The 144,179-nt window shown below is 41.4% G+C and overlaps 2 protein-coding genes across 2 annotated transcripts; both read left to right on the plus strand.

Moving 5' to 3' along the window:
• The first annotated feature begins 3,238 nt into the window (after window positions 1–3,238).
• On the plus strand, window positions 3,239–117,117 carry hivep3b (HIVEP zinc finger 3b). The gene is made up of 8 exons (XM_088932997.1): window positions 3,239–3,480; window positions 73,416–73,498; window positions 95,505–100,363; window positions 101,102–101,247; window positions 109,399–109,574; window positions 110,362–110,463; window positions 113,946–114,661; window positions 115,428–117,117. The coding sequence occupies exons 3-8, from the start codon at window positions 96,041–96,043 to the stop codon at window positions 116,232–116,234; spliced, it is 6,270 nt and encodes a 2,089-aa protein (XP_088789123.1). The 5' UTR covers window positions 3,239–3,480; window positions 73,416–73,498; window positions 95,505–96,040; the 3' UTR covers window positions 116,235–117,117.
• A 14,019-nt stretch (window positions 117,118–131,136) lies between these two features.
• Window positions 131,137–138,498, plus strand: LOC148820505 (endothelin-2). Its single transcript, XM_088933272.1, has 5 exons — window positions 131,137–131,351; window positions 133,112–133,262; window positions 133,850–133,963; window positions 135,358–135,456; window positions 136,034–138,498. Exons 1-5 carry the CDS (start codon window positions 131,255–131,257, stop codon window positions 136,140–136,142), a joined length of 570 nt encoding a protein of 189 aa, XP_088789398.1. The 5' UTR covers window positions 131,137–131,254; the 3' UTR covers window positions 136,143–138,498.
• The last annotated feature ends 5,681 nt before the right edge of the window (window positions 138,499–144,179 follow it).

The raw sequence follows: 144,179 nt of genomic DNA on the forward strand, positions 1-144,179 counted from the left end.
TTGAATTTATATACACACACTCAATTTCATAGTTTCCAATTATGTTTGAATCATTTGGTGGACGAACGATAAACCTGGAGATCTTATTAACATGCAAGTAGAGCTGTAGGGTTAGAAAAGTTTAACGCTGATATTTTATAACGCTGCCTTGCAGACACAGTTGGTTGCTATTTTCCCCCTTTTTGCTGAAGTATGTGCAACACTGATACACTTGTCATTTAATCACATCCTCCTTTTCTTAGTGTGTGCAGGAGCAGTTATTTATCAAGGAAAACAGCAATCTGTGCAGTGAGATAACAGGCCATGGAGAAAGTATCAGAGGTAAATAAACAGGAAGATCCAAATGGTGGGCAGTTTTTTCGAGAGTTGAGATTCTTGGCTGTAGCACATTGCTTTCAAATTGCTCTTGTATCGAGCTGTGCCTTATGTTCATGAAGTTCATAACAGACCAAGTCACACTTCCTATCATTAGATGATTTTATTTGCTTTCACAGAATTGGTCTAGTTGGATCGTGCACTCCACAGAGCTTTTGTCACATCAGTTCTAATATGGATACCAGATTAAAATGAATGATCAAAACTGGAAGAGAAAGAGAGGTTTTGCGTCTTCATTCAAACAGTGAGTCTGTCTCAGTTTCTTTGGACTGAGGAATGGCTGGCGCCAGGGTAGGGGAATAAAATACCAGGTCCAGGTCATAGTGACTTAAAGATCTCAACTCCAACCACCTACAGGTATCTATCCATCCATTTTCTAACTGTTTTTCCTCCAGTTCAGGGTCATGGGGGAGCCAGAGCCTATCCAGGCAAGCAACAGGCACGACTCCAACCAGCTGATACGATGTGACCACCAAGATAGTCTCAGCTCACTGAGATCTTAGAGCATGAGTGAAGGAGATAAGATGCCAGCTTTACAGCAGGTGAAAGCACAATATTGGAATCAGACATAAGCATCAATAATGGTCACAGCCATTGCATAGCAGTCATAACACATTAGCAAAAACAAACCCTGCTGTTCCTTTAAGAAGCTATCCATTTAAGAAACTCTCCAGCTCATTGCTTCTCTACAATCCTGCATTCTGATACTGTAAATATTGAATGGGACAGGCCTCCCTGTGGTGCTATGAGTTGCTGTCATGGGGTGGGGGCTGTCTTAGAACTGAGTGACAGTACAGGCATTTATTGCATATTACTGTATATAGCGAATGAGAGAAATAGGCCAAACTTCAGATCCCACTACAGTTAAGACAAAACAGCTGTGGCATGTATATTTACTGCAAGCCTTGAAAAACAAATTGGAAAAAGAGAAAAATTATGCAAGGTAGCAAAGGTAAATCATTGTTCTATGCTAATTATGTAATGATTCCTTCCTTTTGTCAGGTGCACTGCAAATATTTTCCCATTACAGATATTACAGAGTTCCTTGTTTGCATTTTTGAGTCACAGAACCTGACAGCTACCAAAAGGCATGAACAAGCGGATCAGTGCAATTCCAACAGTCTCACAGGCAGTTTGCTCTTCTTCCCAATGAAAACCACACCTCACTAGATGCCATGATTAGACAGTAGGTTTGCTCAGTTATTTGCTTGCTTCTTTTGGGAGAGGAGTGCGCTCAGAGGTGAGAAACAGCTCATTACACTGCAAAAGGCAATATACATTTTATCTGTATGTATTTCAAGCATTCACATTTTTCAACGCTGCTCCCTTTCCCCAAGGATAGGCTTGATTGAACTGAACCCTTCGCTTGTGTTTAACCCTGATAATAGTCCCCTTGTGGCACGTGTATCTTGCTGCCATTAGCACAGTGCTAAGTGATTTAAACACTCTCAGAGCCCCCAGGGGTTGGGGAAGATTAGACTGAGTCTAAGTATATGAAATGCTACAGAAGCAGCTGACAACAGCAGCTCCATTCTCTTTAACCAGGTACAGTATATGAAGTAACAGTGGAAGGTTGTTCAGAACTGACAATGCAATCTACATGTTGGCAGTGAACAGATTTGAGTTAATGATGTAGGTACAGTGTTAACAATGAATTCTCAGACAATAACAGTCCCATTTTTGTTGTGTTTATGGTGTCTTTTGGGATATTAAGAAGACTTTTCATCGAGGAGCAACCTACAACACAATAGACTGATTTGCTTTCACAGGGCGAGGACTGAGTGATAGTACAGGCATTTATTGCATATTAAGAGGAGATGAATAGATCAAACCTGAGATCCCACTACAGTTAAGACAAACACCTGCAGCATGTTTCTTTTCATTAAATCAAGCAGGTCCTTAGTTCAGTTCTTAGCTACATGGTACACTCACTATAGTTTCTCTACTTTGGGAATTACAACAGGCCAGACAAAGTTATGGTTTGCATTAGTGCTGTATTATTAAGAATATAGCACTAACGCAATGCAAAACACTTCCTTTCTTGTATGATCTGATTGTCAAAGATACATTCTAGCTGTATTTAGAAAGCCCAGGCGGAACTACTCTGTGTGGGCTCAGGTATCACCACGTCCACACTTTGGAACTCACAATGTCCAAGACACACAACTCATGTCAGCACACCCTGCCACTGTGACGATGAAGACCAAGGAAGACTTCTTGCTGCTTAATCCAACACACTTGTGCTACAAATGCAGTAGAGTAATACCGTTAACTACAGTACTGTACTTAGTTAAATTAATTAGGTACGGTGCTATAGTATCAGTTCTCAGGGAATTACAACAGGCCAGACAACCAAGTGAATAAACAAAGATGGTTAATCTCTTCAAATTCCTCCATTCATTTTTAACGTGTATTTTCGTTGCTCTTTTAAAATTCTCTGCTTCAGTCAGAGAACGGCAGTCAACCGAGCTTTTAATTCTTCTACTACATCTACACGTCTTGCAAAATACTGAAAAGCCCCCCTTTTATACGATCTGCATTTCCCCTAACGGACACTGGAGGGTTCCGAGAATTGGAGGACCGCGCTACAGCGCCTCTTGCCTCCTGGGGCCGAGCTGAATGCAGCGGCTTGGAATTTTCGGAATGTTCCATGACGTCATCCGGTAAAACTCTTGTGCAGGGGGAGGGAAAGCAGAGGGGTCGAGTGAAGGATGAGCGGCAGCGGCGGCAGCCACTAGCGAGGAGCGGGCTCCGCTGCCTCATGAATATTAATGAGATGCAAAGTGACGGGCCAAGGCCAATGGGAGACAGAGAGAGGGGGCGGGGCCCCCCACCGCGGGGGGTGTGCGGCGCGGCGCGGCGCGGCGCGGCGCGGGGTGTTTGCGTAGCGCGACACGGTGTTTTTGTTGTGCTGATCAGCTGAATGTGGGATTGCAGTTCCAGTTTGACAAGGGTGAGGGAAAGCCCCCATTCGTCCCAACCATGCCCTGTGTGTGAGCGCTGCAAGGATCCGCACCACACACCATCTCCATTCCCGGGGAGATGCGAACTCCTGCCCCCGTTGCGTTGTGGAATAAATGGCTTCAGGCACTACAGCACTGTCAGGTAAGGCAACTGCATTTGCGATGTTACCACTAATATTGTTGTGACATCTCCAGGTTAATAAGTGGTGGTGGGGGGGGGGAAATATTTAGGGTGGCGTGTTGTGCTTTTTTGGACGGGGGGATGGACGAGTTTCGGCCAAGCAGCAACTGAAGTTCGGAGGCTTTGAACCCCGTGATGTGCTTTCCTTGACTTGACAAAATGTATTATTTTAAATGTTCATGCCGTGTATACAAATATAGGTCATGAAATACAGAAATGACATCCGCCGCGGGTGTCATATTTTACAGTCCCTAAGGAAATATATTTCTTTTTAAATGAGTGATAGTCTTGTGATTCTGTGGACAAGTAGAAAAAATAGTGTTGAGTGTTAGGAAGTCGTCACTTTGCGCTGTTCGGCTATGCAGAAATTCGCCGTTGTGCGTGTTAATAGACTTGCAATTCCGATATCTCCTGTAGTGGTACTGTTATGGTACGGCGCTGGCTTACTACAGTATATACAGTACGGTGTTTGTGGCTATTTTGCAAAACAAAATAGGTGAACCGTCATATTTTCGTTAGGCAGCTGTCATCCTCCTGAATTAATAGCACGGTAATTTACGGTATTCCGGTTTTAAGACAGTGCCTATGAAAATAACATGCTGATGGTTTTCATCAGTGTAGTACATTAATTACGGCAAATTGAATAATGCGAGGGACTTCAGTATCGTTTTCCCCCCTGTAGCACAGAGAGCGGCACCTTCTGAGTGAACGCAGACCAGCGGACAGTGTGTGCTCGGCTTTTCTCTCATTTCTTGGAAAGAGTACAAACTGGAGGGATATAACAGGTCGCATCGCATTAGCACCATTCTAAATCAGAGACGTTACGGGTATTGAAATGTGTAGGGTGAAAGGAGTTTACGACAGTACCCCCGGCGTAAAAGATAAAAAAAAGAAGGGTAACTTCAGCTGGCGTGGATAATAATTCAGGTTTTATTTAAGGCTCTGCTTTCAGTTTCGGTGAAAGCGTTCCACGACAGTTAAGCAAGACTCTTTTTATAGAAAATTACTTTATGTATCCCTAGTTACAGAAAATAATTTAATACACCGATACTATATAACACAATACAGAATAGCGGAAATACTTCAGACGCTCCAACGGCGCTACCGTGTGCTGCTAGACAGCTGCATTATATACATCGCCAGTGGCATATCACCCTGGCTGTCCCAGTGTGTTTTTACAGGCTACAGCTGTGGATGTAGGAGTATGCGTAAAATTATTCCATTCACCCGCGCCAGTCATCTGCCGTAGTACCGTAATGACTGTCATTAAAAAGAGGGAATGACAGGCGAGTGAGGATGGGGACACGGCGCTTGCCGCTTTGTTGCGCCGAGTGAGAGCTTCTGACAGGCGCTGCTACAGACAAGTACATCGGCGGAGCCGCTGCTGGCCTGACGCCCGCGGTTGTGAGCCTGCCTTCTTCTGCGGCCGTCACGGGCGAGTGGATTATTTTAAACCCGTCCTCCAGTTCTCCGGTTCTTTCGCGAACCGAACAAGGAGGCATTGCCTAAAAAAAAAGAAGAAGAAGAAGAAGGTGCGATTGGGTACTTCCTTTCAACCGCTGAGCAGCGACACCCGCTTGGGGGCTGAACCCACCGTCAGCCTGCGTGGGGCAGGACTCTTCGTGAGCGAAGAGGGGGTCGTTCCTGGACAAACCAGGTCGCACCTGACAGTTATGGGGAAATGTCCCTTTGTTGTGCGTCGCTGACGTTTCAGGGTGTTCTGCAGTTTCACGATGAGTTGGTGCATTCCTCAACGCCGTTTTCCTGGATGTAAAAACATAACCAACGACTTACCGCATTGACGAATACTACCCCCAGCAATATTTAGACCGCAAAATGATTGAAAAAGATGGATTGTCATTTTTTGGGGAGGGGGAGGAGTGAGAATGTGGTATGTGAAATGCGATTTGTGTCTAGGAAATTATATCTAATGTATTTTTAACAGTGGTTTGCCTGTCTTTTGTTTTAAATCCCTTACACTGAAGTCATGTTATGAGTTTGCGAGTGTGCAATTCATTGGCCAGTCTCCCCCGTTCATGAGAAAGTTCTCTGGAGGTTGAGGAGTGGAAACTATTTGAATATTTTCCTCCAATCAGTTAGAAATGGACACGTGATCTGAATAAAGTGAGGACAAATGTGTCCTAAAGTCATCACCTCTCTACGGTGGCCCTCTGTTACTAATTGGACCCTTATTGACTGATATCACAGCTTCATGTGGCTGGTTTCTGTTTCCAACTTGGCTGTTTTGGATTGAGGGGAAAAGTTTGGACATGACAGCACTCATCGAAACAAAAATAAAGCACCCTGATTACCTTTAAAGAACATGATGTCCTGTCTGCAGAATTAAAATACTAGAGAAAATGTAGAATGCGCATAGAAACACTTCTGTCTGAGTATGACACCTTGCCTGCGTGAAAGATGACATGTTAAGTAAGTTGCAGAACACCACTGTTGTCACAGGATCACCCACTGTCTGACCGTACCAGTGTCATTGCTGTTCCCACCATAAAAGCATGTGTCAAAGATGGTCAGATGATAGAAATAATCTGACGTCATATCTGCCATGGTAGAACCTGTCATCTGCATGAGGCCTTCCTCATTTCAGAGCGCTTTCCCACAGCACCGAGCTCAGAATGAACCCGGGGAAACTACATTTGTGTGGGATAGTCTTTAAACGGCTCCTGATTTAATGGGGATTCCCCGAGCGGCGCCACACAATTGGGAAAGCTCTGCCAAGGCTGACCTCGGGACTGGGTGGTCAGGGCTCTCTCGGCTTTCGGCGAATGGCAAACGCCTGGCATGTCTGGGGCGCTGACAGGCTTTTCCGAGGGCCGTGCCCCTCCTCCTCCTCTTGGCACTGAATGTCCCTCACCCCTGCTGTGCTGCTGGGCTGGGGAGCTTGTAGTGTGAAGCTCTGTGAGCAGCCGGTCATTGCTGTCCAGCGCAGAAAGTGATTCCCTATTGGTTGGATATACACTGTAATAAATAAAATAATTGGCGACTCTAAATTAATAAGAGAAGGGCTTTCACACTAGCCTAGCTTGTGTCTTTTTCAGATACTGTATATGTTTCAGCTCAGAACTGTCCGAGGAAGTTCACCTGTACGGCCTATGAGCCTTTATAAAGCTCTTCCATTGTCAGTGCCCTGAGTCATGCCTGTATCTTTCCTGATGGACTTCATTCGTAGAGCTGTCAAGTCTCCAAGGACATTCTGTAGCGTGCGTTTGACAGAGTCTGCCTGTATTGCCTGTAAAGAACCCCCTGCAGCCTGTCAAATTAAACCATGCTTTCCTGGCCTATTCCAGAGGGTATAGTCCAGTATAAAACTCCACGACTCAACACAGTGTGACCCTGGCTCATGTGTCAGGGCTGAGATGTCACAAAAGTAAGGTTTTAATTCCCGGCTATTACATTAAGTGTTGCGTGATGTGCAAGGGGGTGGCATTTCTGTTGTTGTTGATGTTTTTTGACCATGGGGTTGATTAAACCTTCTGCTACTAGTGGCGCCTTTTTCTGCTGAAGAATGGGATCGTAGGTGTGGTAATGGCCATAATGTTTCAAGCTGTCACTTCAGGGGGAGCTTTTCAGCTGTCGATTGTGAAACACATGGCCAGATCTTTTGGGGAATTCCTCTGTTGCCACACTGTCCACCACGTAAATGAGTAATGCAGTTTTCCCTTCATTTCTCGGAGTCAGTGATGTCATGTACATGACATTTTTTATTCAATTACAATGTTTGACTGTCTTCAGTAAACGGAAGTGCTAAAGAATCCCTGTCTTTGGTACTGAGCAGAAGCAAACACTTCCCATCAGTTTGCCACAGCACTCTGTCATTGTCCTTGTCTCAGCTGTCTCTGCATGTCCCCAGTGCCTCCTTTCCATCTGCAACCCAGCGATGAGTTCAGCAATTCACTTTCACCTCTGCAGTCTGCTCTGTTATTTCCTTCCACAGCTCTGTAGGCTCTACAGATACTGTACCTAATGCTTACAGCGAAGATCGCAGGACATCCAAAGTCAGTGCTGCGAAATAACCCTTTCTCCTCTCTGGAAAAAAAAAAGAATAAATGAGATTGTTATAGTTTTCCTGTGGAGAGAAAGAAGAGTTTGTTTTTTTTCTATCCACTTATGTGCTATGAATGGATTGGCATCCCCAGGTATATACTCCAGTCTTGCTCAGTTGAAGGGAAGTTGCAAAGAGCTTTCATGCGGTTCCTGAGCTTAAAGATGCAAATTAAGGTAATTATAGATGTTCAGCAGTTTGTGCTCCGTGATGGCAAGGGAAGAATTAGTTCATCTTAGTGATGATGTGTTAGCGGAGCTATGGGAGGATTATGCCTAAATCCCGGTCTTTGTCTTTGGTATTTTCAGAGTAAGTGATAAACGTCAGGTATATGGCAAGCAGGTAAAGGCTCCATTTCTGCCTAAGCTCTTAATTTTGCAATTGCTCTGCCTACCCTTTTCATAGATTTAGAAAGCTGATGTTTTGAAGCTAGGATATTTAATATGCAATATCTGTAAAACATTGTGGCATGTGTTCTAGAGGACAAGATCTGTGCACTTAAGTCAGTCATTAATTAAATTAAATATGTGGTGAAACGGATGGCAAAAGATGCTCTGTCTCTCGAACACTGGAATTGACCTGCTAGTGGGAAATCTCCTGAGCCATAAAAATGATTTTCCAAGAACGTTTCCTTTGACTCACTCTGTAGGGCCTGTTTTAGTTTTGTGGAAACTGGAAGTATCCTTAGGTGCTGTTCCCAAGATTGTTTTCTGACAAAGATGCCACATTGTGCAGGACGTATTGTGATTGACGTGAAAAGTCCTCTCTCTGTATTTATCATCTGATCAAGAATAACGCAAGCCCTCTGAAGACCTCAAGAAATAATTAACTCAGTACCTCCGGTATACAGTGAACTTGTCATCAAATCGGGGCTATGAAGGGAAATGTTTTTGTTCTGTACCTGTTTAGAGGAAGAATGGGAGAAAACGTCATAACCCAACAATCTGTATGAAGACGTGTCAGCTCTCTCCCAGAAACAGTCCTCAGGTTAATGAAGAAAAAAGTTTACAGAGAGAGACTGTAAAGGATTAACATGATTATGTTTTATTGAATCAGCTTGAAGCTGGAAACTCAAAAGGGGTCTATTATTTACAATGTAAAACTGCCATTTAAGATGTTGAAATAATAAACACCATTCTGGCATGCTGAAGAAATATTGCTTTTTTTTACAATCCAAGACATTAAAATGATCATAAAAGCAAAAATAAAAGGCAGCTTTTGAACTTGTAAAGCTTCCTTCAATAGTTACAGTATATAGGAGACCACACATTAAAAACATTAGTTTTTTGCATTTTGTTTAAAGCGTTCTTTGGGCCAACTGGAGGTTTTGAGGTGCTTTTCTTGTATATAAAATTTTCAATTATGAATTAAAAAGTTTAAGATCAAGAAAAAACAGATCAAGGACTCTGATGGTCAAAGTTCTAAGTGATAAGAAAACAGCAGGGTGCCTCTGATCAATGGAACTAAAGTCAGATCATGTTTCTGAATCAATCTGCTTGATTTGCAATATTTATGAATCTTGCATCATTCTTTTTTCTTAATTAAAAAAGTCAAATAAACACCAATGTATTTCTTTTAAAGAAATGAGTTGTCCCTCATTAACAACCAGTACCCAGCATTCAGTGTTAATTTGTAGGCTTAAGTGGTCTTGAGACTTTGTAATTCAAGCTTCAGCACAATTGGTGGATTGATTAATGTTTTATTGCTGAATGAAAGTCACAGTGATCAATAAACAGGGAGTTAATTAATTCTGGCAATACTGGTGGGTTACTCCCTTGCTGAAGATGCTGTGGCCCTGATTGACCATGTCTGCCTTAAGAAGGCTGCCAGGCATACTTGATAACTCCCAGGAGTAGCGTATCGATGACTCTGTGCTGGACAAAGTGCAGTGAGATAGATGCAGTGCTTAAATGCAAGTGGGCTCAAATAAAAGTCCTGCCTGCAATGACTGTGCTCAGAGAAAACTAGAAGCTCATTTGTCTCAGGCTCTGCACTTCCCTGTAAGATAGAAATATTAAAACTTTATGGACTAAATGCAAATAGCTCCGTAATGCCTGACAGCACTGTTGTTGTGTAAAGTGCAGACGCCTTTTCTTTGTGGTCATTATAGTGCTGGTGTACGGCATTGAAGAAGTACAGCCTTCATATTTTACAGGCAGATCAGCCTCATATTCCAGCTGAGTTTCCAGCTCGAGATAAAAATAGCGCTGGACGGCAAGTAGTTCTGCTGTTGGGACCGTCTGTCCTTTCCATCAGTGCAGACTCGCGGCCACCACCCCCCCTCCCCACTCCGATTTGAGATTTCACTCCAGGTAGGGTCTCGGGCCAGGTGTCTCCTGGAGGCCTGGAAGGCTGTTTTTCAATCACTGCAGCATGCCAGCCATCCCTGCTGCCTTGGAGCTCGTTCAGCCTGTGGCCCCGGAGCCAGGGAGCCTTTCCACTCACCTCCCACATTCCTTCACCTTTGATTGTCTTGGCTTAGGGATAGCTCCAGATGGGAGCTGCTGCTTCCTGCCAATTAACACTGTAGCATTGCAACTTTCCCCGGTTGTTTAGCATAATAAATGTGAGAATGCTTCTGCTTAGGTGGAAATATGCTAATTGGAAAAACATGAAACAGCACCACTCTCCAAACCCAGAACTGTGCAATTGCATTATAGTGCAGTAATGCAACATTGCATTTTTTGTGTATTGTGTCTTAAGGAAGGCACTGTTTGTGAGTGAATACAGCAGCCAGTATCATAATATCAAGTGCTTTTGGAAACATCAAGCGATTTTATCTTTTTTTTTCTTAACAAATATCTGTTGGTGCCATTATTTTGTTCCCCTTATATTGCAGTACATGAAGAGGACTGATGATCATTGAGTGTTTATTTCATTAGCTGGCCAGATTGAGGAATAATAAAGAATAGGGTAGGGGCAGGAGAGGTTGGGAGGTTGAGTGAAACATCTGGTCAGGTGATGTTCATTCCGAAAAGCTTATCAGTCTTCATTTGTACAATCCTGTTCTGTCTCTGTGGCTTGTACTGTACTCAGTGCTGGGGTAATTCTGGAGATTCATGCTTTCATAGTGGGGATGCTCATGTGGACTGGAATGTAGTTAAAAAGGTTTAACCGAAGTACGCTCACCTGTTGTTATGACATGAAGCAGTAGTTAAATATGACTAGTCATTTTTAAGCTGCTGCAATGGGGATTAAAGTTAATTAAATTTGTCTGTCATTTCCCCAGTATTATACAGTGAAACCTCAGCATTGCATTTGATATCAAAATTATTATTGTGAAAAATACTACAATTTATCTTTATTTAATTCACAAATTATTTTTGTAAGCAATATAATTATTTTAAACCTATAGTAGTACATAATCTTAATGGGAAAAGTAAATATCTCTTGTGAGTTTGCAGTTTGACAGCAGAGTTGTGAAGTGTTGTGTGTGCTATTAGGGTTTTTTCTTTTAAAAAAGAAGAAAATAAATATACTTGAAGGAAGCACTTCCTTCTTTCCTGTGAAGAAACTAATATCAGGCGATTCTAATTTTGGGTGAGTGGGCAAGAATATGCATGGGTGGTTACCGTAATGTTCTTTTTCATTTTTAATTATTTGATTGTATTTGCCTCCCTTCTTCGATGTTATATATAGCATTCTTCTTTTTTCTAATGATTTCTTGTACTTGTGTTGAGCATGCATGACCGATGGGTCTATAATATTGACCTTGGTTTTGTTTTCCAGAAACTTAATATTAATCACCTTAATTATTAATATTAAATATTAATCATTTTGCACATTTTTATAATAATAATTATTGCTTAATAATAAATAATAAAAATATAGCTCTTTTCTGGACACTCTACTTAAAGTGCTTTACAGGTAATGGGGATCCCGTCCACCACCACCAATGTGCAGCCCCACCTGGGTGATGCAACAGCAGCCATATTGCGCCAGTACACTCACCACACCAGCTCTCAGTGGGGAGGAGAGCAGAGTGAAGAAGCCAATTCATAGATGGGGATTATTAGGACGCCATGATTGGTTAGGGCCAATGGGAAATTTGGCCAGGATGCCATGGTTACACCCCTACTCTTTTCGAGAGACGCCCTGGGAGTTTTAATGACCACAGAGAGTCAGGACCTCGGTTTTATGTCTCATCCGAAGGATGGTGCTTTTTACGGTATAGTGTCCCCGTCACTATACTGGGGCATTAGGACCCACACAGACCGCAGGGTGAGCGCCCCCTGCTGGCCCCACTAACACCTCTTGCAGCAGCAACCTTAGTTTTTCCCAGGAGGTCTCCTATCCAGGTACTGACCAGGCTCACACCTGCTGAGCTTTAGTGGGTTGCCAGTTGTGAGCTGCAGAGTGATATGGCTGCTGGCTGTTTTTCAAAAGGATATATGGAAAATTAAGACGTGAGAGCTCAGTGGTCACAAAAATAATCTTTTCAACATTTTAAATAGTAGGCAGATACAGTAGGTCTGGCGACATTTAGAATAATATTGTTCCATTGGATAAGAAATAACAAATAACAGCTCAAGTCTTGTTATTGTAAAATACGACTTGCTTAGTATTTGGAATTTGGAGTTGAGTTAGAATTACCAGAACAGGAAAAGTTACAACCATATCCTGCTTAAGTAATCAAGGTCCACTCTTTGCTCTTGGCATGATCTGTTCGTGAGAGAATTTGCCCAGAGAACGAGAATGTTCGGTTTCAACAATCAGAAGACAGATCCACAGAAAATCCAGGAAACAGCGCTGTGAGGGACAGGCCACAACCTGGAAGGCCGAGAGTCACCACGCCAGCCCAGGGATGTCACATCTGTGGAGGCTGCATGAGAACGTCCAGGAGGAAATGATGCACGTATAAGCAGAATGGCTGTAGACCATGGTCTGCATGAAAATAATCTGCATGTTCAGAGACTGTTCTGGAGTTCTGGAGTTCTGGAGTAATAGCTGAGAGGTTACATCACTGTGCACCAAAGAACATCTGCAGTAGCAAAGTGTTTTCTTCACTTACAGAGAGAATTAACGAATCCAAATCATTTTGTTTGGTAGAGCATCCTTTGAAACACTTTACTCTTTACTGGTGAATGTTGTTTTGCCCTGGACAGCACATTACGTGTGTTGAGGTGGGAATTGTTTAGCCTGGTGTTGCATTGCTCAGACCTACCAGCTGGCAAAAGTGTGACGTTGTGGGGTGATTTCTTGCTTAACACAACAATGTCTTTGGCGCAGATTGAGGGAGACCATTCTATACAGCAATATATTGATGAACTCCTTGAGCCAGCAGTTTTATGTTCTGAAAAATAAGCAATAGCTTACTTAGGCCTGAAAGCTCAGCGCACCTGCGCCTAAGTGTGCTTTTGCAGTCATTCTGAAAAATAAATGGGAGACACATGAGAAAACTTTGTGGAAGTGTGTTTAATGCCTTTACATTTTGTCATAGTGATGACTAGGTAGTAGGATCAAGGATTACTGTCTTTCCCAACAAGTCTTTGAGTCAGACTGGAGCTTTTCTCTTAAACTGCACTATATTTTGTAAAACATTGAGAGGGAGGGGAGTTTCCTCTCACTCCTGTTCCATCTGGCTGCTGCTTAGTATGAACACTTCTTTTTTTTTTTGTCCATGGAGCACACATTGCTCAAGCGCTGAGAGCTTTCCTGACAGTGTTCAGTGTCAGGTTTCATAGAAGCCTGTCCTGGATTGGCCACCCTTCCTACCAAAGACATGTAGTGGCAAATGTATTATACCCGTTCTGTCCCCTTCACAGTTAATTACCACAGGGACAGCTGTGCCGTATTCCTCTCCGTTTCTCCCTCACTCCCTCTTTCTCAGGTTGTCCCTCTTAAATATTTACACATTCTTTTCTCTTACAGCCTTCCAAAGCTGCGTAGGCAGATTAACTGGTGTCTCAGGGTTATTCCCATGTGCATGTGTGTGTGAACTGTGAAACTGTGTTGTACTGGCATCCTATCCAGAGTATAGTCCCTCCCTTATGCCCTGTGTCTGCCTGGTTAAGCTCTGGCTTACTGGGATCCTCTGTAGGTTGAAGGTGCTCTTGATAATGGATGGATGGACAATTCTGCGGTATGTATGATTTAAATCCGCAGATGACAATGCACAGAGTATCGCAGTGCCATGTACAATGTGTCACTATGTGTATAGTATGCCTGGAAGCTCTGTATTTACATTGCTTGGTAATATCCTTGATAAGGTCACTCTGTCCCTGCTGATAACATTAGCTTTTTTTCTTTATCCCCCCACTGGGGCTTGCCTGTTATTTGTCCTGTAGGCTGGTGCCCTTATACAAAAGTGTATAATTGTTTATATTCAGTCTGTTACAGTGAGCACTGAAACAGGAGTAACTTTGCAATTTAGAGCTGCACTGGTCTATAGTTGCATGCTTTTACCCAGACTAACACCCTTGAATAACATGCATCTGTGTTGAACTGTGGATCTGTGTAGAGTTGCTGGAATCTGAACTATAAGCACTCAAACTAAACCTTTTAAAACCTCAAATGCTGATGACTTGGTAAAGACATGGTAACGGATTTGATAAAATATTGTAGATATAGATATCAAAGAAAGAACAGATATCATAGAAAATACTTTAAATAAAATACAGGTCAACAAGTCATGAGTAAGTTCTTAGTATGAATCATGACATACTGGCAAGATGAAAGCATTGCAAAGTCGGTATTGGATACAGTTGTCCTGAACATTTATGCAGTCCTGACAGTGTTGATGCATAGACCTCATCAGCCTCTGAATAGACTGCTGTGGGCTTTTGCTCCAATTTGTCTAGCAAGGCTGCCATCAGATGGCGAAGCTTGGCCAGTCACGGTGGTTTCCAGATGATGGTCTTGGCAAGGAGGTTAGGCCATTGTAATCCTAGCACTGTGTGTATGTTGCGTTATCCTGATGGAAAATCAGCTCTTCCAGAACAGTTTGTGTGGATGGAAAACTATTAAGCTCATATCAATATATGACAGAATAGAAAGGTTTCCTCAATCTGTGTGTTAAAAGAATTAATTGTGTTAGAAGAAACCCCTCCCTACATTATTGCAAAGTGGCTTGAATATTGCAACAGTCCATGTCATGCTCTCCATGATATTTGCGCACAGATTGTCTTCTGTCAGGTCTGTCAAGAGTAAAGCAGGATTCATCTGTCATTAAAACACTTCACCACTCTGTTTGCTACCACGTCAGATGTTTCTGGCCCATCCAAGATGATAGTTTTGTCTCTCAGCTGTCAGTGTTACACCTGATCGGCCTCCAACCATGTAGATCTTTTTAATGCAGATGATGAGCTACATTCATTCAGCTGATGTGAAGATTGTTCTTCCTGGGGTTTCTCATGCAGTGGTCACTGGGGGCTGAAAATGATTATCTATATGGATCAATTGGCTGTGCGGGTGCTGTGTTGGTGAGGTGACCTTTTTCATTCTAAGACAAGGCCTTTCTCTCTGGCGTCTCAGAATTAGTCTGCTGCTGAAATTTAATTCTCTGGGCAACTTCGCTCACGGACAGGCTACCTTTAGTCACGTCGACCATGTGATCGTCATTACTCGCTCTCAGGAATGGAGAATTTTTTACCATTCGTGCAATGATTAAAAATCTTTTTTAATGGCTGTTTATACAGATCCTCATCAAACTCATTCTGGCAGTCTTAATTCGGCTCATAACCTGGCATTGTCATTAAATTAGATTACCTAATGAGTTCAGTATTTTGTTTTGCCAAGGAACAGTGGCACTCAGACAGTCAACAGAGCTATCTTCTCACTACCGAAAATGGAAATAACATTTTGGACATTTTGAATGTGTCCAATGAGGTGTTGATGTAAACCTTAAGACTGCTGCTTTTTCACTGTACATCAGTGTTCAGGTTTTTGAAGTTCTTCATAATTAATATTTTTCAGTAAAAATAGGGAAGAATAATGGCGCTGTTGTGGGACCAAAAATGGAATCGTCAGTTGGCAAGGTCATGCTGAGCTCACATGAGGAGGCACACAAACCTGAGCTCAGCAAGAGACTGACAGACTGGAGGTAGCAAGTATCCAAGTGAGGCGAGGAGGGAAAAGGGCCTGTTCTCTGGTACAAGTACTGGAGGTTGTCTCTCCTACTTTTATCACCAGGCCGGCCTCATCTAACAGACTCCTCCAACCCCCCCCCCCTCCCCCAAATTTGAAGGCCGTTGCTAAGCAACTAGGTTTAACTCTAAGACTCTGTCGAAAGGTGAGCCAGTTTTGAACGCGGGGTGTCGGAGAAGGGGTTGAGGGGGGGCATCAGGCCCACTGCAGGCTTCAGCATTCCCCTGGGGAGATTGTCTGAGTGGCAGAAGAGATTAGATTCATGCAACTTGATTGCCATGGAAACGTGAGAGTCGCGTGATGATGCGGTTTGGCAGCATTGTTGTCAGATTATTCAGTGGAGGACGTAGCCGCACTGTACTGTACACTGTGTCCGCGAGGCATCACTGAAACATACTTCAGATGTTAAAAAAAAGAGGCTTTCAGTCTCACTGGTGATGCACAGCATAGAGTGTAGCATAAGCTTTTACAGCATGTACAGACATCACCTCAACAGAACAGTTACTCTGCTACCACTATATTTGATTTACTGCATGGGTTTTTAAAGACACAATCTTAAAAAGTGTTTAACATTCTGCTCAAGCATAATACTGTTTCACTGAAAGCCCATAAATCATTTTTGTCTTTTCAGTTTTCTATTGTGCTACTTTGTGTTTTAAACTTCCTAAATTTGAAATGAATATATTTTCCAGGGTTTATGTGTTTGTTAAAAGTGTTAAGTCAAAACCCCAAGAGATTCATGCTATGAGATGCCTTGTAGAGCGCAAAGTGCATCTGTTACACTCGGCGGTCAAGAGTGTGGAGCCGTGGTGAGGGCTCTGGGCTCAGCTGGGAGGTAGCAACTCCAATCCCAGGTGAAACGGAGGCTGTACCCTTCGGCAAGGTCCGTCACTCAGAGTGCTTGGGTAAAATCTTTAGCTGTGTAAATGAGTACAAATGTAAATCACGCTGGATAAAAGCATCATCCACATATGAAGAATAGCAAGAGTCATCTGTAAAAGGCAACAGCACTGTCTGCTCCATAGAGTTTAGGCATCATCTAAAGGCATTCCTGTTGGTACTCTTATTGTTGTGTGATCACACTTCGGGAGCTTTTTATTGACCTGCTGCCTGGGACAAGGTTGAGTGGATATTCCCTTCGCCGTTACTCCAGAAAGAGTATCCAGCAAAAACCTGCAAATGGATTTGCAGTGCTGTGGAAGTGAATCAACGTACAGTGTAATTAAAGGCTTTATTGTTGATGTGATCAGTAGTAGATTAAAGGAATTTTTATACTGACGACCACAATTATTGTGGTTACGTTTAGCTGCCAACACACATTCCAGTTGATGCTGTTTATTTAAAGAGAGGAGTAAACTAATATTGGTTTACTGTGTTGAAATGGCTTTTGAACACATACAGTATGTGTGATTTGATCAGTCTTGCTTGTTGCGGTTACTGTGTTCTAGTTCTCATTGTACAATAGGCTACAAATATCAGGAATGCAATTTGAAGACCAGAGTGATTTGTTTACAGACTGAGACAGAAACAGTTCAGAGATGAATTTACTTTTCTCAAGAGAGCATGGTCTAGTTTTATTAAAGATTTAATGACACATTATAATTTGAACTGATCTTTTGGTCTTTTCGGCATCCCAGCCTGAGTTTGCTGGATTTAGATACAGTGTGAAGTCAGTGGTTTGCCTGAATCTGTTTCCATTGTTTAAGAAATGATGGTCCAGTTTAAAGCTTGGTTTGTAGATCGCTGCATGCGAATGTGGCTTTACAGCATCTCTTGCGATTTTCTCTCTGAAAGAAGTGAGTAGTGCTCACTTTGTGGGAAGAAAAACCTTCAGACATGTCACTTCACAGAGACTGCTGCTGGAGGCATGTTCTGGCTCAAAGAGGAGTTTTGTTTTCTTCTTGTAAGAAACTATTAAATATGTCCAAAGCTGAATTGATGAGGAGTGATAAAAAGCAAGTTTTTTTTAATTGTCTGAATATTGTTCATGTTAATAGCTCCCCAGTTGGAAAGTGTCCAGTCATTTTGGTCACCAGGTTACAAAAAGATACTGTAGCAAGATATTGTACATGCCTAGGCTCAGGGGACCTGAAGCAGTAAGTTCTCAGGCAATGGGAGCACAGGCTGGGGGTCTGAACAGTACTGAGGTCACAAAATGTATCATAAGGGACAATTTGCTGAAGTAATGAGCTCTGAAATAGTTTTTTACTTAATTTTACATGAGGGTTAAATATTAAAATTGTGGAATAGTGAAATAAACCCAACATACGGTATCTATATCTGGTGTGGTGTTACCCTGCGACTGATTTGCAGACACGTCTGCTTGTTGCTTCCCATTAACAGAAAGAGGTGTCTTTGGAACCACTTACTGTGTAGCCCCCAAACAAGATAAAAAAATCTAAGTTTAACTACAGTTTTTCTCAGTGTTAGTCCTCCGTTGCAAAAAGGGGTATATACTTGCACATTAGGGGTTAGGGGTTAGGGGTGCAAAGTGGATTTACCCTGGAGGACTGTAGCCTCCACATTCTAGGGTTCAGTCTGTGTTTGCACCAGTGAGGGAGAGGACTGGGAAGTGCACCTCATGTCCTGCCCAGCAGACGAGTCTCTCTCCCCTGCTGCCTCAACTGGGTGTGAAATTGTAGATGCTGCAAAAAGAAACCCAGAGAGAATTATACCACCACAAGGCTTTGGAATGGTTGACAGTGATATAATACACGGTAAAAGGCATGTGTTTTTCTCACAGGCAGGTCTGTAAGTGGAAGTCCAACTAGGGTTTTTGCAGTTCAGCACCAGATCTGCTGAAATATGTTTTGCAGCAGTATTTCTTTTCACAAGCAGTGAAAGCCCAAAGGAGGGAAAAAAGAATCTCTCCGTTGTGCTGCTGGAGTCTTGTGCATGAGGCGAGATGGTTTCAGATTACGAAGAGTTGGGGTTTTGGAGGGCTCCCTGTAAATGGAATTGATATTTGACTTTGAAGGCCTCACAGCAGTTGCCAATTAAATTGAAAAGAACCACTTTACCATTTTCACACTGCCAAGAGTCCCTGAGCATCAGCTGACGGGGCCATTACATGTCAGCTAGGATTTAAAATACGGAAATACACCCTGATTTCTGCAGTGTTTGTAATTGTTCAGAGGTTTTGCAGTAGTTGCTGTATGGCTTAAATTTTTTACAGCTTTATTAATTCATTCCTCCTAAATGTGGTTGAAAGAGTATGTACCACTTCTGAAGTGTAAAACACCAGAAAAGCCCATTAAAACTAAAAGGGAAATTATAAGGAACTTCGAGTGCAATGCACTTTCTAAAGTTTATTTATACTTGCCTTCAGTGCAGAACACATTTGATGGTGTTTGGTATTTTGTGGATGCTCTCCAGCAGCCGATGGCAACAGTTATAGTTTACTGAGGAACTGGAGCTAGTTCCTGATGGAGATCATGCATTTCTGTGACCTGGAAGGTGGCTTCACTTTGGAAATTTAACAGAAAATGAGCAGGAATGGACTACACTTACACAGTCTGATTTCTGCCCTTTGATTAAGTAAAGCCTGTGACTAAGATTGTGTTTAGGTTGTTCTATCAAAAGCTTAAATATACTATAGATTCCTTCTTGATATCTATTTGAAAATCTCGGCGTACATAGTCTGGTAATGTGGTTGCACATATAGACAAAGCCATAAGGCATTTAACCACAGAGGGTCTGCTGTGAAAGATCAACACTTATGTTAAAGGACAGGACAGAATGTGCTTAAGCTCTACTGCTTCCCTTATTAGCCTGCGGAGAAAGCCGGCTGTCGCGCCTTCTGCAGTCAGGGGGCACCGGAGGTTACATGTATTCCAATAAGTCCACCAGAGACGTCACAGTGTCTTGTTCCCCAACGAGGCTTTCTAGGAATATTGCAGGATGTGGGTTATTTTGTCAGCAGTTTAATTGACCATATTCTTTCTATATTGTGTTTTCTTGACATAAATATTTTGCATATTATGTTAGGGGTGCAAAGTTGTGATCCTGGAGGACTGCAGCCTAGCAATTTGGTTGTTTTTGTTATCCACAGCAGCTGGAGACCTGGAGGATGAGGGTTTAATTGGTCCAACTGAGCAATTAATTAGTTCAGTTAGGTAATTAAGCACTCAGCTCAGATGGAAACGAGAAAACCTTCTGGCCATAGAGAAACGGGGATTGTGCACCCCTGGCTGAACGTCTTTTATGCTAACTGTTCCAGCAAAAAATAGATTGTGCAGTAAGTACTGTATTGTGGAACCACAGAGGTTTAATAGTCTGCAGAGAAATATGGTAAAATGCACGTGTCTTCCCCTTACACTGTTCCTGGCTGTGGCATTTTGTTGGGGCTGGAATGACAAATGCCAAAGAAGAGGAGAACGTACTCCCAAAGTTCTCTGTGGGATTCAATCAATAATTATGAGTTGATCAAGTAGTGTGTTGATCAATTATGTTCTAATTATATTTCATATTTATCAAATGTCCGTGCATGAATTTGGTAAGTCACTGCTTGATTGTTTGAGTGGGAATTTCTTTCACAGGCAGTAGTACGTTCTCATCTTATTAATGTTGTGATGTCAGACCTACTGTATGTGCATGCCCTGATTCAGGCTGTTGTGTGCTGAATTCCCTGACAGGATAGTAAATTTTTATGACATAGAGCTTGTGTCCTGCTCCCTTTGTTGTTTTGATAGAATAGCAAATGGTAATCATAGTAGGAAGAGCTATAAGGACATAGAAGAAGGTTTACATCCATTGAGAAATTGAAGAAAATACAGAACACGGTTTTGATGACACCTTCTTAAAGATTTGAAATGAAAATTTACGTTCTCATTTCAGCAGTCTAAGAAATACAGACATTGAGGTGCCTGAATTCTTTGAGTTTAAGGGGGCCTGAATTTTCCACAGCTTATCCATGAGAACACTGAATCATACAGTATGAGTTGCTGATTTTGTTTTCTTTCATGGATATTGACGTTGTTCTCTTCTTTTAACACTACACGTTCTGTTGCGTTTCGTGCTGTCGAGAACGAAGGCTCCAGATTGAGTTTTTCTAAACAATTGTTTTTCAGCAGCCAGTGTGTTACCAGGGCTCGCAGGATGAGCCTGAAATCCACACCCCAGCGCTCCTGCCTCTGCCTTGTGAGCTCCTCCGTGGTCTTGCCATGCTGAGCTTGCGGTTTTCTTTCCTCTTGTCTGGCCTGGTGTCAGGAGTCTGTGTGTACTGCGCTGTACTGTCTCTAATTTGCCGTGCAGTGTTTTGCCCAGAGTGACGTCTGGGCTGTCTTGTTGATGAAGACTCCCTTTCTTTCACGTCCTCAGACTAAACATATCTCCCTGCTGCTGCCCCACTCTCCAGTGTCATGGCCGCCAGTCCAGCGGAGACAGGTTCGAGTGGGCCGGATTTGTTCAGCTCATCCTTTTCCTTTTCTTTTTTTTTCTTCCTTCCTCTTCTGTTTACTTTTCTTCTCCTCTCTTCCCTCCAATAAATACCTTGGAATTGATGCCTCTTTTGCAAGCAAAAAGGATTTTCAAAACAAACAAATCTTTCTATTTCAGAACACGCAACTCAAAAGAAATAACGTTACAATCTTAGGGTGCTTCTTCAAACTGGAAATCAAATGACAAAACATAAGATTGTAACGATTCCATGAAAAAGCTCATAGTGGTAATACCACACTAAAAGCTCAATTAAGTCTATTTTAATAAGTCCTGGGAAATCAAAGTACATAAGGGGGAGATTCAATGGAGGAAACAGTGGTAGAGTATAAACTGTTTGAAACGGGAAAGTAAATGCTTAAAAGAAGTGCCAGGACAAAAATGTGACTCCATCTGCTAAGTTATTATAAGGGATCTTTACAAAATTATGAAAAATAAAATTACTAAATGTTGACATCCGCTACCCCTCCCATATCATAAATATATTATTGTCAAATTAATGCACAGTATTGTGAAGTTTGTTCTTTATCTGTTTTGTTCCAAATCAATATATTTCTTTCCATTGAACTACCAAAAGGCTCCCACAGATGCATGCCTTAGATTTAAGAATGTAGAGACTAAAAATTATAATGACTTCAGATTAAGATTAATACAAAGATTAATGACCGCAGCTGCTACTCAGTGGTCCCTTTGGGTTAAGGGGAGTTAAAATGGGTTTGTGCCAACCGCCGCAAATGTGCAAATGAGGGTTTACTGCAGTGGAAACTGCTGCCGTGTTGTTCGTAAACTCATGGCAAGAAGGATCTTATTTCACAGTGCTGTGAGTTAGTTATCAGCCCCTTTCCCTGCTATATACTGGGTGTACAGGAACTTTGGAATGTATTAGGTGTTTTTGCTGCTTCAACAATTGGGAATAAGAATGTAATAACAGAACACAGGCTGCGGTGCTTTTAATAGAAGAATTTGGACCTTTATTTTCTTAAATTTACCATTTGTCACCTGCAGCACACATCCTGACGTGTTTATTGGGCAGATCAGCATTTTGCACAAAGTGAAAAGTTACTAACATTTTTACTTGGCCCTTATTTGTCAAACAAAATAATGTATTTAATTGAAAAGAGCTATATTCAAATGAACATCTGTTCAGAATCCGAAGTTTTTGTAATTTATAGAGGACATTGGTGCTTGTTTGACTTATATTAAGATCTTCCTGTAGATATTTTCAACCCACTGAGCCTGACATACACAGAATAGTCCCCTTCCTGACTGCAATATCAAAATACAGTCTCCCCTCCAGAAAAAAAAAAATATTTTTGAGAAGCTGTGACGCTTTATTGACAATTTTTTAAATTTGGGTGTCTGCATTTACTGATTGAACTAAAACAAGATTGCAATGTTTATTTATTCTACACTGTGTAATAATAATGTAATAAATGTAATAGTAATAAGAATAGAAAAAAATACCCAATAAAATGTCTCTCTCTGAGGCTTCCAGCAGGCTGTTGGTGAATCGAATGATTTAATTCCTGTTTAAATCCTCATTTTAGTCCTAAAACACTTAAAAAGGTCTTCTGTTTTTCCACCACAGAAATGATCTGAGCTGGTTTTACTTTTTTGGTGAAGTAAATGCCTGATGTAACTGATGAGTAACAGACATAACATTTCAGTACAGCAATATGAGGACTGGCTATCAGAATCCCACCATGAGCTCAGTAAAACTGAGTAAACTGACACACTAATTCAGTGAAAGTCCACCCATTAAAACGAATTGTGATAGCTGGAACGTCTCAAGGTTGTTTTCTATGTCTTTTACCATTCTACTCAGGAAAGGAAAAAGACAATGAAGAAAGGCGGAGGCTTAGTGCTCATTTTTCAGCATGTACCCTATGGCTACAGTGGAATATGGAAAATGTTCCAAATAGTACATCCTTCTGTACTATAGCAGAGTAAAGGATGTAATTGTTCAAGTTTCTGAGTGCATTTATGGTGCGTGTAATTAAGGTTAAAGACTTATTTTGGTCGAGTAACATGCTCAGTGATTATGGCTTGTGGCAGAGTATGTTTTTTTGAGTTTCCAGAATGTCTCCGGAGAACCCATGTGCTGATGGCTTGGGTCTTTTTCACACATTCCAGACATACTGCAGATCACTTTGTACACTACACAGCCAAGTAACCACACGCTGTCATTGTGCTGCCTGCTTTAAAAAGCGGTAACACAGGGCACATCCTCAGTGAGTTCCCTGTGCTGCAGTATCCAAGTGAAAGTGATGACAAGTTGTTTGAACACACAAGGTTACAGTAATAGTGTTCTCAAGGACTCTACCTCCTGCTACAACATATAAAGTAGTCTACAGTGGACACTGCCCAGGATTGTGTATGCACAATACAGGTTTGTACTAGAAAGGTTATATATTTGTTGGTTACAAGAAGTACTCTTTTGCTGTTGTGCAAATCACATACACCTGACTATTTTAAAATTCTTTCTGTCATCTGCTTGTGCCTTTTGATTCATTTCTAGTTATAAAGCATACAGAACACTAAAGCTACGCCAACCACCACTTTCAAGACAGTCAGAAATTTCTGAGTAGTTTAACCAAGTTCATTTGGCAAACTTTTGCTGTTTTCTTAGTCTTGAGTGCTAAATGGATTTTATTCTTATCATGAATGAGGGAAATGTATTTACTTACTGTATCTATGAAGTGTTCACGGTTCCAAACTTTTCAAGTTATGCAGTACATCAGTTCACCCTCCAAAGGGTTTTGTGAGATTATCCAAAACCAACACATTCCAATTCATCCTTAAATGCTGTACCTTGATACTGCTCCTCCTGAGTTAGCAGCCTTCTGTAGAAATAAGTGAAATAAGTACGGGAATATAGCTAGAAGAAGCGGACAAAATTGTGACATATTGTCTCTCTGTTGTTCAAGTTTGGGTTCTGTGAGTTGCACAATAATTAAAATCAATCATTAAAATCACATGTTCTATACTGTATGTTTGTGGTTTGAATGTGTTATTGTAGTGTCAAGTGTGTCCTATGTATAGTTATGAACCATAATTTTATTGGGAGTTCAGTATTGCTACATACAGTATATTTTTTGTGGGCATTAAAGTTGGCTGTAATTATGTCTCCAATTTTCCTCTTTGCAAAAAAAGTTTTTTAATTTATCTGCAAATATAACGGGGGTGTACACCACTACCTAGCTCCTGGGGAATCATATCTACAGCCTGTCTGTCTGAATATCTCTTATCTCTGTCAAATCTGTTTGTGTAATCTGTTTCCAAGTAGTGTCCCTTTCTTACATTGAAATTGACAAGAGTAACATAACAGTATTTTTCCTCTTAGTGCAGTAATGTGCCTGAATGTTAATAAATGCGTCGGGCCTTTGTTTTACAGGATACACTTAAAAAATGTTTTTCAGCCCAATTGTAAAAATGTATAAGAAGCAGAAAAAAACTTGACAGTCCAGCAGAACTAACAGTCTCTGATGGCAAGTGGGAGATTTTCTTTTCAATTAAGCAGTGTTAGTGTTTATTTAGCATCATGAAAAGTTTGGCACTTTTCTTCACAGTTTTCCAAATAACATATAAAGCACTCATTTTTTATTCTGGCAAGCTGAATCCACTCCTGCGTTATTTACTGGCCCAGTCTGTTGGCAGCAATTGGCTGCAATAGGTATGCCCTGTGGCTCTCGACTGCTTACACGCCTGTTTTCTTTGCTAAGTTGATTACCTGAAACATGTCAAAGGTGACTCTCTCTCTCTCTATAAGCACAAATTAGTAATAAAAATTTAGAAATGGAGGTAATGGGCACATGGCCTAGATATACCATTTGCCACAGTTTCAGTGAAATCAGAGGTCAGGAAGGATGCTTAATTTCAATTTAATATGGGTAAACCTGTCAGAAAATGACCACACAAATCTTTTGTTTTTCTCGTAGGCCTCTCTGAGTTCTTTTGTTTCCTCTCTGCTCTGGTTAGTTGGTAACATAATATGAAATAAGCTCTATCTAAAAGTAATTTGATTTCTAAGATTGAATAATTGCTTGAGTAGGCAGTGCAGACTGACAGATAAACTGAGTAATAAACCGACAGATACAGTATGTTATTTTTACTGATGACATATCCCCATTTTTTGTAAAGTAGTCACTCATTTCTGTCTCCAAGCCTAGAAATGCATATGGTCTGTTTAATGATATATGTTTTTCTTCTGTCTGGACTTGTGATGTGAGGTGCTGAATTACAAAAAAAACTGATGTCAGTATACTGTAGGCTGACACCAAGGCATGCTACAAAATATCAGTTTAATGCCAATGTGTTTTGAAATGTTTATGGGCTCTTGAGGTCGTGTTATTGAGAAACATCTGCAACTGAATGGAATCAAAGATGAGCTTCCACGTCAGAATACAGAGAAAGTCAAAATTAGGTTAACAGCTGACTAAAACCTTCATTTTGAAGATAATAACACATTAACATCAGCTACTGGCGAGGCTCAGTGTTAAACTATGGAGGGGGTACTTTAAGTTAGAGGCTGGATATGTAGAAACGCTTATGGTCTCAGGGTTGTACAGTATCTCCCATCATTTTTCTTCTAGTGATTAATTGATCTTATCCTTCACAAAATTCTGTTCTCATTTGCCACCTTTCCCTTTACTGCCCCTGACTCTCTTGCCGTTTCTCTGTGTGGAGCTACATGTGTCTCCATGCCTGGCTGGTCTTGTACTCTGCCTGTCTGTGGGGGGAACAGGGGATACACGTTGAGCTTGTGTGTGTGGAGTGATGCTCTCTGCTTGGCAGTGAGCAAAACAAAGAGAAGGCAGCAGCCTGTCAGAGACCCCGTCTCTCTCTCTCTCTGCCTGAAGTCATCATTTAATAAATAATTTGAAGATCGATTGGATGAAATGGAGCACCTCTTTCACTTTCACTCGGGCCAGCATGTAACAGAATCAATGCCATTAGGCAAGAATGGGTGAATTTCACCATCTCTCCATTAACACACTTACTGTACATGTTTTACCATTGGCAAAACTCTATTTATCTATTTAAATAATAAAGATCTATATTATTGAATGTTGTGTTGCAACTGTAGAAGCTCAGCAGCTCGATGAAAGCTAAGATTAGCTGTTTTTAGTATATGGGGAAAGATAATGAAATTAAAATGTATTCTGTCTTCGTCTTTTATCAGGGCTTGTATTCAGCGATTAGTCTATAAACAAATTGAAAGGACCTTAAACAGGTGTTGCCGATATTTATTTTCCAAAATGTTTTTCAGGAGGTCTGAAAAGACTGAAAGTTTGTTTCTAAACATTAACCTGATTGTAACCACTTTCAGGTGTACGTGGTTAAAAATATAAAGGTTGTAATGTTTAGCGCCTTCACATGTGCAGTATTCTTTGCAGTGAATGATTTCTTAAAAGGGTTCTAAATGTTGCTCTCCATCTGTATATGAATGAAATGTTTGCTAATAACAGCTCATGGTTGGAACCAGGCCTACAATTGAGCCATGAAAGAATAATGTGGTAGTGGAACAGTTTGAGCAGTACAGTTCAATATGTCAGGTGATGTGCTTCACTGCAGCTCAGTCTTGGCTCAGCGATAGATTCAGCCCTAAACAGAGTGCCCAGGACTACTGGTGCGTCTCTCTCCAACTGGAGAATGACTGCTGGAGGATTTGAGCCAGAGGCTCCAGATGGGCTTCACCTCCCTCATGAAAACAGCTAGCAGAGCGTCTCGAATATTGAAACCTCAGCATATCTCCTGCCACACTGGCTTTTTCCCTGGGTTGTGTTGGAAAACCTGGCTTCTCACTTGCAGGAAGGGGTCTTTCCTGAGTGAGGAAAACTGTTTTGGTGCCCAGTATTGCTGAAAGCAAGATCACCACATTGTCTTCAAAGAGCTTTTTGTCTAACTGTACTGTAGCTTTGCAAGGTTTTAGTAGAAAATCCTAAACTGATATAGGGATCTGTTTAGTACATCTGAACAATGGAGGAGTTAAATCCTGCTTTGTCATTAAAGTAGTCTGTCAAAATTTTGAGAACCTTAATCTATGACATTGTGTGTAACCTTAATGTATTGAGTACTTTGTAAGCATTTTAAAAATGTGCATTTGCATATCAGTGTTATGCTGATATGTTTTTTTTTCAACTATTTTTGAAAGACAGTAAAAACAATTGCTTAGAAATAGCAAATTGTGTAGGGATTTCTTAATTTGCTACTGAGCTGTAGATTCAGGTGTCTCAAAGCTGCAAATAACATTTTAGAAGCAAGATCTAAATGCAGAAAATGTGTATTGACTGAAATAAAATTGACGTTATTCCACTGAAGACAACTTTAGTTTTCACGTTACTGACACTGATCATTTGGCTTTCAATCTAAGATGCATGTGCAATAATTTTGTTGCTCTAAATAATGACCATCACAATGCAACAATAGAAGTTTTGTTAGGCTTCACAGTCTGCTACTTATGTTAAAAGCACTGTTAGCATCCTTTAAGAACACAGGTCTTTATTCTGTCATCTGCAGATTAATGTAAAATTGGCGAGTTTAATGTAGTGATTATTTTACCAAGTGTGGTTACCTGATGACAATGATTCTCTGCCTTCTGGCCCCTTCATGTTGCATTTTAAACTTCAAATTAAGATCCGTATTTCAGCTGAGGACCAGTGACCACACTCTGTGAGGAATGTTTGGAAAGAGCAATTCCCTTAGTCCAAGGGTCCTGTCATAATGAGTATCTTGGGTGAAGGAATGGGAGAATTGCCCTGGAGTTTTGTGTGGGTTGTGGATGAATTGCAAATTCATAGAAACTCAAACCTACCCATGAATTATGGGTTGGAAGTTTATACTCTAGGAATTCCTATGGATAGCTTGCCAAGCATATTTTTGCATTCACAATCTTACCTACAGTGTTTCTTTTATAAAAGTGAAAGCACTGCTTATTGTTAATGGGATACACTTCTTTTAAGCTTTTAAGCTTACATTTGATTTTTTTTTCTATTGACAAGTCTCTTAAGTGCCATTGCCTGTTTTGAACAGCATTGTGACATCTCTGTTTTTTAACCCAGTCAACACAGAACAAAGAAAAGGCTATTTACGATTATTACAGTATTCAGCAAGAATTCTGGCATTTCTAACTGAAGCAGTTGCGGAATCTCACAAGCTAATTGTTTTTGGAGAATTTATTTGGTAAAAAAAACCTTAGCAGGGTAAGATCATAAATTCTTTATGATTCCAATGAGGTACAATTTTGGCCGAAAGTGAGCTGCATATTTGGATTGTTGCACAGCAGATCAAGAAGAGGTGTAAAACACATGAGATACAGGACAATCAGCAGGTGTTCTCTGATACCTGTCCAGAAGTACTGTTTTCCCTTGGACAGATTGTATAACAGTCAGGAGTGTCCTCACTACATTATTGCAATCTGGTTTCCCTATACTCTCTGATCTTTATTGCATTTGGAAAAACGAAAAACAGTAACTGAACTAATTGTTTCGTGGGTTTCACCTTAAACAGCAAATGCGGCACTAGCTATGTTTCTCTTTTTAAGACCAGTTCTCTGTTCTCAGCATGATTAGTGCTGGCGAATTCCTGAGCGTTTTGGTCTAGTCTGCAAGATCGCACCGCACAAGGCCTTAGGAGCCTTCCCATTTTTCTGTGGTAGGAACCAGCACGTACTCTGCTCAGGTACTTAAACTCTTTGGTTGTTTCCACAATGCACGTTACGTTCCAAGTCTGGTCTGGGTCACTTGTCTTTCTTTTCTCAGAAAAATCCTGCATGCAGTAGATTTTTCAGTGACAAAAAAGGCACATATCCGGTGGACAAAGAAGCACTGTAACTAGCAAGTGTTAAACCTGCATGACTGTGCCAAGTGGGACTATGTAAACCAGTGTGAGTGAGGGAAGAACTGAACTTAAAGAAGATAAGGAGCCAAACTGAGGGACCGGGGAAAGCCACTGAAATTCAGCCAGCAGTTTAATTTGTAAAATGTGGCGTGTTCATTGATCTTTAGAACTGTCGACAGCTTGGGCATTCATTGGCTAACTTTTTGACTTGCCATACATACATCATTCAAAAATATGGTAGTCTCAGGTCATGAAATTAGCAAGTGAAAATGATGACAGCAGGTTGCCTGGTTTTGTGAAAGTGGAAAAGTTTATCTCCAGTGAAATCAAAGTCCTGTGGGCACGTGAGGGAACTATGGAGATTTGCATTTAGGATTGAAATCGGGAACCACTTCTTTATTCAAAGGCTTGCTCAGGTCTGGAACAAGCTGCACAGCCTTGTTGCCAAAGACAGCTTGTTTATTCCCAGGGGTCCTCCAAGAAACAGCAATATGAGGTTCCTGGATCAATAAGCTGCTAGCAATCAAATGCGCAAGATAGGCCAAAGGGCCTCCTCAAATTTACAACCTTTCTTATTTAGGTATGTTCTTAATTACATGGTTGTTCAAGAATAAAATAAAAAATACTCTTGCAGGAACACTGAGAGCATCTGTGCAAGGGAGAGACAAGTAAGCCTTTTTTGTTTTGGAGAACACAAACACAAACTCCTTCTTGGCACCAAATACTGAAAATAGTCTGAAAAATAAATAAATTATGGCACACTGCAAATTTATATTTAAATCTCTCTGGAACATTTCCAGAAGGCTACTGAAACCCCTGCACAGTAGTGTAATTATATATGACAACACTTAACCACACCATTTCTCATTCAAACAACAGTGTCTGTTTTTCACCAAGATTACCTTAGGGAAAAGGGGGTTGCAAGTTAGGAAACAACAAAAAACACTCTTTTACCATTAAAAGATTGGACACTGGGAAAAAGTAAACAAAGTAAGACTGAAAATTACTTGCAGAATAATGTACGGTGAGACAGGAAGGCTACAATGCTGGGGTTATATGAAATGTGCACCGTGAATTTCAGTATGTACTGTATAAGATCAAGTTCATCACGCATGCTAGATTTGACCTTTTTTCTTTTTCTAGTCTTAGTCCAATGAGTTTCTGTGAGTGTGCATGTATGCTATATTGTACTGTATATACCTGTATACTGTATGTAGGATTTAATATGAGGACAAATGGCATATTTGAAGAACTATATTATAAAAGCTGCTCAGGTTTACAGTGATAACTGTAACACACGTAGAAAGAGCCATGGTGTCTGTGTGTGCTCTGTGACAGACTGGCATCCCATCCGGGGTGTATCCTGACTTGTACCCAGTGCTTGCCAAGATAGGCTCTGGCTCCCCTGCCACCCTGAATTGGATGAAATGGTAAAAAAATGGATGGCTGGATGGTACTCTACGTCTTACACAGGATGAATGACTTACATACTGTAGATCCTCAACTTTGGAAACGGGAACACTTAACTTAGGTTGTTATAAGGAGCTGGCTTCTCTGGTCTTGAGCAACTTGAGTTGAACAAATGTGTACAAGTCTCATTAAGTGTATGTACCTGCATGTACCAGAGTAAATGGGAATAAAATAAGTTGCAGCACATCAAGGCTCCAAAAATAGTGAAGGAATCTGCCAAGAACTTACAGATGTCTTGCAAGTTAATCAGTAAGTTCTCCTTAGTAACAAAGGCCTGACTGGTATATGATTACAGAACATGTGGCCTGTTAACAATATAAGTTTATTTTTACTAGCTTGGATTTACTTAAGCATTTTCTGCCAGGGCATTGTGATTTGATTATTTCATCATAAAATTTGATTACCTTCATAATAAAAATAGAATTCTCAAAACGACAATATGTGGCACGCTGTACATTTAAGAGCTTTAGTCCACACATTGGCAGTTTGAGTGTGAAATTTATCATGAGTTGACTGTGACATGATCTCTAACAACACACAGCCTGCCAGGTGTCACCAGATTTGGGTTGGGCTGGTACTTGAGCAAAACCAGGGCTTCTTGAGTTGCTTCTCAGCGTCTATCCCTGTGACTTGCTGTGTGCTAATGAACCTGCAGTGCTACTGTACAGTACTGTATAGTAGTACTGTAGGCTCTACTGTGGAGCCTTCTTCACACCTGAAGACAGGTATTGTATTAACAAGATGGTTACGTCTGGGTAGATAATGTTTGCAAGTTGCTTTATGTAAGTTTATGCTAAAACAAAACTCTTAAACACAGAATCCCAAACTCAAGGTGGCTCCTTCATCCCAGATGGTTGGAATTAATAATAAACTGGGAAAGTAGAAAATTCACCAGACCTAGATAAGCATTGAAACCTCTGTACTGATTATTGTGATGGCTGTCATTATGCTGCAGCTCTGGTTTTGGCTTGGGCAAGAGTAACAAATTAAGTCCCATCTCTTAAATTCACTTTTGTTTCACTCTAGCATCAAAAGCTACTGTATAACACGCAAAGAAATGAATGTATTGGCAAGTTAAGGTGAGTTCTTCTTTTAGATTATTATTGCTTTTTCTGTTTTGCTCTTAGCATGTTGAATCTTTTGTTTCAGTGAAGAGTGAGGCTGTTCTGTTGCTGGGCTGCCGGCATGAAACCCCAGCCCTGTAGTGTGGAGGGGTCGGGGGGCCAACGAGAGAGGGGATGCTGGAGGAGGGACTGGCTGTCAGCCAGTTGCACTGCGCTGAGCAGAGGAGCAGTGTTGGGGCAGAGCTAATGTGGTTCTCTACCCACTGTGCAGTTCTTCCATGGAGGGCAATTTAGCCAGCATGCTGACGAAAAAGAGCCACACAGAAGCAATGCAGCATTTTTAAGAAGGCCTTGGCAAATATGGGTTATCAAGAGCAGTAAGAGCAGTTCTTATCAGATCGGATTGCCTGGCACTCTCTGCACCTATTATAAAATCCAACACAGTCATTACAGGTATTAGTTTTTCAGTCAGCATTTTATTTGTTGTTATTCATTTATTGTACCTTCATCTCAAGGAAAAATGAGATTTCGCCAAAGCGTTCTTACACTTGGAATCAGTGCTTGGTGCTTTTTACTTGCTTTTCGTTTAGTTGGTGCAGATTTCATAACACGATCGACAGTCACTTTCTGTGACAAGTGCAATACAGTATAGCCCCAGCCACTGACTCTCATAAAACATCCTCTGCACATCTCATTGCTTTCCAGATCCGTTGAAGAAATATTCCAAAACTGTGGTACAAATGTATCTTCTCTCTGCTTTGAGAATCCTCTGTTTTTCACCTTTGCATGTGACTGCTATTTTTGGCCACTGAAGTAATTCTACCTTTCACGGCCACCTCATATGAGCCAGAGGCTGAAGTGTCTCTAGAGTTAAGAACAAGGTTGTGTATAGCTCTGAGCTTTCCTGCTAGTAATTCATTAACATAGTCCTCCGATTTATTTGTTAGCATCCTTGAAGCTAACAGAAAGGCTCATAAGCAATGCCATTTCAAGTTCTGTAGTATAGGCAGGCCTAAAAAGAGAATCTTGCACTGGAGTAGGTTCGTATCTAATTATTTAAATAAAATTAATATTTTTTTATTGAAATATTGTCATGTAAAAAGATGGAAGGAAATGTAGTATGGAAATATATGGGTGTTATATAAGGCCAGTATTGAGGCCCTGCTTTTGTGTGGTACTACAGTATACTAACATTTATGAGAAGATGCAACATTTAAAATTACAACTGGAGTGCTATTTATGTACATATTGGATGCGCATATTACCTAATATAATCATAATTACTTGCATTTTTATAGTGCTTTTCATCTGAAAGGAAAATTGGGTAGTCAAAAGGGGGGATTTAGATTTTAGGACACTGAGGTTAACAGCACTGCTCTTACTAGACTGTGCCATAGGATCTTTAACGACAAAAGCAGTCAGGACCTCTGTTTCACATCTCATCTACAGCACAGTTAATAGTTCCAGTTCCAGTTATTGCTTTGGAAATGCTGGTCCAAATGGAACAGTGCTCCCTATTTGTCTACCTGCACCACTTACAATAATTATCCATCTTTTCCTTCTTTTCCTTCATTCCCAGCACTGACCAGGCCTAGTCTTGCATAGCTTCTGCGGCCTGATGAGATCAGGTAGTAATAATGCAATAATCCAATGCGTTGTACATAAGGGTAGGAAGTGAGAGTGTTTCTTATTGTCAGGTCTGATTTCTTACTTACTATAGTGAAAAAAGTGTCCCTATTGCATAGAAAATTGATGTCTAATTAAAGTGACTTAGGACATCAGCTGTATGGATTGATAGAATTTTTATACATTCATTTCCAACACTCAAAATGAAGTGCTGCCCAGCCTCTTGGCTAAAGCGCCTTTCACAGCAATGCATTAGAGTGATGGCATGGCTCTCCATGTGATGCAGTTGTACCTCAAAGGAATATGTATTACGTTCAAGATTGCTCTATATTATTATAGTACAGAATGCATTATTCAGTATATCAGTCTGATGGAAGTACTGTAAATGTTCTATTTTGTGAGAGAAAAAAAAACTAGACAGCTGCCATTCTCCACTCAGCTGCCTGGTGTGATGTTTTGCAGCCCTCTCAGTAGCTATGCACAGTTTTGTGCTTCTGTGTGTATGTGAGTCAGAGATTGTTTTCTGCCTCTCCAATCAGCATTCCTTCTTTCTAATAAATCCTGTGTGTGACTGGGTCACATCAGGGCCTTTGTGTATTTATCTCTAGGCCTCCCCCTGGCCAAGGCATGACGGGATGTCTGTGCACAGAGTCGCTCCCAGTGTAAGGTAAATATTTGCACGTACGGCTGAGCCATTCCTGGAAAGATTGCTTTAAGTGTGTAAAGTGCAGTACTGTACTAGCAGTGCTGATCCTGAGTCTGTTGTACAGAAGAAATTCAGTGGGCGGTTGATATTTCATTCACGTTTCCAGGGGATATTACCCAGAGAAATTTATGACAGAAATAAGCACCAAGAAAATGTCTTGTAATTTGTTTAAGTCAGTCCAATTTCTCAATGAACAGTACTGACACTCAATGCGTTGTTTTGTAGATGTGTATTGTGCCGGTAGCTCCATTGTTAAACCTTTCATAGGCTCGGCTTGGTTCTTTCGGAGAGTCTTCTAACATCTGGGAACTGTGATCATGATTAAATCGGCATATCTAGCCTTTTGATTCTTAGAAGCCAGTTGATGCCAAGATCTCATCCAGCTGTTTCCTGAGAGATGTCAGGGTATTGGCTTCAACCACATGGCTGGACAGCTTGTTCCACACTTGTTACACCCTTTTTTGTAAAGTAATGCCTCCTGTCCTGATCGAAGGATCTCATCCAGCTGTATTTTGAGAGATGCCGGGGTTCAACCGTAAGGCTGTGTAGCTTGTTCCTCACATCCACTCCCCTTTGTGTAAAGTAGTGATTGGACGATCCCATCCAGCTGTTTCTTGAAAGAAGCCAGGGGATCATCTTATCAGGTAATCTGAGCATTTTATCACTTGTAATCCCTTGTTTGAAGACATTGTTAGAATTAAATCCTCTCACACAAAGCAGGAGGTGGGATTACAGGGCTATAATGAGAGTAATTCTAGTTATCGTCCCCGAACTTTTTGCTGAATTGGTAGCATAATTAAAGAAAGCAATGGCAAAAAAGTTCTGTAAACCTCTCTAAACCCAACCTATCACTGAACACCCTGAGGTCAGTCATCTAACTAGTCATAGTTCACCCTCGCACCCCGTTTTAGACACACAAGCATGAGCCTGCTGCCCACATCTTGTCAGAGAAACAGGGATCACCAGTTCTGACACTCTGGGCTGCACTTACAATGAATTGCCTGTTTGCACACCGTTGGCAGCAATCCTGCACTTTCAGCCAAATACAGATGGTAGTAATGTTGTCTTGTACAGGAACACTCCACCCTCTGCTCATAAGGCAGCCTTAACAGCGCCTCCATTCTGAAGAGCTCTATCTGAAGAACAGGTTGCACACTGTAGTGCTTGGCTCTCAGGAAAAGCAAACACGTAGGGGGGAAATTCGCTAAGGCAGATTGCTGGCCAAAATCTTTAACTACAGGAAAAGTAGTTTCAAAAACTGCAAATAAAATAGCCAGGGTTAATTGATTGCTCTTGTAGCTAAGGTTATTGTTACACAAAAGGCCCTTATAATAATTTGAAATTAAATACTGTCAGTGTTCAGTAGCCTTACTTGTTATTTAAATGTGTTTGCAAGAAGTTCGCTCATTCAGCTCATTCAGGGTTTGTTTTAAAAATGCAACTTAGAATGTTTAGTCCATTTAAATTAATATGATAGCTTTTTGTAGAAATCTAATGTGTTTCTTTTATCTTCTCATAAATTACATAGAGCATTTATTGAAATCAAGCGTTGGCTAAACCAGGTGTGGAGTACTTTCCTAGTAAAACAATCTAGTTTTATTTCTCTAATTGAAAATATGTATGCTCTAGGTAGTGCATGTAAGTAAGATTAAGAAGCTTTGACAAAATAAACACTTCAAGCATGGCTGAATTAATCTTGTTGTTCAGTGTTGACTTAACTTGACTGCTGTTGGTTTTGGGAAATTAAGACATTTCCCACTGAATGGATTTATTCATTGTAAAAGAAACGACAGAGAAATTCATGTGGAAGATGGGCTGTCATTCATGTTGGGAAATGGCCTGTTCAGAGAATGTGCTACCTGTTTCTTTCCTTGATTAAATAAGCCCAAGAGTAAGAGTTCAGAGCAAAGCCTTCAATAAAGCAATTGTTTGTTAGATGTTAAAACAACAGGATGATAAAGAGAGTAGTGTGGGTATCTTCTCATGCTGCTATTATAACGATGTTGCTCATCGTTGAATGTATTTGTTTATTAGTGTCAGATTAGCTACTCTCATCAGTGCTTTGCCCATATCCTGTCCGTATTCCTGTGATTCAGGAACAGGTAGAAACTTGATGCTAAGTTTGAGAATCACATCATTAATGCAGGCGTACATGAAATGACATCTCTCGGATCTGGCTATCTGGACAAGGGCAGCAAAGGTGAAAAGAGATAGGATGTATAAATGTAAAAGTGCACTTTCCTCCTGAGGTTAAGGGAAAGTGAGCCAACAGGGGTTTAAAAAAAAACAGGAAATCTTTTGGGGACTTAATTTTTCTTTAATTGTTGATAAATACTCAAATGAGAACAGGTATGAGCCTTGTGCCCATGCTCAGTGCTGAAACTAATTTATGTCTTTGTCTCTGACACTCTGTCCCTCATTAGCATATTTGTTGCCTACAGTTTGTTGTGCGGCAATTTAGGAATGCGTCAGTCAGGAATTTATGTAGAGAAAAGCAAAGAGTGAGCAACTTCAGATTAAAATGCTGTTATTCAATTTTATTTTCTGTTCTTGTTCCCTCTGTGAAGGCTGTAATTTCCGTTCTGATTAATACAGTTTAGAAACTCAAGAATGTGACATTCATACGAAGGTTTGTGAACGTTGCAACAATAAAAAGTGCTACATGAGAGCTTGTAAAACCGCATTATCTTTTAGGGAACCATTGTCCACGAAGCCATAATTTAGATGTAGTTCAGAGAGAATTCAGAGAAAATGTGTACTTATGTATAAAAGGAATGAAGAGAATTGTGTACTTTAGATTCATTTTATTACAGCAATAAAGCAATTCAATGATGAGATCATTTCGGAGTAAAATATTAATTCTGTGTATTTTAGTTTTTCGTGTACCCATACAGACAGATGCTACTGTATGTGCGTTAACACACAATCATGTACAGTATGTATGTATGTTTGTATTTCTGCATTTGAGAGGATTTCCCATTGACTTTCATTTTGATTTTATTTACTGTTCCAAATTACAATCCAAACTCAGCTTGAAGCTCCACATGGGGTGAAAATAGACAAGAAATTAAACTTTTTTTAGATTTAAAAGAAGATGCATTTTGGAAAAAAGGTCTTTGCCACTGTGAGAACCTCCCTGCTTCAGGTAGCAACAATTTATTGCACTTTGTCTTGAAATCTCGAAATCTTGTCGTTGCATTACAATAACTCTCGCACTCCTCGTGGATTGTTCATACAAGCAGGGAGCAATGAGGCGCAAGTTGTTTTTCTGGAGATTGTCTTTGCAGAGACACAGACCGGACATACAGGTCCCGTTACGAAGGACACAACGTGCCACTTCAGTGTGGTGATTAAATAGGGACCTTCTGCGTTTCATCCTGAACACAGACTAAAATCTTGTGCTTTTGTGCCAATGTTTAGAGTTGTCCTTTATGTTTATCTTGAATACAGCTTCTATTGTTTTTAGCACTTTCTCCTACGAGTTGGAAACACGTTTCGTGTTCAAATCTGATTGTTGGAAAGCTTTTTTTTCCTGTAAAAACGAAGCCTATGAGTCATGGTGAATGTGTGCTTCAAGTCTTCATGTGGACGCTGATGTCTCAGTTTTTGTTTACTAAAAATTTTGCCTTTTATGAATTCAGATTGTATCTCATTTAAGATTTAGACAGCAAGGGAGGGCTAGGATAGAGTGGAAAGCTTTGTTTCCAAACATTTCATTCTCCACCATATAAATCACATTCTTAATGTAGGCACTGCGGTATTTTCTGTAGACAAGGAAAGCATCCTGCTGCTTGTCACGTGGGGTTCAAGTCCTTGGAAGTTACAGGAAAATGATAATGGAGAGCTCATGTACCCTTTATAAGGGACTTATCCTCTCTTGAAAGAATCCTCTCGTGGTCCATTTGGAAATTGTTTCCTTCTCACAGATATTCTACAGAAATGTGTGCACTGTAAGGTATGATAATTAGCCTTGTTGCAAATAACACCCTTTTTATCCTGAATTCTTGGAATAGATGGCAGCCCTTTTGCATTGCATTGGCTTGGCTGGTTTCTCTCCAGGCTGACTTGCCTGTATCAGTCTGAAACCTGGAAACATCTTCTGTAATTAAGAGAGGTGTTGTTTCAGCATGGCTGGTTCCTGGCTATTGTTTCTGCTTTTCACGCACTTCCACGCGCCGCTCTGTGACTCACCTGCTGCTATTTAATAGCAGTGCTCTGTGCCAGGGAAAGACCTCTTCCCTTTGTGTTGGAAGAGATGTTGACATATGAGCGGCCAGCCGAGCTAACAGCCAGCGTTGTTAATGGAGCGCTCGCAGCAAGAGGCGAGAGAAAGAGGGAGAGGAGGGAGGAGGACTAAAGATTAGAGGCACTGGGAAAGGAGAGGATGGGAGGCACACTGCGAAGAGGTGAGGCTGAAGGACTGGCAGGAGAGCAGGGAAGGAAAAAAACCCAGAAAAGAAACAGACAAGGCATGGATGGGGGCAGAAGAAGAGGAGGGTGGTTGGAGACAAAGAGAACCGCTGTAAAAATGCAAAGTAGTGGCAATAGCTTTAGTGCATTAAGGTACAGTAGACACCTCCATGAGCAGTTGTGCTGGACAGTGCCCTTCGCAGTGTGTTAAAGCAGCACAGCTGTTTTTGTCAAGATGGGGACGTTGTTCAAAAGGCTGCTGTTCAGCCAGCGCATTTCAGCATAATAGGGAGCTTTGCTATAGTGAAGGAAGGGGGGACACTCAAGGGAGAGGAAAGGAGCAGAAAGAGGTGAAGCTGAAAGATGAAGGTGCGCTGCGTCCCGCGAGCGCAAGGGAAGAGCCGAAGGGCGAGGAAGAAAGAGAGACAGCAGAGAGAAGGTGAAGTGTGGCTCAGATCTCCGCTGACCAGGGATCACACCAGCTGAGCCCTCGCTCCAGAACATCCGGGAGCCTGATGGGAGCAAACTGCGTACCAGTGAGGCAGGGAGCAGTCAAGTCTTACAGAGCCCACGGCCTTGTTCCAGGTGGAAAGGGAGCTTTGGATGGGGGGCAAAGTCCCTCCTAAATTAAGCTTTTGTATTAAGCGTGGGGCTGGTTTCTGCCTCTGAATAGTGTACTTTAATACGAGCAGATGGACTGGTTTATTTTTTATGTTTCTGGAGACTGGCACGTTGCCACTTAAAAGGATTCCTTATCTTTGTCTGTGGGGATATACAGCCATTTTTAATGCAGGGAAGTGATCCAGATGTGGATTGGATTCATTACACATGACGATAAAGATTTATTCTGTTTTTTTTTCTGTTGTGAACACCTTTCTTCTTGTGGCTTGTTGCCCAACTCTGTTTTTAAGCACCCATGTGTGAGAAGTGGTTTTAAAGGGGAATTTATCCAGTACAGTGTCACCAGGTGTCCCGAATCCTAACTCGGCAAGCAATGAGCGCAAGCTGGGATACACCCTGGACACGAGCACACTCACTCCAGGGGCCAGTTTTCACAGAAGCCAATTAACCTGCCAACATCTCTTTGGACAGAGGGAGGAAACCAGAGCACCTGAAGCAAAGCCCGTGGCCACAGAGAGAACATGCAAACTCCACGCAGACAGCACCCCAGGAATTGAACCCAGGGCTCCAGCGCTGCAAGGCAGCAGTGCTGATCACTGTGCCACCATGCTGCCTAGTTTTAACTTTATTTAATTGAAATTTGTCTTTAATATCTATACATAGAAGTGCTAATAAAAAATGAGTGTTATTTCTGTGTGTATTCTGACTGGACTGACACATCTGTTACATTCTACCATTCTACCTTGGGACTAGGAGTGCTGTACAAGATCAGAAATGCTTCATTACAGCCTGAATATGTTCATTTTTTGTAAGTTGTACTGGCACCCTGACATGATAAACACACATAGTGTGATGGTTTATTGTTTTCAGCCATCCCTGCCTTGTTTCAATATAAATTCCACCAAATATCTTGGAAAAAAAAATCAAACTCTGAAATAAAATTAATTTACTAGACCAGTAAGTTGGTATTGCTGTACTCCATGTTACCATTAACAGTGCGACAAGATATAGTGTTTTGTGTCACTTCTTCTGTATATACTTTCATCTTACTATGTCGCTTCAAAAAGATATTTTTTAATGAACGCTGTGAAGGATTATCTAAGAAGAGCAACACAAAAAGAATTTGTGGAAAACACTAAAGGCACAAACCAGAAATTATTAAATACAAGGAATAAATGCATGCAAAAATCAATTGACCCATGCTGTGACCATTGATTTAAGCTCTTTTTTGCAATAAGTTCTAGGGTAAAAAAATTGGGTTGGTAAATGTGCAGTTTATTGCATGTGCTTTTACTTATTTTTCAACCACATTGTTGGAAAATAGATACCTCTGCCATGTACTATGTCCACAGACTGTACCAAATGGCTCTATTCGATATATGTTTCAACAATGCAAACCTTTGTAATACTGTTAAAACAGGATTGAAACAAAGTTTTAAAGGGTTCTGAATATCTCTGAGTATTGTGGTCACTGATTTTACGTTGAGCTCCAAAAGTCTCTAGCCCAGTCTTTAATTTTTGCACACCACACATGTTGTTTTTCTCTGAATGAAACTGTTTATTGAAGAATTATTCTGAAAATCCAAAGGTGAGCCTGATGCTTTTTCTCCATCAGGACTGAATGACAGAAAAAAAAACAGATTGTGAATCCAGCCTTGCCTTTTAAATTTTGCATCTATTCAATTCTGAAAGAGGAAAAGATGCATATTCCGAACACGTCCCTGTTTACCTGTTCTTTTGTTTAGCCTTTCAGTGGTAAAGCTCACTAACCTTGGGCCCTACTGTGTTTCATGAAAGGAATGACTAATTTAGGCTTAGAGGCTCAAAGCCTGTGTTTTTTCACTCTCTCTCACCCACTCTGAATTATGGAGGACAATACATTGGCTCAGTTCTTATATTTCTGGCAATAGGACTTGTAGAATCCTTTTGTCCCTAGAGGAGAGGACCTGATTTGATTTCAAATTACATGGTCACCTTTTTTCTTTTGTTTGATCCCTGGTTTGTAAGGTCTAACTCTGATCTCATACTGCAGCATTTTATTCGCTTTTGAAAGCATTAAAAGAGTAAATGTGCTCCTACTCTAACTTTGGTGTACTTGCTATTAATAGCTTTGTGTTTATGAAGTAGTAGCGGGACCGTGCTGTTCTGCTACTGTTTGACAGTACTAGGTAGTAGATCGTGGATGCATCAGTCTCTTATGGGGAAGCTACACTATTTCTTACAAGGAACATTTTCCATAGTATGAATCCCACGTCATTATCTGCTGGTCGAGAAAAGCAATTCTAAACAAAGTCGGGGTTTGAGTGCAGAAATTAAATAAGAAATATGACCTAGTGAAAAATGCAACACAAGTACCTCTAGAGTTTTTTTTGCATGAGTTTCGGAGTTTAATTTCCAAATTGCCAAGTATTATTTTTTTTTTATTTCCCTCCTCCATCCCTCCTGCAGTCTGGAATAGCCAAAGATTCACCACCATCTCAGTTCACCTTCTGGGGTACTTATTTGAAGCTGAAAATGGCTGATGAGGACCACGTACACTCCCTGCAAAACAGACAGTGGGGAAGCCATCTCTTTCCTGTTCAGTCTGCACCCCTGGCAGTGCCCACAGCAGATTACCACTGATCAGAGCTGGCAAAAGGGTCCCTGCTGTGTGACAACTCAAGAACTGACCCCCAAACCCAATTAATCAGCACTCGGGGGACAGTCAGCTGATGACAAAGGCCATGCCAAACCGCCACTGTTACCGAAGACAGGGTTCCTTTTTAAATTTCATACTGTGGTCTTCGCTGGAGTAATGAAGCACCAGGCAAGAACTGTGGGAGGAACTGAGCAAAGCATGGTGCCACCTACTGTAGGCTCCCATAATCCCCGAATCTAGTAACTAATCTGTTGTCCTGCAGATAAATGGAAAAGGATAAGTGCCAGCCTGGATACAAGAGACAGCTCTTTTTTATTGTTGTTAAGGGCTGGAGTATGCAAAGCCTGTCTGTTTGAGTCCCCTTGGGAGCCCACTGGATTGAACACCGGAGATTTAAAACTAATGTCTGGGAGCTGGAGAGGATCCAGAGAATTTACTCTGCTGTGTTTTAAGAGGATAGTTGGATGGGATTGTTGGCGCCACGTTTTCCAAATGTCGACTAGTAATGGTACTCTTTCCCACTCCTCACCTCCCCAAGCTTATCTGCTCTCTTGCTGTTATTACAACACACCACCGTTCAGAAGTATTTATGCTGCCTTGTAAAACCTCACATCAGACTGGTCGACCTTACCAACCCTTACCGCGGTAAATTATGCAATCTACAGGACTGAATTTATCAACTTAAACTTAAGTGTTTATCGTTTGGTTTGAACATTGGTTGCTTTCCTTAAAAGTAAATGAAAACACAAACAGAAAGGGTATGACTGATTTCCCGCACTTTTAAAGCAGCTTACCTTTGTGTTGCAGATATGTTGTCTTCCTCCTCTGTTTTCTAGTATAAGATCGGCTTATACCTCAGTTCCCAAATTAAATGTGCAGGTCGGACAGTTTGAGAGAAATAATGAGCCTTCTTCACTGGAATTCTTCCAGCTCAGTTCTCGGAAAAATACCTCAGGGATTGTAAGACTTGCTTCACAAGACAGCATTCCATATTGCTAACTGAGTAACAAAGGAGAAGTTCAGAGTAACAAACGAATGAGGTTAGTTGTTCTCCAAACCTGCACAATAAAGATAATTCCAAGCCTACCTTTATTTTATTTATCGCTACAGTACCTTTATTTTAACATATATTAATAGAGAATGTGCTGACCCATTTTTATGTCATGATAGGAATATAAAAATGCAATTTTTAAATTTTAAAATGTTTGACACTCTGCACCCACCATTGTACAGTTTACTAAGCCGTTTGTTTTATTTCCTGACTTGTCTTAGACAATAATGTCCTTCGCAGGCCACATTGAGACCACCATGCACAGCTGTTCATCTTTTGACTCAAACCTGGATCTCCAGAGCAGGGAATTAGTCCCTAGTAACATCTACTCCTGGGTAAGATGTCAGCAGTGTCAGGCCTGGTTGCTAAGGACTGTACTTGGGGAAGGCAGTGCTATTGCTTGTGGAAGACAATATTGCCTGGGGCTGTTCCTGCTGATGAAGAGATTACGATCCATTCCTTTGTGTCATCCTGTCCAGGCTTGGCTATCTCTGTGGTGTGTGTGGGGTTCCCGCCTGGTCAATCAACAAACTCAGCCTCCTGAAAGATTTTTAAGTGCTTAAGCTGGCAAGTCACACAATAAAACTGTTTAAAAAGGACATTTTAAAAACTAATACCTGTTACCTTTCACGTCTTGCGATTGGTTTAGTCTGTTCCTGAGTGGAATAACTGTTCTTGCCTTAACAGCACTTCATTTTGAGAGAACACTATTTGGACTTGAGTTTGTTTGTGAAGTCCATCAAAATGGGATTTTTCTGTTTTTCAGCACTGGCATAAGTGCTGTTTAGTCTTCCACTTGGATAACAGTAAAGCCTCAAGAACTCACTTTTTTTGCACCAGGCGTATAAAGTCTTTGAAGCTCAAGTGTGACTAGCACTAAGAAAAAAGTGCCATTATTGCTGTACAAACACACATTTACATGCTCCTGTTCCCTCACTGTCTCTCCATATGCTTTTTAAGTATCGTAGCCATGAAGGGAAGACTTGTATCGAACCTTATGACAGCTCCATTCACACCAATGTCTGTGTGAGCTGCAGACTTGCAGTCAGTAGCAGTTCAAACAGTATTTTGTTGACTGAAAGCATTTTTCCCTACTAATGCAGATTATTTATTCAGTGGTGAGTAAATTGTGCTTTAATCGGGCTGTTGCTTTGGATCTGCCTGTGACAGCTTGTGTAGAAAAAAAAAAGTTTGGGTGCTTGGTTATTTTTTTTTCCCTCCGTGAGCAGCCAAGTCATCTCGAGCCAAGTTTTTCATAGTTCAGAATTCTGCATTGTCCCTTCGAGTCATTCTCCTTTTAAACGTGAGCTTGTGCTTTGTATTTCACTCCACCCCGTGCCTTTTAAAAACCCTCTGTGCATCTGCCAGGATGTCAGAGGATTTTTTCGCTCTCCTGCAGCTGTGCAGATGGTGGCAGGCACACAGTGTACTTGAGTCTGAAGTGTTTGGCGGAGCGAGACTTGTAATGCGGAGATGCTATTTTATATTACTCTGGGTGCAGCTTAGCCTGCTGAGAACTTGTCGTCTCGGCGGCGTGACCTATTTGGTGACAACTTTTCTGCTGTGGTGTGAAGAATAGTCACTTGAACCCCACCCCCAACCCCCTCACAGGCAAAAACAATACCTTTAATCATTGTGAGAGAGATGGTGATTTTTGCTGTTTGTCAACATTATTCGAATTTCCTTTCAGGTACAATTCCGTGAACCGCGGCGGAAATTGGATGTGGACTCTGCAGGCTGCATCACGAGCATACCTGTGACATTTGGATCACGACAGCATAAAAACGTATCAGCTGTCGTGTGTGGAGCCAGGCTCACGCGTTATCTTTCAGGCTGTGTTATTTTCTTGTAGCAGCTGGATGGGATTCCGGGGCCCGAGCGGCGATGTGACGGAAAGCGGCGTCGCCGCGGAGTATTGACAGCTGGCTCGCGATTAGACAGATCACTCGGCGCGGGGAGAAAGCGCGAGAGCGCGTGCGGGAGTGTTCCTCCGATCAGCGCGCGGATAAATCTTTATCGCTGACCTCCTTTTGTTTTTACGCGGAGTGGCTGAAGTTGATACTTCTCAGCTTCGGGCCAGCGCCGAAGATAGGATCAGTGTGAGCACGGCAGTCTGAACAAGCACTCTTTTCACACCTGACACGGATTCAATTGACCGCAAAGGCTGGACTAATAGAATCACATACAACCGCGTGTGGCGGAGTTTATTAGACACGCCAGGCTGGCCGTTGCTGCAGATACAGTAATTACAAAGGGGGACTTTATTTGACTGTGACTAGTTATTTTAGTGCTGGCTTGTACAGCCCATCTTAGAAACTTTTGTGCATATGAGGGACAGCATATTTTGTATTTGATTAGTATCGCAGTAGTTCTATTAATAATTCTGCATCAGTGCATTGTAATCTTCAGTTTTCAATCTCATCTCATCACTCTGAACTCCTTAAATACCATAGCTCTGGAGGAGAGAGTCAGCTGGAGGTCCCCTCAGTATGCAGACAACCTCCTTTCATTAGCTAATTTATTTGTGCCATGAAAAAATAAATTTATTAGTAAATTACCCTTTTTAAACTATGATTTCGCTAAGTTGCCTGTATTATTAAAAGCCTATGGCCATCTACTGTATATTCTATATACTGCGTTCATGTTTCATTTCTAGTCTAGAATAACCAGTTGCTCTTTCATGAACACCTTTAGGAGCCGGATTGCTGGGGCTGTGTTAGCCTGTTCTGTGCCTACAACAGTCACGGCTGGGTGTTGTGTCCTGGTAACTTTTGTACATTGCAGATTTGTCATATACTGAAGTGTCCCCTCATCAATTTAGTCCAGTCTGCAGATTGTTTGTAGTGCTATTAAACAAATATCAGCTCTTTTCTTTAAAAAAAACAGCCATGTCATTTCACTCTTCAGGAAAGAAACCATATGACCTCCTACCACTAAACGTTTTGAGATTACTGTTTTTCTCAAAATATAATTTTTCTTCTTGCACATTATATATAACTCTAAAAAAGTACAATAGAGAAAGTGACCTCGGAGCCTGATTGAGTGAGAACAGGTTTCACATACTGGTCCAGGGTGAGAAAAACATTCACATACTGCAGTTCTCAAATTGAAACAGAAATCATGCTCTCTACTGATGGTTCTTGTACAGTGTCAGAGAGGGCAGAAGCGCACAGATCCAGGTTCAGTGGAAAAGGCACGTCCAGTAAGATGACCTACTTGCAGGGCTCAGTGTTGGCGCCGACTGGGACATGCATGAGGTACAGTGCATGTCTGTGTGCCAGGGATCTGCAGTGTGTAGGCATCTTGAGCTGCAGGGGAGTGTGAGGACAGCCTGCGTGCGTGCGTGTGTGCGTGTGTGCGTGCGTGTGTGCGTGTGCGCGCGTGCGTGCGTGTGCACGTGCACGTGTGTGTCCAGGGCTACTCCCAGCCTGTGAGTTTCCAAGCGCACCGATGTGCTCTGTCACCTCTGTCTGGCAGCAGAAGTCAGGACCAGCTTGCTTCTTTCTCCCATGTTCATTCTTCCATCTTTGACTCCCACATGGCCTTCCGCTTCTGCCAAATGAAGCACAGCTTTTGTTCAGCCATTCCCGTAATGTCAGTGACTTGATTGATTGGATTCAGCATCCGCATTGTTCACAAAGCATTGTAGGTTCTTCACCTGGATGCAGCTGTATTCCTATTTGGGCACCATTCCGATCATATCATACTATCTAAGGATAATATTTTGAGTCACCTTTGTAAAAGGCGCGCCATGTAATTTTTAAGAGGGTTGAGAAACTGTGCGCTTGTATTACTTTAGTGTAATCCGGGTAATGTGGAATGTTATAGGCTTTAATGTAAATCCATGAAAACATCACCCTTTTTTGAGAATGGTGATGGCAATGATAAAAATTAAAGAGAACAAAGCCTGTGAAATTTGCAATGCAGGGTTCTATACAAAGCATTGCAATAGAGCTGTAAGGAGCTCTGCACGAGCAGGTCTGTGTGAAGATCATTCAAGGAGTTACTACCTTCTCCGAGCAGAGAGGACTTCTGCTGTGTGTGCGTGACTGCCCCCCACAGCCAGCTCTCCTAGTCCAGGCAAGTGGGGGAGAAAAGGGGGAGCTGGCGAGAGAGAGGGAGCGAGCACAGTCGACAGTGCCGAATAGCGTTTCTTTAATAAAGTAGCTTGGGCTGGGAAGCAGCAGCTGTACAAACACTAACAGAGGGAGCTGTGTGTGAGAGCGCGCCTAGGGGAACCGGCGTGGAACTCTTGCGCTCAGAAACGGGGCTCGGCGAGGAAGAGAATGAAAGGAGCTCACAGAGCTATGATGCGTTTGTGGAATTCCTGCCAAGGCAGCTCCTGCTTCATCTACTCCGGTCTCTGGTGGAGCCTGGATTGAGCTCAGGGCACAGACTGCCCACAATCTTTTCCAGAGCACGGCTCATCCTGCCGGAGAGCTAGTCCTCAGACTGCTTGCACCAGAGACCCCCCCCCACTCCATTTCTAATGTGTCTGCTAGCTGCCTTAAGACATATATAAAGTATATATTACAAGTAGAAATGGGGGACTGGCTTTGTCTTTTTATTTTTCCATGTATTCCATGTCATCCACAGAGGTGATGTTTTGTTAATCAATAAGCTTCAGTTCTGGGAATAACTGACCGATTTTTGCTGACTGATATTTTTAGGTTTGTTTTCTTGCTCAGCTCTGCATGTAAGTGGTGCTGGCCTTCAACTCTCCCTCGCCTCACTGTATTTCTTGCTGCTGTTATTTTACCTCAGGGTTGACTCATTCCTGCTTACTGTCTGCAGAACAGTGCAAGCTCAGGGCAAAGAGATTTGCTGTAGGGATTACTTGAAGGATTAGTTATTTTTTTATCGTTTTGATAGCTAATTGTGTTGCTGTCTTTAGTTGGGTTTTAAAATGCTGTTGAAAGACTTTACATAAATGGATGTGTGCATTATGTGGGTCAATTTCTGTAGATCTCAGTATTTCTGCAGAGCTGAATTTCAAAGCTGAAGAGTAATGTTACTCAATTCTGGCCAAGAGTCTGCTGATTTTCTTATAAAAGAGTACCTCCTTCCTCCTTGACCTCTCCAAGTACATATACTGTACAGCAACATCATGAACTCAGATAACCAAGTTTGCCAACCGTGCAGTCACACACCAATGCAGATATGTGAAGTGTAATATATGAGTGTAAATATAGTGGTGTAAAAGACCAGAGGGCTCAGTGTTTACACTCTCCATGTGCCATTTATTTTTGGTTGAAAGGCATTAAAATGGTGCTTGTAATTTAGGTTATAATAATTTGTTATACTGTACATGTTATAGGCTGCTGTTAAGTTTTATCAAACAAAAGATTGGACATCATGTACATTATATCCAGTGAAATCTCTCACATCACAAAGTGACACTTATAAATTGGCTTTGCGTGCTTTCGTGCTCTTTTGTTTTCTGTTTCTGTGGCTAGATGTAGTTCAGGAATCTACAAAGATGGCGCTTCATTTCATCCACAAACATAGTGCAAACAAAAAACAACAGCGACAAAATAAACCCTTTTGAAAGCGTGAAATAAAGGATAAGGCGAGTGTTGCTGGAAAGTGGAGGGTTCGGTTGATTTTTTTTTCCCCTTTGCAGAAAAAAACAGTCAATGCAGCCGTAGAGGAAACAGTTTATCTAGCAATTAGCGGCTTCCTTGCCATCCATCTTGGTCAGGGGGCTGGCTGTCTCCACGTTTGGCGAGTCTGACTTGGCGTGAGCAGATCTGGGCAGCTTTTCATCCAGCGAAGACCTCGAGGGATTGAACAGGGCGTGACGTTACACAGTTGTGTTGCCCAAAGCCTGGACTCTTGAAATAAAAAAGCTCCCATTTACACTGCTGTGGCCCATGAGCCGTTTTACTCTCCCCAGCAACACTCCATCATCTAGGTTCGACCATTAGGTTCTCCGATGAGTGCCAGTGGATAGTGCGCGGTACTCATCAACATGAGGATTTTTTCAGCCTATTTCTTCATTTTTCTACATATGTTAGCAAATATTGTTTTTGGCTTGCACTGCTCTAAGTATGTAACCAAGAGGTCATTTGCTTTACACGGTGGTTGATAGACTAGATGTGGACATGATCAATAAAGTTACAAAACAGCACATGCATGTTGCAGTGTGGCAAGCCAAGGAATGAGAGCGCATGTTGGCTGGGGGGATGCTTTAGACAGATTGTCATTTCCTTCCTTTGCATTTCTGGCTTCCAGCTTTGTAGACAGACTCACTGGAGAAAATATTAAAGCCCTGTTATGTGCAGCGTATTGGCCCTGCATAAGCAGCAAGAATGGCTTGAACGGGATGCAGATATTCACAGGGTTTTAAATCATTTACAGGCCAATCCCATGCCCTTCTTCCAATTGGATCACCTTCAGCCGAGTTTGTGATAAGAATAATGACAATTAGGATTGAGCTACACAGGTCTGATTGATTGATGTGATTGGAGGCCCTTTAGTCTTTTGACTAGTGTATGTACTGTATTTGTGCTTTTAAAACAATATTTTGTGCATGTATGTGCATGTTTTTGGTGTTTGGTGTGCATTTGACTCTACACGCCACTTAATTTGAATCACTGCTGTTATGGCAAAATATGACACTTCATAATCAATATAATCAATGGACACAACTCTGGTTGAGTAGATTGGAATGGACACAGCGGCTTTTTGTATATTTGTCTTTCATAGTCAGTGGCTTTTAGTGACTTTCAGAGTTTCGCTGTCTTGCTTTGATTTCCTTTGGTGTGACTAAACATTTCTTTTTCCCGGCTACAGCTCTGAAGGACTGGCAAAATTAAGGCACTAGGGGTGTTTCAAGGCCTTGGGCTGACTTCATTGCTCACTTTGATCTTCCTGTTCTCCACAAACAATCCTCTGTAGAGATTAAACAGGAGTATGACATTACAGTATGTGGGAGCAAAAAGTTTAAGAAGGAATGACAGCATCTCCTAACAACAGTTTCAAAACAAGACTGATATGTAGGTTCACGACAGAGGGTCATATTCATTAAACATTTACTTCTAAGCTAGATTTACACCTTTTTATCCTGGTGAGAAAACAGCAAAGTGAATTTCACAAAGCTGTACAGAAATCTGATTTGTCACTCGCAGTAATTTTTAGTGTTTGTAATATTGAAGACATTGAAATACATCTTTTTAAGGACAACCTTAAATATGCATAACTTACACAAAATATTTATAAGTAATGGCTGATTAGTATTGAATGTAGAATATGTATTTCTGAATAAAGGTGGGTAAATTTGTGTTTTGGAGCACATGTGCAGTTCATTGATTATTGGTCTTTGAATTTTAGTGCTTTTAAATCTCACAGGGACATACGATGGTGGCTTATGTGTGACCAAATGGAAATGGAGAGTAGCAGTAAGCTGAAAGGGCTTGAGAGGTCCAGCCCGTTTATTGATACGTCCAGAAGAACGTGTCTCTTTCCTTTGTGTTCGCTGGGATTTGAACAGCAGACAGGATCAAGCTGAGCACTCTTTCACACATATTTGCCGTGCCAAGCGAATCTTTGCCTATTAGTCATCATCAGAGCACTTTTACTTGGGTAGGATATAGGATGATCTAATTTGCTTGGTAAAAGGTCTGATTTTTTTTGTAGGCTTTTACAGCAGCTCTTGCTGTGTGGCAACGTGGAAATGGATTAACCGTCATTTCCCTTTGAAAGCACCTACAGGCAGGTAGATATGGGCTGTAAATGTGTGCAGCAGTTTTGCTTTGCAGTTCATTGTCATTTTAAAACATTTATAATGGTAACTGTTTAGGTGGACTTATTTGTATGCGATTTGTTTGATAATGTGTCATTTTCTTACAACTCCTTTCGCTTTCTGTCTGGCGTTTTGTTATATTATTCCTATAGCAACCTGGCCCTATCTCTGTTTTAGTTGCAATCTCCCCTAGCTAAATGATCAAATATTTCTCTAAAGGAAAGTGTTCTCATTGGTTAGATATTAAACAATATACAATATTCCAGACATTTATAGAAGAACGCAGTGGTCTGAACTGCCCAGATTGCTTAGTTTCAAGCTAAATGATAAATACTTCAAAGCGGCAGTATTTTGTTGTATTGGGAGGGGGCAAAAACTGGTACCAAACACTAAAAATATTAATTCTAAATAAAGGTTTCTTATCTTATAGCCATCCGTTATCGGCAAGCCACTTGTTCCTGGTAAGTTTTACAGTACCCCTGAGCCTATCCCAGATGCCTAGGGCATATTGTGGGGTCTGAACTCCTTGACTGCAGCATCACACATGGCCACACACATGGACAATTAGAGACGCAAATTAACCTAGCCAGCGTGTCTTTAGAAGAAACTCAGACTCCACATAGACAGTACCTCAAGTAAGAATCAAACCCAGGACCAAAATGCTGTAAGGCAGTAATATATTTCATGCTGACACACAGCCTTCCTATCTGTTAATGGTTCACACTGCCCACTGCATGTTCGTCTCACTGATATTATAATTGCAGTGATCGTTCAAAAAACTCAGCCCCATGATGCAACTGCACAAATAAGAAAATGCTAAAGATTTCCAGAATGGCTTTGGGTTTTTACAAATTTAAGAAGCCCTGTGATTTTGGTGTTGAAAATGTAAATGCTTCACAAATCGCTCTTGTACAATATTACTGGAGCCGCAGATAAAAGCCAAAAGTTAATCCAAAGTAATTGCAGCAGTCCTGACCTCATTTCCAGATGATACCAGAGGAGGGGATTGCGGAGTTCTTTGTAAACGCCTTTTTAAAAATGTAGAAGTCAAGGAGGAGGAAAATAAGAGAGCAAACTCTAGGAATGTGATCCCTTAAAATCCAGCCTTTCACCGCTTCTTTTGTGATCCAGCCAAAATCAAAACGCTGAAGGTGGAGTTTTATACAAAAAGACCCAGCCACTAAATTCCCGTGTGACGACTCAGATTGAGAATTCATTGTTACAGTGATGTTAAACTATAGACCTAGGAAATTGTGCAAATAACACAATGCCTTTTTAAGGATGTAATATTAAAAAGTGATGAAGAAAAGCAAATTTTAAACTTTCATTGTTAACTGTAAAATGGCTTTTATTAGTATTAATTTATTTTCAGGTAGGTAGCTGCATCAGCATGTGCAGGCTGCAAAGGAACAAGTAAAGGTTTATTCCATGCTTAAACGAGAAGAAAAGAAACACAATGTTTTGGGCGTGGAGTCCTTTGGATGTCTTATCTTCTCTTCTTCTAACATGGAATAAACCTTTACTTGTTAATTTATAGAAAAAATTAAATCTGTGGTACAGTGAAGGAATGATATTTCTTATGGTTGCTATCAATTAGATGTACAGTGATTAAAATGTATATTTAGCTAAATGTGCTTGTGCATCATAGTTGCCATTAAGCAATATTGCCTCCAATGAGAACAGTGCTAAGCCAGCTGTGCTTACTTGAGGTAGTCTGTTTAGTTAGGTATCTAGAATACAGGATCCACACTTCCCAGACTCATTAATTACACTGCTAATCTAGATCAGTGCGATTCACATGCAGTGTATAGCAGTAACCCTTTAATGGCTCAGCCAGTGGAAAAGCTCCTTATATGATCTTGTCCAGATGTTTCTGTTCCTATGGAGTACTATGGAGTACTAAGTGTGTGGAAATGAGTACATTGTATTCAAATATTATTTCTGGTAGTAGGATTAAATGCAATTTACATTTATATTTTTGAATTATTGGACAATTTGTTACTTTTGGAAAGCTTGTTTTCTTGATATGCAAATACTACATGTGAAGTCTATGTTTTACAGGATCTTAACATGACCGATGTGCCTATCTACAGTATTTAGTGCCCAGTAAGCTTTTCAGTAATCAGTCAATTAAGTTACAGGTGGGTAGCTGACACCCGAAGAAGGCTCCACAGCCGAAACGTTGTGTTTTCTTTCTTCTGTTTTCAGCATGGAATAATCCTATTACTTGTTCCAATTAAGTTACACATCCGCTGCCTAAAACATTCAGAGTTTTGGGAGTGGGATGCTTTGTTTCTTCATTTGTGTGAAGCATGTGTGCGGTCAGTCAGTACTTGCACTTCACACATACAGTGATGTCATGGGTCTCCTGTACTGCACTGCCCAGTGCCTTCAGCTCTGCTGTCAGTGGGTGTAGTCCATACTTTCAACTAGAAGAAGCCTTCAAGTAAAAACCAAATTGAGGGGGTGAACTGATATTGGCTACAGTGAGCTCTATGCAAGTCCAGACTGAAGAGGACCAGGAGGAACTGTACTGGTACAGTTACAGTGAGCCCTAGGCAGGTCCAGAGTGAGGCAGACCGTGGAGGAGCTGGACTGATACAGTTACAATGAGCTCTTGACAGGTCCAGACTGAAGAGGACCATGGAGGAACTGTACTGGTACAGTTACAGTGAGCCCTACCAAGTCCAGAGTGAGGAGGATCAGGGAGGAGCTGGACTGGTACAGTTACAGTGAGCCCTAGGCAGGTCCAGAGTGAGGAGGATCAGGGAGGAGCTGGACTGGTACAGTTACAGTGAGCCCTAGGCAGGTCCAGAGTGAGGAGGATCAGGGAGGAGCTGGACTGGTACAGTTACAGTGAGCCCTAGACAAGTCCAGAGTGAGGAGGATCAGGGAGGAGCTGGACTGGTACAGTTACAGTGAGCCCTAGACAAGTCCAGAGTGAGGAGGATCAGGGAGGAGCTGGACTGGTACAGTTACAGTGAGCCCTAGACAAGTCCAGAGTGAGGAGGATCAGGGAGGAGCTGGACTGGTACAGTTACAGTGAGCCCTAGGCAGGTCCAGAGTGAGGAGGATCAGGGAGGAGCTGGACTGGTACAGTTACAGTGAGCCCTAGACAAGTCCAGAGTGAGGAGGATCAGGGAGGAGCTGGACTGGTACAGTTACAGTGAGCCCTAGGCAGGTCCAGAGTGAGGAGGACCAGGGTACAGTAGTTCAGTGGGTAGGTGGGGGAATCTGCTGTGGAACAGTGTGGGAAGGGCTCCCCAGATAAATGTGAAACATGGCCTTGTTAATTCATCTGTGGGAAACAATACTTCAGCTATTACAAATCAGTAAAGAACATTAAATAAGTAGTTAGTATCAATGTTTCTTTCCTTAGGGTTACAGTGCAAAATCCCCCTTAAGTTTGAAAAGTTGCTTTTCAATTTTTTTTATTTACATATAGGAAACTCAAACTTCCGTTTCATGGAAGAGCCGTTAATGGTTTTTGAGACTTTTCTTTCCATACCAAGTTCTATTTTATGAGTTAAATAGAGCTTTGGTAAACATTTTAATTCTTAAAATGCAGGTTTTGTAGCACATGTGTTAACTGAAGGAAGTTGTTATTTAATAGCTCTAGTCAATCAGATGGTTTAATCAGTGGTTGACTTGTTACTAGAGTGTGCAGGTTGTTTGTCGATTGGGGACCGGAGCTCTGCATGTTTCTGGGGAAGATGTGCATAGTCAGGCAGGAGCAGAGGCTACAGGGTTAAACTCGGAAAACCAATGTAACAAGATCCTTCTATCCCAGCTGTTAGTGATGGGAACTAAGTGATGGCTACAGGATTGGATTGCTCCTAAACAGCTTTTTATGAGGCACTGACAGGCATAATAAGGTGTCCCTAATCCCCTGGAGGCCTGGGTTATGTGGTCTGCAGTTGAGTTATCTGTGCTGGTGACACTCAATTAGCTCTTCCAGTGAGGAGTTGTGATGTGAATTTTAGAACAAGGTTTCTGTGCCAGTACCATGCTTGAACATTAATCACAACAACTATGTGTTGAAGCTTTGCAGCGAGGAGGGTTAATTACTGTCGGATTATCCCTTATATGTACCAGGAATGTGGTCAGTTATAATACATTATACTTGTTGTAAGCTACAGTTACCAAGATCACTTTCCATTGAATGGTCAGTGTAATTGTAACTGATAACTGACTCAGCAATATGGGGTAGCATAATTGTGCTAATTTTTAACAACACAGCTCCTGTATAGAAATGAAGCAATAGCCTATATTGTATGAAGTATTCCGCTGTCTTTTGAAGAGTTTGCAACTTTGAAGATAAGATCACTTTATTGGCCATATACAATTTCATGTATTAGGAATTTGTCTTTTCACATACCCCAGCTTGCTCTCCATGAGACACACTAGACAGGGAGAGAAGCTTGGGGTCAGAGCGCAGGGTCAGCCATTTATACGGCGCCCCTTGAGCAGTTGGGGTTAAGGGCCTTGCTCAGGGGCCCAACAGAGTAGGATTCCTGTGCCGGATGTGGGATACAAACCGGCAACCTTCCAGCCACAGGCGCAGATCCTTAGCCACAGAGCCACCTTTAAAAGACATGCCTTTTTGTGACCAACATGAATCTAATGGATTACAATGAAGCATTCTAACACTTTGGCCCTCATCTGAATTTAGACATATGCTTTTTTAGATGTTTCCCATGCGACGTTATGGCTAGTACAGTTGGAAAGTTATTTTTTCACAGCTGAGAATGTTGACTTTCCTTCTGGAAAGAGGGAAATAAAAAAATGATAGGAGAGAAAATATTACCCACATGGAACAAGCAAGTTAATGATGAATGCTTCATGAAAACCCTATGCAGTATTTTCACTTTGATCATTTGGCCTTTTGTTAGTGGCATATAGCTACTGCTTTCAGTAGTGTCCCTTAAGGTCCATTCATTTTTACATGTATTGTTAATGTATTGTCTGTGGCTTATAGTGGTAAATATTGTTAAGAGACATAGAATTGATGGGAATGCACGTGCATTTAACCTCTGGAGACCCAAGCTGCTTGTAAAGAAGGCTGGCTTCCAACCTATTAATGGTCTGTGGATGAAATGCACTTCTGAAGTTATTCTGGGGAGGGCCAGGCGCGGTGACCAGACAGTTTAATAGCCTTTGGAGTGTTTTATCATTTGGTCTGTGGTTGCAGAGAGTCACAGTTTTCATGCTGTCAGTTGGACACCAAAGGGACAATAATCGGCTTCATTATCACAGAGTGTGGAGCAGTTGAGGCACTTGTAATTGGTGAAGACACAGGTGCGTAAGTAAAGAGGTCTATATTCTGTCACGACCGCACATAATCAGACACGGGCCCTTTCCAGTTCCCGCAAACGCCGACACATTAAGTAATTATCCAATCACACCCCTCGCTCATCACCGCATCTTCTGCTTCCCAGAATACTTAAGGGCTCGCTACCACCATCACAATGCTCACTATTGGTCTTACCAATGGAGCTCTCAGTTCTCATCTTCAAAACCTTCCTTGTTGCTGTCTGATTCCTGAACCCCTGGCTTCCCAAACTGTGTTATGGCTTTGACTACGATTCCTGATTCCTCGACTTGGCTAAGTACACCCAGCTTTCTCTCTTAAATCCGACACCTGAAATTCACCAGCTATCGCATAGGGTCCAGTAATTCATCATTTTGGCAACAGCGTTGTTACATATTCATGCTCTTGTAGAACTGTTTGCATCTACTGGCATTTTGTGTCACTGACTGTAGGTGATTCCATGCTCTCTCACCTACTACAAGTCTTACATTAAGACTTGAGATCATTTTTAACAACTTAGAGACACGGTGAGTAGACTTTGGTTTCTTTAACAGCCATCTGACTTTCTGCTAAAGCAAACTGGGTAGTGTCGATAACTATTATATTTCAGAATTTTCATGGAAAGGGGGGATTTACTATATCACTCTCCAAGGGATGTGATCATTTACAGCTTTACAATTTTGCACAGTATTCTGTGTAGTTAATAATTATATCCAAATTAAGTACTGTTAATTGTTGTTAAGCCTTTTGAACATATCATAATTGGAAATCAATTGCTGGGAGCCCAGCAACTGTGTATTGACCAAGTCATGAGGTACTAAATGTGCAAAAACAAACAATCCTAACCACACAACATGTGGTTAAAATTTGAATGTTTTAAAAAACATGCATCTATTTCAGGAAGAAAATTCAATGGCACAGAAGTTTCCCTGTTTCATGCGACTTGATTCCACAGTGACGTAACGTAATTCCACAGGAGGAAAATTTATTTCCCCAGAGTGGGTGGACCTGAGCCCTTCAGTATTTTTTTTTGTTGAAAAATGTATAGTAAAACACAGAAAACAAGAAAAAGAAGAGAAAGTTAATCAAGGAGAGACGGAAAGTGAGGCCTTCGGGGAGGGCGAGCTGTAATTGTTTGTTAGCGGTGACGGTTATCACTGCCTTTGTTGTGGTTGTGTCGTATCCTCTCTGAGAAGACTGTGGAATACACGCTGGGTGAAATAAGTCACAGGACTGTCTAGCCCCGCTTTAGATTGAAACAAAAACAGTTTCAGACACAGAATGAATCGTTAAATCACAATTTAAAAGATTTTTTTTTTCCCTGACTTAAAAAATCTAAAACTTGAAACTTAAATGAATCACCCTCTGCAAATATAACCCTACTATTCAGCTGTTAGTTAATTCATGAAAGGATCTTTTTTTTTGTCCCTAGTGGGCCAATCATTGTAGAACAAAAAGAGTTTTACCTCAGAAATATACATCGTTCCAAATGGTGGGGTCCATTCCACCCAACTTGCATGTTTGTGTTTGGTATCTTATTCATCACTTTTCTTTTTGAAAGATTTAATTACCCCAGAAATCTCTTCATGCAAAGGGACAGTTGCACTGAACTGTTAGTGTCCTTGGGTCTGAATTTTCTTTGATGACTTTGCAGTAGTTCTTTAGGTTGTCCCTGGCAATTCTACTGGTTTCAGATTAAATTATCCCAATTATCTACTCTGTTTCAGGCTGAAAAGGTAAGAGTTTGCTTAATGTTTTGTTTAATGGGGTCTATCCTGGCAAGCAATGGGTGCAAAGCGTGACTACAGTCCACCTCAGGGTGGATACACACACTCACACCAGGGCCAGTTTTCCCAGAAGCCAATTAACCTACCACCAGTCTGCGTACTGTGGGAGGAAGCCGAAGCACCCAAAGAAGTCATATACTTTTCAGCCCAGGAGTTATTCAGGTTTTGAACAGTCATTCTACTGTTGAATACTACATATGCAGTGTGTGAGGTGAGGGTGGAGGGTAGAATTAAAGTTGGGGTAGCCTCTCAGTCTTCAGTGAGTGAATCTGGCTGGTTGTGGGACATTGTTAGAGGAGTGTTACAGCAGGATCATTTTGCCACTCACTGTGACAAAATTTGCACATTCTAAAGTTTCATTCATTGTCCTTGGATACGACCAAATCCTTTAGAAACAGGATTGACCAAATATGCTCTCTCCTGAGTAAAGTGGAGAACTTCTGCATTCTCCTCAGTGCACTAGAGGTTGTAAATTAAACTAACTTCCATGGATTAGTTAATTTTTCATGGAGTAAGTTTAACATCTTTGTTGTGAATTTCCTGTCTGGGAAGCAGCGACTAGTTTCTGTGTTTAAGTTTATTGTCTACAGTTTTCCGTTTGGTTAGATGAGTCGAACCATGTGTAGATAAACCCTCTTGTGGCCTTACTGCATCCTTGGACTAAGCTTTTCACTCGGGCATGACAAAGAAAATGCAAAAAATACATATTTTATATAAATTGTTTCTATTGTATCAGCAACCCTCAAACCCACAACTGAGAGAGTGCCCAGCAGTAACCCGGGGTGTAACTGAGCACTAGCCCGCAGATCTGGAAGGACATGAAGTTACACCGTTCTTGGTGGTTTGTGTTTGACAGATGGGTGTAAAAATAGCAGGGGGACTGGGTTTCTGTGTGCCCACGCCAGCGCTGTTGTGGAAGGAAGTTTTTTCGAACCCTGTTGAGCTGTCTTTTTAGGGCTTTTTAGGGCTTGTGGTTTGGCTGGGTCTTTCGGAATTGCACCTTTTTTCCATTATTCAGTCTTATTTTTTCAAAAATCGTTTTCTTACTGAAAAAAAAAAGAGAGAAGAAAAACTGCTTAGCCACTTCCTAGCGAAAACAGGAAATGCAGTCATGCTTATGTGCTTGTGTTTTTTCTGAAACTGCAACTTGGTCCTCGACTCTCCGCCAACATTACCAGCATTACATGTCTCCAAAACTTCCAGACCTCTGAATTTAATTTCGTTGCAAGAGGGGAAACAAGTGAAATCACTTCACACCAGACAGAAAAATGTAGTCTACCACTTGTCATCTAACATCTAACTCATCTAACGAGCTGTTAAATGTCATATTATGTAAGCTGTGTGATTACTTCTGATTTTGCCTAGACTTCTGTTTGCGTTGTTAATTAACTATTGAAGTATTAATTTCTTCTGAAAAGACCTCTAACTGGTCAGCAGGGAAGCAGATCAGTGTTGCACAACGACCTTTGTTGGGAATGGAACTTGATTCATGAAACAATTAGGGAGGATCGCTGTGCCACTCAAGTCCAAAAGTTGCGGGTTTTGGTTATTACAGTAGCTATATTATTTTCCAGCATGTAGACCACATTGTTTAACCCTTTACATCTTTGCACGTACAGGATTAAAATGTTATACCAAGTGCCCAGCTTTGTTTGTGAAATGAGGTTAATGCTGTGTTCATGACAGAATGACAGTCGTGCACCGGGACAACCACCAGTCCAGACTGCTGTGCTAGTCCTCGCCCCCTGGAAATAAAACTGATGCCACAGTTCAACATTTCGAATCTTTCAGCTGCAAACAAGGGTCAGTGTATTGACAAGGTCTGGCTTTATACTGTACGGAGGAGCTCAGAAGCTATATGGTACTACAGGGGCACAGGTAGGCTTGGCTCCATCAGGGTGGAGCAAAACTGCAACCATAAAAAGTAGGCTGCTTTGAGAGTGAGCCATGTTTCTAGCTGAAGAGCTTTGAAACACTTGTGGGAATCGGTGGATTGTCTGCTGTGTGGGTATGTGGTTTTGTTCCTGCAGGGTGTGTTGGTGCTATTATCAGTAATGCAGTATTGATCATTCCTCCTGAATGTGTGTGAAGTAAGTGTATGTTTAGCGGAGTGTAGATTTTCATTGTATGTCCCTGCATTTTTCTACCCTAATGTCCCCTGTGCTTGAAGACCTTTTGAAAGGTTTTCTACAAAGTAACAAACATGTGCAATAATTTGCTTTAAGAAAGTTGCTCCCATTCTCTGTCAGAGGTAATTAATTAAGCAGAAATAGTTGAGGCTGAAGGTAAAAGACAACAAAAGTGATCTTAATTATGTATTTCTGAGATCAATTAGATATTTCTAGTGTCTTCTTGAATTCCAATCTGATAAAAATATATATTCTTGGTATCTGGTATTGTGAAACTAAGGCAGTTCAGACTTCGGAACCTAACAGGTGTTACAAATCTGAGATCATTCAGTCCTTCTAAATCATGTGGTTGATAGCAGCTAATTAGATCTAAGGACCTCATTCAGCAGTTTCTCGGAGAACTTCAGTATATCAGGTTTAATAACACGATTATGGGTAAGTCACTTGTTTCAGACTCCAGCAACCCTTTGCATAAAGTGCCTCCGGTACTTTGTCGATCCTTTTTAAGAGTTTGAACATTGACTTTAGTAGCCTGTAGTCTTCTCTTTTCAAAACTGAAGCGATTAAAATCTTTCAGCCTGTAAGTTTAAGACATTTCTTTAAAACCTAGCAGTTCTTCTCTGGTCCAAATGCACAATCACAATAGTCAGCAAAAGTGTCAGCCTGTGTACAATTGATTTAATGAATTGAATGAATTTTATTTTCCTACTTTCCTTTATCAGCTTTAATTGAAAAGTTGAAATACCCACCCCCCCACATTTAGATCCAGTGATCTTAACTCGACATAAGGAGCTCTGGGAGTGAAAGCCATGACTTCACATTTAGACATTCTTGGGCGGTTTTCATGGTGCTTTCTGAATAGAGCTATCCTGCGGTTTTGAGCCAGACGATCAGGCCCAAAAGAGGAGTAAGACTATGTGCGAGGGTGTGAAAGTCAGTATTTGAGACAATGTTTGCATGGGTGGAAGCCTGTGTTAGTGTGCTGGTGTTGAGTGTAATCTACTGTATGGCCTAGGAAATGTGTTTTAAGTCACGTACAGCATCATGTTATCTAGAAATAAAATCAAAATGAGTGATCTTTTTATAAATAACCCAGATATGGCTGTGGGACTAGACAGTTCTGCTTCATCCTATGCAGGACATCATGTTGTCAAATAAACTTGTTTTAAGTCTCCAATTTGACACAGATTTTTCTTTGTATATTTCAACCAAGCACTCTTCAATTTTCAGTGTTTTGTTTTTTGTTATTTTGTGAATGTGTCTGGGAGCATTGATCCCTTCTTGAGCTGTATTGAGCCATAGTTCGCATGTGGGAGTGCAAAATCCGAATTCTACAGTGTTGTCACCCCCAGCAGTGCTAAAGTCTTGTTCATTGGGGGTGGGCTGCCTTTGTGGAGTAGTGGGCTGGCCTGCTGTTTGTGTAGGCAGTGCGTGTCAGGCACGCAGAGACCCCTGGGAAATGGCACATCAGATCCTGCATCTGACCCCACTGGCTACAACGTGTAAATGGGGGTTGAGGAGAGGTGGAGTAGGTGAGCAGGCCCGAATGCGTGTCCTGAAGTGTGTGCGCGTGCGCGTGCGCGTGTGCGCTAATAAGGGTGTATGTCTTAGCACGACATGCTGAGAGTGCATGTTGTTTCAAGTGCGTGCATGTGTTTGCCCAAGTGAATTTGTGCAGGAGTGTGTGTGTGTGTGTTCGCCCGAGTGAATTTGTGCAGGAGTGTGTGTGTGTGCGCTAATGAGGGTGTATGTGTTGGCACGACATGCTGAGAGTGCGTGTTGTTTCAAGTGCGTGAGCGTGCATGTGTTCGCTCGAGTGAATTTGTGCAGGAGTGTGTGTGTGTGTGAGATTCCTGGGTGCAGGCCGGTGAGAGAGGCAGTGGAGCAGACAGGAGCGACGGCCAGATTACACAATCCCAGCAGTGTCAGCCTGGCTGTGAGGATGTGCTGAGCTCATCTCCCTGCCAGGATCTTTCCTGTCAGTCAGGAGCCTGGCTTTCCAGGAACCTCCCGGGACTTTCCTCACATGCTTCTCTGCTTAGCTTACTTCAGAAAAAATCCTTTTCTTTCAATCGATGATGATGATACTAAAAATGAACAACAACAATGCTAATGTTTGGGGCTCGATGAGAGTTATACTTCTCACCTCTAGTTACAATAAAACTTACAGATGTTTTCTGAACATTCCTGGAACAAATCCATCTTATTTATTCCTCTTCTCCAGCCATATTTACTGCGGATTTTTATGGCACAATTTCTGGTTGTTGTTTTTGATTTCACAATGGCAAAAATTCAATTGGAATGCACATGGATGCATGGATTTAAACTGTTTCACACCTGATTATTTTATTAGTTTTCAGAACAACCCACACTTTTGCTTTGGTTTTGCTCCCTGAAGACTTTTTCAAAACACCTCCGTACAGAAAATACAACCTCGCTGTCATTCCCTGTTTTAAATGTTGGCTCAGTTTATTTTTATTGAAAATAAATAACCATAACTTACAAAATTGTGTATTACAAAGCCGTGACCTGTCAGTAAATAAATGGAGGGCTAGTTTACAAAAATAATAGAAAAGTTGTAAATTCTGAATTTATTAGAATTAGCTATATTTAATTATATTAAATACAGGCTTACAATTGTATTTTTTTAACTGACAACACCACAAAATAGACCAATGGGTAAGCTAATGTACACATATGTCAACCTACACTGTATAACATGCAGAAACCTTTATTAGGATACACTTCACGTATGTAATTGTAAAAATAATAATAATGGCCTGTAACATGATTAACTTTTAAATTTTATTTTAAAATAAACTACAGGGAGTAATATGCATAATTGATTAATTTATTTGCTTTCTATATAACCGACATTTCTCAGTAACTCTGCCTTTTTTATCATTATTGACTGTTGAAGACAGCACATTTCCCTGTTTTCCAGATTTGGTTTTCAGAAGCTCTTAAGGTAAATCAACTATTCTTCTGCATTTTAAGTGCTTTTGTAGATCTATGCTCAGCCTTCAATGCTAGAACAGCACTTCTCACTTTTTTCCCAAGTGTCGTTAGTAAAATTAGGCTTTTAGTTCTCCCAAATGGTTTTCAACGTGTAACTTACCCTTTTGTTTTTCTACATCAGCAACTATGCTTTGTTAAAAACAAGATTTAAATTGTGTAACGAGCAGGCTCAATGCAATCGATTGGAGAAATCTGAAGGTTTGGATGGCAAACATATTTTTGTGACCTGTTCCGGCACTTTCTAAAAACGTTTTATTTTTGCCTGGGCATACTGCGCAGACATATGTGCTGAACGTCTTGTATTCCCTAATTCTATTAGATTCTTACCACCTTTTCTGAAGTTGGTGGTCTGTAATTCAAGAAAGCCCTTGCATTGCCACCATCTTTATTCCTAACAGGGCCCGGGCCCGGCGTTACTCTCGTCCGCTGGAAAGAACGTCTCATTTCCCGTGCCCCGCTACCGGGGAGGAGTGTGTGAGTGTGGGGAAGTGACTGAACGCGAGTGGAGGGTTTTTTTTCTCTGCCTCTTTCGTCCGCCTTTCTGATGCCTTTCAGCCTCACTGACTCGACGGCACAGTGTCAGATACAGAAACACCACCTCACTGCTGACTTCCTCCTACTGGGCCACATCCTGGGTTCCTCTGGGTGTCGTGACTTGTGTGCCAGGGCTAATTTTAGCTTCTCCGCCCACACAGACTAAAATATGTGGGCGCAGCGAGAGAATGAGGGGGCAGTGGCGTTTTCTAATTTTAACACTTCCTCTTTCTTTTTCTGTCTTTTTTCCCCACACTGCGTCACAGTCCTTCCCTTCGTCTTCGCTGCTTTGTTTTTTCTCTCTTTTTCTCCGTTGTGTTTGTGTCGGGTGTTGAGCTCCGTTCACGCCCTCCGCGGTGAGCAGAGATTGAGGTAGTCTTTCAGGGGTTTTTTTTTCCCCTCCAGCAGAAATCATTTCTCAGTGTTTGGTCAGTTTTATTTTGTCCTGCTTAGTGATTCCTTGAAGATTCAATATTTCCTTATTTGCCCATATACAACAAGTGTATGGAAATGCTTACTCGTTCAGCTGTACCCAGTAACATTAGAGAAACAAACATAGGCACAAATAACAAACAGACATGGGCAATAAGTTTAGACAATAGACAGTATAATACAGCCAAGACAGGACCTTGAAGTGCAGGTGCTAATTTGAGCTGTTTGAGCTGCTTGGGGGAAGAAACTGTTTGTGAATCTGTTTGTCAGTGTTCTGATACTGCAACTCCTCCTACCAGAACCCAGGGGTGAAAACTGATCGTAGCCAGGGTGGATTGATCCTACAATGATTTATTTGCCTGAAAGAAATTTCAGTGCCAAGAGATGACGCATGCAAATCGAATAATAAATACGTGCTGATGACACACGGGGTTAAATTTACAATTGAAGGAGAGGGGTCATGTGGTGGTGCGGTGGTCAGTATTGCAGCCTCGAAGCTCTGGGGCCTGGTGTGCTATTTGTATGTTTGCCCTGTGTTTTCGTGGGTTTTCTCTGGGTACTCTGCTTTCCTCCCCCAGTCCAAAGACATACTGGTTAGTTAATTGGCCCTGGTGTGAATGTGTGTGACTGTGTCTCTCTGAGTTGTTGTGGACTGGCCTCTCCACCTTGTGCTTATTGTCTGTCAGTATAGGCTTTGTCTCCTCCATGACCCTGAATTGGATTGAATTAAGCAGAATGTTCAATTCAGACCTTTTACGGGACAGTTAGTGGTAATTCAATGTGTTTAATCACAGGAGTCCCTGAAGCTGTTCCTCAAGGGAACAAAAATGAGCAGATTCCAGTAGAACATCCCGAATTAAGCACCAGCAGAAGTCCTTAAAAATTAAATTAATAAATAAAATAAGTGCTGTTATGATTGGCTCTCTTGCATGGGTCTGAAGTTGCTAATGGACTATGGAGACCCACCAAACATACTACTGCCCATGAGGACTGCGCTTAGTGAGCCCTGGAAGTTGGTAAAATGTCTTTCAGGTGCCTCTGCAACTGCATTATATATTTGAAAGACACAGATTAAATGTGCTTGAAAAGACGAAGCAAGTTACATAGAGCAATCACTCCTATACTGCACGTCCTAGGAGAGTCAGTTAATTGCAACATTGAACCTAAGTGTTCTTTAAGACACTTTGGTCAGTGTCCTGTTCTATGTATAGGCTTGAGGGTGCCAGCCAATCAATAAAATCAATAAAACAATAACAGAGGGGTTGTACCAAAATATAAACAAATATAAAAAATAATGATTCTGAAGTAAAAAAAAAAAACTTATTTCTAGGCTTTATGAATTAAAACATAAAAATACAGTAACTGTTTTGTCAGTTATCGAAAGTGTGTAAACTGATGAGCTGTCCATAATATTCATAGTATCATTCGTGTTTTCTTTTTTTCCATTTTACTTGTGTAGTGCTACACATTTTATTTGAAATATTTGAAGTTTTGGATGAGATAGACCCAGAACTGAACAATAGAAATGCCCAAGGATCTCTCACTTACAGCAATGTCTTGACTCATGATCTATTACCAAAGACCTGACATTCGAATGTGGGTGTTCTGAATTGTGAATAATGCAGAGGCCCACTATAGACTATGGACAGCCTGTGGAAGCAGTGAGCGATCTACCAACACCGCTCAACTGTTTCTGCTTACCCCTCCGAGAAGTCAGGCCGAGCGTGACCTTGTGCTGTCACTCTCTATGTACGGCTGGAGGGAGGAGGAGGAGCTGGGCAGAGAGGTTGCAGCAGAGAGACAGGCCAGGGGCACACAGGAGAGAGGAGAGGAGGTGATCGCAAAGCCCCGGGAGGCCGGAGAGCTTTTAAGATTGTGTGTCATCCTGGCGGAGGTGGATATTGATCTGTCTTGACAAAGGACTTTCATGACTACTCTATTAGTGAGCTGACTGAAGGCGAGGACACACTTTTTGAAACTCAGGCTCTCCGTTTGCTTTTGTTAGTCTCGGAGAAAAACAGCGTGGACCACTCGGTTGTAATGACCAGTGTCTGCGAGCTTTTTAGCTCTGTGATGGGTTTCTAATTCAAATCTGTCTGATGGCTATGAATGACATACAGTAGCGTCACATACTGTGTGTGACTGTGTATAGTAAGCTAATGTTCGGAGCTAAAAGACTGGGAGCAGGGGCATTTAGTTAAGAAGCCCAGGACAAGTAAATAAATCTGTCATTTCTAAAGTCTCCCTCTCATCTCTTCACCCTGTCACACTTTAATGTTCAGGCAGTTCCCATGACCAGGCTGCCATGTGATGTGCTGTAGAATGGCTTCTGCTTTCTTATCCAGTGGTGCCTCCAGCTGTTCTCTGTGTGATGGCCGGTTCAGCTGGGAGACGAGTTCCCTGCATCACTGTCAGTTTCTTGCAGGTCTTTCGGCTTCCCCACCTTGCCCCCTAATTTCAAATACCGTTACATGTTACATGTCTTAGCTTCCTAGTCTTTATTCAGAGGCCGTGTTGTTCATATTGTCCATCTCGGTTTTGCGTGAATTTGAAATGAGAAAATGTGTCTTTCAGCTGCGACACGTTTGCAGACCGATATCCCTGTACTCATCAGCCCCGATGGAAATTGTGGTATCTCCAATAAAGAGGCTTATAGTCAGTAGCCGTATTGATATAATCAGCAGCGTTTATAATCCAAAATACTGCATGGATGCTGTTCAGCCAGGATGAGCTGAATCTTCCTCCTGTATAGCCCTTTTGAGAAGCTTGTGAGGGAGAAACAGGCTGCCGCCTGATGAGGGTTCGGAGCACAAATGGAGCTCCAGGGCTTGTGTGCGCTCAGGTATAGGTTGGCTGTTCTGAAGACCGCCGCAGGGGCACGTGGCAGGCGGCCACTGGCAAGGCTCCGAGGAATCCCGGCCGGTCTGTCCTGCCGCTCTCCACCTCTGGAGGGCTGTGATCTGTGAGCGGTATCTCCCAGGGAGCGGACGGCAGCGCGGGAGCCTGCCGTCGCTCGGACAAAGAAGCTTATTGTCTGTGGCTGAGAGAGAGCTGGAGCAGCAGAGCTCAGGGGTGTACTCGCAACCCAGAGCAGGCCCGCTCCCTGCCTGTCAGACACATGGGCTCGCTCTCTCCACCAAGAGCCCCTGCCGGCACTGGTGCGCGGGAAGAACCCCACTGCTCCCTCACCCTGTGTAACCTTCCCCGAAAGCTCTTGTTTTTCAAGCTGGCTTGTTGTGAATAATTTAGATTTAATACCGAGGTGAGATCCTTGTGTGAGCTTTGCACGTTTTTAATCATAAACATGTAGATTTCATCGTAAAGGTTTAATATTAACATGTGCATCTGTTCCTAATCCACTTTAGAAATGCTTTCTTTGACATGGAAAATGTTGGTCACTTTTAATCACTAAAACAACCAACTCATGTAATGGTTATTTTCAAATTAGTGAACATTTGGTTCTGATTTCAAGATTTATTAGCTGCATCTTTTACCCTCTGAGCAATTATAATTTTTAAGGTCAATTTTTTAAAAGCACATTTAAAAATCATTTTCATCCGTGAAAAACGGAAGCCATTTTTTTTGCTCCAGTTCAGAGGAGTAGTGCACTGTGAAGGAACTGTTTATAGGATAGAATCATGAGAGCATAGAGCGTGAATAGGGAAGACAAAGACTACTGGAAGTATGAATAAAATTCAGTGAGTATGGAAACTGGTCTTTTTAAACGTACGTACAGTATATAAAGAATAATTCATGAAGCATGTTCATGTCCTTGGCAACATCTTTCTCATCTGAAGGACACCACTTTCGAAGGCACAGTGATCTCGGTCACCATACTGGAGCATTGCAGGGGAATTCCTAGTCCAGGAAAAGAACACCACCTTATTTCTATTGTTCCTTCAGGCATTTATTTTTTCTTACTGCTATTAGCAGCGTTGCTGTCCTGTATCCTGATCTTGACAGACCTCAGAAGCTGAGCAGCGCTGGGGCTGGTCAGTGCTGTGAGGGGAGAGCTCTGGAGGAAAACCTCATTGTGGCTGTCAGTGGTGTTCCAGTAAGTAAGTGGCACTCTTCCCTCTGGTCAAGAATTTCCAGACCAAATCTCCCATATGGTAACAGGAAATAGTGCTGTGCTTCTCTATCCTCCAGCTGATGTGCTGTGCATCACCGACGTGGGGGGGACTGCACTTCAGTGCTGGATGAAGTGGGTCCCCTGTTACTTGTTACACGGTTTTGAATCCTTCAGGATGCAAAGCAGTGTGCTATAGAAATGCAAGCAATAATGTCCATGTGGGTTGTAAAATGGGGGCGACCCAGACTTGTGCGTAGCGATGTCCGTTCTGCTATGAGTGCTGATTGCTGTTGCTTTACGAATCTCTTTGTGCGCTGTCCTGGGGGAGGACCTGAAGGGGCCACAGTGGACAAAGCTAGCGGTCATTACTCTCTTGAGTTCCATTTTAGCCAGCCAGCTAGACAAGGGCTCTCACAGCACAAATGATGACATAAACAAGTAAACATTGCCAGGAGGCATGCCAGTGCTAGTTAGTGTTGCAGAATCCTATAGAAAAATAATAATCAGATCCTGTTGGTTGCTTTCACTAAGCCATGCAACACTGAATATTGCCTGATGTCGCTTGTACTGTAACAAGGTCATTACCTTCTCCTTTGCAGTAAACAGCTATCGAGCACAAGGATTGACCAAGAACGACTCAAAATGTATTACAGTTGTCGAATAAAATTGTTAGTTTTTTTTTAAGCTTTGGCTGGTCAGGATTTTTTTTTTAAAGGGAAGAGAATAGAATATTAAATATTATAATCACTTTATTATAATAATTATTGCATACAGAGGGTTAATCACTGCTCTTATGAGCAATAGAAAGGTTACACGTGAGTCTGTTTGACCCGTTGTGCTTTGTTGAGTGCTAGTAGCTTATTGATCTGAGGATCTCGTCTGTCCAGGGAAATGGTTTCATCAACATTACTTGGCTGCTTGCTTTTGAAAGTGTCTCCTGTTCTCTATCCTAAATACACGTCCCTTTAACGTCTACAGTATTAATCCTTTGGCATCATTTACTTCCATAAATATGCACAAACAATATATACAGTGCTGTGTTTAAATACTCTTTAGCTATGTTCACAATATCAAATATTAAAACATGATTTAATTCTTATGTTTTCATTCACAAAAACTTGCACAACTCATAATATTGGTGTACCTGTCAGATGTTCTGGGATTTTGTTGTGGAATTGTGATTTACTCCCTTGTGAGCGTTCGTATTTTAAAGAGTAATGAACACTAATGTTCTGTGTTGTGAAAATGGACATGTTTTATTCAGAGCCTGGGTGAATCTTATTCTTTAAATAGGTAAAGAGGATAGCAGCTCGAATATTACACACAATAGCAGTCCTTATACTTCCAAACATAATGTAGTAAGAGGAACTTTTCTTTTCCAAATTTTATGTTAATATTTTTAGAGTGTGTAAAATTTAGCACGTGTATTTTAGTCTGTGTAGTTTATTTGTAGGGTGTTTCTGTGACTGGGGCTTGGGCGCCAGAGAGCTGTGGCTTTATACCATTAGCTTCTCTCATGCACACCAATGGTCTGCCTTGGTTTGTCAAATAAATACTTACAGTAAGTGGACTTTCAAAACCCAAACTCGGTCATAGCAGGACCTGTCGTAAGAGTAGATTTCACAAAGTTACTTAAAAAGATTTGAAAGTCTGTTCTTTCAATAGCACTACATTATTGTCTCCTGATTGCCTGTTCTTCCCATTGATAATATGGAATATATAGTTTCCATTTTAGAAATTATAGCTGAAGGCACTTGGCGACACCCAGAAGACGGTGATCAGATGTGAGTCCTACAGCTGGAACTATTTCAGAATGGAATGTCAAGGGGATTCTTCTCTGTTCTATGAAGTATTTAAGGTTCATTTATTGTTTCATAACTTTACATGTTCCAGACAACCTCAGCGAAAAAAGAAAAGATTTGTAGCGTTCTTGATTCTTTAATTGAAGCTTTGAGAGCCTTTTTCCATCCCACTTCATTTGTTTGGGTGATCCAAAAGAGAATGAATGTGCTTTTTTTTCCATTTTGTTTTCTCTCAAATTCCAGGAAAATGGTTCTACGGAAAGTCAAGCTGCAAAATATCAGTAGGGGGACTGTTTTTAAAAAAAATATATATATAGTTTAGTAAAGGGAGTGAGAAAAGCCTTTATCTCCCATGGCACCAGGTTGTAAAAGTTGGGGCTGTGGTTTGGGCACACATGTGGGCGCTGTCATGCTTCGTTGCCTGAGGTGGGACTATTTTTATCCAGGTTCCCTTTCTCAGCAGGTGGGTGATGTGACCAAACAAAGCCCTCATTTTGTCAGCAGTGGTCTCGGCGTTCGAGTCACCGGTACTTTGCGGAAGAGAAAAAAAAAACAAACACAGGAAACAACACACGCTATCTGAGCTGGTTCTTGAAGAAGTAAACATACTGTAGTACAGTTCATTGACCCTTAGCGTGCACACCGATGCAAGTAGACACACACGTTCGCACACTTGGGTCATTGGATAGACTCAAGAGTGCGAGAGGATCGTAGGTCAGCTGTTGTTCCCTGGTGATCAGGGAGAGCTAGGAAAATGGAAGAGTTGGACTGTGCAACACCAGAACCATTTCTCATGCTATCTAACTATCTATCTTTTAGAACTGTAAGATTGTAGATTTTCTTTTTGTTTGCACCAGAGGGACATTTACACACAAAAAAAGCTCGGTTTGGAAGTGGCCTTCCTTTGAAAGACAAATGTACATCCTAAAGATAATGCCTTTGCACAAAAACTCCATCCTCACAAGTCAGTGTTGCTCCCAGTCCTTTCAGATGCCATTCAATTGTTAAATAGGCATCAAGCAAAAAGCTAGCCTTATTAACTCCACAGTACCCAAGAAAGAGTAGAGAAACCCATGCTGTAATCATATGGTCATCACTGGAGTCAATAAACATGTGGTTTCAACTTCCTTTACTCTGTAAAGATCTTGACTTGATTTATTTGGCAATTAGAAGAAGTCTTGTGCAGTTGAATTGGGTGATCAATACAACCTGATAGCATTTACAGATGTAATGGTCAGTTTGGCCACATCGTTCTTTAATTATTGCCTTTAAGCACAGTCCATATATTTGACAGAAAAAGATCCATTCCTGTAGTTACATAACCAATGGACACCTCACTACTTTGATTCCGTACTTGCAGAAAATGGGATGGTAAAAAATAGAAGTGTTCTGAGGTACACATGAATCTGTGCCAATGATTTTATTTTACAGTGTCTTCAGTGCTCTTTCCCAAACTGAATCTCTATGGTTAATATATCTGGAAGAAAAACTCTTTTCACTTACTGTTGTTGAACATTCATTCAATTATAAACAATGGATCTTGATGGACACACTCAGCAGAGACCCTTGACGAATTAGGAGTTATAGAACATGGTGGTCCAATTAAGGCTTAAGTCTTATGCTTCTGCTGATTTCAAGAGACCCCAAAATACTTTTGGATTGCGGTCTATGAAGTTTCTGGGTGAAGACCCCTGTTTTTTTTTTAATCTGTCAGCTGAGTGCTCCAATTTCATCATAAAATGAGCTGGTCTGCATTGTAAGACCATAACAAAAGGTAGCAGAGGAGGTCGTTCTGCTCAGCTAGTTCATTTGTTTTCAGGTATATGATGGATCGGAGAATCTCCAGCATTTCTTACAGGAAGCTGTAGCTGGCCATCCTAGGAAGGGACTGCAGTTAGAACTGATCTGCCCGACTACCAACTTGTAAATAGTCTTGCTGGGCGTGAATTTCATAGTTAGGTTATTGGTGATGGGTCAAAACACACATGTGAAGAAGTGCCTCCTTTTCTGAACCTTAAATGAAAAATGTAGTCTCTATCTGCGTCTCCTGGCTTGTTTTACTTCTGATACTAAAAAAACCCTTCTTGGTTGACCTTGTCAATATACAAACTCAGTGCTCTGTGGTTGACACACCTCAAGAGACCAATCTTTATAAATGAACTGAGTCCTTCATTGAGTCCTGAAACAAAACAACGAGTTCAGTTAAGTAATGAAAACTTTTAATAGCAAGTGAAGGGTTTGTTGCCATCCAGAACCAGTGTTGCTGTATTTAGGGAGCAGAAAATCTAACTTTTTGATATGCAAAAAGTGACACAGCATCTCCCCACCTCTCACATTAGATATGTCCTGATTATTTTAAACCTTCCTGTATGATTTGTTCTGCGATAGACTGGTCTGTGGTCCAGGGTGGAGTCCCAACTCACACACTAGGCCTTTGGGAAAGACTTCATGTTGCTAAGACTGGCCAGGAGTGAGAGGGTTTCTGATAATGGAGAGGTGGATATTTCCTTCGTTTTCAGCACGTTGCATGTGCCAATTGGACGCCGCAATTAATACTTGCTTTAATCTTGTTTACTTTAAGCCTGCAATGAACTCAATCCAAACACCTGAAATTTCCAAGACTGAATAGTGCGTGCAGCTGTGAAGTTGTGGAGTGTGATCTTACTTCTAGGGAAAAAACTGGCAGTACAACTGCAGAGTAAAATAGCTTTTTTTTATTAAAAGAAATTGGAGATGTGGATGCTGTTTTTTGAGGACCTTCTAGTTTCCTAGATTGTGTGCTAGCTGAAGTGCCACTCTACTTCATTGTAGAGCTTCCTAATGCTACACTGGGGCATTGGCACATCTGCCTAGATCTCTTATTGCTCCCCAAAACATCTGCCTCGTTTCAGCACCTACCATCCCAGGAAATCACCTATTGTGCAGAAATACTTTTCATAAATTAAGACTCACTTCTACAGCTCTTCTTCACGGTGTTGAATGACAGGGCTCCATCATTGCATTCCACAGCCTTTTAGAGTAAGGCTGCAGGTTCAAATTATTGCTACACCGCAGTTATTTAGTGATCAAAATACTCTGCTGTGGTAGTATTGGTAGTGCTTAATATGCTGTTATGCAGACTATGGCATTGCTTCATTATTTAGAAGATCAGCATCACACTCACTGGGCTCACTGGGCTCACTGGGCTGAGGGATCAAGGCTACAGTGCTTCGAGCCATTTGTGGGGAAATCATATCAAACAAGATTAAGAAAGGAAATCCTTCCCAAATGGAGATATAAGGAAATTGCAAGTTACAAGTGAAGAATACATTTCTGCTTTTAGAATATTGTACAGTATGCCCATTCTCTTGAACTGAAGCTTAATGTGGAGAGTTGAATAACTGCTTTAGTTTGGCGATCCTAATTCCCAGTCCAGGGGTGCAATGAGGTCTTCTGATTTTCCTCCTGCCTGAGCTCTTAATGAATTAATTCAATCAGTTTCAGTTCTTTAATTACAATTATTTCCCTGTCTGTAGTCACTCAGGTTTAATAGTTCCCCGCAGTACATTATCATTAATTTACCTGGCTGGCGCTTTTAACCAAAGTGACTGACTTTTGGACCTTTTCATGTAGCTGAGTAAATTTACTGCAGTACAGTAAACTAAGTAAGGTAAAGTGCCCCAGTTGTGGTTCAAACCCATAACCTTCCACTTGTGAGTCCAGTCTCTCAAAACTCTGTGATCTCTGCAGTGTTTTAAAGAAGGTCTCTATAATTCCTGATTTTCTTTTGGCATTTATTCTTCCTGCTTCTTATAATACTCTTACTCCCATCTTATTGATTTTTTTTTATTTTTAGTTGAACAGATTTCTATGGCAAACAGTTCGAGGTAGAAATGCTTGTGTAACGATTGTGACCGAGAGGAATAGAACTGGGGAAGTTTGTAAGCGTTGCACTGGAATTCAGAAGAGAATGTTAGAGCTGTGAGCTTCAGTGCCCTGTGCAGAACTGTGTCTGTATTTGCTTCAGTTTCTGTTATTCAATTAGGAAATTAAATATTAAGGATGTTTTCTTTCCTTCACAGATTCCAATGTAGCAGAGCCCTGAACCCTAATCCCCATTGTTCAGCATGAACCCAGCACTACCGTAGAGACACGCCTTCCAAAAGTAAGTTTTTCTGAATCCGTTTCTAAAATGATAGCATAAATTCACTGTTACTGTGGTTTGTCTAGTAGTTGCAGAGTACTAGATTTAGACGCTGGCACAAGATAAATCCTCAGAAGTTGCTGAGAGGCTACAGCTGAATGATACAACTGCCTTTATTTGCCATTAGATATGCACAAACCGACATGCCTAATCCTTTTTGCTTCAACACTTACATCCCAGAATAAGAATGAACTCTCACTTAGTGTCCTGAAGCCTCAAACATGGAGTTCTCTGGCACCTCACTAGCAAACAGTTCACAAGCTCACAATTCTGCTCTGCTAGTTCTTATGCAACAATAACAGCAAAAAAAGCAGAATTCAACACTGGATACAGAACACAACACCTTTTAATAGGATTGTTTGAAAGACTGACACAAAAACTTTTGCTTGCTTCGTCGATTTGAAAAATCAGCTCCCGATAGTGCAGTTCTGTTGTATTATGTTTAGTGCAAATCCTATCATCGTTGGTAGTCAAACACATTCCAGCCTGTGTTGCATTGCTTTTTGTTTTGCCTTTTTTGTGACATGCTATCACTTAAGGATTAGTACTGCTGACAGCCACATACCTGGGGGCTTTAGAATTTGATTGTGCGGGGTTCATGTCGGTACACCAAAAGCATCCCAATACCTCCCCCTTGGAAGTTGGCAGGAAGGCCAGTTCCAGGCCACTGCTGGGTGCTCACAAGCCCTCAGCCCCCCTCTCCTTTTCCTTGCTTGTGCGCAAAAGGCTGACAATCCTCTGAAGCTCTCAGGGGAAGCAGTTTTGTGCTGATCAGTGCAGCCTGGAGGAGCAGCAGGGAAGCCCTGGACTCAAACAGGAATCGCACTCTCTGCCTGTTTCCATCGCGCTCCGCTGCCTGTTGGCCTGTTCATCATCGCAGCGGGGCTCCAGCCTGGTTACCTCCTCCCTGACCCCGAGCTGCCTCCACTGAAGAGGTCATCTTTCCTTCTTTTCCCCACTCTGTTTACACTGTTCTTCATCCGCCTTATCATCTCTCCTTTATTTTCTGACGCAATCTCTCTTTTCATGGGGGATCTGCTGCAGGGAAGTCCTAACTATGCCTTGATTGACAAACCGTGGAAGAGAAACCAAAAGCTATTTTAAAAATACCATCAATAATAGTGATAGGAAGACTACACTGAGTGATGCTGAACAATGTAAACTGAAGTCTTGAAGCTTAAACAGTAATCTTTGTGAAACTCATTAGTAACTGCCTGTGTTTACTGATTCCAAGATCTGCTGTCATTTATTAAAAAAAAATATGTTTAGAACAAATTTTCTTAAGGTGAAGTTCAAAATATGTGTATTGAACCATTTTGCTACAAAGATAGCAAGTTGAATGTATCCTTTCTGCTGCATGTTGATTGGATACAAAAGGCTGCTTACTGTATATTACTGCATATTACTTAGATAACGTAGGCAGATTCATAACTTGGAGACAAATTTGATAAGCCTTTATTGTTACTTCAGAATAATCCTGTCAGTGAGGGCATCGGTGAATGCACTGTAATATATAGTCTGGTTTGTATTTTTGTGTTGTAGTACAGTATAATATACTCTTACCAAAGGTGCAGAGTACAGTATGTGTATACAATATATAAGCTTATAATATACTGTATATGCGTTTTGAGAAATTTAGGACCTCTGTTTTTAATTCCCTTTCTTTTAACCAAAACAACAAACAAATAAGAGTTGGATGTTAGAAATCCCCAAACAAGGGGAGTTTTGAGGATGTATTCGTATCTGGCTGAGGTCCTGTGGTTTCACATGGTCTCTATACTGGGCTGGGGAGTCCAGATTACAAAGATCATATTCACTGAGAGACAATACAGCTGCTAACAGCATGGCAGAACAATACCATCCGAAGGTTATCTGTAACAACACTCTCATTGATAGTGCATTGAGGGGTTCGCGTTGGAAACTGATTTTGGTGGTGGCCGGTGGAGAGAGAGATTACCAGAGAGAGAGAGGCTGAGGGGGACAGATCTTCCAAGGGCGGCTGACTTCTGAATGTCATTGTGCTGTACTTTACGTGTCCTGCAGTCATTTCAGCTTCAGACATTGTGGGGGTTCAAAAAATATATGTGGCTAAGATCCATAATGGAAATTGCTAAGCAGCTGTGCAGTAAGAGCTCCTGTTTTTGCTCACCCTTGTGTCAACTGATGTGAAGCCAGTTCTGGCTCTTGCTGAGTGTAACCAGAAACCTCTATTGATACGGCACATTTTGTACATACTGTATATGCGATGATGTGCATCAAGTCTAATTTGTTTGCCTTATAAACATTTTTATTGACTTGCTGCACTCGTTTTTAAAGAGAAGATGAAATGTTTTCGTAATTTCCTGCAGTTGGTAGTAGAACAGCTTTGAAAAGTGACTCAGACCCATGTGACTGTGAGCGAGCTGAGTGGTGAGTGTGCAGGGCTCCTAATATTTGCTTGACTTACTAATTAACACCCTAATCTCCACACCTCCCATCAAGCCTGTCTCCCAAATGGTGCTTTAACTCTTCAAAGTCAGTTTTCAAGCTTTCTCTTGAAATGACCCCTTTGCCTAGAGACAGAAGCAATCGAAGTTTTCGGCACCACCATTGTTATCTCCCAGCCTCTCAGATGATCTCTCAGTGACCCTTGGATCAATACAGTCTTCTGCAGTGAGTTGACGTGCGGTAATTGTGAGAGGTTCCATTTTTAAAACATGACTGGGGTGGATTTCACAGGGCAAAGTTATTACATGCTAATTAATTCATTGATTAATTAGGAGTGTGCTGAATACTCAAAGGTGTCTTTTCCCCATTTTTAATACTGTGCCTTTGAAATGTATTTTCTTGCTACAGTTGTTAGGTCTAACCTGTGTCATTTAGATGAGTTTTAATTGGTTATATCACCTGTATCAGTTCGCTTTAGTTTTTACCTGGCAGCACCACAGATTAATAATAATAATTAATTAAAATACATTTTTGTAGAAAAAAAGAATGCAGAGCAAAAAATATTTCTACATGTACGAACAGTTGACATTGCAGGCAACAAATTGACAAAGACTGACAGTCTTGCTGGTCTAACAGAATGTGTTGGTATGTTACGAGAAGCCATCTTTAGAAAACAATAAAACTTCTCTGTCTTAGCTGTTCTTGCATGTTTCTTCAGTCAACATGGAGGTCCTTGCTAGCACATACTGTGTCACACATGAATGTATGTACAGTGAGCTGTATGTTAATATAACCAGTTTTGCCTTTAATAAATCAGAATATTTTATTTAATATAATTATTTTGCAGGCATGTATATGTGCACACCTGCTTCTAAACTACCTTCCTTTCCCTTACGCTCAACTACACAACTCATGGGAGCCCAAAACTGAGACATTTCTAAAGATATTGTCTGAATTTAATCAAATCAAGATGTTGATATGTCAGTTTTGCTTAGCCAAAGAAATAAACAAAGCTGTGATTTTTTGAGCCAAGGAAATTCAAAATCAGTTGGAGGGGAAAACACAGAGAATATGGTTTTTCTGGTTCTGTACTCCTATTAGTAAGACATACTTTGTGGAGGAAATGTGTTAGATAAAAATCATTAGAAGCTACTTAACTCAAAGAACTTACTGGAATGTGGGTCTGTAGTTTTGAATGGTTTTCCTTGGTGTGTCACAAGGATATATCTTTTTCACTTTTTTAAAATTGCACCAGTCTGTTGTCATGATTGTCTTGAAACCCACAGAGGTTCAGAGGAACTCACTCATCTTTGTGCCTGTGCTCAGTGTGAAGTATGAGAATTACCTGCCTATTTTCCTTTCGTGATTAAAAAAAAAAGTGACTAGATCTTCACTGAGATGTAAACATGTTTACTTGCTCTCGATCTGTCTTCAGCATCGCATCGATGGCTGTGGGATTAGTATTGCTGCCCTGCCTTGAACCCCATCTGAAGCCTCAAGGCCTTCTCAGAAAGGCGTACAGCAGATCTGAATTCAGACTTCAGAAAGGACTTCATTATGCAGTAGTCCACTGTTCTTCAAGATTTACTGCGTGTATGCGCTGCCTCTTGAGATGATGCGTTTGATTTTCTTTTGCTGTCCACAGTGTAAATTTCAGTTTTTTAAAATCTACAGATTTTGCAGGCCTTATGGCGTGCGGTGATGTAGGGCTGTGGAGGCTTCAGGGTTAACTATCAATCCTGTGATTGCAGAGGAAAAGAAAGTAGAATGGAGCCGTCCCCGCGGCTCTGTACTGGTCACATACCATTCCTTTTGTCGGATTTTTTTTATGGTTTAGCTCTGTTTTTGATCCTGTGCCAAGGATTCCCTGCTTTCAGCGTGTCGATAACCCCAGCCGCTTTGCAGACGACAGGAAATGTGCTGTGGCGATTAGCAAAACAATGTCAAAAATGCAGGCGCCCCCCCCCCCCCCCCATCTCACTCCCTTATGAGCCAGCCCCTCCCCTCAGCTGCTGCGCTTCCACGCCAGCCCCAGGCAACTTCCCGTGATGTCACTGCCCAAATAAGGAGCTCCCCGATCACTTTTACTATCTGCGAGCCACCTCCGAGTCAGACGAGCCCCCCCCCCCTCCACTGCCCTCCCCGCCCTTTCTGCACAGACTGACGCTGACTTGCGAGAGCTGTCACAGGAGGGGATCTGCTCCGCGGGCTGAGAGAGTCACCCAGGCGCACTGCCTTCCGCCACGCTCACACACACAGAGCTCGCACATTCGCCAGAGCGCCCAGCAAGCACAGCGCAGGAGGCAGGCAGCCGTAGCATCGGCACTTGACACGCTTCTCCTCTCTCCCTTGAATCATCACCAGTCGCACAGGCTGAGCTTTTTTCTTTCTTTTCCTGTTACCTTGCGATCATTTCTCCGTTTCTGGATGCTGCTTTCCACATGGACTTGAGAGGCTCTAGTGCCTCCACTACCTGCCTCTTGGAGTGGCACTGAGCAGAGTCTTGTTTCGGCTCCTCCAGTTTCACAGTCATTCTTGCTCTTTCTCGCGCTCATTCAGTCTCACGCTCTCTCCGAATCACACACACACACTCATGCACACTCCCAAGGCTAAGATCGGTAAACAACACCACCGGACACCTCTTGGTTACAAGGTAAAGCAGATTTGTCATGTTTTTTTTCCCGTTTTCTGTTTCTGTGGTTATTGTTGTAGCTGACCATGTCTGTTGTCTTTGTGCTCTGCAGTAATGTGCTATGTGATGTGCGTATTACCTCCACTTGAGATCCTATTGGGCAAGGTTTTAATGAATGGACTCTTTGGATGCTTCACAGGCATCGGCAAAGTGTAATTCACAGGGCTTTTCTGAGTGGGATTTCTGTCATATTCCAGGGGGCTGTTCTGTGTACAGTGAACGCCAAGGAACATCTTTTAAATGCTTAGACATGGCATGTGTACCATACAACCCACAAACCTGTGATCACATTTCACAGTTGCAATGGGATTGTTATCAAATAATAAAGATGCAGGTGTTGCTTTAATAAAGCTTATTTCATTTCAATCAGTGAAACATTAAAAAGAACCATGCCCTGTTTTAAATGTTAAGATTTTAAAAGTTCTGTACATACAACCTTGAATGTGGTTTGGAACAAATTGTGCGAAGTGTTATTTTGAGAATCCTAACACAGTATCTTAACACAATAGACCACTTATATGACTGAAAGAAATTGGCGGTACTTTGTTAATAACAGCATGGGGATATTCAGTGATACCTAGTATCTGATATCTGTACCAAGTGAGAATGGCAACAGTAGAAAAAGGTTAAATGACTTCTAATCAAATATAAAAGTGCTGTTTATGTTGATATTATTGCTCACTTTAGGAGGTAACACACACACTCTGGAACTTCAAAAGGCCATTCATTTATTAAAATATCTGAAATATTACCAGTGAATACACTATCATTGGTAACATAACGATGACATTTATTTTGTGCTTGTGTATTCAGTGCTTTGCAGACTACTGATATTTGTAAAAGTACTATGGTAGTGTGATTCACATCTAAAGACATTTCAGAATGAATTAATGCGTTTTCACTTGGAGCTCTTCTAGTAGTAGTTTTTTCAACGCTGTTATTTTATTAGGAGTAAACACTATATAGCCCCTGCAGTGCTAGACCCTTCTCGCACACTTAACAGCCTTCAGATTCTGCAGTGAAAGGTCCTATTTGTTGACCAATTTTCTGGTAACAAGCAATGAGGTTTCCCACTCTCAATGCACAGAACGTCGGAACGTCACAATATGTGTTGTTTTGAGAGCTATATGAGATATACTGTACATTTTTCCATTTGTTATCTGGAATATGGACAGAACACATACTGTATATCATTTAGAGCCCTGATATTCATAAGACTACATTTTATTTCAAATTACACTATATATCATCTATATGTGCGATGTTTCATAGTTGGACATATATATATTTGCCTATGAACCTTACTTGAAGTATATTGCTTATAATATCAGTAGGATAAAATGTTTGAGAAGATATTAAAATATTCCATTAACGTTTTATAAAAAAATGACTTTTTGTTAATACATTTAAAAACATGCACTACCAAGTACAAAATTAGAAATAATTAAGATATCATATATATCTTGTTCATTTACTTTGAATACTTTGATATTGTTTTTCTCCGAGATGTTTTATATTTTACCTATAGTGTTTTTTTCTCTGTAATACCTGAAAATGGATGTTTTTTTCTTTGGTGAAGAACCATACAATAATCTAGTCTTTCTATTTATCAAAGAAAGAATTTATCAAAAGAATCCTCTTGGTATGATTAAAGTCTTCACTCAAAACGGCTTAAAAATAAAAGCAAACAGGCAAATGCTGTCAAGTGCTCTATTTCAAATGGTTTCACAGGAAAATTGTACTATTCGATGTTTAAACATAACTGGAAACAAAAGATGTTCTACAGAACTCTACAGGCTTACTGAACAACTCTGCAGAACTAAAGCGTATTTAAGTTTTGTTTTGTATTAAATCCAAGCCACTCCAGAAAGCTGACTTTTTTTCAATCAACATTTTTACCTAAATTTGCCCATGTCTTACCTTAATGTCTTAAGGTATTAAAAACCTACAGGACTGTGGTTCTTAAGGATCATGGAAGGACATCACTGTTCTGTCCTGTTCTGTTCCTGTGTTCGTTTAGCACTGCTATCCTGATTACAGTTCTTGCTATGCGACTAATGTGGACTTTTTACCCTGAATAAAAAAAAAAATTAAGGACATTCTTGCTATTCATCAAAACTGAAGTGAATGTATCTTTTCTGCCTGGCATAGATTGTTCTCTAGCAACTTTCAGTGCGGTGGACATCTGTTCTTGTTTAACTGAGCTATTTGTATAACATACACTGGCATAGACTTCTAACTGTGAAGAAGTACCCCCTGCTCGGTAGCAGGTGGCATGTTGCTCGACATGGCAGAGTACTGGATGTACTTGAATAAAACTTGACTGCAGTGTCTTATTACTTCTGAAAAAGTTACCTTTTACATTTGGCACCGGAGAGAAGTAATGCATGAGTGTGGCTTGCGTTTTACGCATATCGTGGCTTTTGTTTGTACGTTTTTTCGAGAGAGATTAAGAACGGGTGCTTTCTCTGATAATTAGGGACATCCTCTGTGACTTTGCGGTGAAACGCTGCTGTTAACTGTGCGGTGCCATGACTCACCTAACAAACAACGATGCTCTTTATCACACCAGATAATTGCTGCCTTACATTACGGTCTTACAGCTGATGTTATCTATTCAAAATAAATAGATAACATCAGGCTTTGTTAACGAAGTGCACTTTCCTATATGCGCTTTGAATGTTACTACTATGATGCTGAAAGATAGATTAGATAGACACAAGAAGACAGAGATGGATGGATAAATAAAAGTATATGCAGACATAGTTTTAGGTAGATATTGCTCTCTAACATGGGAACCACCCTGCTCAGTTTCCGTTCTGCCTTCTGTCTGAAAGCACTACAGTCTGATTGAAGATCCCCCAAACCACCGCGAAAACATTGCAACGTAAATGGGAAATGACAAGTGGCAGGAGGAATCTGGCAGAATACTGTAGCGAAAAACAAATTGGATAAACAGCAACTGAGCATAGGTGCCCACCTGAGATACTGCACTCTGTCTTTATTAGGTTGGTTCCCAGACCTTTCTTTCCCTGTAATTGGGATCTGAAACAACACTTTTCATCACCTTTAATCTGACACCGCCCTGCCCTCCAGTTTATGTTAAAAAAATGTGATGCACTCTTTGACATAACGATTAAAAACAGCATGTAGCTGCAAAAAATTGGCTCAAGGAGAATAGTTTGGGGGGAATGGCTGTACCCGTTTCTTGCTGCAGAGCTTGTTGAACTAAGGAGGAGTTTCAGAGAAATACTGAAATTCGCCATTTTGTTGTATGATAACGCTTAACTTTATGAACAAACAGAAAGAAACAAATGTCGGTGACAAAAAACACCTGAGCACAAAAGTCATTTATATTTATATTTAAGTTGTATAACTATAACTATGCCAGAAACTCTTGAATACTTTGTTTTCTCAAGGTTCAGAAAGTTTTAGTGATGAAACATCAGCTTACTTAAATAGAAGTTCAAAGCTGCAGCTTTTTTTATGGACTTCTCAGAAATCTGTTAAAGATGTACGTAGCTTTTGAGACTAGTTTAAAACGAATAGTTGAAATGTATTGTGGTTACCTTCCATTTACAAGAATATATCATTTAAAAAGCTGCAATAAACATGTATCCGTATTAATACTGTTGTACAGTATCATGGGTTCTGAGTTGTTCATGCTGCATTTCACTACAAAGTCAGTCAATATTGGGAGTGATCTGAGAAATGCTTTGAATTGTGCACTTTCAAAATTCAGCTTCATGAGTGCAAATGAGGGTGGCAAGGTGGCACAGTGGTTAGCATTGCTGCCTTGCAACGCTGGGACCCTGGGTTCAATTCCAGACCTGGGGTGCATAGAGTTTGTATGTTCCCCCTGTGTTTGTGTGGGTTTCCTCCTGGTGCTCCAGTTTCCACCCACAGTCCAACAACATACTGGGAGGTTAATTGGGTTCTGGGGTCCTTGGTGTGAGTAGGTGTGTGTCTGTGTCAGTCTGCCCTGCAATGGACTGCTGTCCCATCCAGGGTGTTCCCTCCCTTGCGCCCGTTGCTTGCTAGCATAGGCTCAGGCTCTCCTGCGACCCTGAATTGGAAAATGGATGGATGGGTACGTCCAAATGAACAGTATTGAACTGAGACCTGGTGAATTCAGTTCATGGGCTAAAGCAAAACGTGAAGAAACAGGAAAAAAAGCTTAAGTGGATGGAAAGCTATCAGTGTAGGATAACCAGGATTGGGAGTCGATTGGATTGTGCTGTGATATACAGTAGTATCTGGTTTGGAAGTTGACTGGATTGTGCCGTGGTGTTCAAGTTTAGTTTTAGGCTTCACATCTGTATGCTGTTCAGGTTTAGTTCTTTAGCACATTGTGCAAAGCCATTCACCTGCATTGCAATGGTGAAGGCTTTCACATAAAGGCAGTCCCCCAGTTCTTCTACTGCTGTATATTCCTACACAGGGACAGTGCTAGAAGATAAATTTAGATCCCAAGCTCTTGTTCTGTCCTCTGCTGTTCAGTTTAGGCAGGTTTCCATAGAAACCAGTTAAGGTTTCTCATAAATGAGAAAAGGAGAAAATGACAGAAAATTTTAAATGCGTTTGAAGTGAGCTTTTTTAACAAATGAAAATTTTGTTTTCCTTGAGCTCTTTTTTTGCCGCTTTAACCTTTAAGAATTTCTTCCATGGATGCGGTCAGAATGTAGTTTTGCCTAGCTGCACACCTGCAGCTGCAGGTCAGCCCTGTTTAATCGTTTCATAGCAAAGCTGTGTTTTTTTTCCCATTTTTCTCCTTCGAGGCCTGTGACAATTCTGAGTTATTTTAATTTAGAATACTTTAAAATAATAAAGCTGTCTGTGGCTGTTAAATCGGTTTTTAAATAAAACCATGTTAACAGACCATTTTAATATACGATTTGTATGTGTATATATAGTTACATGCAGAGGTAACTACAGTATACATATCTATATACATGCTTTATCCACATATACTGTATATAAATGTAACCAAATTTAGGAGAAAAATAAAATTTTGATGTTAAGTTCTTATTTGCTGCATTCACTGATTAACCTAATTTCTGAAATACTTAATTATTTGTTTATGAACGTAGTTGTACGTGCATCCACTTTGAAAATGATCTTCGGCTCACTCACAGACTTTAGCAAAAGTATTTTTTTTAACTTGTATTTTGACATTTTGGTTGACGCAATGTACAGTTGGCCTGCTCCGTGCTCTTCAAGCGCTGTAGAGATGATGAGCATTAATTCCTGTCCGATAGGTAATTACAGCTTCCAGGCGGACACCCCTGAATTGTTTTGAAATGTAGCCTGTCACATTGAGAGCTCCTAGGAGAAAAGTGTCACGGGCCTGTGAGGTTTGAGGTGTGGAATAATCCCCCACTGTTTGGTCATTGTGCCCTGTGCAGCGTTGCCACGGTGAGGTCATTTGGCTGTGTCGTCACACTGTTATTCTTAGGTAGGCAGCAACCAAGTTCACCTCCAAGCACCACAAAGAATACACAAGGCAGAATTTTATTTCCGTTTTATACGAACAAGTATAAAGCAGTCGGTGTCGGAAAATATAAAAATTCTCCTCAACATTTGCAGTTTTCAGTACTGTTAAAAACTGTTATGTAACAAATGCCTTGCCCGATGATTAGTGTGATTGAGCACTATAGGAGCTGAGAGAAAATTTTACCTACAGCGTATACATGTTCCCCAAGTGGTAATAATATCAGCATGAAGTAAATCTTTTAACATTGATAGGATAGAAGGTTCTGCGACAGAATCTGAAAATCTGCTTGCTTTGCAGTCCCCTTATTATTAATGTGCGCCTTTTATTAAGAGCCTTTGTAGTGTTTCATGGTTAATGATAGGGGGCATGGTGCCAAATGCGAACTTAATGCGCAAGGCTGGCTTTTAACACTACAATTTCTGACAAATGCTGAAAGATTTCTAAGTGACTGGACTAGAAAGGTACAGTAGATGGATATGGTAAAGTAATACCTTGTAACAAAGCTAAAAATGTAGACTTTAATAAGCAAATACAATTCTAAACCTACTTCAAGCAACAAGGGGGTCAGTTTAGAAAAACACTGCACCATACTTTTAGTTTCCTTGTGCTTTCTTTGCCCACTTTAGACATTATCGTGCATATACTGTATACTGTATCTACTAAATATATAGTAGAGTACAGTGCCATATATAGTAAATATACTGAACCTACTTTAGATATGGTTTCTTTATCTATATACAGTATGTGTGTGTGTCTTGACATTTACTGAATAGAACTGTGCATCGATTTATTTTTCCCCTTAAAGTTGGCTATTGCGTGGGCTTCCCTGATCTCAGCTGAGGCTCTGCATGTTAAGACTTCACTTGTTCTTCCTCCGCAAGGCCTCACAGAGTACGCCCCACCTTATCCCCTTTGGCTAAGTAGTGCCTGGCTGTGTACACGTGAGGCCTAAGGGGGAGAGGAGGGTCAGCAATATATGCCAAGCTGTAGATGGCGCTACATTTGACCGAGAGCCAGCAGGTCCGAGCAGGTTCAGGTTGAGTGAATGGGAACTGGCAACTCTCCGTGCAGAACAACACTACATGTGTGCACATGGGCCTGCAAAGGCTTGGCTATGTTTTTGGCTACCCCTACACACACCACATGGTCCTGATTGGTCAGCAGAAAAACATAATTTAATTAAACTGTATCCTACCTGTAGCTGTGAGGTTTAGAAACCCTCAAACGATTGTGTGACTGTGTTGTGTATGTGCTGCATATATGTGTGTTGTTTTCATGTACTGAAGAGCTAAGATAGGGATTTGACATGTTGCTTCCAGACTGCCCTCTGTCTTTTTAGCTTTTAATTGCAGGAATTTATTGAGTGATTTTTGTTGTCCAACAAGGAGAACAAGATAACTTTAGTGTCTGGCTCTATTGGACTGAGAAACCGAAGGTGAAGATGTTTTAAAGTTGCTTTCGATTCGTCAGACTTAAATGACTAATAATCAAATAGAAAAAAATAAAAAAATAATTGTATTTCTCACCTTTGCAATGGTGAGTTACTTAGTGCCGTACAACAAAAAACAATGTTTGCTGAAATGAATTTGGCTTGCTGTCCCCCCCGTCTCAGCTGAGATTTAATTAGACGAGCTGTGTAACTGCGTGACCTATTTTTCCGCCTCTCAGAAACAAGTTTGAGGTCGAATGTGTAAAAATGAAGCGTGTGTGAATTTTCTTACTTATCCCACCCCACCCCTCCCTTTCTATATATTCCAATTTACACTGAATTTGTTATTAAGCCATCACCTCACACCTTGTCACAAGACTACAGAAGCACTAGCTTCCCTGCTGGGCTGGTTTTTAATCAGATTTTACATGTCTAGCATTTATCCTTAGTGTACCAGATATCAAGTCCAATATGAGAACAAATATGGGCGGAAAAACATAAATACTGTATACACCTGTTCAGCTTTTCTTGAAGTGCTAAAAAATGCTGTTTGCCTTATGCATTTGTTTGTTTCCTTTCAAATGCTTTTCTTCCTCAGAATTTCATCACCAATTAGTGCCGGCCCCAGTGAATTGTAGTGCACGTGTAATTTGATGTATGTATGCCTTTAAACCACAGAAATACAAAAAAGATTGAGATTCCATTAACTGAGTGATGGCAGAGATCTTGAGAGTCAGGTGGTTTGTTAAACACTAGATATTTTGCGAACATTACAGTGAGAGAATAGAGAGCCTGAGAGACAGCAGGCAGGGGAGCTGTTATTCCCCTTATCAAAGTAGATAAAACAGATTACAGCAACGAAAGTTACTGAAACCTCTTATAACAGGAAGGATCCCTGGATAATATCCATGCGAGTCTTGATTTCAGCTGTGTTTCCTAAGCATTTTAAAGTAGAATTATTTATTGTCAGTCACATAAGTAGTATGCTTATGTATTTTTTATTTTGCTAATTACGACAAAGTAGTGCTTGTTCCAGAGGGATTTACTTCACACCAGAGCTGAAATAGTTCAGCCTGAGCTGGCTAGACTGATCGATTGATTGGCTTGTGAATGAGTAGATTCTCAGGAAGATCAATCAGATAGCGAGGCACATCAGACAGTCATCTTGTTCTGCCTGTTCAGACAATGGCCTGCCATACTCTGTTTTCTTGTTGGCCTGGAGGCCACTTCTCTAGTATTCTGTAGTGCTGCTAAGCAGTGCTCAGCTAGAGCAGTGCACATCAGAGAGCTTTCCCCTGGATCTCCTCTGGCTCCAGGCGGTGGAGCCGGGATGTTTGTGCTGACTCTGCACGCTGCTCCTCATGCACACTTCCGCCCTGCTGCCTCGAGCACAGATGTGGCTCCCAGCCCCGACCAGGGCTCTCCGCAGGCTGGTGCCAATCACGGCTCAGGGAGGGTCTCCAATGGACTCTGGCTGTGAAGTGTAAACAGCTTCATGAAGTACATCATGGGGAAAGGAAAGCTAACGTGACTCTGGAGCTCAGCTTCTGACCTGAGGTATGCACAGGGAGATGCAGTCATTTCTTCTCTGTGGATCCATGAGCGAGAACTCCCCCTTGAGTCCTCATAAAAGCAGGCATAGATCTTTCACTCTTTGAGGAGGGAACAGTGACTATGTACATACTAAATAATTAATATTTGTTTTATGAGACTGTTTCTTGCATTTTAATTTTTTTTATCAGTCATGAAGTGTGGCTAGGGTTAGAAATAATTATAGTGTAATCACAGCGTGAAATAAATGCTTCTGTGCTAGGCCGTGGGGAGGTCTGAAGTTTTTCATATTGTTCTTCAGCTCAGCTGATAAACCTGTTCTCTGGTTAACCCTGCAAAGCAATGTGCTATGCCCTCCCCAGGTTTCGAAACACTTACTTCACATAAAACCATCGTAGATTAAGTTCCGATTTGCATAAGTATTTACAGATGTGTATAAATGGTACCTACTGGCTGTGTAGCCCTTCCCTAAATAACTTCCACTATTTAATCTGTGAATTATTGTTTCATTTTATTGCTGAACGCAGTGTATTCATTGTGATGTAAGGTCTCTTTATGTAAGTTAATCAGGGCATCAAATAGGACAGGATAGGAATCTACTACCTTCAAAGTCTGAAATAGTCAAATAAAATAGTAAGTCTAAAATGCACATGGCTCATGGGTGAAATCAGACTGGCATAAAATTTGACAGATGGAACAGTTTCAGGATACGAACTCTTGACGCAAGTCTGTACTGTAACCTGGGGGGATATGTATGAGAAACATAAGCATGTGTGAGATATGTACGAAAATGGAAGAGAATGAAATGTGCTGATTCGGTCGATTTTTGTAACATCACATCTGCTTTCATGTACGCGAAGACTGAATCATTTATTCGCCCAAGTGCATTACCAGAAAATCCTACTCAGATGCATATTCATATGGCCTATGCTTATTCTAGGAAACTCCTTGATTGGAAGTGAATGTCTGTAGTGCAGTAGAGATTAGAGGAGACCATTTTATTTTGCAACCTTGCAGCAGCCTCCACCTGGATTTTAACACTTGTGTTTCTCACTGGGAAATGGAGCAATGCTGGACGTTCTCTGTTTATCTTATTAGTTCACTAATCATGGGCTCACCCATCCCACTGATCCAAGCCTAATGAATAATTCATTGCTGTTCTTACTCTGCTTTAAACCCATTGTAATCGCTCTGTTTAAGAAGCACATCAGTAGGATGGCTAAGGTCGTTAAGCCCCTGGCTGTGCCCCTGCTTCATGTTCTGCCTGTTGTCTGAAGTTTCTCACAGGGAGTTCCTCAGCTGAAGGCTGCAGTGTGGCCGTCACTCTTCATTACCAGTGCTATTGAGCTACATTGATGGATTGAGAGTCACTTCCAACGACTTAATTTCATTTTGCCGCTTCCTGAAGGATCTAGTGTAGAAGAAGACAGTTATTGCACCAGCCTGCTGTTTACCGTAATGGATGTTCATGACTTGCACTGTGATTGACACAGTTAAACATCTTGGCATGAATGCCTAAGTAGATATAAATTGAACCTTTAATGCTGAAGTACAGCATAGAAGTAATATTAACTACATAACATGACAGTCAGTATAGTCTCTCAGCCATTGGTTTATGCAGCCAGAACTTTCCCATTTTTTCTGTGTGGAATGTGGTGTGATTACTTTTCGTTGTCACGCTGTCTGACTATTCCAGCAAAATTCTTCCACGTCAGGACTTTTCAGAAGTGATGTGCTACAGAGGCTTCAGAGCATAATTCTTCACAAACAGGCTTTAGTTTTCTTACTCAGATATCCTCCTGGTCCTGGTTAGGCACGGATCCAATGTCTTTACAGGGACCATTAACATGGAGGGAATTTTAATTCAGACCTGTTGAGTCAATAATTGATTCAATTAAGTCATTAAGAGCTCAGACAGAGTGAAAAATAGAAGACCCTTTGACACTGCATGACCAGGAGTGACAATCACTGCTCTGCTTCAGCTTAGTGTCTTTGTAAGAATATATTGCCTGGCAAATATACAGGGATCCGCCAATTTTAAATTAGCAGTCTTGAACTGTTAATGATGTGAATATGACACAACTATAGAGAGTAGACACCAACACTGCAGAATGTGGTATCAAGGCCCTGCCTTTCATGTAAGGCCTCATGCTGTAGATATAGGAGTGTGTGCATATACTGAGCAAATTCAACTGTACTTGCCTGTGCTTATTTTAATGTCTGAATGTCTGAATCAACATGCAATAGTGCCTTATGTAATTTTCTTATGTTCAAATTCTTTTTGTAGCAGAGGAGGCTTTTCAAAGCTGCGTCTTAAGTAGTAATTTTCACATTTGTTCTAATCAAGAAAATGCAGTGTACTACTTCAGAGATTGGCCAAACCTTGCCATTATCAAACTTCAAGGTACTAAAATGGTTTTCACTTTCCTTTTCTAATATTTGTGCTGTAAGGAAGCATGCTTTTTGTATGCTGTATGCTACAATGCAATTGGAGATTGATCAGCTTAATCCTCGTTTTATTGGTCTCCTAGAAAGTGTTATTCATTTGAGTTCAAGAACTGGCATGAAAAGCATTTTGATCAGTTTAAGATAATACACATGTGGTAAATGCTTAATGGAAAAAAGTCCAAATGCACATAGAGGAGTTTATTAGTAAGAGACAAAAATTTTTACATATAGTACATGAAAAGACTGTTATAAAGTATTCCTCTGATGGCTCATTAAATATTCTCTTCTTTTTTCATTTAGTGTAGTTTGATAGCTATCACATTAAATATATTTTGAGTGCAAAAATGACATGTGGACAGTCTGAATAGAAAGAAGATGAGGAAAATTAATATTTTAATACCTTTCTCTATCGATATTTTTTAGCATTGTTTCTAATCATTCTTGATGTATTAGGACGTGTTATTCCATTGCCTGTTCTTGTTCAGTCCTATTCTACAATTGTTGGGAGAGCAGTTTGACTAGGTACTGCTGTCCTGGTACTGATCAGTGTGCGGTTGTACAAGTGCTCCAGCACTCTGTACTGTACCAGACACCATGGCATATTGAGCACAGAAAGTTCCACCCATCTTCAGGAACAGTTTGATTACCATGTAAAAGTGCTGTCTTTCTGTTGCACCTTGTTACCTTAGCATTGTCTTGTTGGCCGTCATGTTTGCAGGCTACCTGTGCAAAGCAGCTACAGTACATCACAAGTGGCTTAGTGGGAGGAGACAGCAAGGCCTAAGAAGAGACTGGAGGAGAGAGAGAATGAATGCATGTGTTAGGACAGTGTTGGGACGGTACTAGTCAGACAGATAACTCGCTGAGGAAGCCACCCTCATCTACAGTTAGAAATTCCACTGGGGGCAACAGGATTTTGTGATACATTTCAGGAAAAGCCAGATAGGCCAACTAATGAATCTGAATATACTTTTTCAGGATGAGATAGTATACGTCTTTGGACGGAAGAAGGGATACTTTCTTGTCTGTTCTGTGTGTTTCAAATTCAAGATCACTTTGTGCTGTAGCCAGACTAAAAAACCCTTGGATAAATTACCTGCACAGATTGAATTAAGGTTAAAAATAGATTCTTGTTCATTTTAAATAACCAGGTGGTGGATGAACATAGAGCATCAGGAGGATCTGGTGCCCCTGTCCTTAGTGCTGCACACTGGAAATTGCTTTATATCTTAAAAAAGGTTTTGCTTTTGGCATCCCCACTGTACAGTATGTTCAAGAAAGATTTTTGATTATTCTTTTGGCTTGAAATTGTTAGTATGTTTAGTGACTGCTTACACAGTATGGCAATAACTTGAGTCATATTTTCCTTTCTGAAACAGATCTTTGCGAAATAATTGTTTATGGCATTAAGCACCAATCATCTTGAACTTCAAACCCTTCAGTGCTTCAATTAAGTGGAATTCTTGCTGATAAATTGTTCGGCATTATTGAAAACCTTCAAGCACGGTGGCAAAATGTACAGTAATGAGATTGTTTCGACGATTTCACTGTCGGATTGCATTCTGTTCAGCATTGGCTGCAGTGCAAGTAACAGATAACACCCCATTCGTTGCCAAGAAGATGTGTTCATTTTATTTTTAAGCTGTTGTTGCTGACACATTCCTGAATGAGTTTTCCTTGGCCTGCATCTTTAGTTTTCTTTATCCTTAGACACTGTGGAGAGACAGACAAATAAAACTGAGGTCTAGAGAGGGGGTGGCTGCTGTTTGGGACCTTTTCAAGCCACAGAAAGGATCTTTGAAGCAAAAGATTATTCATATCTGCCTTCTTCTGGAATGATTGTATTCATTGACTCATCAAAGACCTTTAACAACATGATCAGTCAGAGACATTAAAATCATACACTTGGGGGTGTGATTTGCACAATGTATACTTGGAAATACTAAAGGCTTACACTATGCATTCTGTTCTGGTGGGGTTTATTGACCCTGGTTTGTCCTGGCATTAGTCTGCTATGCCACATGGCCACGTGGGGCATTTTTAGGGCAATCCATAGAGAAGAGATTGTAAAATGTGTTCTTATAGAGTACTTTCTTAAATGACTTGAGACTGATTGGGTAGTTCTATAGTACAATGTGCCGTGCCTGCTCTTTAGATAAGTAGTGGCCTTCGGCAAAAGCACCAAAAAATCACATTTAAAGCATCCAATCTGTATCAAACACTCTTGGTAAAGTTCTTGCTTATCTGTTTGCCTTTTGTCAAAATTAATTGAAAGGAATTTTCAAATCTTTGTGCCAAAGTGTCCACTTTAAGAAACCAGGATAAGCTTGTAAAATGAAGGTTAAAATAGTCTGGTGAAGACTTTGAATCGTTTTCTTTTCTCTGTGCTCTGGGTGGAATCCTGTGCAGATGACTGACAAGACCAGACATTTGGAAGAAATCAATGCTGTGCAGATGGACTGAGGGTGAAGATGATATTGTTCACTGTTCTTCACTGCGTTTCCTGTCTTGCTCATATTTTGGCGTTCGTGATAAGATAAACACATCAACTTTAACGTCAAACTGAAGACAATGATAGAAATGTTTCAAACAAATAACAGCTGCTTTACCGTCCTTTTTCAAGCAAGTTATAGAGTGGTAGGGGCTATGTATGTGTTTAAGTACCTACTCAGTGCTCTCTTTAAATCTATTATTGTCTCTGTTTTTAAGAAATATTAAGTATTTCTTCACATTGCTGCAGTGCTTCAAGTATGGCCCTTTTAGGGACAATTTTAAACTGCAGACCTGAATGTTTCCTGCAATACAAGTAGCACGTTTCTCGATGGCAATATTTTGCAAGGCAGAAAACTAATAAAGGTTAAATCATAGCTGTGATTGCAACTGCACGACAATTACTACTTAATACTAGGTAGTGAATTGGTGCCTTGTAGTCTGACCTTAACAAATCTCCAACGCTAGCTAGTGTGATGAGAGACCAGATTGTTGCTATAAGTGAGATTAGTGCCAGTGCCAGTAGGTGGCACTCTTTAGACCATCCATCTATTTTCTAAATGCTTTATCCAGTATACGGTGGGGGGGAGTCAGAGCCCATTCTTGCAAGCAACAGGCACAAAGCGGGGTACCCTCTGGATGGGACGCCTGACCATCACAGGGCGGACACACAGTCACAAACAAGCACACACTCGCACCTAGGGTCTTTTTGACCAGAAACTCTAAAACCAATGCCTCAGTAAGGCGATTGGCATCAGTGAGCTATAGACGGATGACATGTCGCACCAAAGTCAGACTACTGTATTTGGTCATTAAAGATCACATGAGATTGTTCGGAAGAGTAAGGGATTCCTGGGGCAAAAACTGGTGTGGTGGCCAAATTCCACTCTGGGCTTTCACTGTCTGACTCGCTTAAAGTTCCCCCTTAATTTAATTGTCTAAGAAATGTCTCACTACTCCAACTGGTGTTCTGTGTTGCTGTAATCAACAAACTACCAGCAACCCAAAGAGCAAGATGGCCCAAACTCTACTTCTCAATTTTTTTAACATTTATTATGTTCTTCCATCATGAGAGTGAGAAAAAAAAGGTCTCTAGGATGGGGCTCCGTACAAGATTTGTGTCTGTATACAATCTCTATAGGCCATTCTTCAATTAGCAAAACAAGTAGCTGAACCCCAGAGTTAAAAACCCTCAGAGTTAAAATTAGCATTGCGTGACAGTATGTGGCAGGGCTTCATTAGAATTTATTTATCATGGAAGATAGCGGGATATCATTTGGTTTTCTAAATGAAGACCTGTTTTTTTAATACTTATTGCTAACTGCTTCGGTTTTCACTTGAAAAAAATATTTTGGAAATGAATGCAGTATTGACAGACAAAATATTTAAATCAGATTAATCTCTAAGGTCAGCTGGTCCTGTGCCAATTATTTAGGAGGTTGTGCAATTTCTAAGTGAAGTAATTTAACTATATTTTTCCAGATAGGTACAGTATGTGGTCAGCAAATTGCCAATTGGCATAAAACAACAATAAAAATAAAGTGTCTTTCTAAACCCTAGGATGTTGTACACCGATAAAGAAAGAAAGAGAAAAAATCCAAAAGAAAAAATCAAACAAGAACATACAGGATACACTGTAGGGCAATCAGGCACCTAAAAAGGTGAGTTCTCAGGTTAGATCTGAAGAGAGTAAAACAATTAATCTTTCAAAGGGACAGAGAAAGGACATTCCATTATCCTAGTAGAGTAGAACTAATGCCATTAAAAACAGCAGCCAATTAAAAATGTTTAGAAAATCCTTAGTAAATTATGACAATTTGCTGGGAATCTTTTTATTGAAACGTTTTCGATATCTTGCTGAACACCCCTGCCACTTAAAACACTACTGTTCCCTGTGGTTCTTTGGCAAGTCCAGTGTCACTTCTTCAATGTACAGCATAACGTTTGTGTGATGACGAATACGCGAAGTCATGCTCAGGAGCTGAAGTGATTTAACCGGTTCTCAACCGGCCACAGTGGGGAAAATTGAATTATAACAACGGCTGTAATTAGGGAATGCTCTAATTACTTGTAAAAAATATCCTTTTATGTTTCTTAATTCATGTAGCTTGTTTGCTGCTCAGTTCCACTCGCTTGCTTGATTTCGTTCTTGAAGCAGAAGTTTGGAGCCTTAATGAACTCTCTTGAAAAAGATGACTGTGAGTTTAAAGCAAAAACTGAAATAAAGATTTCAGGATTAAATTTAGGAGCATGAACAACATTTGAAATTTTCGGACATTTGGAGAATGTGGGTATTCCTTGTTCTCAAGATAACAGCAGTTCACTATATAAGGATATTTCTTTTTCATGATTTTCTGTAAATGGAAATGTTTTTGTGGGATGAATAGCATCACCATAAACTCCACTCACTTACCTACCAGACTAGTAATATGTTGCTTTGTTGTTATGCTGAAAGTCGCAAAAGTGCTGTTTCACATTTGTCCCAACAAGGCTTATCACCAGTGTGTCTCGTCAACACCAGCGAATCAGGTCTTGAATCTCTGCAGCGACTGGACTACACCCTTGCTAGGGTAATCATTTACTGGGTGACAATAATACAGAACCAGATGGTTTTGCCTTAACATAAAGCATGTTAAAAACAAAGGGCACTTATCTGGAATTAATAATCCAGTAGTAAGAATGTTAAACAGAATGTGCTCAATTTGGTTTAATAACATTCATATAACATTCTAATAACATTCATATTCCTTTATATACTCTCTATATTGACATTTTCTTTGATCCACCCAAGATCAGCATTAGAAGGACACTATTGGTCGTGATAAAGATGAAAATGCTAAATAACAGGGGCTGCACGGTGGCACAGTGGTTAGCATTTCTGGAGTTCTGTCTGTATTGAGTTTACATGATCTCCCCATGTTCATGTGGGTTTCCTCCAGGTACTGTGGCTGTCTTCCACAGTCCGAAGACATGTTGTAAAAACATGGTCCTGGTGTGAGTGTGTTTGTATCTGGCTGTGCCCTGTGATAGACTGTTCAAGTAGGTAGCTGTGTCAGCATGCGCAGGCAGCAGGAGTCACTTCAGGTGTGTCACACCCGAAGAAGGCTCCACAGCCGAAATGTTGGGTCTCTTTTCTTTTATTCAGCATGGAATAAACCTTTGCCTGCATACCTGTTCCTGTGATAGACTGGTATCTCATCCAGGGTGTATCCTGGGTATGTGCACCCATTGCTTCCCTGGATAGGCTACAGCTACCGCAACCATGAATCGGATAAGTTATTGAAAGTAATGTGTGGCTTAAGCTAATTATGCTAATTAGTGATGCTAATTAACAGCTATAATTTGAGTCTCTTTTAGTACAGATTTTTGTGTGTGTCGAGAGAGACTTCCTGCTGAAGAGACTCACCTGTTCTGTCTTATTTGCGTGTCCCTATAGGTCCTGTGAAGTGACTCCTGCTATACTAGCCTTCAAAAGAGGGAGCAGCAAAAACCAGGAAGATCTACGGCATCCAAGGGATCAGTGGCCCAGCCTGGGCCCTGTATCCAAGCACATAGGGAAGAATCCCAGAAGACAGTTCACCAGCTGCAGGAGTGCTGGCCTGGAGGCCTATTAGGCTGACCATGGGAAGATCAGGGTGGTCAAGGAGGCTGTCAAGACAGTGTGACAGACCTGAGCTCCTGACTTGGGTGCTGCCTCTTGTTACTTTCTGATAGTGTCTTTAAGAAGGGGACCTTCATTCCAGACATCTTTGCCAAAAAAAAAAGAAAAACCCTGTTAGTTTTTTGTTTTAGGTGACACAAAAACAAGCACTTTTTTTCTTAAAAAAATAAACCCCTACTTTGCATCCTCCTGTATACTAAATGTCCCTATTTTCAGAGAGAAGGTGGCTCTCTGGCTAATTCAATGTGGCCCCCTGCCCTTAAACAGACAGAAGCATTCCCAGTGTGTATGTAAGGCCTCCTCCCCACCCTATGGAGGCCAAACACAGTCAGCCGACTGGTGGGGAGCGGTCCGGAGGCCCGGAACAGTCTCTGACAGAGCCTCCTTTGGGGGGCAGGTTGCCCCAGTCACCTTCCGTACAGCATCAGAGGGTATTCCCTTCCAGGTCCCATCACACCCCCCATGGTAGACACTATCATCGGCAACCAAAACGAAGCAGTCTGGAGCGCCATTATCACAGGCTACAGCAGCAACAGTCATCCACTTTTCAGCTGGCTGGGAAAGCGGAGACTGAACCATCAGCTGCAGGCCCTGTAAACAGGGCAGTGTGGCAGTTTACAGAGGCCCCGGGTCCTTCTGGGGGTAGTTACCCCTCGTCCTCCACGTCATCCTCTTCTGCTTTACATCCTCAGATTGTCCCTCCCCATTCCAGCAAGGAAGCCCAGGAAGGTGTCCCTAGGCGGGAGCGCAAACCCCAGAAACCTGGGAAATATGTGTGCCAGTACTGTGGGCGGCCCTGTGCCAAGCCTAGCGTCCTCCAGAAACACATCCGCTCCCATACAGGAGAGAGGCCATACCCCTGTGTCCCATGTGGTTTCTCCTTTAAGACCAAGAGCAACCTTTATAAGCACCGGAAATCCCATGCCCACAGGATCAAAGCTGGGCTTGCAACAGGCAGAGAGGGCTATGCTTTGAGTGGACCAGAGAGCGGGCAGCCAGGAGAGGAGCAAGAAGAGCCAACGGAAGGGGAAACCACAGACTCAGAGGAGGAAACAGGCCAGCACATGTCTTCCTCTTCCCTGGATACATACGGAAGGCTGCCATCCCAGAAAAGCAGCAGCGTGGAACTGTCTGCAGCAGAGGAAGCCCAGCGCTCTGAAGATTCACAGGCCATCAAACAGAGACTAGCCATGCGCTTGAGTGAGAGAAAGCGTGCGCCCGTGGTCGTGTCAGACGATCCCCCTTCCTTCTTGAGCCCTGGAAGTAAGGGCAGCACAGAATCTGGCTATTTCTCTCGCTCAGAGAGTGCCGAGCAGCAGCAAGTCAGTCCTCCCAATGCCAATGCCAAAAGCTACGCAGAAATCATCCTAGGCAAATATGGGCGATTGGGGCAGCAGCAAAGGATTACACCCCAACAGCAACAGCAGCAACCTTCGTCTTCCTCGGCCTCAGAGGAAAAGGGAGTTCCCTTCACTGTGCCCAAGACCCAAGTCATTGAACACATCACAAAATTAATCACTATTAATGAAGCCGTGGTGGACACCAGCGAAATTGATAGTGTCAAACCTAGAAGGACCTCTCTCTCAAGGAGGAGCAGTATAGAGTCACCCAAAGTTTCAGCTCTGAAGGAACCTTTCTTATTCGACACAAAGGCTGAACTCCCCAGCTCCGGCACGAGTGGGAGCATGAGTGTAGGCTTTCAGGGAGAAATTCTCCATCCCCAGTTCCCTGATGTGGATTTACTGGCAGGCCAGGCCTCCACAGTGCCTCTTCTAAGAAGCCACTCAATGCCTTCCTCTGCGGGCCCCGGTGAAACTGCTGGTAGTTCCTCCTGCGGTATCCGTCTCAGCCACTCTTTTGATGAGCGACAGGCATCGGCAGCAGAGGTGCGGGCTGGGGCTTTGCTGCCACCACACCAACGCATGCTGAAACGCCAGCCTGCCATTGAGATGCCCTTAGGAACTGAGTTCATTCCTGAGGAGGCTCCTTCTTCCTCGGCTTCTAGCGCCATGGTATCAGATCCCAGCAGGAAACTCCGCCGGGGGCCCAGGCCTTATGAGTGTGAGGCCTGTGGTACCCGCTACAAGAAGCGGGAAAGTTATGAGACCCACCGTCGTACCTATTGCCCTGCTCGATTGCCACAAGAAACTGAAAGGGAAACGGGGACCAGTGCTTACCGGGTAGACCGTCCGCAGATGATGCACTACAAGTTTGGAGCCACAGCAGCAGCAGTACGGAAGAGAAGGAAAGAAAAAAGCCTGGGGGATGAAGAGGAGCCTCCTGTCTTTGAATCTAGCCCAGCACCAGCAGCTACCTCCTTTCCTCCTTCTTCCACCTGTATACCACGTAGGGAAGAAAATCGACCAGCTGCTGAAACCGTGAGCAGGGAGGGTCCTCTTAGTACTTCGTCACAGACAGAACAGGACAGAAGAACCACATGGAAGGAGATCTCTGTGATCCAGCACACCAGTTCTTTTGAAAAGCAGGACGTACCTGTTGAGAGTCAGGAAAATGAGGAAAAAATTGTCATTCCTCCTCCACGGGAGGAGCACCAGCAGCAAACACAGCAGCAGCCATCAAAACCGCCCTCCTTTTCCAAACTGGTCCGTCAATCCAACATCCAAGTGCCAGAGATCCTGGTTACAGAGGAACCAGACCCCGATGTTGTGTTGGCATCACCTCCAGCAACAGCAACAACAAAGGAGCCAGAGAAGGTTGAAGAGTTTCAGTGGCCCCAGAGAAGTCAAAGCCTGGCTCAGCTCCCAGCTGAGAAGCTGCCACCAAAGAAGAAGCGCCTTCGCCTAGCTGAAGCTGCTCAGTCCTCAGGAGAGTCCAGCTTTGAGTCGATCTCTCTGCCCCGTAGCCCCAGCCAAGAAAGCAGCTTGTCCCATACTTCCAGCCGCTCAGCATCCTTTGAGGAATCAGGTAAGCCTGATATTGAGACGCAGCCAGCATCTACCAGAACTTCCCAGGTGACACACATGCTGACTGTACCATCCGGGCATCATCAGCATCACCAGCCTCACCGAGAGATGCGCCGCTCAGCGTCAGAACAAGCGCCAACGAGTGCTCAGCACCCAGCCCAAATTGCAGAAGTCCGAAGCAAATCCTTTGACTATGGTTGCCTTTCCCCCCAGTGCTCCTCTGCTGCATGGAGGGAAAGGCGAAAATGCCTCCTAGTTAGGCAGGCCACTCTGGGAGAGCCTGAGCCTGAAGACCAACCACCTGGACGGCCGACAAAAGCCACACCACAAGTTTGTCTGTCCTATCATAGCCCAGCTGCTCCCTCTGTTGAACCAAGCACAGCCTCCTCAACGTCTGTACCAGAACCCATGTCCAAGTCCTTGCAGCTTTTCCAGCCCCCACTACCTCTCTCCCGCGATCTCCAGCCTGTTTTTCCCCTCCATCCACCAGCCCCTGTTGCCATCACACAGGGACAAATTCCTCAGCTCTACCCCACAGCAGGTATCTCTGAGGTTCTGTCAGCTCAGATTGGCCCTCACTCTTTTCTGCAGACTGCCCCACAGCTCAGGCCGGGCCAACTCCACATAGCTGAGCGTTTAGGTCTCCCGGTACAGCAGTACCCCCCACTCCTGCCACTTCAGTACCCAACAGGTGCCGCCCAGGCCCTCTACCTCCCAGTGCCATCAGGATTAGCCCTGCAGATGCCCCCAGAGCCCTTTAGGGAATCAAAGCCATCCCCTTCCTCACAGGGCCCAGGACCCCAGCATCCTCGCCCAGTCATTGCGCCTAGCCTGGAGCAGCTAAGGCCAGTAGTGTCCTTAGTGGTGCCTGTCCGCATCCAGACCCATGTCCCTACTTATGCCAGTGCCATGTACACCACCCTCTCCCAGATCCTTGTCACTAGGGCCCAGGAGTCTGCCCGCTCTGCCGTAGTGCTTTGCAAGCTAGAGGAAGAAAAGCTACAAAATCCGTATTTGAAGATCCCCACCCCTGATTTCAAAAGCTACTTGCCCATGACATTGCCACTAGAGTCAGTCGCTGGCATGGGATCTGAGGATGTGTTAGGGCCTTCCCCTGCTGGGGGAAACAAACGCATGCTCTCCCCTGCCGGCAGTCTGGAGCTAAGTGCAGAGGCACAGCGGCAGCAGAAGCGAGTGAAGGAGGAAGAGGAGGAGGAGGAGGAAGGAGAAGGAAGGCAGGAGAAGGTTAGAGCTGAGGCTGCCATGGAGCGGGAGCGTGAAGACAAGGAAAAAGCAGAGAAGACAGAGGAAACGAAAGAGGAACAAAAGGCGGCACTCGGAAAAGGAGATCAATTCAAGGAAGAAGAAGGAGAGGAAAGCCAGGTGAACATCCCAAGAGTCCGGAGCCCTGACAGCCGGAAAGGTCCCTCATTCCCCAGCCTCCACACCACAACATCTGTCAGCTGGTGCTACCTAAACTACATCAAGCCAAACCCTTCCACGCTGAGGGACCCCCAAACCTCTGTGTACTCGTCCTGGTGCATCAGCGTGCACAATCCCAACCTGCCCGGCCTGTCTACCAAGACAACTCTTTCCCTGCTGCGATCCAAGCAGAAGCACAGCACCGAAACCTACACCATGGCCACCACTCACCGCCCAACTTCAGGCAAGCTGGTGCCTGCCAACTCCAGGAAACCCCGCATGGCAGAGGTAAGAGAAACACCAAAGCACTCTGCCTTTTCCTAAAGGATACATGAATGATTTTCCTTCTTTGTGACCTTTCAGCCCATCTTGTTGATTCGCCTGCTGGTAGCTTAATGAGCCTGTTAAGTTATTTCTTGAAGGGTCTCTGCATCACCAACGTGTCTAAGTAGCTGGTTGCATCTCATAAGACAACCTCATGGTATTCAGGGTACTTAAAAATAAACACATAATTATTCAGCATTAAAATCACTTTCAAAGAATATGATTCCAACGAAAGGTGGCTGGACAAGGTTGAAGTGTTTGGTAAATACCAATATCGGTTAGCACTAAATCTGAAATCTGAAGAGATGCGTTTTCATGTGTTGTTCTGGTGGCATAGAAGAGGTAAGATTTCATTAACATTATCTGAATGTATGTTTAAGTATTTTGTTTTTTTTTCTTTTAAAACTACCATTGCTTTCGGTTTAACATTGATTTAAGGTAGATTATTTGTACTTTGATGATCCTTTTGCATTCCCTTCATTAAGGACTTTTAATAAAATAACTTTTTTCTTCCTTCCTGCATATACAAACCAAAGATCTAATTTCTTATATGCATAACACATAAATTGCTGAATGAATAAGGTTGCGGTGTTTTTTGTCCAAACCTCCCACTCTTGACATGATGGATGACACAGTGAAAGGTGAATTTTCTTGATTATTAACAAGTCTTGCTCTTCCCTGTGTCCGTCCTCCTGCGTGTAGATACACGCCGCACCTGTGAGTATCTCGGCGGAGGTGAAGGAGACCGCAAAGCCGGAGAAAGAGGAAGAAAAGAGGAGCAAGAGGGAAGAGGAAGCATCCACATCGAAGCGCAGCGAGCCATCCCGTATCCGAATCTTTGAGGGCGGGTAGGAGCGATTCCAGATCTCCCTTCCCTCCCTCTTATAGCTCAAGCGCATACCTTCCCAATGTAAAGACCCAAGACAATGCCACTTTCGGGATCACAGGAATATAGCCTTAGGCTATGTTATTGTTAAATATATCAGGAAGCTGGCTTCCCGTATCTGTGTTTGTTTTGAAGAAAGACAGAAATGTAGTAAGATGAATGTCTGTGGCAAGAACAGCCTTATTGTGCTGAGGAAAAACAGCCTCCTCAGTTCTGTCAGTCTCCTTGGCACAGTTTACTCTGAGGAGCCACTCTTTAATAGCGCTGCCACTGCCTGCTCTCATTAGGCAGCGGCCGAGGAAAGGAAATATCTGGTATTGAGCTCTCATACACCAGGGTAAAAATAACCAGGCTAATAAATGGGCCTAAATAGCACTGACTGGAGGTGTCGTTTGTCAGGTTGTTGCAGAGCAGAGCATCGCTTAGGGGATCCAATTTAAGGGAAGGTGATTCTGTGACACTTATTCTCTGGATGGCTCACATCCTCTTAGCCACTGGCATTCTCACACACTGCCCATCACTGTCATGGTATAGATTGGTGATATTTTCTGCTCGAATGCTCAATACCATTGCTAATAACTTTGCAGTATACAGTGTTAGCATATCTTAAATTTTTGCATTGATTCATATTCTGACCATATAAATTAACCCAGACTTTGAGTGTTAAGTGCGTAACCTGACCATTTAAAATATACTGCATTTAGCATTCTTAAGTCCATGAAGCTTGCAGTACTTTATATTCTGCTGATTTTTATATTCATATGTTTTGGATAAGTCAGATTCTCGCTGGTTGTCTCCCTGCTCTGGGCACCTGAGTAGCTCAGGTGAAAAAGTGCTGTTTCAGAGAGGTCTGAAGTTCACTTTGGGTCGGGTTGTGTTTGACAGCAACCAGATTTCCCCAAGAAAGAGTGCAGCTGGACGTGCAGCACAGAGGTCATGTGAGGCGACTCCTGTGGCTTTCTGCACACCTGTGATCTTGCAGTGATGCCACTGTGAGCCTCACCACTCCTGCAGTGGAGGCACTGCGTGAGTGGAAAATGGCAGGTCCCATCGTGACAAATCGTGACAAATCGATGTTCTGGAGGAAAGCACTCCCATCTCCCTCTCCTGGTGCTGAAGCGAAGCTCGTATTAGTAGGGCCCAGTTGATTAACAACTGGCAGTTTGCAATGAGAGGACTATTAAAAAAAATGATGGCAGCACTTCCAGATTATTTTAAAACATTTTGATTTTTATTCCAAATGCCTCTGGTCTTCATTTTAATTGGACTAGTCACGGCTGTTGGTATTGTCTCATACACTAAAATCCCATAAAGCCATAAAGTCCCCTATGAATATGTTGTCAAGCCTATACTGTACCAGAGCAGGTGAATTACTGTATGGTTCCATCTGTGTGAAATTAGGGCCTTTTACATTACCTCAGTATCTCGTTTTCTTTCAGTTTTCAAAGCCCTAAAATTTTGTCTCCAACTGAGTGATACTGAAGTGATGTTTAATAGTGAATTTTTACCTGAAAGTGACGGGTAGACAGTCCAGCACAATGAAACCACAGGGAAGTTCCTTTCAAGCACAAATAGCAAGTCTCCCATGAGGAATGATGCAGAAAGTTAAAATAAATGCAAGATTGTGGGGAAGAAAAAAAGGTAAAAAAACAGGCAGTTACTTTTTGTTTGTAAAAGCCATTAGAGAAAAATATGTTACAAAGTTGTACCCATCACCATCAAGCTAGTGCAGGCACCCAAAACGTCTTTTCGGTGGCTCATTTTATAACCTTCCATTACCAGGGTAAAAATGAGACATTTCGTTCCCCTTTTGTCAGACATGATAGACAGCGAGAAGCTGTTGATCCTGGTAGTTGTTTGAACAAGTAGAGGGCTCAATGTTTGTCGGATTTCTAAAAGTGCTAGAAAACATGGTATGCTGCAAATGGAATTCTTTTGACGGTTCATGATGTTCACAATGTTTCATACAATCCTCTGCAAAATAAGTTTAATAATCTTTAAAAAAAGCAATATTCTTTATTGTTTATGTTTTTCAGAAAACGCTCAACATTGTTTTAGCAAATACTTCACTGGAGGCCACACTAATGAGGTTTGTTCCTCAGCCTTCTGCTGTAGTAGGTCCCATGAGGCATAGAGATCACATTTTTACTTGATAATAGCACAATACAATCCCATCGTGATGGCTGAGCTTATTATACAGAATGTATTACCCTTCCTTCACTTATCGCAAGTGTTAAGAATGGGACACACACGAGCATACTTCAATACTGACAATTGAGACATTGTAGTGATAGTCAGGACTGAAACGTTCATTTTAATCCCCATTGTTTGAGGTGATTCATTAGTAAGTCTACACATTTGGTTTTCTAACATATTGATGTGTCAGATTTTGCCTGAAAACAGTCCTGCTTCAACCAAGAAGGTTTTTGTTTGAACCTTTAAAAGAGAAGATGTAGATTCATAGTGAAGTTTGATAAGTGTGAGGCATAATTGTGGGGCATCTTTGTGTTTTTTTTTCTGAGAAGGACTTGGAATGTATACAGTAATTAAGAACCCAGATATTGTTTCGGTGTCGCAAAAGACATTTTTTGTATTTGAATTTTCTTATGATTAGTGGAATGAATCTGAAGGCAAACTGGAGGTATTTGAGTAGCTAACAGCTTTTAAGAAGAGACACTTCTCCTGGACTCCAGTTCATGTAATATAAACTGAACTATACATCTGAGACCAAAAAATAAATGAAGTCGCATGGAGAAAAAAAAATCAAAACCAAGCTGTGAAGCTGAGACAGGCCTGATTTGGTGTGGAAAGGTTTTCATTTTAATTATGAGTACAGACAAAGAGCTGGGCTGCATCCTTACCAAGAAACTAAGCACCTAAGGAGGAGGGGAAAATGTAATGTGAAGAGGATGATGACAAAAATGAAGCACTGGCATTAATTACACTTATTTATCATGGGCTCCAACGTGGGCTCATTATGTGAAAACTCTACTTCCTTGCAGACAGGAAGCAGTTTGCTTCTCCCCTTTTCTGTTGTTTGCTCTCTGCCCTTCTCTGTGAGGTAACAAGAAAGCTGCTGTTCCTTTTTCTCCTCCATTTTAATTATGTTCTTAGTCATTAGTTTCAAGAGGGAAATAGAGGTACACTAGCAGATTATTTGAATATTTCATATGAGCTTACTTGGAGTAGCTTAAAGTGGTGCTTATTGGAATTACCCGGTACTTCAATCTGAAAACCAGTTATCTTAGTTTTATTGGTCGCTACATTTATTGTAAAAAAAAAACACTGAGGGGAGAGAACACAGGCTGTTCATCTGTCTCAGGTGCTGTGAGAGCTCTGAGTTTGCAGAGCTGTGTTTCATTTATTCAAATGAGTGCTGTGACACGTGCAACAGCTGTTAAAATTCCTTACCTTGCATCTTAATTAAAAGTTTTAATCAATCTCCATTATGTACTAAACACCCCCTAAGATCTGTATCCTTAAATTACCGGAGCTAAGAGTCCTTGATTCTACTGTTTTGATTCCTCCAAGGGAACTCAAGCAGGGAATATTAAGACTTGATTAAAGATATACAGCAATACAGTATAAAGAATCAGGTTATTTATTCTTCATTAATCCTTTAAATGCATTACTGCAAAGGCAGACAGAGTCTTTAGGTCTGTACCTACCTGAAAGATAGTGCTAAGATAATGGTTCTGTTTTTGTTTCACAGCAGATATACTGTAGAGGATGCTAAAAGTCACAACACAATTCAGCAAAGGTTTGAAATGAGTTTCAGTGGTTACAAAAAAAAGGCACACTCTTGGAGAAGACAGACACAAGGTGTCTCCCCTGAGGCACTCCCAATCCAAGCAGTTCTGCAGGAAGTTTTATAGTCTGAGTACAACTCTGGTCAAACTCTTTTATCACAGTGAATGGGTGTTTAGAAGTGATCGTTGCATGTACAGAACTATACAAACACTTCCACACATGCTGCAATGGCTATTTCTGCTAATGTTATCCCTGCCTTTCAGTTATTCTGGAATTGTCATAAACCAGGCCAGGTCAGGAATGAACCTAGATCAGGTCAGGTTCTGCACAGGTGTACAGTATATTGCTCCCTTCCAAACGGGTTAGAATATGTTGCTGATCTTAGAGTAGCAAGACTATGTGTCAGTTTGACGAAAAGCCTTAAGCCAATGAAAAAGCTCAAAAAGCAGCCGTACATATGAGGAACGTTTTGTACATTTGAACATGTGTCAGTGAGGTGCAGTGAATGGACATGCAAAGTTAATACTAATTACCATGGAGCCATAAGGCAAAGTTAAGATATAGATAAGATGTATACATATAGAGGTAGAGCTGTAACTCAGGCATGAGCTTCATTACTTACAAGTGAAGTAATAATAAATAATAAATGGGCTGGCAATGAATTCCTGTTTTTTATGGTACTAAACCCTCCTTAGCATGCAAGTATCAAGAGAGAGTTAAAGTGTAGCGATTAAGAAGAGAAAGCCTGATCCATTAATTAAAGACTAGCAATCCCATTAATTAAAAATGGCAGGAATTCCTTTCAGATTTTACATTTGTCCAGCACAGTCCTCATGGAATGAACATGACAGACACATTTCTTTTTAAGTATTTTTGCAATTGACCTAATTTAAACGCAGACCTATTTTTAAAAAGATATGCTATTCAGTTGAATGCATTGGTTTTTTTCTTTGACCTACTACAAGAATCAGAACTTTTGATATTTTAGAACATATGTTTTTTTTCACTACCCTAAAATACAGACATGTAGTAGAGGTACTGTAGAAACTGTTACACATTTTCAAAAATGCTAAACAGGATTATTGGTAAAAGGCTCGGCTACCTTTCTTATAATGTATTAAGTTCAAGAGGCACTCATGGCGATATGGTTTGAAATCAGTTCCTATTCAGAAGTAAAAGCTGTTTCATTAAAGGTTGAATTTTTATGATGCCTCATATTTTTACATTAGACTTACTGTGTTGCTCTATTCTTGTATAGGTTTCCCTCCATTCTTATGTCTAGTTTTATTTATAATGGTCAGTTCTTGTTACAGTTAAATGCAGAGCCTAAAGGATCATGAATATAATAATTCCTTAAACTTATATAGCGCTATTCTGGACGCTCCACCTAAAGCGCTTTACAGGCAATGGGGACTCCCCTCCACCACTCACCAACGTGTAGGCCCCACCTGGATGATGTGAACATTATATACAGATCCAATAGGTCAGGGCAGAGCCGCTTCTGGTCTTTGTACACATGTCCTAACCATGATCTACAACAGGAATAAGAATGTTTTAAGAGGCTGACTCAAGTGTGAGTCAAGAAATTACTAATCAAGTAAACAAAGCTTACATTCACCAGTAACACAAGGTTCCACACCAAAATCCACGTTACTCATCTCATGTAACAGACAAATAAAGAAAGAAAAAGGCAGGTATTGAGAGATTGATCTTTCGGGCACATTCTCTCCCTCTCTGACAGTACGCATAGTGTTATTCTCTTATTGAGGGTTCAATATATTTTTTAGTTTTGAGTCAACACTCATTTTTGATATATTCACCCAATCCTGTGATGGACAGGCCTCTCTTCCACGGTGTATCCTGCCTTGTTGAGTTCTAACCCTATTTGTGATGAAGCGGTTGGCAGCACTACTTAATCAGGCAAAAATGGATGAATATTCACTCCCCCCCACACACACACATTTATAATGGGCAGAGGGATGTGAAGGAGAGAAAGGAGTTTATAAAGACTGACTGAGGAAGTGAAGTCACAAAACTGGAGAACAGTTGCAATAAATGTTTGGAATGACCACACCTGTCAAGTTCACAAAGGTCAAATCGAAGACCAATCTTATCTGGCCTTGTCCTTCTTGAGAGGTTGAACTGCTGTGTGTTTGCTTTGTTAGATAAAGTGATGGAATCATTGTGATGGAAAGCAAATTGACTGCACAGTGATTTTATTGATTTTATTTTAATGCCTCTCTTCAAAATGTTTTTATGTGAGTACTTTCAAATGTAGTATTAGTGACACTTATAGGTCTATAGTACTGTGGTTTCTTTGTGTGCCACATATTATAAATATCTGGAGAATTCGTACATTTACATCATATGACTCCTGTATACTGTATTTGTGAAAGGAATATAAACTTTATTTTTTGACTCTGTACAAATCAAATGATTCACGTCAGTTCAGTACAGTGATGCAATTCTGAGTTTTCATTTCGTTATATCTGATGAATGTGTAATAGAATGGCTGTCCATCACTTGAAAATCTGCACAATGTCTCTTTAAGGTGGTATAAAAGAGAAACCTTGTCTCATTTGGCCGTCTGCCAAAGGAAATGCATGTTTCGTGATCAAAAAACGTTTCTCTCGCTGTGGCAAGCACAGTGAAGAAGTCCCATGGTGTTCGTCAATCACTGACTCACATCTTCAAGTTGAGGCATGGTAATGTTCACCACAAAGAATAAAGACATAGCCTTAATAGATTGCAAAACAGACACAACTGTAATCTGAGTCATTGATAGAGGTCATATGATTTCTCATGAACTGAAAACCTAAAGATGATGGTACCGTGCAAAAATCCTCACGTTGAATTGAACAAAGCCAGATACTTATTGTCTAAAGTCTGCAATCCAATATGTTAATGTAATAATTAATGAAGAGTCAAGCCATACAAATAAATGCATAACCCAGTATGCATTGTGCTTATAATACATGTTCAGCTGTATAAATCTAATCTTATATTGTACAAAAAGGGTAGAGTCCATTCGAGAGCCACAACACCTTACTGGGACAGATCTCATCCTGTTTCTATAGCCTTAAGTGGAATAAAGAGCACATAACCCCCCAACCCGGATGGAATGGCAGTCCATCACAGGAAACAGACCTCCTATGCAGCTGGTGGACTGGAGTAACTGGGGTAAAGGCTAACTTGACTACGCTATCCTTCCCCCGTGTCATATAAATTCAGTCATATTTAGTCCACTGCAGGATCAGGGTGTGCCATGGCTCAATACACTGGCGAGCATAAAGGAGAGAGAAGTGGTCGTATTTTTCTAAGATGACAGACAGCTAAGCCTGGGGGTGTTTTTCGAAGTGCGGGTGAAGTGTTGAATGGGGAACCAAAGAAAAGGAATATCGCAAGGATGCTATTCTTACCATGATCCCAGGTTCTGGATGACAGTTAGGGTCAGTGGGAATCCTGTTTCATGAAGGCTGTGTTACAGCCTGGGAACGACTTAAAAGCCCAATTTGGTTGTGACAAGAGTAGAGGTGAACCAAAGAAACAACAACAACAACGACAGTGTTTAGGCGTCTGTTGTCAAGCAACAGTTTGGAGAGAGGGCTTCAGAAATAGCATCTGTACTGTACCCAGTGCAACACTGCTAGATGCCTCCAGGTATCCTAGCGAGGGGCCGTTGCTGGTTTCTCTTCACCGGTTGAAAAAACACTGGTTTTCATTTAAAATAAGCAGCTTTGTTGATATCTCTAAGAGACATATCTCCTTCGTGAAATTGTAATTTGGTTTATCAGCAATATATTTCTTGCCAAAAATAGTAATCACTTGGTATTCAGTTTTTTGGCTCACGTATGCTGTACTTTTGTAAATGAGTTTTGGTCTGGAAGGGCAGTTAAGAATCTGTCTTGTGTTAAGGGTGTTCAACTGCTTTTTGCTCTAAATGTGTATTTAAGATATTTGAACGCTGTCATTACATTTATGCACTGCCAAATAAAAGTCTGATTCATGCTTAATATTTTAAAAAATAGCAGAAATAAAGAACTCTTTCCAAGATCATTATCTGGCCCAAATGGAAGAATGTATTTCTCTAACATAAATTCTTGTTATATAGTGTTTTTACAATATGCTTTTAAAACAACAACAGTTTTGATGTGATCCGGTCCTTTCTTTCATTTTAAAATGCGTTTGTTTTGGCACACAGGTAATGATCTAAGGATTTATCATGAGCATTCTGAATTGGTCAGTTAAAAACCTCAGATCTAAGTCAGTCAGAGTCCTCACAGCTGTCCCTCTCCTTCTGCTAGCTCCGGCCATTTCTGAACCCTCGCCCACTGTCTCCCCCTTTTCCGTCTCTCCCTCTCAGCTACAAGTCCAATGAGGAGTATGTGTACGTGCGGGGACGAGGCCGGGGGAAGTATGTGTGTGAGGAGTGTGGAATCCGCTGTAAGAAGCCCAGCATGCTGAAGAAGCACATCCGCACCCACACTGATGTCAGGCCCTATGTCTGCAAGTACTGCAACTTTGCCTTCAAAACCAAAGGTGAGGTCTGGCTTGGCGTAGCGTTAGACTGTCTGCTGTGCGAAATGTATGGCTTAATAACATAATGTAAGAATGGTTAGTTAGGCCCATCTAGCTAGTTTGGTAATTGGTAGCTAATTGGTCCTTCCGCCGGTTCTTGAAAGAAGCCAGGGTATCCTCTTCAACAACATGACTGTGTAGCTTGGATTGTTCCAATCTCCCACAGTCCTTTCCATAAATGCAGCAAGGGTTTCCTTTTCCTGTTTTAAATGCACTTCCCCATCGTTTCCACTTGTGCATTGCTGAGGACGTTCACCAGGTTGACCAGGATTTTTTTTTGGGGGGGGATCAGGGCTACTCGTAGGCATCTCTGTTCAAGAGAAACTGACTTGAAAAAATGTGATCTTTCAGCTTTGTCTGGATGTGTTACATAGATTCCAACATTATTTAACACCAAAGCTGAAGTTAAATTGTAAATGGGGATATAGCCCCCTTCTGTGCTTTTCAAGCAGAATAGCTGGTCACTGAATTTGCCACTGTCCACTGCTCAGTATTGGACAGAGATGACCATCCTTACTGTACTTTACCAACTGATGGCAGGAAAAACAAGTGGCACTCTCTCCCAGAGCTCTATTCCAAAAGCAATGGAAACATTCTATCTGTGAAAGGGGTCTCACACACTCTAAAGCAAGAACAAACCAGGTGAGAAACAGGAATCACTTTTCCCGGAATCCTTTAGTATCAGCTGAGGGTGGTTTTATTTCTTTGATAGGCAGTTTTATTCATTGTCACCAATATCTTTCTGCAGGGAATCTCACTAAACACATGAAGTCAAAGGCTCATGGGAAGAAATGCCAGGAAATGGGTGTCTCTGGTTCCTCCCTTGATGAACTCGAAGCTGAGGAAGGAGGTGGGACTTACTTTTTCACTTTATATATACAGCATTTACAGTATACGGTATATACTTATATGTCTGGCACTTCTATCCAGAGTGACTTACATTTGCACCCATTTATACAGTTGGGTATTTTGCTGGACCAATTCCAGTGAGGTACCTTGCTCAAGGGAATAACAGCAATGTCTGTTCCAGGATTTGAACCCACAGCCTTCCAGTTACAATTTTGGTTTCCTAACTACTGCTCCACACTGTCACTTACGATTTATTCAGTTCTGCATTGGAAAAGTAAAATTAGACATCAGGATGTAACTAGTAAACAGCACATCCCTTAGGCCGGGGCTGGTGATGGACAAAACTCTCCTCCAACGTGCTGCAGACCCCTCTGAGATTCCCATGTGCACCTGTAACTCAGCTCTAGAAACTGTCATGTTACCACACATTCTCTGAACTCTAATAATTTTATGCTGTGTCCTCCCCAGCCTATATGTCCTAACCAAAAATATTCCAGTCTCTGATGACTTTAATGCTACATTTGCACAAGTTCTTGTTAAGAATCCAAGAACCATGAGATTACTTGGTGCATCTAGCTGGTTAGGTTGCTAGCAGCTAATAGATTTAAGAGTCTCTTCCAATCATTTCTTGACTGATACTTAGGTACTATATCTGCTTCTATGGCATGGTTACATACGCTTACAGGGTTTTTAATACTTGAACCCTGCAGTCTTCTTTTTTGAAATTCAGATTGAAAGAGCTTCAGGTATTTTAACCTATGAGGACACAGTATTCCTTCAAGTCCAAGAATGTACACGGTGACTTTTTTGAGACCAGTTCCTGAACAGCAAAATCTTTTTGGGACAACCAAAATTTGACTGGTGTTAAACAGTACCTTTGCTAGGGTAGCACGTTAAACAGTCTGTAATAAATCTGCAAAAAACTGCTCCTGGTTTTTATTGATCTCTGTATTAGTGGAAAAAGGTTTATACAATTATGTTCACTGATTCTAGATGATTTATTATATGCTATTTATACATTAGAAGCAGCCAGAATTTTGTTTAAAATGCGGAGGCACAGACTGGGTTTTCTAGGTTCAGATGATCGGGGCGGACCGGGAGGGGTGGTGGGTTATGTGCTGGGGTGGGCTGTACCCACTGTGTCTGAGGACCTGTGTGTGTGGAGGTGAGGGGTTGGGGAGTGGTCAGATGTATGGGGATGCAGGATACAGGGACAGACAAGGGGGGAATTCTTCTGGCGGAGAGTAGGTGGGAGACCCTGTGAAAGGACACCTTGAATCACACACGCCTTGACTCACATACGAGTGGTATGCGATGCTATGGTTAATCTTGACTGTATCCTGTCAAGCTAGCTGTAAATCCCTCTCTTTATTTTGCTGGCCTTAAGCAAACACCATGGGGATAAAAAAGGGAGACTTTGTTCCAATTAACCCTCTTTGCAAAAGGAGGGCTTGTGAGACTCGTCTTAACGGGAGGCATAGCAAAGCAGTATTTTTTAAACAAAGAGAGGTTCATTTTCCAAAATGGAAAGACGTTGAGTTTTGAGTTCTCGCAGAAATCAGTCTCACGGTCCAGTTCCCTCCATTTTTGCAGTTTTTTATTAACTCTCTCTTTCCCTAGCATATTTGTGGAAGAACACTAATGTGGAATTTAACTCCTGGATCAAAGGTCCCTGCCTTTAGTTGGGGAACTATTGTTCTTGTAGGAAGTAGACAGTGTTATAAATCACTCATGATTGCACATGCGTTTTCAGTTTAATGTACACCTTTGACTTTGCAACGTGTGAGTGCTTGATATTATATATGTTGTGCTGTGGAGTCATGCTGGAGAGATACTGTGAATATTATGGTGGCAGAGACAAGCAGAAGTGTTTGTTCAGGTTGGAGTTTTATTTTGTACAATTGGACTGCTGCTGTACTCTTACAAGAGAGCCCAAAGACCTACATGTTTCCTATATGGTTATTTTTATATTTTAAAGTCACTTCTTTCACTGATTGAGACTAGTCATCTGTCAATCGGATCTGTCAAGTGATCATCCTCCTTGGTTCATTTTGTTCAGTTTAAAAGGATCTAGAGAGATTATAACTGGTATCTCTGAAATACTATCAATATCAGAGGCTACAACTTCTATTATTCTCTTGTACCAGAATGACACATCTTCCATTTTCGTATATTGCTGTTTCTAAAAGAAGTGGTGAAAAAATTCAACATTTAATCCAACGGAAATATGGCACACACACACAGATAGACAGACACGGGTTCAAATCTCATTAATTTCTCTTTGTAATTTCAGTTTGTCATTTCTGAATAATCTCCGCAATAAAAGCCCTCTTTAATGATGGCAATAACGTCAAATCCTGCCCAGAGATCATACTGGAAGAGTCACTTTTATGAATATTTTACAGCTGCGGCTCAGTGAGGCATAACGGAGGTTGCATAATGGCAAATAATTTATTCCCTCTCCCTGTTGAGAAAACAAAAAAGTTGACAAGCTGTTTCATTGAGTTGTCTTCCAGGTGCATTCTGGGTAGAGCAGGAGGTATACAATGCAATCAAGGCTGTGCAGTGAGATGAAAGGTTTTCTGCTATAAAAGGAACACTCAGGCTGCTACAGACAGACTCTACCTTCTCTCTCAAAGTAAATATAGTGCACAAATTGATTGCTGCCTGTCGCATTCTCACCGCCAGACTCTTTTCTTTCGAGTTCAAGCAACAAGAACTCGCTGCACGACTGCACAGAGTCAAGGACAACCTTTCAAATTGCTTCATTCAAAAACCTATAAATATTTTTTTGTGAATGAAGAATCTGAAATTCTATTAAAAGATGCCTTTTTGTTTAAAAAAGAACAAGTTGAGCTGTGTGACTCCAACGCAACTTTGGGTTGAGCGAAACCAGGTTAACCCATTACTGCTCAATAGCACATGTAGTTCAGTAGATGATTGTACAATATGATCTTCAGATGTGTAACTCTTATGCATTTCATGAATATTTCTTTGTGGTTTACTTGTATACTTGTGTATATACCGTATACTTGTTTTTTTCCTAATGTAATTACAATGATGTGAATATTTTTGTCTCCTTTATCAGCTTTTTGTGTTCACACATATTTATGCACCTCTAGAACTGATAGAACAACATGCGCTCACATGCAAACAGATTTTGTTTTTAGTGTATAAAGAATGTAGTGTTTAAATACTTAAACTTGGCAGATTTAGCTTATATTATGGATTGTACAATTGTCAACTACAGATGCAACCCAAATTTTTGCCTTAACACAGTCATATGTAGTAAGAGCATGTCGTTTTTTGTAAACAACTTATAGCTTATGGATGAAAAGACTGGACTGCATCCCTGTGATACTGAGGTTATTAAGTTCCCTGTGTGTGAGAGCTGGCGTTCCTTTGCCTGAATTGCCCCCACGCGTTGATTTGATTTTATGTTGATGTGACACTGATAGCAGCTGTAATGCTTTTGGCAAGCAGGAGGCAGTGAGGAGAGGGCAGGCGGTTCAGAGGACCAGGAGGAGCACCAGTTCTCTGACGTGGATGACTCCGAGGATGATGATGAGAATGAAGAGGAGGAAGAGGAGGAGGAGTCGTCCTCTCATGAGGATCCGCCTTCCTCCTGCTCCCCGGACACGAGACACTCCACTGGTGGTCGTTCTGACAGTGGACAGCAACCCCAACATGATGCACCGGAGTCTACTCTCCCTCCAGCCCAGGAGAAAGAGCCTGTGGCCAGACAGAAGGACTACCCGTCACCCAGGAGGCACTGGCCTACTGCTCGGGAGGCCTCCCCCGGCAGCAGGAGAGCCCTGTTCTCTCGCAGGCGCTGGGAGGCTTCTCCCAGAGCCTTCTCTCCCAGCAGCGAGGGTTCGCCACTGCGCTGCCTGTCTCCAGGCCAGGGCCTGTCCCCCGTGAGGCCAGTGTCCCCAGGCCGAGAGGTCTCGCCCTTACGCTGCCTGTCTCCCAGGCTGGAGGTCTCTTCCCCGAGCCGCCACCTCTCTCCATCCCCCGAGAGGGGCCCATCGCCAATAAGGCCCCGCTCCCCCAGCCGCTACCTGGCGCCCCGCACCCTGCCCACACCTGCACCGACTGAGATCCCCACTTCCTTCCAGAGGGCCCACAGCTCCACGCCATTCCCTGCTGGACAGGCCCCTCGGGACACACCAAGCACAGAGGCCAGCCAGTCTAGACTGGTGAGTCACCAGACCACTTCTGACACATTTCTGAGGAGAGTTTTGTGTTGTTCTTGTATAAATTTAGTATTTACTATCATTCACAAATTGAAAATAAACTCAGCTACACCAATGTTTTTTTTTGTACAGTATATGCTATTTTCCTCATATTTTCCTGTGGGATAGTGTACAAAAATGGTAGGTTTGAACACAGGGGAATTCATTTTTTTTCTCTTGGAATAAAAAAATGGATCTTTTATTAGCCCGTCAAGTTTATCAGTACACATATCTTGTTGAACGTTTACATTTGTGTAAATACGGGGCCTCAAGACAGAAAGCAGAATTGTGGCCAGACCGCTGCTGAGGTCTGCGACACAAATCGCAGCGCTACACTTCTAGAATAAACACAGCCTCACACACACAGCCCTCAGTGTTATTTTAAGGTGATACGTTGAAAAGGAAAACAAATGAGTGTCTGAGACAGTGATCTCTTCAGGCTGCCTCCAACAGTAGGATGTTGTTGGTAATGTAGGGCCACCCCCACCCCAGCACTAACAAAGATATAGCACGTGAGCGTACTAACCTGTATCTATTTTCAGCGTCCAGACTGGGGGAAGGTGCTGGGAATGATATTTTAATATTTCTAAATATAATTTGTATAAAATTCGCATTCATGCGTAATATTTCAAAACAGCCCTTTAAGCACGTTCCAAGCCCACGGCGGGCGCGAGCTTCACACGAGCCAGTCAAGTGATGGCGGCGTTTCTTTCCGCTCTGTTTCTCCCAGGAGAAGATTTACTTTCCCCGGGAAGGGTTGAGCTCCCCGGAATGCTACTCCTTCCCGCCGGTGCCGCGGCTCCCGCACTCGGCCTCGGACTTCCCCGGGCACGCGCCGGGCCGGCCGGGCGACCACGTGTTCAGCCACCTGCCCCTGCACTCCCAGCAGCTGTCCAGGACGCCCTATCTCATGATCCCCATCGGAGGCATCCAGATGGTGCAGCCCAGGCCCAGCTCCCATGCCAGCCTGGCCCAGGGCCCGGCCGCCGCCCTGTCCTCCCCCCGGGGCACGGCGGGGGGCGCGGGACGGCCGGCGGGCACGAGGGAGGCCGCGCCAGGGGGGTCCCCCGGCCCTTCGACGGACGCTCCCGCGGCGGAGCGCGCGCCGGGGGAGCGCCGGGCGCCGGAGGACGACAGGGTACAGGAATCCGCAGCTGGGACCAGCCTTTCGGGGCTTTGCACGGGTAGGCAGGGCACCGCCAGTGCCAGCCAGGCGCCCCAAGAAGACGTTTCACAAGCCGGAGGGGACGAGCCCCCGGATGCGGGCACAAAGCAATATGGCAGCTCACGCACTTACTCCCCGACTAGCACTTTGGCCGCCGCGACGGCCGCACAGACAGCGGACAGAGGCCCCGGGGCTACGAGCCCCGGGGTGCCCCCGGCAAGCCAGCCGGCCAGCTCCACCCCCAGGACCCCCCAGCTCTCTGGGGAAGAAGGGCCCCCCGCGGGGCGGCACAGGAGGCGTGGCCCGGAGCTTGCCGGAGGAAGTACTGCCGGGTCAGCCCAGAACAAGGACGGCAAACCAGGAAGCACTTAACAGTCTCCGCCCCCCGATTCCGTGTAGGGGATCAGTACAGCTTTTTGCTTTTCTTTTTTTTTAGAATTTTGTTGGTTTGTATGTTTTTGTTTTATACAAATTCCAACACTATTGTTTACTCGTTTGTTCTTTTTTCTGCGGTGGCCTACTTAGGATTATAATAAGATGCACCTTTTGTCTCTCTATCTATGCCTATTTGTCTATCATCTGTCTTTGTACCTATTTATCAATCTTGCTATCTATTTAAATATATATACATATATAAATATATTTGTAAATGACCAAAATCAATATGGAAAACAATAATAATTCCTACTCTGTTTGTCCCTTGTCCAGTATTAATCAAATGTACAGTTTCTTGTGCCTTTTCTGTATGAGATTTGTTGCTTGAAATGTAGACAAGAAAAATGTTTAAAGGCTGTGAATTTTTTTTAGAATTTTTGTGTATGGGACAGGGAGGGGTGAGAGCCAAATAATGGCTGATTCCTTTTTTCTGGACATTTATTGAGCAGTCGTGGTCAGGGTTTTAAGGGCAGTGAGTAGGGTAAGGAGGGTAAATGAAGAAAAGCTGAAAGCTTTGCAAAGATAATGCACTGAAGTAATATTTTTTATATTAATAAAACTTAGATCTTACGTCTGTGTACAGAAAGAAGTCTATGGTCCGTATTTATTGCCGTATTTAACTTTATTAAATTGCTTCTTTTATTTTTTTTCTTTTCTAAAACATGCTGTTATCTATGTCACTTACCTGTGTGTCTTCTTTTTGATAACGTTCTTATGACTTGAAATTGAGGTACTGGGAAAAAAAAACAGTCATTTGCCTGCAGATTTGTTGCAGAGCCCATTTCTAGTTTCTAAACCAATAAAACTGCACCAGACTTTGCTGAAGTGTCGTGCTTGTCCTGTTATCACATTCAAATACATGTTTAATTCTTTCGGGTCCCTTCCAGATTAAGGTTTCAAATGATGCTTTGAAGTCCTGGATGGTTCACTAGTCTCTCCTGCAACAGATGTTAAAATGTTGATAATTTTATTCCAGCAACAAAACAAAACATTTTCCTGAGTACACGGCAGTGAGGGCAGGTTAATTTGTATAGCAAATTATAGCATCTTTTATTTAATAGTCCTAAGGCAATAATATTCTTAATAATATAAAACATTTTAAGTTTTTTAATATATTGTACGCACTGTGCTATTTTTAAACATTTTGTTTGAGTGGATCGGTACAAACTACCTGTAGGTTGTGTTGACTACACACATTATTTTAATTATATTGAATACTGTAGGCTTTATCTTTTAGAATAACTATTGTAAAGTGTAATATATTGTGTTATTTGTCTGCGGTGAGTTCTAAAAGGTTTATGATAAGTGCGTACTGTTATGTTTAGGGCATTAGGAGTTGCTCTTACTAATTTTGTGTTTCTTAAAGGGAAAAGGTGCTCAACTTTTTTCCTCTTAAAAACTTTAGATGTGTGGGTGTGTCTGTATACAAATCACATACACACATATGTGTATGTGGGTGTATGTATGAATTAGAATCATATACGTGTGTATCTGTATGTATATACCAATCACAAGCATACTTGTGTGTGTCAGAATTGTATGTACATATACTGTATAGTACACATACTGTATATAGCTATATATGTGTATATATACTATATACTATATGTATATGTATGTATAGATGTGTATATAGCATGTGTGTACATATTTTCTACACCTTTAAAAATAATAGAACATTTTGTGTGGACCAAAAACATTGAAACATTAGATTTTTGTGTTTCATGTTTTTTTTCCCGTACATTTCAGCTACATCATTTAACTTTGAGTACATCATAAAAATACTGTAGAATTTGAGATACGTCTTGAATGTCAAAAGTCTCAAATTCTTTTTTTTTTCCTCATTATATTTAGAAATGTTAATGGTCCCATTAGGAGCAGATGAGAGTATCATCCTGCAGAAACAATGCTTCACAGTGATGTGAATGCTCTCACCATTTAGTCTTGGCCTTGCCATCTTGGAAATGAATAGGGTAGACCGAAGTTTATCATATATACAGTACTGATTTTTACAACAGGATTGTAATTCTAGCCTTTATGCATTTCAGTTTTTATTATGAAATGTTATCTCAAATGAAGTCTCATCCAGAAAAAAAACTCTCCTCACAGCACATTATAACAGCTTTTTTTCCCCTTAAGTGTTAAGGCTAGTTGCTAAGCGACCAAACACACTTGTGTTCCTGGCAGGAGCCAGGGTAACATAATTTCTCAATGAATCCCAACAGGTTATAACACTAACATTGGCTCTCTGCATGATGTAGTGTTACATTGGCCTGGATTTGAATTATGACATGGGTTCATCATAGGGGAAATGGTTCCCAAAATCACAACCGCAGAAGTTACGTTGCAGCACCAAATCCTTCCAAACTCTTCTCTGTTTATTGGTGCTGTGTCTGTCTCCACACTTGGGTGTCAGCAGCATTTGCCAAGAAGCTGAATTAAACTCCAGTTAATCTAGTAACCAGATTGGTTTCATGATCATGAGGAAGCTGTCCTGCCTGTTCGTTCTTTTTTTTAAATCCGTAATGAACCATTAGTCAATTTTTTACCATTAAGGTTCAGAGTTTCCAGCGGTTGATCAGCTCGGCTTATGTCCTGCACAGAGAGAATAAGTAAGGCAACTTCCATGTGTTGCTCTGACAAAACCAATGCTTTTTTTCCACATGCTGCAGACTCCACTGTTCCTTTCAGGAGAGTTAGCCCTGATGTGAAGGGCACAACATGTCCCACTGCTGCTACTGCAAGGTTGCAGGACTCTACAGACCTCAATGCAGTGGTTCCCAGTCCTGGTCCTCGTCCTGGTCCTGTTGACCCACACTACTGTTGTTTTTTGTTTCAGCCGAGCCTGCAGGTACAAAATCAAACCTTTCATTGACTTAATAATAAGATTAATCTGAGATGTGCTCCGGCTTTAACATCTTTAACTGTTGCATTTTGTAAGTGAAATAAAATCCCAAAAGAGAAACAAAATGCAAATATTCCAATGAAGCAACTATTTAGGTCAATTAAGGTTTCAATGATCTAATTAAGGTGAGATGGAATGAAAGCCAGCAGGTTTTGGGAGCCCCTGCTCTTGTGGACGCTGTTGCATGGTCTGGTGAGAAATCTCTGGTGCCTCCTGGTGGTCCAAGCCCAGCTTGACATCACTGCTTCAGAAATCCCAGGCGCAGTGACATTCACAGGGATCTACCTGCTCCCTGAACAAACACCTGAAGTGGCAAATCATGGGCCCTTGTCTTCTGTTCTTACAGGCTGAGGAAGTATCTGATTCTTCATCTTCGAGACCAGATAAATTTGCATCCTCTTTGCGTTGTTTCATCATATAGCCTAAATCCACATTTTGCATGGCCTTTGTCTCAGGTCTGACGAGTGTATGAAGAAGAAGAGTTTTGTCAAATATGCATTGTGCTTTTGAAGAGCTCTAATCTAATTTTTATTTAGTCTAATCTCTTTTTATTTATTTGATTGGACTGCCAATGTAACCAAACCTTTGAAACTCGTCTTTTCAGAATGCTCCTGTTGAGGGCCTCCAGCACTCTCAAAATATTTGACGGATATTAAAAATAAATGGACTCCATTGAAGTACTTCACTTTATAAAGTGACTGAAGCGATTCGCCAGCCTCGCTGGACTCTGCCAGTTAACCACCTATCTTTTCTGGAGCTGCTATCAGTTTCAGTCTTCATCTGTGGCTTCTTACTTTGCAGCCTCAAGTGAAGAAGCAGAAAGGTGTTGCATTAGCTTTCCCCTTGAGAAGCCCCAGATGATGATGATGAGGTAAGTTTCTGTGGAGAAAATTCTGCAGCACACCACAGGCTCCCTTTATAGAGGTCCACAGTGGGAGCAATTTAGATGGAGCTAGCTCTCACCTCTGTAAGTGATGCAGTGTAGGACAGTCTAGGGAGACGGGATGAAAACCCCTTCTGCATTCCAGCCTCAATGGCCACTTTTTCAACCTACCCTTTATCCAGTAATTTACCCAATAAATCTGCATGTGTTCTGTTTTGCTACATTTGTTCCCGTGGTAGTCAGTAGAGTAGTAGTTCAAAGCTTGGAACAATTCATTAAAACTCTCAGATTCTAACACCTTCGAAGGAAAAACACTGATCTGTCGGACAGACTGAAATGAAGGGGGCAGAAATGCAGCCATCGTATGCAAATCACACACACACCTCATGGAAATGGAGTCTTGCATCTTCCTTACCCTGCAGGAAATCTGCAAATTGCACAGATATGATGTTGCACAGGCTGGGTTTCCCCCAAGCCACCGTGATAATTACTCTCAGCCGAATGTTTAGCACATTGTCTGCCCATGCATAGCAGAGGGGCTTAGCTGGAGTATCTCTGAGCTCACATCAGCTTCCAGTCGAGGGCTCTCTTTTCCCTTAATTGGCTCTCCAACAGTTAGCAAGATTCATCTCCGATGATCAGATTCTCTTCTATTCTTCTCTTTGCAAAATTAGAGGGTTTTGGTTTCCTTTTAATTTGCTTTTTTTTCAGGCAGATCTGAAGGAGTTTTTTCATTATATCCTTGGTTTTATACTGGTTTTCCTGTTTGAAGTCATTCTTTACCATACTTCTCAACCATTGTCATACCTTTACCATGTTCCCTCCTTACTTTGATTTTGCTGATAATAATAATAATAATAATAATAATAATAATAATAATAATTCCTTGCCTTTATATTATGTTTCTTGTGCCTGAAGGATCCCAAAGTATTTTACATATAGAAAGAGACCCATTTCATCTACTGCTACAGCTAAGCGTAAGATCTAAAAATGTGATGCAATTTTTTTAAATAAGTGCTGTAATTCATACCAAGTTTCAGTGACTTTTTGTTTGATCAGTTTGCTTCATGTTGTTTTCATCTACAATTGTCTTGAGAATTCTATTTCAAAATGTGAATATTTATAAACCACATATTTCAAAGATGTTATTATTGTTAAATGCCTTTCAGTTAGCTATTCATTTCCATTTTCCTTCCTGCTATGGATATTTTTATTTAGCAGTTTTGGCATTTCACAAAGGAAATTTCATGTATTTTTCCCTTCATCTAGAAAGAGAAATTTTTTTTTTAGATTTTTTTTAGAAATTATACATTCCCATTGGAGTATATACACTTTGTAAAACTTTGTGTACCAGGAAATATTAAGTTTTTTGTTTGTGAAATGCACCATTTGTCACCTGTTGAATCCTTTTCTGCAATGGTAAGGTCTTCACTTAGTAGTGAAAAACCATTCACTTGATTGGCGCTTCATTTGAACTGAATTTACAGCTGATAATGACTCGAGTGTTTTGCCTTTTTCTATTAGTTGAGGTCCATTTCACTTTATGAGTGTGTTGTTACATGTTTCTTCCTGTACAAGCACGACTGTATTTCTGATTGAATATATTTAGCAAATAATTAGAAAATATTTAATTAACCTAGCAAAGGGCAGTGTGATTCACTGACCAGATCATTTGAGAGGATTGGAATACAGAGAAAATGAACTTAACAAGTTTGCACATGAAAAATAACAAAGTTACACAATGTGTTATGATAAGTCCTTTGAGTGGATTGTCCAGAAAAGCGCTATATAGAGTAAGTGTAAGCAATTATCATTATTATTACATTGTGGGGTGAGTTACTGAGCCCACAGTATTGTACACAGAGGGGGGAGTAACTCTGAGCGGGGGTTGTACAGGAGCAGTGCCACAGAGGTCGAGACTCTTTCCCCATCGTATAGCCAGAGTCTCTGCACACTTTCAGCATGAGGGAACACTATGTGCTGAACTCTGCTGAACATGAACAATAATCATGGTAGCCATTGCGGTAAGGGAGTGAACCCATTTAATGGCCAAAGAGTTTGTAGACTCCTTTAGGAGAGAAAGGTCCCAGCATAAACATCACTGTGGGTTTGAATTTAACAGGCTGTTAGTTGTGATGAGTGACAGTTCCCAGATTCTAGATCAGCCTGATTTTGAGTGGCAAAAGTTTATCATAAAATAGGATGACTTTATTAGCCAGCTACAATTTCTTGTATTAGGAATTTGTCTTTTCATATATCCCAACTTGCTCTCCATGAGACACACAGACAGGAAGAGAAGCTTGGGGTCAGAGCACAGGGTCAGCCATTTATACAGCGCCCCTGGAGCAGCTGGGTTAAGGGCCTTGCTTAGGGGATTCCTCTGCCAGCCACAGGATTTGAACCAGCAACCTTCCAACCACAGGCACAGGTCCTTAGCCACAGTGCCACTGCTCCACCCATTACACTAGTGCTATTTACTATAGCAATATTATATTAGTATTTATTTATTATTTGCTCTGTATTTAGGCACCCATTTTGAAATGTAGTTTAATTTACCTGAAGATAATCCCAGGTAAGCTTGTCATGCCTTTTTTCTGTCTTCCAAGCACTAACGAAACAGAAATAAAACATAAACTTACATCATTGTAAAAGCAGAAACAAAACAGGAAGTGCTGAAATCTGTGTTGTCACACAAAATCTACGTCTTCACACAAAAACTAGGAAGTATGGACATGCTTTCCTGAAGACACTGAACATCGAAACATTGAAATGAAGCTGAAACACCTAATTAACTTGTGGTCATCCCTTGAAAATAAACGTATGTATATATATTTTATTAAATAGTAAGACTGGGGACTGCTGCAGGTTGTTAATCAGTGAAGTAGTTTGTTTAATTCAGTGAACTGTGGTAATAATTGAAAGTTGAGGTGTTAAGAATTTTAATCCCTAAATTTGCACTACATGAAGGTGTGGTATTTAACACCACTGGCTTGCAGCTCTTGACTCCTAAGGTTGGTTTTGCACTGGGTCACATTCTGGAGTTTGCATGTTCTCTCTGTGTTTGCATGGGTTTTCTCCTGGTGGCCTGGATTCCTCCCACCCTCCTGAGACTTGTATTGCATTTGGACACATAAAAATAATAATTGTTTTACCCTCTGCACGATGTGTCCAGTCTAAGAAGCAGATTTTTATTAATTTGCAGTTTATTTAAATGAACAATCAGGGTCTACGAGTGTGTTAAGTGCCCCATATTATTCCTGAACTAATATGTTTACCTCGACAGTGATTCAACTGCAGAAATGCTTAATTGTAGCAACAGCAAACATAGAATAAATTATACTTTTGGTTCTGAGAGAGAAGCTAAAAAAAAGCCAAGGCTAGCTTCAGCCCTCTGCATTTCCATTCTCTGCCACTAAGTGACACTGTTGCACCACAGCAGACTAATCTGTTGCAGTTACTGCTTTTACTACCTTGAGACCTACATTGAGACTGCAAGCATGGTAGGAAGAAATTGAATTTGATTAGTCACTCCTGTTCTATCTGTCTATTGCATATAATGTTTTTTTTCCAGTACACAGTGCTGCAAATTTTTAATTTATCCTAAAAAAAACAAAAAGGTCAGAAAAGTCCCCTTATCCAATAGTCATGATTCATCAACAGGAATGGTGAGCCCACATCTTTGTGTAAGACATATTCTTTCTTTGTTGAGAACATGCTGTCTGTATAAATGTGATGTTGACACGTAATGGATGCGGGCATTCAAGCCTCGTAAGTGATAACAGAGTATGGTGTCATGCTTTTCCTGAGAGCTGATGGCACCCAGGTATTTAGGTGTGCTTCTCTGTTGGGCTGATGGAGCCCGCTGATCCTGACTGCTGCTGAGCCCAGTGCAATAATGAAGATCAGGGCTCACCCTGTTCGGTTGCATACAGATCCAGCTTGGATACCGACGCAATCACCTGTGGCCTCAAGGAGCAACACAACGAAATGGCAGGCAAGAATGAAGGACTTACCCTGCTAGTGTTTATCCTCTGCATTTTCTGACCTTAAAGTAAAAAGCACTGAACATTAATGTGTTGCACATGAGTGAAAATGCTGATGGGAAAAGAGGAGCTTCCATTCCACAACAAAAACTGTGGCTTCACCGGTCTTCCATAGCCTTGGGTCACACTGCGACAAATGCCATAGCCCAGGATTATTGCATAAGCATCGTTGCCTCACTATCGACCATAACGTGAACTTTCACGAACTCCGTCTATATTATTTATTTCCTAATAGTGACAAGGAAGGAACTACAAAATTTCTGTCTGTATGAATTGCACAAATAATGATTTTGTGACTTCAGTCAAACAAGAATGATTTTTTCTAGTGGAGGTAGCTAACATGGATACTGTAGCAAGAACTTTGAAATAAGAAACTAAAAGGAAAAGACAAGCTACGCATGTGAGTAGTCAATCTGGCCCAGTAGCTAATTGATAACTACATGGTTCAGTACCTTGTTCCATACCCCCATAGATCTTTGTGTAAATGCCTCCTGTTTCCAGTTTTAAATACACTTAACATACTGTAGGTTACACTTCTGTCTTCTAGTTCATGATTCACTGCTGATTCTGAAGAAGGCTGTCTTTGTTCTTTTAAAGATTATGAATATTTGAATCAGGTCCCTTCATTTGTATTAAAATTATTCATTATTTTAAGCTTTCAGTTTAGGACATTCCTTTAAACATCAGGAATATATCTGGTTGAACTTCTCTGAACTTATTCTAGAGTAGCAATATTTTTCTTATATCTTGATGACCGAAGTCAAACACAGTATTCTCTTAAATTAGGTCTTACCAATGCTATAACATAGCACCCCATAATTTGAAATTTATGCTTTTTAGTTCTGTGATTTACACAAATGGTTAAACACAAAGACACTATTCAGCAGATTGTAAATAATTTGCGTAATTTGCATGAAAGATAACATTGATATCAGAAGTGGTAAAGGTTTTAACCAACAAGATTAACTTTATGGCGTTGATAATACTTGATAATCCTGCAGTTTTAGTGCCATCAAACCCAGTTGTTTTGTTTGGTGGAACCCAACACAGTGAAGCAAAAGGAAGCTTTTCTGTGAATAGTCTTGAAACCTTGGCAACATCACAGGTACCCAGCAGTCTTTATGATGAAAGAGAGTCAAAGGTGCGCGCCATGAAACCTTGAGTCAGGCACTGAGGTTGCTTAACGTGGATGTGAAACTCAGCTTTGCTTCAGCTGCGATCTTTCTGATAAAGCCACCGGAAGTGTTCTGTTCCCACATTGTACAGGCTCCAGCACAGACCACTATCGAGACGTCTTCTTAAGTCTGTTTACATACTTTCTCCTTACCGGTACAGACTCATCCTTGAGGAATGAAGAGAAGGACAGAACCCTCACCGCAGAGCGAGAGCAGGTGTGTTGTTCCAGTGTCTTCGGCGTGAGAAAAGAGCATGTGTAATAAGGTGTGAGCCTGCCACTGCAGTTCCTCTGGACTACAAAAGGAATTATTTGGATTTGTCCCTGAAATCGGAACTGGTGGAGCCAAAGCAGAAAGTCTGGTGATGCCACTGGCAGTGGCGTTTTGCGGTTTGTCTCTCTCACTCCCTCCACCCCTGTGAACTAGCTGGTCCTCATTCCCTTGTAATTGTGAAATCACAACAAGCTAACCATTCTGATTTTAGTTTTCTGCATTCTCCTTAACTTTTAAGCATTGCATCATTTAATTATTAACTGCTGTGTTTATAATAAAATGACACACTATTTCAAGGATAGCGTGTTGTGCTGCAGCCAGGATGGACTTTGTCTTAGAAAATTGTCTTAAATAACTGCTTTTCCCACCAACATAATTTTAACTGTCCTACGTATTTGTGCCCAGACGCTTTCTAATTTTTATACTGCTTAAATTCATACAAGGATTCACGTTTCAGTAGTATTATTAGTAGCTTCAGCCTTAGCAGTTTAGGAGTTCTTTTGGGACTCTGGGTTAAAGTTTCAACCTTCCCAGATACAAATTGAGTGTGTGAGGAGTTTCACCTGAAACGTGAACAACCTTCCATCCTGTGTCGATTTCTTGCTCAGGGGACTACTGTAATCAGCTCTGTCATGGTTTCAGTCCGTCATGACCTCCAGAGCCAGAGTATTAACTCACTGAAGCAACAGAACACATCTCTCCAGTGCTGGAAATACACCACAGGCTGATTTCAAAGCACTGTTCTTGACCTGGACTTATTGATATGTTCTTCGACACCCTCTCTGTAGATTTCTGGCTAGTAGAATTCTTAGCTATGGTCTTTGAGGACTGAAGCCTCTTTAATCCTTTAATTGTTTCTCAGAACAATTTGAACAGAAGATATACTTCTATACTGTGCTGCTACAAGGACTTTGAGGTGGCTTTCATCCACCACTGACCTATGGAACCCACCCCAGTTACACACACAGTAGGCCAGGTAGTGAAGTGAGATCTTTCTCCACCAGTTGAGAGAGCCCAGGTATGAGCAGAGAAATCAGATCATTTTCCTGGTTGAAACATTTAATCCCCACAGTATGTACTATATGCCTTTCAATCATAAAGGATTGTGCTTTTTCTGTTATGATCAAGCATAAAGCTATTATTGAACAGAATTATATTCAAGCTCTCCAAGGCTGGATGTACTCTGGATGGTACCCAGTCTATTCAAGGGACATAAAATAACGTAAGTAAAGGAAACAAACTAATAATTAATAATGAATAATGAAATCTCACACTAAATTCCTCTTTCTGATCCTAGTGTCAGATGAAAACACATATCAGCACAGAGCTGATAGCCAAGTAGTGTGGCCATTTCCATGGTGGTCTGGCTGGATTAGGGGGTGTAATGACAACTGGGTGGCCACAAGAGGACGCCAAGAAAAAACTGTAAATCATTAACCTTCTGTTTGTAGTTAATTGAAAGATTGTAACTCAATTATGTGCGGGAATGTACACATGGATATTTTATTAGGGTATGACCCATCAGCTGTCAGAGAGGTTTAACACACATATGAGAAGAGCAGTGTCTCAGTTTTGGCAGCTGGTGTGTGTTAGTAGCAGGTTGATGGTGGTAGTGTTTGTTGGTCTGTGCTCTCTCAGCCATGTGGTTTGTACTGCTTCTTTTTAATGTCTGGAACATGGGAAACAGATTAATATAGATGGAGTATTGGTAGTGCACTAACAGAGCTCAGGTTTTCGGATGTTTTCAGCAGCAGGTGTTTCATTTGTTCACGGGTTCTCCGAATTGCGATGCATATAGCAAAAGAGCCAACTGGCAGTGCATCATCTACTGCGCACCTCGGAATTGATGAAAAGGGCAACAAATTTTGTATTTGCATTACAAAATAGCAGCAGCTGCTGAAGAACATTTTTTAACTTGGCAGAATATGATGTATCACTGCAAATCTAAAAGCTGCTAGTTGGTGGTTTGGTCTGGCACCGCATGTTATTAAACTGTGTGAGCCCTGGCTCTTCACACTCTTTTCTTTTCCTGGTGAAATGTAAAAAAGACACTTGATGCAATCTTCCAAATCAGAGGTGTCATGGCAGCTACTGTAGCACTGCAGCCTCACAGCTCTCGATCCAATAATGGACTTGGGCTTTGCAAACAGAGTTTGTGTGTCTTTTCAGTGGCAGTGTGGGTCTCCAACAGGTGTTCTGGTTTCCTCCCACCTTCCAAAGACATGCTGGCTAAGGTTGGTTGGTTAATCACTAAATTGTCTCTCTGCGCTTGGAGTGTACTAGCATCCTGTCTAGGGTGTAGACCCCCCCTTGCACCCTAACACCTGGGTTAGGAACCAGTTTGCTGCAGCTGGTACTCAGAATGAGTGGTTTTCTGACAGTGAATGGATAGAATTGCTCCTGTCATGTGTGTGAGAGTACTCTTTCACCCTACTGGTAATATAGCTTTAGAAGAAAGAATTAGTGCGTGACTGCAGTGAATGCACATTCCATTGACAACTAAAGCATCCAAAATAAAGCCTTCATTTACAGTAGATGACATTGACTTAGAAGGCACGGTCTATTTTTAACCTTCCTGCCTGCTACGAGGACAGTGAAATAATTAGGTTTTCAACTCCTCCATGGCTGGAGATGAAATTAAATCTTGCAGGAGAAGCGGGGAGTTTGGGTGTGATATAATTAAAAGCAAATAATTTTTTGCAGAACGGCCGCTACACTCAAAATCTCTTCAGAGGGAATTTGAAATTGTTCCGCTAAAATTGATGTATGTCCAGCTGTGTTTGTATTGAAGTGGGTTCATTAGTTGGTTGTGGAAAGGTGTGTCTCTGAGGTGCGCGATACCGGGATTTACATACTTTCAATAGCTTTGGGTAAGAGGAGAACAAATATCCCTTGTTAATTAAAATCACTGGAGCGTGAGCTCTGCCACAAACGGGAAACTCTTTCGCAATCACATAGTTTCCAAGCTGTTTCCAAAAATGTTTCAAAGTTCTGTCACTATTTGTAAACAGTTCTGCCTCCAATGCTGTCATTTACATTTTGATTACATAAAACTTGTCATGTTTTTTGATTTTCTGTTTTTTGCTTGTGACAATGACTATTTCAAAGAACGGGACTTAAAAGTAACTTTTCCCTGAGATACTTGCTAATGGGACATTAATGCTGAACTGAATGTAGATTTGACACTTCAGAAGGCTTCCTTCTCTGTAGAGCATACCTTCCCAAACCTTTTCAGCTGGCAGGCACACGTGTAGTGATCCAAATGTTCACACCAAGAGATTTTAAATAATCAGTACTAAAATTGCAAATTTCAAAACGCAACATGCACCTACCTTTAATGAGAAACACTGTACTTGACTTCATTGTTTCTTCAAGAAATTTGAACTTCTTTCAGCAGGCATAACTGTTTAAGATTTAGCTCAAATCTCAATTCTGAAAAGAAGGACACAAACCTCCTGATCTAACACTTTTCAGACATGGGTGCCTTCTGAACACCACGACACACCTGAGACACCTGAGCTTGGGAAACTGCAGGAAAACAAACTTAATCGAAAACAAAAAAGGAGCAAAAAATGCTTGTTACTATGTTGATTTCAAACATATATATGCTTATGTTATGCTGCATGTTTTTATTTATGCAAGTATGCAAGTATTCGAGTCCTACAAACAGCACTGCTTACAGGATTGGACAGTTAATTTAAAGTTCCTTTTTCTCCCACATATGACTATATATGGGATTGAAGAATAGTCCAGTCCTTGAGGTTCATGTGACTAAAAATAAATCCCTTTTCACAATGAATCCTCTGGAATTTGAATGATGTAGTCTCTCCGTCTTTCTGATTAGTCTGTCACAGCATTCTTTTGTCTGTCATACCTCAGTGGCAGTGCAAGTACTGTAAATCTGACAAAATAATTAACTATGTGCTGAGTCACTTCTTATCCCTACTGTTAAAAAACTCAAGCGCTCTTAGCAACAGCATTTTTCATTGAACAAATATTTGCACAGGTATTTTGAAGGTTATTTATGCATCCAGGCATTTCCTCTTTTCTTCTGAGGTCATTTTCCCTTTTTTGTGTGTTTGCCCTGCTTTAAGGACTTGGTGAAGTAAGCAAGATCACTATGTCAGACCACCTTTGATTCTCAAAAACAGAAAAGCATTTTAATATGAATGTAAATAGCAACTAGATAAGCAAAAATCATTGTGCATAAGACAAAAAAATATAAACACAAGATCTTTTTTTTAGGTTTTTTGATGTCAAGAATATTTCACACAGCCTGCCTTAACTTTTTTACATAATAGAGTAGGAAGCTCTTCAGACAGAAAGACAAATAATAAAAATAACAATTATATTAGTGGAAATAACACTGCTGTATTTTATAGTGTAGATGGTTCTTTGATAATTGAGACTTTCGTATTTCATTTGCTGCCTACACACATCTGTGACTATTCAGCACCAGCCCACAGTTAACACCTGTCCCCTACAGCTTTCGTCTGTAGACAGGACCCCCAATGGACGAGTTTGTGATCAGATCTGATTTAAATATCAGTGTTATATTTAATTTCTCTGCTGCCTCTTTCAAAATATTGAAAATAAGAAGATTTGAAGATTTGCCCTTTATACTGTATACATACAATCTAACCCTCTATTGTATCTTTGCTGTGTCCTGTTGTAACATGATGTGTAGGGCATTTTGAGATGGTGTCCACCCTAAAAAGGCACTCCAGAAACAGATCGATTGATGGCGTGACTGAGCGAATGATTGATTGATTGAGCTGGAGCAGAGCATCGTGTATTAAAAATATCGATTGCCTGGGGCAAAAAAAAATCTTTCTCTTCATATACAGTTGGTTGCCCATGAGGTTTGGGTACTGTTTTGTCCTCAGCAGGGTGTAAGTCAAAATTCAATAAAGTCACATTTCCTAGAGGTTTCAGTCAAGAGCAAGCACATAATGCCAACTGGGTGTGTTTATAATAGTAGTTTCCCTGTAACAGCTTAGGCTCCAAAATGTCTGTGCCCTACACCAGTATTATAGAACATGTAGAAACGATAAACTCTTTGCATATCTACTGGTAACTTCATAGGTTATTGTACTGTATGTTGCATTCTATTCTTAAATTTGTGGGCAACATTTCCTGACACAGTGTGAGCATTCCTGCGAGGTGATCCTTGGTGAACATCTGTGTCTGCAGTGTTATAGCTCATGTCAGTGACAGTAGCTCTGTGATGGGCAGAAGGCACCCAATGTTGATGCATCGTTTCCATGAAGTTCCCCCAATTCACCCCCCAGCTTCCACTCCACAACTTGGAAAAACCCAGATTCCAGCCCCTTAAAAAAAATGTTTATTTCCTTTTGCTTCCTTCATTGATGGAAAGAGTGGCACACAATGGAATCTTTCTGGTGACTATTGTACGTGTTTTCTGAATGCCCCAGTGACCTGCAGTTGTTTGACAAACAGGGAGAAGGGGAGTCCTGGAATGTGCACAGCTGTGCTCTGCAGAGTGCGGTGAGGCAGGAGGAAGTGGGAGACCAGGGGGCGTGTCTAAGGCCATGCTGTCAGACAGGAGGATTTATAAATACAGGGCAGCCTCAGAGAAGTGCTTCAGAGAGGTACCTGTTTGCAACCTCACAAGCTGAGAGAGGATTACTAACCTCCTTTTGCACCCTCTGGACTTCATGACTTTGAGCACAGCTAGAGCACAGCCAGTCATGACTCTGTCACTGCATGGGTTCCTGGCACTGGCTGTAACCCTCTGTGTCTCTCTACAGGAAGGTAGGTGTTGGAAGAGAATAAAATACACTTTTATTTAGACTCTCTGTGTTTCTATAGAAAATTAATGTTTATGAAATGAAATTACATTTTTTAAAAGTAAGTCAGATTTTCTCTTTTTTTGGCCTGTTGCAAGGGTTGAAGATCAATGAATTTTATTGTAGTTTTTCTTTCTTTGTGATTGCATGTGTTTTAAAATAGTGATCTATTCATGGTTCTCAATAATAAAACTCACACACATTTTTATTATTGAAAGATATTTAATTATTAATAATGCACATGTCAAAATGCTTTATTTTAAGCAAGTATTTGAATACATGCAAAATGTTTAAATCTGGAAATTTCATCATTGTTTTTGTCTAATTCTTTAATTAGACTAATTTTTCATGTTGGTTACGGTGATAAAATCACAATATTTGGAATACATTAGATCATTGGTTGAGCTCTTTAGAAGCTTTTTCCGCTGTACCATGAAATTCCAAAAATATCAGAACAAATCTGAAACCTTTTTACTCCTATGACTCAATTATGTTCTTTTTTTCCAAACTCTAATTATTTAACTCTGTTGCTTTTAAAACTGGTTTTGAACATGAAATATTCATTTCATATTTCTTTCCGTGTCTACATGACTACAGTAATAGTGTTCTAATAGTGCTGCTGGACAGCTCTGCTGAGACTGTGAATAGTGTGATTGCAGAGGAATTATATTGAAAACCTGTCATTAATGGCCCTAATAATTACTATTAGCAGTGACGTTTGGTCTTATTTGCTGTGTGACAGCATAGCTTTTATTATGGCTGTTAAAGTGAAAAGTTAACAGGCTGTGTCTGAGCCTGGCACTGAAAGTGTTCCCACTGCAGGTGAATTAAATCTTGACAGAACCGTTTCTGTCTTCTTGATAAAATTACATGATCAAAGACACTTTATATCCAGTATATAAATAATAAAGATAATAAGGATCTATTAGAAAGATTATACCAAGCAAAGAAATATCAAGAACTCATTTATTTCTCTGTCATAAAGCACTCAACATCTTCTTCAAGTACACTATGAAGCACATATTGTAAAGACTGCTATTTGTAGAATGACTTAATTATAGTGAGATAGTTTTTTGTGAACATTAGGGGTTTTAGGTATTTTTATCTATTTCCCTGGAATAACATTACGTTAATAGCTATACAAGTGTTGACACTCCACCTTATTTGACTTCATTTGGTTAAATATGAGCCATGATAACAATGTTTACACAAGAGTACAGTGAGCCCTGAACCTATAGAGGCTGAACAGAAACAAAACTAAAAGCCAGACGACGAAAGTCAAACAAAATAGCGCCGGCATTGTCCAACTATTTGTTTGTGAGTTTGGTTGTTGAGATCTCACTCATCTGGTATGATGCTTTCTTGGTGAATACAATGTTTGTTTGAACAACCTGCATTTGTATCAGCCACAGTCATTTATACTGCTATTATATATAAACTATACAGTGGAATTCAATTCCTTACTGTGGATTTTAAGGAATCAGCCATATTCCACAATAATTTGAACGTAATCTTGTTTAACAACAAGGTGTGTAACAGATGACTTAATTCTGATCTAGGCCAAATTTTTGATGCCGAAGTGATTGTGTTCTTCAGTGGACTGTAATGTGGAAACAGGATGGAATGAAATCTATTCATCTCTGAAAAGCTCTGAGGAGCTGAAGGTGGAAGTAATTTCTTTTTCTCAAATTCCAGTACTCAGTTTCTCTTCCTCTTTCTCCTCAGGACTGGGACTCCCAACGTCCAGACTGCCAGAGCTCAGCCCACAAGTAGCCCCTCAGAGGCACCGTGTGAAACGCTGTTCCTGCAGCAATTGGATGGACAAGGAGTGCATCTATTTCTGTCACCTGGACATAATCTGGGTCAACACTCCAAGGTAGGTGCCTGACACTGCATTGCCAAAGAGCTAACTGGACAAAAAAAAAAAGATTAATAGGTTGCAAATTACATCGAAATGCCTATGGCTTTAAACTTGGCAGCAAAGACGGACAGGTGTGATTCTCCAAGTATCCTAACTGTCACACAGGGGACAAACGCAAACAGTAAAGCAGGTTAATTGATGAATCTTTGGGACAGTGCAACATTGATCCATGCATCAAGCAAACACAAACAAGCAGGGCAGGTACACATGAGTACATGGAAGAATCCATAAAGTGTGTAACGTGCGATATACTGCAAAGGCATGTATTTAACTGACCTCGCACACTTGTATACAAACATAGCTGACTAAGAGCCTGTGATAAGCTGGCGAGTCTAAGATTCCTGAGAGGTAGCAGAAAGGGGCGGGAGTGTGCGCTTTGACTGGTGGGGGGGGGGGCGGATTCCAAAAGGGTCGCATGGCTTCCCCTGATCTGCAATGCCCTATCCCTCATGACTCAGAACTTGGAAACGGCTGAGCAAAGTCTAATGCTGAGGAGACTCAGGTGCTGAATATCAGAGCCTTGTTTTTTTCGCCCGCTGCAGCAAGCTCACACCCTACGGCCTGGGAAGCCCACCTCTGCGGCGCCGCCGATCGCTGGAGCGCTGCCAGTGCGCTGACGCCAAGGACCCGAAGTGTGCGGGCTTTTGTAAAGCCAGGTGAGCCTGCTCTCCCGCCTCCTCATAGACTTCCCTCTTCTGGTTATCATATAAGAGTTTGCTGCTGCACAGTGTTCCTTTATTGCCGAGGTCCACAGGTGAGCTCTATCACACAAGCTGGTCGAATTAAAAACTCACTGAGATCTTGTCCTCCAGAGCCGTCTAGTAGTTGCAAAAGGGGCTTTAAGTGACGCTCCACTTCTGCAATATGTTTTTTTCTTAAGAAGTAGCCCATTTTCTTAAGGAGAGTCATGAAGATTTTTTTTTTCTTGACAAGCTTTGTTGACAAAGAAGTAAACCAGGCATGAAATGAAAAACATTTCGAGACTCAGTTCTTCTGAGATGGGGATGCAGTATTTGCATTAGTGGAACAAATGGTGGTCACACAATTTTGACTACAAAAACTTAAAAATCCAACCGATTCCAGTCGAAACAACCCAAGACTGCTTGTGTGGTTCCAAGGAAGCCTTTAAACATTTATATTCTGAGGCTTTAGATCAGTGCTAAAAAGCACAGTATTACTAATGCTTGAGCAGTCCGAATGTAGAAGAAAAGAAAAGCATTTTACATCACTTTGGGAGGCGTACACAGTAAGAGTTTTTTACAAACAAGTAAAGGTTTGTCATCTGTAAAGATGAGATTTGCCCAAGAGGTGCTTCGTGTGTAGCTATTATTAGATTAGGTTTTGCAGACTAAATGTTTTCTTCGGGAGTGTAGAGGAGTGGTAGGTAATTGAACGTCTTTTCTAAGAGTTTGGGTTTCTCAGGAAATTAAGGAAATCTGCAGCCCCACACAGCCAAAAAGACAACACTGTGATTGTGCTTGGATGATTTATAACTTAAGAGATTTAGATCCGGCAGTTTGTAAATGGTTGGAGAGTTACATAACAAACAAGTCAGAAATGAGTCACGATTTTCCATCGACTAACAGCAAACTTTACCTTGAAAGGTTACTTCCCAAACAGCAGCGATACACACGTTTTTGTTAACACTTGGGGTTTATTGGCTGAATCACAAATTCCAAGCGTTCCTGCGATTTAGTTGTTGTTCAGTCTATATCGGTGTGTCTTGGTGATAAATTTGGATAAAGTGGAATAAAGGTCAAGGATTTGGGAAAAAGGAGTTGAGGAAGCTTTACAAACAAATGAAAGGAAAATGTTGGAAATTCTGCTCACGTTAGTGCCTGCATCACCTGGGCGAAGATGGTAATCTGATGGAAAAATTCAGCTCTACTTTTGTCACTGAAAAGTACCCCTGTTTGGTGTTTCATAGAACCAAGTTGCAGTTTAAAGTTTCGTACCTGCCAATTCCCTGGGGCGTGATTGCTGTGATATCAATTCGTCTTAATTACAGGGCCCTGTTTCTAAGCTTCTTTCTGTTTAATCATGTTTACAGTTCCAACAACATTTCTGGGCAGTTTTTGAGCACGTCTGCGCATTCCCTGGACAACGGCGATGCATACAAAAAGAGTTTGCGCCTACTGAGAGCCTTCAGGTAAGCACGCAGCATTGCAAACAGCTATCCTCTGTTGTAGAACTGGAGCACTGCCCTAAATATTGAAGCAAAAATGAGGGAAACTGCAGTGTGAAGTAAAACGTGGTGAATGTCATAGGAGAACAAATATAGAGTATGAAGAAGGATCCGCTTTGAAAAAGATCCTATTCTTGACAGAAGAAAAGCAGCCTTAGAAAATAACGAGGTCACTGTGAAGTTTGGCAGTAAAGAATAGGTTCACTGTAAAATAGATTGGTAGAGCCGCAAAACTTGTGTTATCAAGAGAAGTTCTATTTTAAGATTAGGAGACCTTTAGGAATGTACAAATAACAATGCAGCGTAGTGTGGCCCTAAAAATTGAGAATCTTTGTGGATTTCCCCCCTGGAAACTGCATGGAAAGGCATTTAAAAGTCAAATCAGGAGGCTCCTCCTTAAGCAAAGGGTTGTGGGGGTCTGGAACAAACCACCCCACCATTGACTCCATTCAGTTACCAATTACCAAATGGGCCAGTAACTGTTTTTCTTTCCTAACCAGGTGCGCTTTACTGTAAGGTACTCAAGTCAATTCTCTTGCAGGGATGTTATCAAGGCAAATGCTGAGGCCGCAGAGAGGGGCATCTCACCAAGGAAGAGACCCTCCAAACCCCTGCGGTGGCACAGGGCCCACGAGATGCACTACAGATAAACGATGGCAGTCAGAAGAGCGAGAAAAGGCGAGCGCCGGACAAAAGAGATCCAGCCTAGCCCGACGTGGCTCAAGGAAGCAGAGCCCAGTGAGGGGCTGCACCTAGATGGATCACAAGACCGCTGTTCCCATACAGCCTTAGAAAAAGCAGAAAAGGGAGCAGAGGGATTGCAGAGAAACAAGTCACTGGATTCTGAAACTGGAATGAATTCTAGGCCTGAAGGGGTTCCTCCTGTCTCTGTAGCAAAACCCCCTATGGACTATATTGAATTTCGAGGCAGTGTTGAGTTCTTAGGCAGAGATGCCTGCACTTTGGTTCACCCAGAAACACGTATAAACTACGTGTTGAATTTTTTCTCCCTTTGACTTGGGGCTGGGGGGGGGCAGGGTGAAACAATCAGCCACAGCAGAACAGTATTCAGTTCCTAAGAAGAAGATGGTTATGCCTCTTATTATGTACATTAAGGGTGTGTGGGGAGGAGGGGGGAGACTATTTTAGTAATGGCAAAGGAATGCTGATCTTTAGTATTTGAGGTATTTCAGCAACCCGTGCCTACAGTGAAACACCGATATGTACATACTTAACTCTGCTCAGGTGTGTGGCTTGGAGCATCTTAAGGATTAAAGCAGATGAAGCTCACCACAGATGTTCATCCTGGAAGATCCCGCAGACAGAATACAATCCTCTGTATCAGAGAATGAGAGAATGACAGTAGAAATACCTAAGCACTCCAGTGAGGGAGTAATAATAATATTAAGAAATCTTTATTTATTCACAGTAAAATGACTTGAACCTCATTGAATAATGGATCAGATTTTTAAATATATTTTTTATTTTAGTTGTTCAGATGGACAAGAAGGAAATTACAGATTTCTATAGGTATCTACCTTTAGTTTCTGTTAGCAAGAAACATCACATTTCTATCTCAGATCACCAGATGCTGTATTTTTTCTGACTGAAAATATCCTCCTTGCTGCTATTCATGTATTATAATGTTTTTATAAACAGAGATAAGACTTAATACATAATTAATTAAGATTGTATACATCTAATGGCTCTTTGTGTTTTACACTGAATCTTTTCAATGAACTATTGAAAAGCAGCTATTGCTCTGTTTTGCTAAGGTGTATGTACAACATCACCAAGTTTTTTTGTGAACTCTCTCAAGTTTCTGTTTTAAAACAATCTTTGATCGTAAGGGGACAGTGAGTAGAATAATATTTCCACCTGAGTTTTCCATGCCTGAACTTGTTTGCTTGATGACATTGGAGCAATCATCACAGATAATGAAATTACACATTCCGATATTGAAGTAATTGGGAAAGGCTCCAAAATTGAATTGATACCTTAATCTTACAATCATCACTTTGTTACCCACTGCACTGAGAAGTGTCTTTTAGTAAGCAATTTATTCCCTACCGGGCTATGGATTTGAAAATAGACAGTGTGAATGCTGACTGGAATAGTCTGCTTTCTGCCTTCCTGAACTCACAAGTGCTAGACATTGTTTGTCAGCACTTGAGATATTTTCTTTTGCATTTAACTGGAAGGTGTGTATTCCATTCTGAACAGCCATGGAAACCAACAGAACAATGGGCCTCTGATTTCTCCCTAGGCACTGAAAAGAAAAGTAAAAGCTTTTGTGATCCCGGAAATATTCCACGCATAGCTCTAATATTTTGTTTATCGAGACTGACAAGGGGTTTCAATGGCAGAAGCACTGCCAAAAAGCTTTTAATTGTTTTTTCTTTTATACATTTGTTTGTGTTTTGGTTTTTTTATTGTGTTGGCCATATGGAAAAGTAATGTCCTCATTAATGGCAGCACAAAAGGCAACAATGCTAATTTGCTTATGGAATGTGTTTTCAAACAGAGTGCTGCTGTATGGAAAATCTTGTTCAGGCTTTTGTAGGCTGTTGAAAACAGAGTATGAAGTGTGCTGCTTGCTTGTCCTGTTTAAGATGTTAAGATTGCTTTGTAAGTTTCATACCAATAACACCATTATCCTTAAACCACAATCATACTCAAGAGCCACTTTTCATTAGAAAAGACAGGCCAACTGTCTGTATACAAGTGACTTTTCATCTGTAGAAGGAAGATTTATCTTTAATATACTGCTATTCAAGAATTAAGAATACTGCATTGCAATAAGCACTGTACCTGTATTTTGTTATTAATTTACTCATTTTCCTGCAATTTGAACATTATTCTTGTTATGGTTTATGGAGCAAGGATACCGTCATGTTTTTATTTATTTTATTTATAGTTAGACGTTATTTTATCTGATGATGGATTGTGCGAATGTATTTCTTGTTTTGTATGCCATTTTAATAAATTGATAAATTATTTGTCAAAGAATATTTTACTGTATTTAAAAAAAATATCTATAGGCATTCACACACACATACACATGTTTGGAGGGGGACTTATGCTTTTCAACACAATTTGGAATTGCCAGAGATGCAGATTTCTCAGCATGGTAGCTGTACCTAAGAACATAAGAAAGGTTATGAACAAGAAGTGACCATATGACCCATCTAGCTTGTTTGTATTTCTCAATAGGTCATTTATCCGAGGTTCACATCCAGTCATTTATTTTAAAGAACCCAGGGTATTGTCCTCAACCACACTCTTGTTCCATAACCAGATAACCCCTTGGGTGAAAAGGTGGCTTCTTTTTTCAGCTTTAGTTTTAAATTCACTTCCAAATACACTTGTGTCTTTGGTTCATGTTCACTGTACATTCACGGGGGAGAATGAAGTCCTTCCATGAGAGGTCTGCCTGTCAGAGCCCTTCCTCTAGTGAAGTGTTGGGAGATCCACAGTTTCTCACAGAGTCTGGCAAACCTCAGAAGTCACAGTTTCATCAAAAACCAACAGCACCGTGACTCACTCATCTCAGCCCTTCCATTCTGATGCTCTTCCTCTATGGTAATGCTGACTGCAGTGTGCTGGAGGGCACAGCTATGCTTTATTGTTGGCTTTATTGTTGGCCAAATAAATATTGGTTAAATATACAGTATAATAATAAATGATGTACATATATAATAAATGTAATCCTATGACTAAATGATGTTGTGCCAACAGTTTTCCTTGGTTAAGTGTGAAAAAACATTCTTGTCGATCCTGCAGTTCTGAAGTGTGTGTTTGTGTCTTCTGGTTTTGTATGTACTACAGCGCAAGCAGACGTCTGCCACAGTCTCTGAAAAATAGATGGAGATTGTCTACCACAGTCTCTCCCAGCCTGAAGGAGATCATCTGTGACAATCCCTGAAAAACAGGCAGGGATCCTTGGCCACAGTCACTCCAGATCTGACTGAGAACGTTTGCCACAGTTTTTGAAAAACAGCCCGATGCAGAGCTGCACACAATCTTGACACCGTCTCCAAAGATCTCATTCGTAAGGGCAAGAAAGGAAGTCTCTTCCCACTGTGGCTAATCACAGCAGCTTGCAGGTGAGGAGAGCTGGGACACACAAAGAAAACAATGGAGTAGATGGATAACAAACACACTAATCACTGCAGGTTGTTCAACACGTATCCAGCATTTGTTTTGTTTTTTTGTCAGAGGCACGGTTTCGTAATCGCTCCTCCCTTCACAGCACTTTTTTCATTCTTTCCTCAAACGTGTTCCATGAGATATGTCCTGTGCAGGTGGCCTTGCGGAGGTCTCACGTGTAAATATCCTGTTAGGAAGTGAACTGCATGAAACATTCCTGTCCTGTCAAATACGAGGGTCTTTAGAAATAGGTTCTGATTAGACTAAAGACAAAAGAACAGAGGTGTTGCAAATATATGATGCCTGGTGTCACTCTAAAGAGGATTTCTGAATTGACTCATTGGACATATTTTCTGAAAACATTTCGCAGATAAATCTAATGCTTTCACGGAATGTTTCTTCGATATAGACAGTTTCACTGCCTTTTACATGTATAGTTTATGTTATATCGGCGAAGAAAGTCGATTGCAATCTCACAACTGGCCTAAGGCATAATTAGTTCCCCATGTACTACCCACCTCACTTTTTGCAGACAGAAACTACTGTAGTAGCCTGTTACCTACATGTCAGTAGTGCAGCCAAACCCTAATACAAGGTGGAGTACAGGAGTGATTTTCGTTTGTGTGCTTCATTGGTGTAACTCTCCAGGATGAGGGGAAAAGACATCCCAACCCCAAGGACAAGCCTGTCAGAACCTCTTCTTTCATGAACAGTGACCCATAGAGCTGGGGAGGTTTGTGAAATAAAATGCACTAGCACGTATGCTAGTCACATGATATTTCCAGTATATTGATATTAATCTGTTAATATCCAGTACAGTGATATTTATAACAATGGGATTTGACCGCCTCCCAAACTTCATTTCAGTAACCCCCCCAAACCCTAAATCAAGGAGGAATGAAGGAGCGATGTGACTTGAAGTGAGAAACACCCCATAATGCCAATGGAGATGAGTAACGATTGCCAATGCCAGTGGGGTTAGAGCTTACTTGGCTCTCAGTGATACTATAACTGTTGCAGGCTTTGGGACACTTTAGGCTGGATACTATCAGTCAGGGACACCTATCTCTTCTAGTTGGCATTGAACCTCCAGTACGGGGCTCTGTTATCCGTGATGTTTTAAAAGACAAGGGACTCAAAGGCAGCCAGGTGCAAGGATTCTGCCTAAACGTACTCATTCGCCCCCGTTTGCACATGTGGGGTTTGTTTCCTTGAGCCGAGAATATTCACGGTCAGCTGGGTATAATAAACATACATGTCATACTGTATTTGCAAACTTGCAACTCTAAACGAAAAGAGAAGCTGGAGGCAAAGAGACCACGGTGTGGACCATGCTTCTGTTTTTGGGAGGTGGGAGGAAACTGAAGCAGCCGAAGAAAGCCCCTGTGATCACTGGGAAAACAAGAGGCTAAACCAGGATTATTTATGAATGGTCAGAAATATTACCTGAATTTTTAAGGAAAAGCATATTTTGTCTTGAACAGAATGAGTGGACAAATGCAACGCATCTTTTTTTTTACCTTAGTTTGTGCACTTGAATACAACATTATTAAACCCAGGATGTTTTTTCCACAAGAAGTATTTGAGATGAAGTCAGCATTGCTAGTCATGTCCCCTGTTATTCATACTGGAGGAAGGTTTAGATGTCACTACATTTTGTTGGGGTTCAAGAAAACACTGTTTGGCCCTTGTTGTTGGCTTATATCCTTGGTATTTCTCAAAAGTTTTATTCAGTTCCCGCTTCCTCTTGTGGAATTTTTCCAGGTGAAATCAGCAATTGTAGCGGACACAGTGAGTGTAATCTCTGGACATGAGAAGCAGTGAGCCATGTTTATCAAGAACCCGGCACTGAAGTGGAATAAGCACTGCTGAAAACTAAAGGCAATCAGACTTGTGGATCTTCCAAGGACACAGACCGTGATAATCAAAGTCTGTGAAGAAAAATTAGAACGTTAGTAACTTAGTGTTAGAAAGAAAGACGGCTTAAAATTTACGTCAATGTGTCCAATGGCATTACCAACATAAACCATATAGCCTATGCATACAGTATGTAAATCTGTAAGAGATCTGAAGAATCTGCCCCTCCACAGTTGGTCAGAGAGGGAAAGTGGCTGAGTTTATAATGAGACAAATCCTTTCTTTTTTGTCTGATGTCATAGAGCTGTCTGGTGCAGAGCACTATGGTATTTTATCTGTTCAAGGTGCACACTTATCTCTGTTGTTGTTCTTTGTTGTTTACTTAAGATTGCATTCACATTGGAGCTCCAACTTGGTTTTTGGAGATGTAATTGCTGCAGAGTCTTGAAGACAGAAGCAGACAGTGCCTGAAGTCACGAAAAACAGATACAAGGTACGATGGTGTGACCTCATTCCCAGTCTGGAACTGAGCCTTTAACACTGAGCATTATGAAGCCCTGAGGAGAGTAACCACCTGACTGTGTAATCACAGTCTTGTACAAAAGAATACACATTGTGGATATGTCTTCTCCTTAAAGTACATAGTTTATCGTGTTTGTTTCATTAATACTTTTGTGGGATATTATTTTTTTCTCTGTGTGCTATTATTAACATACCTTCATGAGCACAGTCTTAGTTACTCTGTTTATGGGTCTTCATGTTTGTTGACGGGGAGCACAGTGGAGCAGTGGGTAGCATTGCTGGGGCCTCCGGTTCAATTCCAGACCAAGGATGCTGCCTCTGTGGCGTTTATTGTTCTCTTCGTGTGTTCACGTGGGTTTCTTCCAGGTGCTCTGGTTTCTTCTCACAGTCCAAAGACATACTGGCTGATTAATTGGTTTCTGAGAAAATTGGCCCCAGGTGTGCGTGTGTGCGACTGCCCTGTGATGGGCTGGCGTCATGTCCAGGACGTCCCACCCTTGTGCCCGTTGTCAGCTCCAGATATCGCACGACCCCGAATTGGAAGAAGTATTTTGAAAATACAAAGATGGATGTTTGTTGATACAGTACATCAGGAAATCTAGCAGGTGTTGCACAAACGTCTGTTTCACTTATACAAGGCAGATGGGTGAAGCCAGGACACCACCCACACTCACGTGCACCTGAGTTTCACACATGGGCCAGCTTCTATGCAGGAAAAAAAACAGCTCTCTTTTGCAAGTTCTATTCCCGTTCAGTGTTAGTGTCTCCATCAATCTGGGAGAAAAACAGGATGCTTTTTTACATTCCTGTTACATTCCTGGCTTTACAAAAAAAAGAAAAGAAAGGAAAACAACAAAAAAAACTGTTGGAAAAATCCAGGCGTGTCGCCTTTCAATAAAGGCAGCTGATACACTGCGGATGGTGGTTGATAATGAGGTGATTAATCGCTGGATTGTCATGCCATTCTTTTTGTCTTTGTTGTACAGTGCAGAATGAGTGTTTTTGCCGTTATTTTGTTCCTGCGAACATGGCCTGCTGAGCCTAGTCTCTGATTACAGTAGAAACGGTATCAGAACATTCCGTCTCTTCCTGGTTTTGTTTATGGGGAACTGTGCAAACGTCTCTTATTGCCTGAGCCAGATACAGTATGTGATGCCTTAATAGTCTGCAGACATGAGGCTGATGAGAGGCAGTGGGGATTGACAGGAGGGGAGAAGTGCTTCTGTTTGCTATCTAATCAGTAAACACTTTTGATGGGGTCAATCTGAGGTTTCAATTGGACAGCACTGATGGGGGTGAGTGTATGCGTGTGGCAGGGAGGGGGTAGGCTTGAAAGAGGGTCATAATTGCGATTTCTGCCATGTGCTTCATGGCCAACAAAGCAAATTCTCGATCTCCTGACCTTGTTGACCACCACAATTAATGTAAGAGTGAGCAGAAGAGTCAGAAGCAAGGAGCCACTGCATCTACAATTAACTGCTTTTAAATTTGTAAGGAACATTACAAGGGTGATAAACTGTTCATATATGACTTTTAATTCTTTATTTCCAATATATTCCATCCTATGTAAACTGTGTCACACTATGTAGTATTGAAGCCCCATGTACTTAATCCTAAACCATTTGGAAAAGTTCCATAAAACATTTTTAAGTTAATTTCCCTTTGAATACCCTTATGTAATCTAAGGCCATTACACAATGATGCTACTGAAAAAATTGCAAGCAATGCCCTCCTAGATATAGGAATAACTATTTATATCTAATATAAAGGCATTGAGTATTGAGTGTACCCATTTCACTCATTTCTTCTCGTACTCCTCCCTCCTCCCAGTATTCACCTTTGCAGCAGCTCCCTGGCTCATTCCTTAAAAAATGAGAGGGGTCCTGTCAGCCTTGTCCTTCCAGTCAGCCTGTCTTTCCCTCAAACAGGCGAGTTAGGTCAAATTTTAATAGTCTGACTCAACTTATAGCGTCTGAACGTTTGAGCCGTAGAGCACATTTGGCGTTCCGACTGAGTGCATTTACTCGTTGAGCCGTGCTGAAGCCTTTAAAGGGGCCAGTTTTGATATTCTTTCACTTTTCCCTCTGCAATGAAGTGTAAGAAGGCTAGGCGATCTATCAGTTAGATCTATTATTAAGGTTAAAGGTCTGAATCAACCC

Source organism: Atractosteus spatula, chromosome 14 (genome assembly GCF_055471065.1).
Source record: "Atractosteus spatula isolate fAtrSpa1 chromosome 14, fAtrSpa1.hap1, whole genome shotgun sequence".
NCBI lineage: Eukaryota > Metazoa > Chordata > Actinopteri > Semionotiformes > Lepisosteidae > Atractosteus > Atractosteus spatula.

What these genes read in the sequence shown, in the direction of transcription:
- LOC148820505 (XM_088933272.1), top strand. Translation starts at nt 131,255, where the DNA reads ATGACTTTGAGCACAGCTAGAGCACAGCCAGTCATGACTCTGTCACTG. An exon ending in GCGGGCTTTTGTAAAGCCAG is followed by an intron (nt 133,964 to 135,357) that starts GTGAGCCTGCTC and finishes TCATGTTTACAG; the next exon opens with TTCCAACAACATTTCTGGGC. An exon ending in CGCCTACTGAGAGCCTTCAG is followed by an intron (nt 135,457 to 136,033) that starts GTAAGCACGCAG and finishes ATTCTCTTGCAG; the next exon opens with GGATGTTATCAAGGCAAATG.
- hivep3b (XM_088932997.1), top strand. Translation starts at nt 96,041, where the DNA reads ATGGAGGCCAAACACAGTCAGCCGACTGGTGGGGAGCGGTCCGGAGGC. An exon ending in ACTCGAAGCTGAGGAAGGAG is followed by an intron (nt 110,464 to 113,945) that starts GTGGGACTTACT and finishes TTTGGCAAGCAG; the next exon opens with GAGGCAGTGAGGAGAGGGCA. An exon ending in AGGCCAGCCAGTCTAGACTG is followed by an intron (nt 114,662 to 115,427) that starts GTGAGTCACCAG and finishes TGTTTCTCCCAG; the next exon opens with GAGAAGATTTACTTTCCCCG.